Source organism: Barbatula barbatula (genome assembly GCF_947034865.1).
Source record: "Barbatula barbatula genome assembly, chromosome: 11".
Taxonomy (NCBI): Eukaryota; Metazoa; Chordata; class Actinopteri; order Cypriniformes; family Nemacheilidae; genus Barbatula; species Barbatula barbatula.
Genome location: NC_136774.1, coordinates 13,874,373 through 13,977,721, shown reverse-complemented (window position 1 = coordinate 13,977,721; position 103,349 = coordinate 13,874,373). Strand labels below are relative to the sequence as shown.

The 103,349-nt window shown below is 38.4% G+C and overlaps 9 protein-coding genes across 15 annotated transcripts; 4 read left to right on the top strand and 5 right to left on the bottom strand.

Annotated features, from left to right (window-relative positions):
- Positions 1-3,256: 3,256 nt before the first annotated feature.
- smarcad1a (SNF2 related chromatin remodeling ATPase with DExD box 1a) lies at positions 3,257-14,841 on the top strand. The gene is made up of 23 exons (XM_079468227.1): positions 3,257-3,666; positions 4,039-4,144; positions 4,231-4,300; positions 4,400-4,466; positions 4,702-4,781; positions 4,869-4,988; positions 5,075-5,153; positions 5,248-5,726; positions 5,829-6,025; positions 6,106-6,196; positions 7,250-7,349; positions 7,432-7,491; positions 7,913-7,988; positions 8,113-8,248; positions 8,356-8,487; positions 8,624-8,719; positions 8,833-8,950; positions 9,086-9,201; positions 9,303-9,491; positions 9,578-9,696; positions 9,883-10,065; positions 10,148-10,254; positions 14,323-14,841. Exons 1-23 carry the CDS (start codon positions 3,561-3,563, stop codon positions 14,382-14,384), a joined length of 2,889 nt encoding a protein of 962 aa, XP_079324353.1. The 5' UTR covers positions 3,257-3,560; the 3' UTR covers positions 14,385-14,841.
- A 2,534-nt stretch (positions 14,842-17,375) lies between these two features.
- LOC306900882 (macrophage-expressed gene 1 protein-like) lies at positions 17,376-20,306 on the bottom strand. Its single transcript, XM_079468228.1, has 2 exons — positions 19,841-20,306; positions 17,376-19,177 (listed from the first exon to the last, which is right to left on the bottom strand). Exons 1-2 carry the CDS (start codon positions 20,279-20,281, stop codon positions 17,612-17,614), a joined length of 2,007 nt encoding a protein of 668 aa, XP_079324354.1. The 5' UTR covers positions 20,282-20,306; the 3' UTR covers positions 17,376-17,611.
- On the bottom strand, positions 19,231-25,236 carry LOC306900883 (perforin-1-like). The gene is made up of 3 exons (XM_079468229.1): positions 24,566-25,236; positions 23,786-24,332; positions 19,231-23,000 (listed from the first exon to the last, which is right to left on the bottom strand). The coding sequence occupies exons 2-3, from the start codon at positions 24,322-24,324 to the stop codon at positions 21,977-21,979; spliced, it is 1,563 nt and encodes a 520-aa protein (XP_079324355.1). The 5' UTR covers positions 24,325-24,332; positions 24,566-25,236; the 3' UTR covers positions 19,231-21,976.
- Positions 25,237-25,272: 36 nt separating this feature from the next.
- mpeg1.1 (macrophage expressed 1, tandem duplicate 1) lies at positions 25,273-28,716 on the bottom strand. Its single transcript, XM_079468226.1, has 2 exons — positions 27,960-28,716; positions 25,273-27,536 (listed from the first exon to the last, which is right to left on the bottom strand). The coding sequence occupies exons 1-2, from the start codon at positions 28,437-28,439 to the stop codon at positions 25,821-25,823; spliced, it is 2,196 nt and encodes a 731-aa protein (XP_079324352.1). The 5' UTR covers positions 28,440-28,716; the 3' UTR covers positions 25,273-25,820.
- A 3,228-nt stretch (positions 28,717-31,944) lies between these two features.
- tspan36 (tetraspanin 36) lies at positions 31,945-35,703 on the top strand. The gene is made up of 7 exons (XM_079467282.1): positions 31,945-32,223; positions 33,661-33,852; positions 34,101-34,175; positions 34,259-34,354; positions 34,441-34,590; positions 34,712-34,795; positions 34,892-35,703. Exons 1-7 carry the CDS (start codon positions 32,164-32,166, stop codon positions 34,964-34,966), a joined length of 732 nt encoding a protein of 243 aa, XP_079323408.1. The 5' UTR covers positions 31,945-32,163; the 3' UTR covers positions 34,967-35,703.
- Positions 35,704-38,063: 2,360 nt separating this feature from the next.
- On the top strand, positions 38,064-51,501 carry mapk4 (mitogen-activated protein kinase 4). Of its 4 annotated transcripts, XM_079468342.1 has the most exons (9): positions 38,064-38,206; positions 39,405-39,436; positions 39,671-39,750; positions 40,946-41,526; positions 45,598-45,742; positions 46,098-46,262; positions 47,083-47,284; positions 49,445-50,440; positions 50,531-51,501. In XM_079468342.1, exons 4-8 carry the CDS (start codon positions 40,984-40,986, stop codon positions 50,394-50,396), a joined length of 2,007 nt encoding a protein of 668 aa, XP_079324468.1. In that variant the 5' UTR covers positions 38,064-38,206; positions 39,405-39,436; positions 39,671-39,750; positions 40,946-40,983; the 3' UTR covers positions 50,397-50,440; positions 50,531-51,501. The 4 variants fall into 4 exon arrangements, with proteins under 4 accessions (XP_079324468.1, XP_079324466.1, XP_079324467.1 ...); XM_079468340.1 differs by having other exon boundaries at positions 49,445-51,501; XM_079468343.1 differs by lacking the exon at positions 39,405-39,436 and having other exon boundaries at positions 38,130-38,206.
- Positions 51,502-51,623: 122 nt separating this feature from the next.
- Positions 51,624-80,431, bottom strand: slc20a2 (solute carrier family 20 member 2). Of its 3 annotated transcripts, none has more exons than XM_079467777.1 (11): positions 80,210-80,395; positions 69,429-69,973; positions 67,979-68,119; positions 67,554-67,639; positions 66,122-66,218; positions 65,738-65,857; positions 64,072-64,278; positions 63,382-63,991; positions 60,668-60,853; positions 58,155-58,239; positions 51,624-54,902 (listed from the first exon to the last, which is right to left on the bottom strand). In XM_079467777.1, the coding sequence occupies exons 2-11, from the start codon at positions 69,715-69,717 to the stop codon at positions 54,738-54,740; spliced, it is 1,986 nt and encodes a 661-aa protein (XP_079323903.1). In that variant the 5' UTR covers positions 69,718-69,973; positions 80,210-80,395; the 3' UTR covers positions 51,624-54,737. The 3 variants fall into 3 exon arrangements, with proteins under 3 accessions (XP_079323903.1, XP_079323904.1, XP_079323905.1); XM_079467778.1 differs by lacking the exon at positions 58,155-58,239 and adding an exon at positions 57,045-57,129 and having other exon boundaries at positions 51,632-54,902; XM_079467779.1 differs by lacking the exon at positions 58,155-58,239 and having other exon boundaries at positions 51,632-54,902; positions 80,210-80,431.
- Positions 80,432-82,650: 2,219 nt separating this feature from the next.
- Positions 82,651-88,753, top strand: hsd17b3 (hydroxysteroid (17-beta) dehydrogenase 3). Of its 2 annotated transcripts, none has more exons than XM_079467258.1 (11): positions 82,651-82,910; positions 84,839-84,885; positions 85,062-85,137; positions 85,801-85,908; positions 85,996-86,063; positions 86,182-86,226; positions 86,318-86,352; positions 86,438-86,519; positions 87,390-87,455; positions 87,551-87,700; positions 87,820-88,753. In XM_079467258.1, the coding sequence occupies exons 1-11, from the start codon at positions 82,760-82,762 to the stop codon at positions 87,913-87,915; spliced, it is 924 nt and encodes a 307-aa protein (XP_079323384.1). In that variant the 5' UTR covers positions 82,651-82,759; the 3' UTR covers positions 87,916-88,753. The 2 variants fall into 2 exon arrangements, with proteins under 2 accessions (XP_079323384.1, XP_079323383.1); XM_079467257.1 differs by having other exon boundaries at positions 82,661-82,910; positions 87,527-87,700.
- Positions 88,754-90,719: 1,966 nt separating this feature from the next.
- On the bottom strand, positions 90,720-102,940 carry ercc6l2 (excision repair cross-complementation group 6-like 2). Its single transcript, XM_079467255.1, has 18 exons — positions 102,704-102,940; positions 101,966-102,370; positions 101,775-101,891; positions 101,478-101,671; positions 100,378-100,539; positions 99,816-100,023; positions 99,473-99,730; positions 99,279-99,398; positions 98,655-98,726; positions 98,337-98,482; positions 98,152-98,247; positions 97,743-97,842; positions 97,473-97,625; positions 97,186-97,257; positions 95,858-96,581; positions 95,584-95,738; positions 94,378-94,550; positions 90,720-92,838 (listed from the first exon to the last, which is right to left on the bottom strand). Exons 2-18 carry the CDS (start codon positions 102,239-102,241, stop codon positions 91,941-91,943), a joined length of 3,924 nt encoding a protein of 1,307 aa, XP_079323381.1. The 5' UTR covers positions 102,242-102,370; positions 102,704-102,940; the 3' UTR covers positions 90,720-91,940.
- Between the last annotated feature and the right edge of the window lie 409 nt (positions 102,941-103,349).

Below are 103,349 nucleotides of genomic sequence, written 5' to 3'. Positions count from 1 at the left end.
ATGAAAAAAAGACGTTAGGTCAATCACATACCATTATTGCAGATCTATATATAGACAGTTTCAGAGACAATAACATAATCAAACGTTATTCGGCCCAAACTTAACTTTTGGTAGATCTCTACAAAGAATCAATAACTGTTCAGTAGTTTTAATTTAGTTTTAGTTTAATAAATATAACAAAAATGTACAATCGAATATGAACAATCTAAAATGAATTGTTACTTTATAACCAAACAGTGCTGGGCCAGCGCGCCTGTCCAATGAAACAGTCTATATCACTAAATCGCTTATTGCTCCCGAACTCTGTGTAAGTCGCTTTGGATAAGAGCGTCTGCTAAATGAGTAAATGTAAATGTAAAAATCAATTTCAAATGTTTGTATTAAAATGTAAGCATTTTACCATCGTAACATGTACATATCCTCACTGGCTACCACAAATGTGTGCCCACTACTAATAAATTCTTTATCTTTGACTAAATGCTAAATGCTCTTTCATTTGTAAGTCACTTTGGATAAAAGTGTATGCTGATTGAATTAATGTAAATGTAAGTATGCAGATGTCCATGACGGATGTACACACTCTGTGCCAGTGACATCATCAGTTCTGTGATTGATTTGAACTCAAAAATTTTTGGCAGGAAATAATTTTATCAATCATAGCAATCATATAGGCATTAGGATTTTGATTCAAATCAAGTGTGTCTCTCACCTCTCATTCCTTGGGAATTCCCACAGTATATAAGAAGTGGAGGCACACAAAGACAAGACACAGCAAGGAGGTGCACATTCTCTTCCCACACTGCGTGTACCCTGGAGATGGTCAGATCCCCCTCACTAACCCCACGTCCCCCCTCCTCCGTTTCCCTCCACTTCCATCTTCCTCATTGTAGGCTGATTTAATTAAAAAATACCCAGCAGCACCACCCTGGACCTCGCCCGCCAGGGTGGGACCTCTAGCTGTGGCGCAGGGAGACGCTGTCATTTACCGCCTGCAGACACACACACGCATGTTCACAGGGAAAGTGTTTCCATTGAAGAAAATTCATTCCTGAAAACATGATGAATTGACATGATGTAGACTTTGCCACTTTATCAACATTCACTTTCTACACATTTTGCAGTGCTGTAATCCAGCATTTGACATTAAGGGAGACCACATATACGATAATGTTTTTTTTTTCGAATCATTATTTGAATTAATAAGTTAAGAATGCATGTATTTTGTTAATTCTTTGTATTTTTATCGTGAAAAACATTACACTTGATTTTTATTGCCTACATGAAACAATATTTTTCTAATTTGATCAAATCATTGTAAAGCAGTAATAACCATGATATTTCGATAAACATTTTCCATTGTGGTGCCCCCCAGTAAATTTGATCTTCCCATATTGTGAACTGTATGTTATTTCAATGTAATTCATCAGCATTGTCTGGATCCTCCAGCCCTGTTTGACAGCTCTCAGATAATGTCTAATGAACGTGAAACAAGACAATGGCAATTAATTTTGTGATGATCTTGCCATTTGAAAAGGGCGGGTATTTTGTTTTAGGGGGTGGGAAGGAGCCAAATCGCAGACATGTTGCCACGGTGATAAGGTACTCCCTGCCGCCGTCGGGTCTCGGACAAGCGGGGAGCCATGGCGACGGGACAGTGACAGACAAAGTGACAAGTCCACCAGGATGGTGGGTCAACCTTGAGCTGGAAGTCCACAGGAATGTTGTGCACTTCACGTAAGCCGATGATACAATAGATGAGAAGCATTTACTGATCATATTCATACAACTTAGAGCGGTTGAGATCTGCTGGCAGACCTTATTACCTACATCCATAAACTGCACTACACACAATATTATCATCCATCATGTTTCATAACAGTTTGATAGTGTAATGATACAGAAAAACGACTTCAACATTGTTGGTCTAGAATGTTCAAGTTCATATATGCGATAAACACAGTGATAGAGTTTATGCCTATAGTGGGACTGCAATAAAACTGGGGTCCATGATTCAGTTCCCTGCTGTTTAGGGTCAGAAGTCTGATCAAACTCAATGTCAGTGTGCCCATTGTGTACATGGCACTAGTGTAAGTTATAGGAATCTCCATAGTGACAAGAAGAGAGAGACAGAGTGGCGACATAGAATACACACAATTCACGGCCGCATACTGTGTACATGTACTTTTGACATTGATTCTACAGTAGTATGTGGAGAATTGCCAAAATGACTATAATTGGTGTTTAACTCTTCAACAACAACTATTTAACAAGCTAAATAATAATTGGTTTACCGCTAATCCTTTTTATTAAGCATCTTGCTAAATGTGCAATGTATGTCGTCTAGACCTGATTACTAAACTCAGATGACTTCAGCAAACATAATTCTTGGATATTTCGCATGTTACTTTAGGAGAACTGTTAACTAAACCAAATACAGAAAAAAATCCAGCATAGAGGAAATGTTGGTGTATTGATATTTGATCTCGTGATGGTAATATGATCTCTGCATTAGTAACATTAGCTACATTTGATAAGAATCATACAGTAACATGGATAATTTTTAGTAGGTAATGAAAATAAGCAAATATAAAATATGTTTCTACTTAAAAAAATATATTTACAGTGGTAAGGAAATGACAGAAGCATGATACTTCCAGGCACAATCCACACAAAATATTCTTCACATGATACTTTCTGAATCTGCAAAGGTGTGTTTGGGAAGAGGGGTGCTGATGGGTTCTTTGAGGACCTGTTGCCAGTCTCAGAAACTCGGTGTCGCCCCCTTAAGGACAAGCGCAACATGCAACTGCAGCTTTGTAATTAAAGTGTGTCACCTAGTGGATAGATTAAGGAAGTATACGTGTCGTCATGCAGTATTAATATAATGTTTTTAGTTGTAAACAAATGCATTTTCGATGCAAATTTCGTAATAGCATGTTGTTAGAATCCATAAAATATTTATGGATATTGAATATTGATATTGAATATTGATATTGAATTGAACTTTTATTCTGTAAAAACATCTCATATATTCACATTTACATTTAGTCATTTATCATACGCTTTTATCCGTAGCGACTTACAAAGAGTTCAGGGAGCAAACAACAAACAGTTGTTTCTCTACTTGTCGCGAGGTTTTGATACAAATACGTATTTATATACAAAACAAATACAAGCATTAAAGCCATGACTAGCATAATACAAAAAAAAGTCACCAGTGTTCGGCTTCACTATTGCTGCGCAGACCGATCGGAGTATGACGTCTGATCAGAAAAACGGAAGTGACGGATGCCAACCGGTGGCGGGAACGTCTCGTTTGCTGCCTGTATTCTTTATTTACCCCACTGGCATTGAAAGAGCGAGACGAATTTGCAGCTTAGATAATATAACTAATAAATAATTGTGTCACCTAAGTAATATTGTGTTACGTTTAAGTTATTAGTCGTTACGCTATAACGCTGTCTTGAGGCTTTTATTATCAGACACAAGTGGGCGAGCATTACCGGCGGATATCAGCCCGCGCGAGACGACACCGGCTCTGATAGCGTTCATATAGTAACATGAGCTTATTTAACCTCGAACGGTTCCGTTTCCAACGGGATAAATCGGGTGACAGTGGCAGTAAGTCGTCGGACGGATCCAGCTCAGATAAAGAGAATCACCAGGGTGAGCAAAAATGCCGTTTTTACAGACCGGGGCCATGTTTAATCTCAAAATAAAGTGAGCTTTCTATAACGCGCTTCTGGGCATCGTGTGGTACAGTTGTTGTAAAACCATATAGTAACACCGATGAACCATAGCAGTCACGACATTACCATTACCAAAAAATAGTCAAGCCACCTTGTTACTAACGTTGCCATTTAACTATAAAAACATGGGTATGCTAGTATGCAAGTTTTTTCTTGTCGCTAGTTTAAAGGCTGTCGCCACTTCTTACTGTTCTCTGTACAGTTATTAGTGCAATGTAGATGAGTTATGATAATAAAATAACTATGGTGGCGTCAGTTTGTTTTAGTTTTGAATTTTCTATGCCCGCAGCCCAGCAAAAGAAGGTAACGTTAGATGGCCGAAGCTCTTACTGCAAGTTCCAGAGACAGGCCCTTGAGGATGTTTCTTCAGATGACAAAGTTGTTAGGATGAGCGAGTGAGTGAAATAAGACCGTAATGTAATTCCCTCACATAGCTGCTTGTCTACCACATGGGCTGGGCTTTACAATCACTATTTCACAGGGACATGGAAGACAAAGTGTTCAAACTAATGGAGATGTTCCCGCAGAAGAGCAAGAAAGATCTGGTGGAGGTAATCTTTTCTGTTTAGAGTAACGAATTTACTTAATACAACTGAGGAATGTTGTGCATTGTTATAGTCCTCTGTGATTTATTTTGTATGTTGTGACAGGTGGTCGAAGGTACCAGCACACTGGAGGGAGCTGTAGCACACTGTTTGTTACTGTATGGGGAAGAAGGTAACACTGATGTCATTTGTTTTATATTTGTATGAACGCATACATATTGGGTCTGCATATGTCAATCTTTCATTTACCTTCATTTTCAGGCTGGTGGTTAAAAGCCATTTCATAATAACATTAGTATGCTTCTCTCTGGAATACTTGAAAGTGCTTCATGTTGAAGACTCTTGAATCTATGTATTACTTGCATAACAAGTCATGTGTCATATCTGAATGTGTTTTATTTATGCAGATTCAGGAAGACAGAAAGGCAAAACAAGGTACAATGACGATAATGATAACAATCAGCCAATGAAGAGGAGGAAAATTGTGGTGAGATCAATTTAGTTATTAAAGACAAGATGTTAAAACCGTAATTCAAGTACTTTTTTTTAATGGATGTTGTTGTCTATGATTTAGCTCTCCGATTGTGAGGATGAGGAAGAATTTGAGGAAGAGGGGCACCAGGAGCCAAGCAGAGAACAGCAGGAAGCTCTTCTAAAGAAGCTCAAGAAGAAACTACCTGATTTAGAAAAGGAGGTAAATCAAAGATATCATCATTGTTGTACAATTTTTGTTATATAGGTGTTTTAAGTTAGATGGACTGGACTAATTCTTTTTATCAGGTCTTGAAAGATGTCCTTAGAGAGCACGAATGGGATTATGAGAACGCCTTGGGATCATTGCTTATGTTTTCATCAACAGGTAATTGATAAAGAATTGTCCTTAAGAATTTCAGTGAATGTGAAATTAGATGTTCAAAATGATGTTTGTGGTTTTTATTGCTTGCCTAATGAAGATTCCAGTTCACCAGAGGCCCCGAAAAAAACAAAGCCAAAATCATCTCGCTCTAAGGATCAAAATGGCAAGAGCTCAGAGAGGCCAGACAGCTCATCTGGTCTCGCAAAATGGCTGACAGCGGTGCCGTCACCTGTGCGAAACGTCTCCAGCTCATCCACTCTCAAAACACAAAAACCATCCTGCAGCAAGAACACAATTAAGGACTCATCTGTAACATGTAAAAGGAAGGAAGATTTACCTTTAGAGGACATAAGTGGATCTGAGGGTGAGGAGGAGGACCTGGACAGCGAGGTTGACAGCATTTCGGATGAGCTGGACTCTGATGATGAGCACAGTAGCTCTGGTCCCCTCCAAGACCAGATCATTCAATTCCTCCAAGAGGCTTCTCTAGATGAGCTTGCACTTATATCTGGCTGCTCGGTCAAAAAAGCTCAGAAGATCGTTTCCCTGAGACCCTTTAACAATTGGAAGGATGTGGTATGTCTGTGTATTGGCACACTTGGTTTATGAGGTTTTTCTATTGCTTAACTTGGTTATGTTTTGATTTAAATTACGTGTATGTGTTTCTCTTCTTTATAGAAAGAGCAGTTCTACAAGGAAAATGGTCTGTCCATAGAGCTGGTACATGGCTGTAGGGTGGTGCTGAAGGAGAGGCAAGTGGTCAGAGACCTCATGGGCAGATGTGAAAAGATTGCACAGAAAATGACTAAAGATGTCACCCAGGTCATAGAAGCAGGCATGGGTTTCATGAAGCAACCCAAAATCCTGAACAGCAAGTGAGCTTAACTTCAGAAATGTTACATAATGTCTTTAAAACTGTTTCCTTCCTAACTTCGATTCCTTCCTCTTTTGTTAGTTTTAAATTGCAGCCGTATCAGCTGATTGGCTTGAAGTGGCTGATTCTGCTCCATCAGCACAAGCTTAGTGGAATCCTAGCAGATGAAATGGTGAGACACTGTTCATTCGGCATGAAATTCATGTTGGATTCTCTGTAGAGGTCTTCAGACAGGACCCGTACAGGTTCGGTTCTATATATTATATGGTAGTCCTGGTTGTTTACCAAATGCATAACTTCGGGTCTGTTTAACATTAACACTGATGGGGGCTGTGTTCTCCAATTGACAGTCATCACTGTGCGTGTGTTTAGTAACGTGCATCTCGTAAAATTAGGACAAGATAAGTCTGAGTCTGGAAATAAGGCAAAAAACATGAGCATCCTCAGCTGCAAAACTCTGCTGCAGAATTACTGCTTGCAGTCTGTGATCATGGAGGCCTTCATGAGTTATGGGGAAAAGTGTGTATTCCACATTTTCCCTCATGTTTGCAATAATATGAATGAACCGTCTTGTTGTATCAAAACATTTTGGTCTGACTCGGGCGGCACAAAGATGATAGCAAACAAGTGTGCTAATGTCAGCCGTCATGGATGGCACTAAATGAGCAATCATTGTTGTAGTTCAACGGGGCAAACAGCCTAAGGTTTATTTTACTTGATTCAAGAGAGAGAAAAACAATGCAAACGTGCAAAGTCGTTGTCATTCGTCACCATGACAGGAAGCAGACTTTTTAAACTGGAATAATGAGTGGAATTAAACATGTGCCTTCCACTGGCGAGAGAGGAGTAATAACATGAATGAAACAAAGGAGGATTGCATCACAGTCATACTTGGGTAAAACAAGGTTTCATTTTCACAACTTGTTTACGGACTGAATTTGCTGTGGAATATGTGCCGACTGGGTCGACTCCAGTCCAGTTGTGTTCAGGTCCATTTTTTTAAATAATATATGGGTCTGCGTCGGGTTCGGGTAGTTCGTTTACGATTTTTCTCGGTTCTGCACAGGTCTGGGTAAAACTTTAAAATTATTAGACGGTTCGATTGTCGGACCTATGTTGCACATTCACGGATCTCTTCGGGTTCAGGTCTACTTTTGGACCTGTGGAGACCTCTACTTCTGTGTAAGAAATGTGTGTAATAAATCTTATAATAATCTGTCCACAGGGGTTGGGTAAGACTATTCAGGCCATCTCTTTCCTGGCTCATCTGTATGAAAAAGGCATTAAAGGCCCTCACCTTATAACCGTGCCCTCATCCACACTGGGTAAAACATGTTTTTACTGAATGTGTATTGTGTGAATTCAGCAGTGCGGCTTGAGATGATGAAGTGAATTCTCTCTTTGCAGATAACTGGGTTCGTGAATTGGGTAAATGGTGCCCCAGTCTGAAAGTTCTTGTGTACTATGGTGAGTTAAATCAAGATGCTGTGTTACGGCCAGAAGCTTTTTATAAACCTGATGTAACCTTTCTTGTCATAGATTTCTATGAATCAGTGTTTTATGTAAGCAGTAACTGAATGTAAACATTGTGGAAAGATGCATGCATTTAGCATTTTCCTAACTTATTACAAATATTTTAATTCAATATAACAATTTCAGCTAAAATGTGATCAAACATTGTTTCTTTATGTTTGTGCAAAATCTGATAATCCATGTCGTCCCGGTTTATTTGAATGTTCTAAAAAGCATTGTTTGCTTCTGTAGATGCAAGGACATTTTATTTTGAGTTAACATGTACAATTTCCGTAAGCGTTTTTGTTTTTATATATGTTCTGTATAAACAAATCATGTTTTCTCAAATATTTTCTCTTTTGCATTATACTTGTAGGGTCAGTTGAAGACCGCAAATATTTGCGTCAAGAAATTCTAAGCAACCTGATTGATTTCAACATCATAGTGTCCACGTATGTGTACAATGTGCCTCACTCTATTGGGATGGAAGCCTCAAGTTTGTTATTGAGAAGTAAATGCAATGAAAGCCTATAGCAATAACATTTGCTTGTCTTTCTTTTTCATCTCATTTATTAGGTACAACATCACAATTGGAAATGATTATGACCGAAGTCTCTTCCGGAAGATGAAGCTGAAATATGCTATATTTGATGAGGGCCACATGCTTAAAAATATGAACTCGCTGCGCTACCGCCACCTCATGGCCATCAATGTCAGTACAAACAGTCTGTTGTGTGGTTAAAACAAGACGTGCACTTTTGAGTTTGTATCAAGTTAAAGCTTAGTTATACCTGTTGATTTGTTTTATGTTGTCTGCAGGCTGAGCACAGATTATTGTTAACTGGAACACCTTTACAAAACAACCTGCCTGAGCTCATGTCACTGCTAAACTTCATCATGCCTTCCATGTTCTCCAGCAGCACCTCACAGATCTCAAAGATGTTCTCCACGGTACAGACAGAAACCAACATGCTGTTGCTCGCATGCACATATATGGCATAAATACGACGTTACCTAAAACTGTTTTAATGTTTAAATATCCAGAGAGAATGTTCAGTTATTGACTTCAATTGACGGCTTGTTTCAGAGGCCGTCAGAAGAGGAGAGCAGTTTTCATAAGGAGAGAATCGCACAAGCTAAACTTATCATGAAGCCATTTATCCTGAGACGAGTCAAGCGTGATGTAACTGCTTCATTTTTCATATTCATATTTGTTACTTGACCCTTTTTGACATTTAGAGACATTTGCTTTGTATCAGTGGTTGTTTTTTAACTGTTGTCTAAATGTGAATCTAGGTGTTGAAACAACTTCCACCAAAAGTGGAAAAGATTGAAATGTGTCCCATGAGTGAGGCCCAGCAGAAGCTGTACGACAGGCTTTTTAAAAGTCTCAAAAAGGCTCCGGCTGATGATAGTATGTGCTGTTCAGATGCGCTAGCATTCTATCTATAATTGGATTGTTTACATTAATGAACCACATACATTATATACTCTCAAACACAAGAACCGTTTTACTTTACCCTGTCTCACACTTCCTCTTTGTCTGTAGAGCGTGAACTCTGTAATGTGATGATGCAGCTGAGAAAAATGGCCAATCATCCATTGTTACACCGCCAGTATTACACCAGTGAAAAATTGGCTGCCATGAGCAAGGCCATGCTTAAGGTAAGGACGGGGCTAAGATCATGGGTTTGATACTCGGGAACTGATAAACAGACTGATTAAAAGTGTGTATCATTGAGCTGACATTGTTCTGCGTATGTTAGGAACCAACACATTTTGATGCAGACCCTGCGCTGATCAAAGAGGACATGGAAGTAATGTCTGATTTTGAGCTGCATAATTTATGCAAGCAGTACAGTTCCATCAGCAAATTTCAGCTGGACAAAGAGTTCATCTTAGACTCTGGAAAGTTTGCACTGCTAACAAAGACACTCGCCAAGCTCAAAGAAAAGGTTGGTGTGACAGTGTTCGAATCATGTCACTTAATAAAAAATAAGACCTCATTTTTTTTTTAATAAGACTTCTATTTCTCTCTAAGGGTGATAGGGTTGTGCTGTTCAGTCAGTTCACCATGGTGCTGGACATTGTGGAGATCTTGCTGAAACATCTTGACCATGAGTTTGTTCGGTTGGATGGCTCTACTCCCATGGCGGAGAGGTAAGCGTTTTTTCTTGAATATCGATTTTTAACCAAAGTGTCTTTGTTTAATCAGATTTTGATAACCCAGATCAGTGTGGTTGGGTTTTGATTTCTTAAAACTTTGCTGATTATCCAATGAGATTTGTTGTTTACTCTATACCGAAAAATCTGTTCAAAATAACAAATGTAATCCTGGGATTCTAGGATTGGCCTTATCGACAAATACAACACAAACCCGGAGATCTTTGTGTTTCTCCTGTCGACCCGTGCCGGAGGGCAGGGAATCAACCTCGCCTCTGCTAACACAGTGATACTGCACGACATTGACTGTAATCCGTTCAATGATAAGCAAGCAGAAGACCGCTGTCATCGAATGGGGCAGACCAGGTTTGTGTGAATATAAACCTAAATGGTGTTTGCCATGATTGAAAAAGGAACTTTGGGTTCTAACAGTGTTGTTGTGTTGCAGAACGGTGCAAGTGATCAAGCTCATCAGCAGGAACTCGATTGAGGACTGCATGCTCCGTGTGGGACAAGAGAAACTGAAACTTGAGCAGGACATGACAACTGATGGAGGTGAGTGTCAACACTACAAACAGGTTCAGGGGTTGGACAATGAAACACTGGCCAATGTAGTGTTGTGGGTTTCATGGCTATATTTGCGCAGACAGGTGGACAAACTTCACAGAATTCACAGTGTGAAGGTTGAATTAGCAAAGCAATAGCACAGTTTTGCAAACCAAACCACACAATGTAAGACATGTCAGAGGTCAAAAGAGGATAAATTATTGTAGCATGTCTCGCTAGCGCATCTGTGACTAGGAAAGCTAATCTTTGTGGTCTATCGAGAGCTACGGTATCCAGGATAATGTCAGCATACCAGCATGAAGGATGAACCGCATCCAACAGGAGTAACCGTCGATGCAAGAAGAAGCTGTCTTAAAGGGATGTTCTGGTGCTTCCCTAACCTACTTACTCCAGAATCAAATGTGCACCTCAACTCTCCTGTTTCCACCAAAACTGTTTGTCTGGAGCTCCACAGGGTCAAAATACATGGCTGGGTTGCTATAGCCAAACCTTTGGTCACGTCCAACAATGCCAAATGTCGGTTTCAATGGTGCCAGCAGTTGAAAAATTGGACTGTTGACAATGTGAAACATTTATTGTTCACTAATGAGTACACCTTTACTGTCTTTCCCACATATGGGTGAGTTACGGTGTGGAGAAGCCCCAACAAAGTTTGCCACCCGGACTGATGCATGCTCTGTGTGAAGCATGCGGAGAGTCAGTGATGGTTTGGGCTGCAATATCATGGTATTCCCTAAGCCCAATACTTGTGCTAGATGGGCACGTCACTGCAAAGGACTACCGAACTATTCTGGAGCACCAAGTATACCCAGAGGTTTTCACATTGTTCCCATAAAGGTGGTGCTGTGTATCATTACATTACATTACATTTTACATTTAGTCATTTAGCAGACGGTTTTATCCAAAGCGACTTACAGATGAGGAAGCATTGGAAGCAATTATAACAACATAGGCAACAAAATTCATAAGTGCATCAAACTAGTCCATTAAAGCCTAGCACAGTATAAAAAGCTAAGAATAGTGAGGTTAGTAATTTATTTTTATTTTTTTTATAAAGAAGGAAAGGGAAGAGAATTAGAAAAAAATCAATCAGCGACATGATGACGGAAGAGATGCGTTTTTAGGCATTTTTTAAAGATGGCAACTGAGTCTGCTGATCTTGTAGCAGCTGGTAGATCATTCCACCAATGTGGAACAGATCCAGAGAAGGTACGGGAGAGTGACTTTTTTCCTTTTTGGGATGGTACCACTAGTCGTTGTTCCTTTGCAGACCGCAGTGATCTGGCAGGAACATAGATCTGCATTAGCGAGTGGAGATACGATGGTGCAGATCCGGTGTTGGTCTTGTAGGCCAGGAGCAAAGCTTTGAACTCTATGCGGGCGGCAACAGGGAGCCAGTGTAACCTGTTGAAGAGCGGAGTTACATGCGCTCTCTTCAGTTCATTGAAGACCACTCCTGCCGCCGCATTCTGGATCATCTGGAGAGGTTTGATTGTGCAAGCAGGAAGTCCAGCCAGAAGCGCATTGCAATAATCCAGTTTGGACAGGACAAGAGCCTGGACTAGGACTTGCGTAGAGTGCTCCGATAGGAAAGGTCTAATTTTCCTAATGTTGTAGAGGATGAATCTACAGGACCGGGTGGTGCTGGCAACATGACTTGTGAGGTTAAGCCGATCATCGATTACCACTCCCAGGTATCAGGATGATAATGGTTTCATGAACATGAAAGTGAAGTTGAACATCTCCCATGGCCTACATAGTCACCACATCTGAATGTTATTGTGTTTTGCAGCACCGTGTCAGGAAACGTTTTCCAGCGTCAAGTAGGGGCCTAGCCACTGTTAGATCAAAATCCCTCTGTCCTCTGTGCAGGACTTAAATCTGTCTTCCTAAGACAAATTGATGCTGTATTGGCTGCATAAGGAGGCCCTACACCAGGAGTCGTCAACTAAAATAGCTTGAGGTCTAGTACATGAACCCTCCTTACTAGCCGAAGTCGGGACAATTAAATATGGATTTTTTTCTTTTTTTTGGGAGAGCAAAGAAATAAACATGTCTTTTCATATCTATATGACGAGATAACAATGTCTGACAACAATATTAAGAATGAAAGTTTGCAAAATGCCTGAATCTCTAAACCTTCACTGAACATACTGAGGATGAGCGAGTACAGCATTATCTGTATCTGTTAACCATATGAATTATCTGTATCTGTATCTGTACTCGTACAGGGCGAGGCCTAACCTGGAAGTGGGCGGGGTTTAACCCGGAAGTGGTTGGGTTGTTTTGAAAGGGGCGGGGCTTTAACCATTAAGTAATTTGTAATATTATAGTTTTATACCAGTAATTCCTGTATTTTTTTATGAAATACAGCAAGAAAGTGTCAGACACTCAATGCGTTAAGTAAAAAAACTGGTTAGAGCCAGAAGACGGTTAAAAAAAAAAAGTGTGCGTGATAGCGTGCGTGATAGCGTGCGTGATAGCGTGCGTGATAGCGTGCGTGATAGCGTGCGTGATAGCGTGCGTGATAGCGTGCGTGATAGCCTATAGTTTTTATACCACTAACTTACTTACTTTATTTTTTTGCTTGAAGTCAAAAAAATGGTTGGAGTCAGCAGACGGTTAAAAAAAGAACAAAAAATCTCAGACAGGCAGAGACGCAACGCTAGTTGCGTTCTACCAAGCACCACGTCTGAACAAACCCCACGTTTACCAGAACTCTACTGGTTAATAAGTACTGCAAAAAAAACTAAATAAAAAACAAACCTGAAGCTGAAGAAACCCTAAACGTTAACGGAAAAGACCCGCGAACCTGAGTGACTGAGGGAGAGACAGAGAGAGAAAGAGAGCTGTTCTCTTCTCAGCGTTCTGTGTGTGTGAGTGAGCAGAGCGGGACACAGCAAATCTGTATGTGTAAGGTAGGGGCGCTGTGACTAGCCTATCACAGAACACAGACACAGTCAGCTACCCAATGAGGATTTTTATTCCATCCGAGCACAGATATTGACTCGTATTACTCGTATAATACTTGTACTTGGCAAATATGCTTTATCCGTACCGGATACTCGTTTCAGCCGATTATCCGGCTCAACTCTAATACATTCATTTCAACATTAATTTTCTTTTAATGTTGTCAAAGTGTTGTTTTCTGCTTAACTGAGATGATAGAAAATAGCAGTATCAAGTTGTGACGGAGCATCCTCTGATAACAGGTCTCCACTGTGTGGCCGTTGCAACTGAAAGGGGGTTTGTTTAATATTTACTTTTAGTTCATGTCTTCATTTTCTTTTTCTAAGTCTTTCATACGCAGCCTCCATCCACTCTTTTACAATTTCCCCATCAGTAAAGGGCTTATGTTTTCCTAAGATTCACTCTATTCTTAGTAAACCTTCATATGCTTGTTGTTGGGCGGTAAGTGAGTGAAGGAGGACCCGTGTAGATGGCTCATACTGAGCTTTGAGCTAATATATTTTTCTTTGTCCTTACCTCGGACTGCTGCCAGTAAGTTTCTTCAAAGTGTCAGGTTTCATTATGCCGTCTAAGGTTTCCACTTTTGACAAACCCAACAGACTCCGAGCAAACAAGACAAACAGGTCTAGATTCAGGAAGAATAACTGAAAATCTCAACCCATTCATCTCGGAAAAAACGTCAAGGACATTGTTTTTCAACCACTGACAGTTATATATGTCTGTGCGCTGTGCAGCGAATCTGTCTCTGCTCTCTTCACTGCACGACACCAATGTCTGAACTTTCCGTGGCGCCGTAGGACCCTAATTGCTACTGAGCAGACCTTGATGTGCCTGCTATAAATTTGATTGCATTAGAAAGTTGTTAGGCATTCGTTTATGTATTATGTCAAAAGGCTTTGAGGTCCAGATGGACGCATCTCGCGGTCCACATTCGGACAGGAGTCTGCTAGTTGGTGACCCCTCCCCTATACCATACTAATGTGTTTGCGTTTCATCGTCCAACCCCTGTATTTCTGCAGATTTGTACATGCTTTTGTCATTCTGAAATAATGGTTCCCTTTTTTATATATTTTTTTGCTTGTTTAGGTGAGGATGGTGCTATAACTGAACAGATGGCAGACTTGCTCAAAGTCTCCTTAGGCCTCTAGCTAGCATGTATGTTTGTGGTAGTTGCCTTTGCAATACCATTCACTCATCGAGGGGAAACAAAGCAACCAATCAACATGGAAGCTGCTAATGGGCCTTAGGTAAGGACTAGCACTTTTCCCAGGAGTGTCCTAATATTTCAGATCAGTTTTTATATACACATCTTGAAAAACTGTGGCGGCTGTACAAGAGAAAAGTGATTGTATTGCTCAGGGAGGACCTGAAATAATAACATTATCATCTCTGATATGTGCCATCTGTAAATGTGTGCGATTTACCTGGCCCGATTACACACGCAGGCCTGGTTAGTTTCTACTATATTTACCTTAAACTAAAGACACAGCTTGTCAGTACTACTTTGTTTCTTTTGAGCTGGTTATACTTGTACTGTAATTGTTTAAAAATATGTTATGTATTTGTATTACGTTTTTCTAAATAAAGCCAATGTCAATTCCGAGGAACAGTGTTCACCAAATATTTTCTTAGTTAATTTAATTAAGTCGTGACAGAATTTGAGACATAATTCAACTTGAATCTAAAGAAACAAAACATTAAGCAACCTTAATATTTGAATATAGTTATACCCATCACCAGAACAACACCACACCTTCTTTTAGAGATCATTTGATTGCATTACATGCACGCGCATTTGCAAACAAATTGATTTGCAAAGCTAAGGTTAGTGACTGGCCCCTCACAAGATCTGGAAGCTCTGTAAATGTCATTGGATTGAGAAAATAGTGCAGGGGCAGACCAGATCGGTCAATAGCCACCAGATTATTAAGCGCACTCTCCTGCCACTTCTGCAGAGTGATACCATGGTAAAATAAAGCCCTTCCATGACTCTGAACTATAGAATATGAGACATTACCCTGATAGCCACTGTTTTTAGAGGTGTTTTTAGGTTCCTTGTCAAGATCAAAATTTACTTTGCATCAGCAGGCTTTAGCTTTTTTGCCAGAGATGGACTATTGGAGATGAAATACTTTTTTTAAGTAGTCCTCCTGCACTAAAGTGGCACCGGCATCAACACTTGTGATAACATGAGTACCATAATCAAGAATAAGTCTCTCTGACAGATAAGTTGCTTGACGGGTTTGATTGTTCTCAACAGCGTGTTTGTTCACCAGGCGGAGAAAAAAAAAATTATCAAAGCGGAGTGCAGAGCGAAATCAGGATACGCCTTTACTGTGTACAGATTGTTACGCACCTGGAAATTTTTAAGAAAAACACAATAATGTAATTAGTTCATTTAATTTTGATTGTTTATGTGGTCTAGGTCCATTTTGAATAGCATAAATATACAGAAAATTATTTCTACTGCAAAAATGTGGTGTTCATTAATAATGAAAAACTATTCAGTAATTACATGTTAATCTTAGCCGTACAGTCATAACAGTAAAAATTTTAAGTGATAATTACAGAAGAACATTTTTATTTTATGTCATTGTAAAAAATACTTTTAGTAAATACTTGAATTATTGCATGACATTCTGTATTTACTTTTTGAATTTTACTTGAATAATACTTTGACTTACTTGATCCCGAGAATTCTCTTTCACACGTTGGTTTTCTGTTGAGAATTTTGCATTAACCACAGAGAAGAAGAAACGTCCGTATTTATAGAGCTTGAAGTGGAACTTTTCTGCTCCAGCCACGACATGATCATCTCAGAGTCTGTTTCAACTCCACTTATTTTCTGATTAAATGACAAAGATTTCATCTGGAATGAGATAAACACCATCTTCTGTGGTCTGGCACTGGGAATAGCTCAGCTTCATCACTCGTCCCATGTCTGTTGCGCAGGTTATGCCATCCACCACCTGGTAGAACCTATAGTGCTGATATAGCGGAACTTTTGCGGCACTCACGAAGTCCATTACTGCGATGACTGAGAGGATGAGGTTCACAGGCCATGAAGAAACGGTTGTTTATTGCAATCCCAGTGTGTTTGGTTATTATAACACCAGTTTAGTCGGTTTTGACCTCCAAAAACTTCCATAACCACAAACGTTTCCATTTATTTAATTATTCAAATCAACCTTGTATTTAACATTTGTATTAAGAGTTAACAATAAATACCGTATAAATGTACATCAATGTTTTATGAATGCAAATGATTGTGCAATGTTTTAACGGAATAATCAGGTCTTGCCCACTGATCATAGATGGCCAGGGGGAACATTCACTTGTAAGAGTCACTTGAAGTAAGAGGGTGCAGTGTCCATGACTATCACAAAGCCCAATGTCAGAGATTCAAATCTCATGTGGCGTACTACAGGTAGCCAATGGAATAAGATCAGGATGGTGCTGCAGCACCTGGTTATGCTGACTTGGAGACTAAATGAGAGCATTGCTAAACTTGATGTCATTTATAAGGTTTTCTACACCTTTTAGCAACCTTGCAAACCATGTTACGATAAACAAATATGAAGTTACTGCTATTTTCAGATTACATTATATCAGTGTGATTGGTTTTGGCATTTAATTTCTTGTAACTGCAGTCCGTCAAACTCCAATCAGATGTAGTCAAATGGCAGAGTTACTTGAAGTCGGCCTTTAAAGAACTTGGATGTCAGTGATTGGAAATGCACACCATTGCACAGCAAACTTTAACTCATCAAGTGGAAACAAAGCAACAAATCGACATGAAAGCTACTTCTGGGTAGTGTCCTAATATTTCAGGTCACTTTTTCTAATGCGCCTAAATCTAGAAAAAATGTGGAGGATGCATAAGAGAAAATAAATTCTATTGCAAAGAGATCACCTGAAAAAATTACATTTATATCATAGTTCAGATCCATCTCATCGGTAAAATGCACAATTTACAATTTGGTAAATTGTTTCCAAATTCACTGTAGACTAAAGTCACTGCTGTTAATAAAATACTTGTTTCTGTAGACTTGGTTATACTCACGCTGTAATTGTTCTGTATATATCTTGTTTTGTATATCCTTGCATTGTTTTTCTAAATAAAGACAATACTTCGATTTGCTGAAACAATCTAACATTTATTTAATTATTTATTTTACAGAAAAAAGCATTTTATGGATAAGTTTATTTAAATCATAACAGAAATGAAGACATTATTCAACTTGAACCTAAAGAAAATTTAGATTTTTAAGAAAAGCATACCTATCATCACCAAAAAGCAAGTCATTGTATCAGATCATTTGATTACATTACATGCATTATCATTTGTAAATATATACATTTTCTTTCCCTAAGGTCAGAAAATCAAACGTCCTCCCACTAGAAAAGCAATTAAAGCAATTACACCAGCAGCTACACCTGCCTTCTCTCCTCCAGACATCTTAGAAGAAGTGTCAAACATTAATGCCATTTCATTTATTTCACCAGGCTTTGCCAGTCGCCATGTTCTAGTTCCTTGAACTTTCACCCAGGACCGATCTCCTTCTGTCATTACAGCCACAGTGTTTGTTGCGATTTTGCTGATCAATGGTGGATTTGTGAATGGTGGTAGATGAACAGGTTTTAACCCGACACCAGTGAACACACCTGATGGGACACAGTATAATATCTGGCAGCCATCACTGACAGCAGCTAGATGTTGACTGAACTGAGGAGGACAGCGAGATTCACCCTCTGCAAGAAGGTTGCCGGACTGACAGCTAAAGAAACCAGCAAAAGGAACAGCGAATTTTGTTCCTGTCTCATAATTATTGCTCAGACAAATCATCATGCCATTTGCCAAAAGCTTTTGCGCAAAGAAATTTGCAGGGCAGCTTTTAGATTTAGTAAATGGGTTTTGCAAAGATGGTCCATACAGACCTCCAAAAAGATATCCAGAGTTCTCAGGGGTCTTCTGAGTTGTTGAACACCAGTAGGTGGAAATGGTTGCAGTGTTTGCTTTGTAATTATCAGAACATACTTGGTCACAACAGGTGGACAGCCATAAAAAACCACACGAATTACATTTTTTGTTGCACTCATTGCGAGTGAACCAACTTTCTACTGTCTCAGAGCGTAACAGAGTGGCAGTGTACGGTGTAGGGCATGAGAATTCACCCGTTGCTGGATTCGTCTGTGCCTTGCCATCACAAATACTGTTTCCCTCTGATTTCAATGGAGTACATGTTAGGTAAATGCCACCGAAGTTAAGATTGGTGGCTGGTCCCTCACAAGAGGCATCATCCACATTTGCCTCAAAGTTAAAATTTTTGGAATCAGGACTTACACACCCGGGAATGGTGTTAACTTCATAGTAACGCTCTGTAGCCCGTTGCACTAATAAAGATAGATTAGAAATTATTGACTCTGCAAGGTCTGGAAATGTCGTTGGATTGAAAAAATAGGTCAGGGGCAAACCAGATCGGTCAATAGCCACCAGATTATTGAGCGTGCTCTCCTGCCACTTCTGCAAAGTGATGCCAGGGTAAAATAAAGCCCCTCCATGACTCTGAGTCATAGAATATGTGATGTTACCCTGATAACTGCTTGTTTCAGGACTTCCTTTAGAATCCTTGCCACCAATATCGAATTTTACTTTGTCAAAAAAGTTAAAGCCAGCGGATGCAGAGATTGAAGACGTGTCTGACCGACTGTTAGAGACATAGGACATTTTTAGATAGTCCTCCTGCACTAAAGTGGCACCGGCGTCAACACTTGTGATAACATGAGTACCATAATCAAGAATAAGTCTCTCTGACAGATAAGTTGCTTGACGGGTTTGATTGTTCTCGATAGCTTCTATGATTTCCATTGTCTGGTGAACAAAGCGAGAATCCAGAGCGAAATCAGGATACGCCTGTACTGTATAGAGATGGTTACGCACCTGGAAATGTTAGAAACAAAACAGAAAAATAATTTAAAAAGGAAACTTAAATAGGCATTTGCCATTTTTAATAGATTATTCTTCTTAAATATTCAATGATAAAAACTTCATTCTCAGCCCAATAAGCAATGGTTAACTTAAAATTATGATTTTTACAATTATAAGAAACAAAATGGAAACTATTTTGCATCTAGTCAGAGATATGACAAACATCAAGCATTTTACATGTTGCATTTACCTTTAACCAAACTGATTATTATATTACATTTAACACAGTTTGAACTCAAATCCTGGACATCTGATATTTAATAAAATGAAAACGTGTTTTAATACATATTATTTACAGACATGTATATAATTTTCGGATATATTAAAATTCAGGTTACAGGTTTACAACTGTATTTAACTATACTAAAAGCAACATAATATGCAGTTGTTCAATAACACTTGTCTATTAAAATGTACAGAATTAAATGTATATGTTTTAGATCTAACTCCGATTATTTTGTGAGTAATGTACGTTTGAGTCCGTTTCACTTCAACTCACATAAAAGCTGCGGTTTTGCAATTTTAAACAGAGATGGCTACATAAAGCAAATAAATCATTGTTTTTTGGCTCTGCAACCATAATATTAAGTGAAATACACTGTTATCTTGACTTACTTCAACCCGAGAGGTTACAGAATTCCCCTTCACTTGTCGGGTTTTCACACGTTGGTTTTCTTTGGAGTATTTTCCATTGATTGCAGAATTAAAGGATGCTTCTACATTTATAGATCTTGAAGTGGAGCTTGTATGCTCCAGCCATGACATGATCATCTCAGAGTTTGATTCCACTCCACTTATTTTCTGAGGAATGACAAAGACTTCATCTGGAATGAGATAAACACCATCTTCTGTGGTCTGACACTGGGAATAGCTCAGGTTCATCACTCGTCCCATGTCTATGTTGCGCAGGTTATCCCATCCTCCTCCTGGTAGAACCTCCAGTGCTGGTATAGCGGAACTTTTGCGGCACTCACGAAGTCCATTACTGGGATGGATGTTTGGATAAAGATCACAGACATGGATAAACCAGCTGAAGATCAGCAGGTAGATTTTCATGACTGCTACTGTTGGTGTGTTGTTTGAGAATGCCTTTCTCTTTACAATTGTGTGTGTTATTAATGGATGAATGGTTATATTAAACCAGTTTGTCTAGCCAATCGGTTAAAGAATGATAACAAATTACTTTCAATTTCAATTCACTAAAGACTTTTACATAACGACCACAGATAGCATTCCTTACCTTATTTAAGTTACACAACTGAAGAGCCATGCCCTGTTAAATTAGGGGAACACACCCGAACAAGCTGACGAACTAAAAATCCATGTTCCATTTAAAACAAATTAAATTGTTGATGTTATCTGTCACATAAATGAAAATCCTTAATACAAAATAAATGCAAAATCCTATATGACACGTTTAACATATGTGTTCATGACTGGCAAGCTGATAGTGTTAAATGTCAAATCTGTGCAATACTCACTATGTTATGTTATATAAGCAATGTTATGAATACTATGTTGTCACCCAGATAAAACTTAATTTTGTTAAATTATCACATCCACATTAAATGTTGCAGCAAATGTTTTAGTAGATGACGGTCTGATCGATCGTATTCATAAACCAGTTTATCAAGCCAATTTTGTGATAAACTGATATTTGTGGCGCAACATAAAGGTTTACAGTAAGATCAATTTCACTTTTTCAGTGTCTTAGAAATGGTCAGAATATAGGTTTGTTTTGATGCATATGAGATTTCATGAATTTAATGTCATAACCAGAAATGTCTCCGTTTTCGAAGATAGTGATGGAGAGGTACAACATATTTATTTACTAAAGGAACCAGTTGCCAAACAACTGACTTGATAATGTTATATGTGTAAATGTTCCTCATGCGAGCTCAATTTGTTCCAGTCAAGTGTCACAGTGCGTCAAAACGACATTTAGTATTTTAATGTATTAATACAACTTGCATGATAACTTTCTTTAAGGTAGCTCCGCCCTAATCTCACTGGAAGCATTTTGGGCTTGATTTATCATTTATTCAGACATTTCTTCCTGAGTTTGAGGTGGGAATATGAGAAATCTTAAATTGCCTGGAACGCAGCGTGATCCCTCCCTGTAGTGTGACTTCATTACTGTTGAGCACCCTTCCTGTTACTGGTATATCTAAATAAACAGACGAGCCCTCTAGCGACCGACACAGGCAACAACATTTATGCATGACACACATGACGGGTGGCAAAGTGCCGGTATTGTATTGTGCTGAATTCGACCCCCGCCAGATAGCATCCCTCATTGATACTGCTTAAGCTAATCCTAACCCGTCACCCATAGCTTATCCTTACCCTAACGTTAGTAGCAAACGGAGGGAGTAATTTTTTGGCACCACACCTGTACTGCGTAGCCTACCAGTCCACTTCAAGGCAAGCACTGGACATTGTAAGGTTATGTAGAGCCACCAAACAACAAGCAAAAATACAAATGACTGAAAATTCTATAAATATACAGTACTTCGCAACCGCCACATCGTGGTCATAAATGACAGTAACACAGACAGTTAAAACAGCAATTTAAGCGTCTCCACAAATATGGTACAAAGCAGGATTTTTTTATGGTAAAAATAAAAAATATGCAGATAAGAGCAAAGGACTTGTGATTATGATAATAATAATAATATATTATGTGAGAATTTCTGAACTCAACGTTTACCCGTCAACTAATCCAACAAGTATTTTGCAGAAATGTTTTGGTCATGTTTTTGGTGAATATCTGCCACACTTGGGCCCAGTCAGGTGAGAATTGCAAGAGGCGCTGTAGGTAAAATAAAGAATGCCTCTCTTCAATTTACAGCTGTGTGAGTGAGTCCCACGTTCAGGGCTGACCACACACTTTCCCAACATGTCATTATAAAATACATCACTGTCCCACACCTCAAATATGAGTTCATGACCAAACTCAATTGATCCAAAATCATAGCTCGCTTTCCATTCTGGGTCATTATTATCCATAATCACATCAGTTTCTTCATACATAAGATTGTACCAAACTTTCACAAAACCATCAGTGCGTGTGAAGAGGTCTGCCTTCAAGCCGGCAGCTCTCTGCACCAGCACCACTAACGTGCCACGGCCGGCTCGCATGGGACAGCAGTTGTGGTCTAGATTTGGTGCTTGAGAACATTCTCGATTCTCTTCGTGATCTACAGAAAGCATGTTTTCTTCAATGTACTCTGTAACTGCTTTTCTCAGATTGGCACTGACATCAGGATCAGCCACCAGATGATGGAGAGGGAAAATTGAATATGATAAAACATCAGGGTTGTCATGCAAACTCATCATCCAACTCGAGTAGGCTTCAGCTGGGCTTTGGTTTAGAACAAGGTCTGGAAAGTACTTTTCACCTCCCAACACCTCTATCTTATGTGTCATGAAACCCTGGTAGAAGCCCATGCTCATGTTATCTTTAAGGATTTGAGAGCATTTGCTGGAAAAGGAGGCATTAGCTGGTAAAAATCCCAAAGCAATCTTTAACTCAATGTTCAGGCAGTTTTTGATGTCAGTCTCAGAGAAACCTTTTAGGGTTGCAAGGCAAGTTCGAAAAGCTGTGACCCGTCTCACTCGACCTCCAAGGTGGACTTGGCGTATATAGTGAGTGCCATAGGTATCTATAGTCCTCCTGTACAGGGGTTTTGCTTTGTCGTTGTATTGTGATGGAAGTCGCTGCAGATGTTTTGAGAATTCAGCGCTGAGTTCTGGGTGGTCTGTGAGTCTGTAACTGTAAATAGACATACTCAAAAAAACGTCAGCATACTCAGAATGTGGTTTCTAAATAGAGTAGGCCTACTGTTTGCCTTACGTTTTGTTGTCTGACTGAATTAAGGAAATAATTACTTATCAAAGCATTTCTAGATTTGTTTTTTAACACTGGCAATGATTTGGCTGTATTGTTTTTGAGAGAACTCCAGTCTAAACACATTTGAGATGATCCCACATGAGACTCTGGACTTGAAAAAAAGGTACTGACATAAAACCATTAATTTTAACAGAAACTTACTTTTGAGTTGACTCCAAAACACAAATTTAAAAAAAATTTATTGATAGTTTGTAGGAAAAGTGCATTTCCGGACCACTTTCACAAAGTAAATCAATTAAAAACGATTAAAACATTTTGGAAACTTTCTGGCTGTCGGTTAATGTGATAATGTAACAATACCAGGTTTACTTTCTGTAAGCTTTTCTCCTCTTATTTTGAATGTGCATTTACAATTTAAATGTATAATCTAACTAAGGGGTCATTAAAAGCAAATTTTGTATAAATATTTTGCCACTGCTGCATGCATACAGGACATCTACAGTATACAAATCTAAACTATACAAAGGATGCATGCAAGTATATATACAGAATGCTTATTTAACCGGTGATACAATTTTTTCTGGCCCTTTCATTCTTTAAGCACCAGCGACGAAACATGCCCCACACAGAAATCTGATGGCCGTATAAAATAAAATGTGTTGAACATATTCTGTATGAACTCATAAGATGGAAAACCATTGACTTACCTGTAATATGTGCAGCTGATCTCATGAAGAGCAAAAGTGGCTTTATCCACTGAATTCTGAAAATTGGCAAATTTAGCAATATCTGACCGGCTCCCTCCTAAAATGGCCTTTCCCACATCCTCCAGGCTGAGATCCACTCCCCAGTTGTTATTAATGAGTGAAGTCGAGCTCTTCATCAGAGAGTTAACAGAATGATGAAGTGCACTAGATAGCTGTTTACTGCAACGGCTAAAGGGACGCCAGTCGAGCACGGCCGACGGCAGTTTCTGCATCTGCCCTCCCTGAAAACGGTTCCTGCAGACTGTACAAGTCCTGTTGTCCATCACGTGTGACTTGACATTGATCAAAAATGCACCTTTACGTCGCATCTGGACCACATCAAAACCTTCTCCTGCCAGATTGTAGCCAGGCACTAAAGGAGCTTTCTCGCATTCTGTCTGAGAGCCTGTGTGGCAAGCTGAGCTTGTGTTCCATTGTATTAGGATGGAAAAATAGATACACAAAAACAGTTGGACAACAGTGCAGTTATTCGTCTCCATAATGATACCTATAGGAAAATTACAGGTTGACGTAATATTTCACCTGTAAGGTATATGTTTTCATTTTTGCAGCCAGAAACATCTTTTAATATAATCTTATGTAAACATTGATGAAGAATATTACAGTAATTTACATGCTACAGGATTGAATTTCTCACTTAGATATGCTGACCCTGGCAATATTGCTTTTAACTTGAAGATGCATTATACTAAAAATAACACCATACTAAGTTTTACCCACCCAGTAGCTTTCACACAACAGTCTGTTCCCTCTTAGTCGAGATGTGTTAAACCCCCAGAGCAACCTGCTTTAGAAACGTCTGTATTCGTTGGAAGCTACAGTTTCTTTATGAAAAGTTGTTTCTGTAGAGCAGCTCTCACAAATACTGTGTGGAAAAATACAACAGGGAGTGTCTTCCTTTTCTGCACCGGACAGATTTCATCCGCTGACTGTTTTGTTATGTTTTAGTAAATTCCAGCTGTACAGTGGGGGAGGGTTTCGTGAGACTTCCTTGCATAGGAGAATGTGGATGAAGGGCAAGGTCAAGATGAATCAGATGAATGCAGGACATGTGGATGACAAAATATACTTTGTGCCATTTATTTCCATTTCCCTGCAGTTGCTTGGGAGAGAGATATGGGCCATAAACAAATCAGAAAATATAACCATAAAACTAATGCATTACTTTATTTTGCTCAAAGTGTGCAATATTGCAAATATGACCATGGGTGTGCACAGGTTTGTACTTTGAACTGTACATTCAATCTTATAACTATAATGATGTTTAATTAATATTTTTGACTATCATTAACTCAATTACTCCATTACTTTTACATTTGTTCTTCCTCTCTGAAAGATTTATTTTTAGTTTCTCTCCGAAAGTATTAATCAGTATATGTTTTTCATCGTTGGTGTGATGATTAATAAGTTAAATACATTTACTCAGTTCTTTTTCAATAATTTATTAATCATAAAAAGAAAAATTGGAGACAGAGATATACAGATATATATAGCAGTAAACAAACAAAGCATCCTGCATCCCATAATTTTCTTCCTGCCAAGCTATTTATATTAATCATAATTATAATTATTTCACAATGGTCGCATATTTAAAAATAACATTTTGTACATTTGACACTGATAAAATAAAATATTTTGCCATTCCCTCATTCATATATTTTATCAATTTAAATTCATATTCATTCTGCTTAGTGGTCTGTCAGTTGTCCAATTTCATTTTCACAATTTCGCATTGTTGCAGCTAGCTTTACAGTACATTGTAGTAGCACAGACAGAAGATGTACATTGCCGAATAACTGACAATAAATAATTGTCTAAAGGTTTAACCGGTGTATTTTACCAATACTAATCGTACAATAATTGTGCATGTGAAGGATGACAAGAAATTAGATGAGCGGCCCTTATGGAACGATTAATGCTAATAAAGTTATATTGATTTTTAACTCTGAATGACCAAGGAGCCATTTTAAAAAGATCATGGTGCTAACAGAGGCTGGGTGGGGTTTTCATTGGCAGTCTCCATTTGGTGTTCTCTCTGGTTCTCTACACCACTCTCGCTGTGTCTCTCACTATGAAGCTCTTTATACCCTCTGCTTACACCAAGACCAGAAAATCTCCTTCTTTTCACTAGGAACACTGTTCCTGCCACCACAAGAGCGGTTAAAACAATTACACCAACAGCTACACCTGCCTTCTCTCCTCCAGACATTTTAGAAGAAGTGTCAAACATCGATTCCATTTGGTTTATTTCACCAGGCTTTGCCAGTCGCCACATCTTAGTACTTCCAACTCTCACCCAGGACTGATCGCCTTCTGTCATTACAGCCACAGTGTTTGTTGCCAACATACTGACCAGTGGTGGTCTCGAGAATGGTGGGAGACGGACAGGCTTTAACTGACCACTGGTAAAAACACCTGACAGGACGCAGAACAATACCTGACAGCCATCACTAATAGCAGCTAAATGTTGACTGAACTGAGGAGGACAGCGAGATTGACCCTTCGCAAGAGGGTTGCTGGACTGACAGCTAAAGAAACCACCGAAAGGAACAGCGAATCTCGTTCCTGTCTCATAATCATTGCTCAGACAAACCATCATGCCATTAGACAAAAATCTCTGGCTGAAGAAATTCGGAGGACAGCCGTGAGATTTGGTAATTGGGTTTTGCAAAGATGGTCCATACAGACCTCCAAAAAGATATCCAGAGTTCTCAGGCGTCTTCTGAGATGTGGAACACCAGTGTGTTTCCATTTTTGCACTACGGACACGGTAAGAATCACCACATGTTTGGTCACAACAAGTTGACAACCACAAGAAACCACATTTATGACAGTGTCTGTGGCACTCATAATGATTGTAACCTCTTTCTACTGTCTCCGAGCGTAACAGAGTGGACGTGTACAATTGAGGGCATGAAAAGTCCCCCGTGGCTGGATTCTTCTGTGCTAGCTCATCACAGATGACATTTCCATCTGGTGACAATGGAGTACATGTTTGGTAAACCCCACCAAAGGTAAGATTGGTGATCGGGCCCTCGCAAGATGCATCATCCACATTTGCCTGAAAGTTAAAATTTTTTGAATCAGGATTTACACACCCGGGAATGGTGTTAACTTTGTAGTAACGCTCGATAGCATGTTTGACTGAGAAAGCAATTTTGTTCACTGTCGGGACAGGAAGGTCTGGAAATGTTGTTGGATTGAGAAAATAGTGCAGGGGGAGACCAGAGCGGTCAATAGCCACCAGATTATTAAGCGCACTTTCCTGCCACTTCTGCAAAGTGATGCCAGGATAAAATAAAGCCCCTCCATGACTCTGAACTATAGAATATGTGATGTTACCCTGATAACCGCTTGTTTCAGAACTTCCTTTAGAATCCTTGCCACCAATATCGAATTTTACTTTGTCAAAAAAGTTAAAGCCAGCGGATGCAGAGATTGAAGACGTGTCTGACCGACTGTTAGAGACATAGGACATTTTTAGATAGTCCTCCTGCACTAAAGTGGCACCGGCGTCAACACTTGTGATAACATGAGTACCATAATCAAGAATAAGTTTTTCTGACAGATAAGTTGCTTGACGGGTTTGATTGTTCTCAACAGCGTCTGCAATTTCCTCCGCCTGGTGTGCAAAGCGAGAGTCCAGAGTGAAATCAGGATACGCCTTTACTGTGTACAGATGGTTACGCACCTGGAAATAGATAATATGGATTGTTGAACGACGGGTTGATAAAATAACATTTTCAATGAGAAAAGAGAAGGTTCCAAAATAAGATAACTCAGTTTTCAAAAATCATATGTTTTTACTGTGCATTCCATTTAATATCAATCACATTGCAGTTGGTTGGTTTCGATTTAAGCCATAATAACAAAAAGAAAACAGCTAAACAACACAAAACATGATAAGATAATAAAAAACAGAATTTTGGAACCAAACTCTTCCTTTGGAAAAACATGTTTTTTTGTCTGATAGAATTAGAAAGTGTATTGATTTCTTGATCAATGCCGAGGCTTGCCATGTTTACAGTCTAATAACAATAAAGATCACAACATTTTGTGATTTCATAAAATCTCTCTTTTTATCATTTTTTAAATATATATATATTTCACTTACTTGAACCCGGGATGTTACAGAGTTATCTTTCACTTGGTGGGTTTTCATACGTTGGTTTTCTGTTGAGAATTTTGCATTAACCACCGAGTAGAAAGAAACGTCTGCATTTATTGAGCTCGAAGTGGAACTTTTCTGCTCCAGCCACGACATGATCATCTCAGAGTTTGTTTCAACTCCACTTATTTTCTGAGGAATGACAAAGATTTCATCTGGAATGAGATAAACACCATCTTCTGTGGTCTGGCACTGGGAATAGCTCAGGTTCATCACTCGTCCCATGTCTATGTTGCGCAGGTTATCCCATCCTCCTCCTGGTAGAACCTCCAGTGCTGTCAACGTTGAGTTTTTGCGACACTCGCGAAGTCCATTTCTGGGATGGATAAGAGGATGGAAATCACAGACATTGATAAAACAGTGGAGCACAAGCAGGCATAAAGCTCTTGACTTCATGTTTGACAGCAGTGTATGTCTTTGCTTCATTCACCGAAGTCTGTAGAATGTATCGCGAAACTTTTTTGATTTTGGTTCCTCATACTTTTTGGTTTCACGTATATCAGCCAAAAGTCAATAGACCTTATACTTCCTCTTTATGGTCTGACTACATTTAAAACACAATTCATTTCCTTTACCTTTTAAAAGATAATAGTTTGGACTTTGAACAGAAAACAATTTGTTCATTATACTTTAGATTTCTTGTTCCTTGTGTTGTTCCTCTCATTTGTGTGATTCTTCATACATTTTTACTTTTTGATGATGCACAGAACAATATGTGTGTTTTCCCTTTATTTTGTAAAAAGAGGAACAGAGATTTTCGGTTGCTTCTGTTTTAGAAGTGTGTCTTATCTGATTTTCTCAAATCCTCTTTGAGAAGTAAAGACCATGAGAACTGCACTGAGAATATGTCAAGGGTGCAGAACATACAGAAATAGAACTTTCCGTTTTATATGCTGTTCACTTTGTTGTTTTAGACTTTTATGGCTATATGGAAATTTAAATAGTCAATGTGGTAATTAAAGTTAAATTTAAGTTTAGATAATATATAGTTAAAAATTTAATTATTTATTTTTTTCTTTTTTATACCACACGGTGGCAAACTTTCACATACTTGGGTTTATTAAATACAAAGAAGCTTTATATATTTATTAAATGTAGACACCAACGTCCAGTAGAATTTGTAGTTTCATTTGATAATCTTTAATCCAACAATACTGGACCATGTTCTCACACTGCCTGAAATTAACCATGGTTTAAAACAAAAAAGTAACCGTGATTTTACCACAGCTGAATCCAAAAAAACATGGTAGCCGAATTTAAATGTTATACCATGATTTTCAAAAACCATCCTTAAAACATGGTTACAATTTTACCACCAAAAAACATGGTTAGTTTTCGTAGAGTGGGGACACAATGTGCTTTCACATCAATTACAAGGAAGGATTATGAAACCCAAGTCGATTCAGGAACTAAAAGTGTAAAAGAAAACGAACAAATTAATAGATAATTGTTCGGCCAAAATATTCCAGTGACCTTACACAAAACCTTCGTGAAAAATGTCTCCGTGTGCACTGGCCCCTGGTTGAGTGCTTATTATAGGCACATCAAGACACTAGTAGCCTACTCGTTGTTTTTGAGAAGCATGAGCTGCGTTCATACATGATGTGCTGTAGCTAGAGGCGTATTAAGAGCTCATGGTGTACTGGTAGTATGTACTGGTTTGTGACTGGAAAAGTTGATATTTTTGACAGCAGAGCATGTGTAGCCTACATGTGTGTGCACTGATACAAACGCGAAACATAAGTTTCCTTTAGAACACTGTAATTATTAACATAGACAAAAAGCAACTAATTTTTACATTTAAGCATTTCTTTATTCATCATTTATAATGTATTATTTACTGTTAAGTTTAATTCAGCGACGCATCATTTGGGCTATTTATTAATTTTGTGTAGCGCCCTCTAGCGGTGTTGCTTCTCCAGATGTATGTGGGCTTTCCTTTGTGACACACAATTATGAGACAGGCAGTAAATATATTAACTCTGGCTTTATTGACAGGTGCAACATACAACCATATGTGATGTTCGACGCCCGATTTCTACCGGAAATTAACACTCTTCAAGTTTGCAAAGGAGAAAGGAATGACATGCTAGTAAAATACGCCATCTACTGGCCATCTCCACCATACAACACTACATTACTGCAGTTTTACAGTTACTATGCGGCACAAATTCAGTTTAATAAACAAATCAATGAAAAAGGTAACGTTTGTTATACACAATTTTAGGAAATACAGATATATTTGTATTTCATTTTCTGAAGATGTTAGAGTTCTAAATATTTCAGCATACTACAAATCTGCATTTAAGAAACACACAATGCATTCATTTATTAATTGTTTATTTATTTATATGTACATTTGTTTATTCTTTTTCACTGATTCACTCCCCCAACCATTCACTCGTTACTCCTTCAGTCATTCATTGCAATGAAATTTCACATTTTTGATCATGGCATTGACTTTTGCCGACAATGTGACGTTTTTCTATCTCGCGTTCCGATTGATTTGGACAATTACAAGTTACGCCCCCTTCTAAGTTACGCCTCTCATTTGCACCCCGCAGACAGACATGGTGCCACGCCTATTTAGCGCAGATGCGTGACTTAGTCTTAACAAACAAGTGCTTATGTACATTTATAATTGTGTCTATTTTGTATTGCTCATTTCTTGGTGCCCCTAAAGTCTTGGTGCCTCTGGGCACTCGCCCAATTGCCCATAATCCGCCACTGGCAGTAGCTAATTATAAAAAGTATTTCACAGCCCAGAGATGAATGGTAGTCATAATTTGGTTTGCTTAGAAATTAAATGTTATGAAATAGCCTATATGGGTACAGAAATGTTACAATAAATGTTCTCTTTAAGCTGAACACGTGAAGCTCCCGCGCATTGCAATTTTACCCTGCGTGCGTGCGGACAAAAACATCCATTCAGGCAGCGGAAGCAAGCAAGAACATCTGCACCACAACCGGTAGGGTTAGAATCAGTCTCATTTCCCATAAAAGTAAAAGGAATTGCACGTGAAAGGAATTGCGTGCAAATAAAGTGCATTCTCGTGTTTCTGTTGACACCACACCGCTTCTACGTTGTAAATTCTGACAGAACTATCGTACGGGCTTAAAATCAATCAAATAGCGCCGACTCGTGGCATCTTGTTGCTCTCCTGCTGACAAGATGCTCTGCTCGTGTTCTTCTGTAACAGCCGCGACAATGGTGATCAACGAGAAAGACAACGGAGCTCAGAATGATAAAATAGCAACACACGGAGAAGCGGAAGAAAACGACACTTAATAAAACGGCCTGATTTTACAACGAAATGCAAATCTGCACTAATTTCTTTCCCATCCAGAGACAACCCCCCACTAGAATTGCCTTTGTGCCATTGACCAGGGTCACATGTAAAGTGGAACGAAATGTGTGCCTCCCAGGACCACGGTGCACTGAACACTGATGTAAAACACTAAAACCTATACACAAACTAACCTACTACACATTTGACTATAATATACTATATATAAATGTCAACCTATGCATAGACAAAAATGAACCATACAAACTTAATAAAAGGTTCAAATAAATGTTTAATTGTAAACATTGTTTAACAGTAAAATGAAAATGTTTGATGCTGCAAATCCCTTAAAACAATCAAAAAATCTCTATAAAAAACAATACAAAGAAAAGGATTTAGCCTATGTGCAACAACAACATAATAGTGATAATATAATGTCTTAACATAATAGGCCTATTGCTGTGTCAATAGGGTTGTTTCTATTTAAATAGCTCCGTTTACACATTAAGTATAAGGGGGTCCATGTATCATCTAAGGGATCCTTGCCCCGAAAAACGTTGAAGACCCCTGGCCTATATGAATATTAGAGTGTATGCTTTGCGGTCCTTTTGGTTTATAGGGGAAGCCTATAGGCTACAGTAAATATCCATCATTGTCACACATTACATCATCATACATTGGATAACACCTGCCAGCGGTTGGCGTTAGGACCTGGCGGGTTTAGCGATATGGCTTCAGCTATTGATGCCAACATGTGACTGTCTGATCTGATTCACTTGAAAAAACACGAGGAAAGAAAACGTCACACTCACAAACTGCTAGAAACATTCAAGGCTGAACTCTCATCTCTTCACGTCGCTGACATGGATTGTGGAATTATAACATCTAAAACCGTCCTCTTACTTCTCAGTTTAATATTTTGGGTGAGTATTTTTAAAACGTAACTTTAAATACAATCGCTAGTTTTTCGTGAGATAAACGTTGTTATAACACAAATAACACGCAATTCCGTAGACAAGGATCAACAACATAGTCCTTATCAAAACGAGAATATAAATCGATCTGTATTTGGCGACATGGAGTCTGAAGGGACCATCTGCAAAGTGACTGTAAACCCGAAAACCGTTACTACAAAAACGGTCATTAATAACTTCAATGTTAAACACTGTATTGTCACGAAATTTACACATTACACATCCGGTTGAATTCAAACTGGTTAAGTTATACTACAGTATGTAGCACTGAAGTTAATGCCTATTTTTAGCAGCCTAATGATCTTGGGGACTTGCACTTTGCAGACGATCCCTTCGGTCTTGTCTCAGCCGGCTGCCTCCTGATCAATAAGGCTCGGTTTTTGAAAAATGAAGTTGTAACTCATTGTGTACGTAACATAGAATAGGGTCTCGTTTGTGTTATAAGAACGTTTAGCTCACGAGTTATTGGTCCGGGAATCTTCGACTATAAACCGATGTTTATGTACCGAGCTCACTCAAACTCTGCCAGCGGGACATAAACGTAAACATGAAGTGTTTGTCCGAGCTCGCAGAATGTTTTGCGAGATAACGCAAAAGCTTAGATCAATATCCCTCTCCCTACAGAGTTATTATTTTGACAGCTGAACGTAATTTCATTGCATTTGGCATGAATCGTTTGTTTGCTCTGTATTACACTTAAGAAAAACAAATGAAAAGTAGCAAGAAAATCAAGCTTTTTATTCACACATACGTAATAATAGGTTTGATGCAATTGTCAAACCAAAACGCATAATTGAAAATACATATTGTTGATTGATGCTCACGTTGTCTTCGTCGTCATACATCAGGCATAGTCATCATCAGCACCTGACCTGGCTTACTGTCTCATTCATTATTGGCTTCAGTGGGCTCAAAGCATGTGATGGTTGTAGTGGGAAGAAGATGCTGTTGTTGTAAAACATCAAAATAAACGTTAAACTAGGAAAACTTAAATATAATAGTATTTTAAGCTTGGGAAAGGAATGCTCTTATAACTCGTGAGTGTGACGGATTAGTTATCATGTGGACTTTCATGCCTCCGGGGTTTCCCTTGTGCTTTAATGCTTTTGTTTAAGCTGTGGCACAAGACCAGAGTTCCAGGAAGGATTAGGGGGCAGGAGAAGTTTACTCATGGTCTCGGGACTGAACATTGTGACTGACCTTTGAAGAGTCTGATCATGTGCTATTAGTGTGACATAACTATCACTTCAGTGCATACTTATGAAATACAATCTTATATCATTATGTGTCAAATGAAAACTTTGTTGGGAAACAGGGAAATCTAATCATATCTCAGTTTAACAGTTAAACAAAAGATACATGTCCATTTTGCGTTTTATTTTCCAGGCTGCTGGAGTGGCCCTTGCCTATGTTGGCTCTTATGTGATTAAAAGCTACAACAACTTTGAAGATTTTGTGGCTGATAAATACAATCTTATCCCTGCTGCCATTATCATCGGAGTGGCCGTGGTCCTGTTTGTCATCGGAATCGTTGGCTGCTGTGCAACTTTGAAGGAGTCCAAAGTTGGTTTAGGCCTTGTAAGTGTGGATCTTTTATGAAGGAGCGTTTAAATTGTCTTGTCTAGTTTGATCTAAGTTTCTGTAAATTATAAAAACAATTTTGATGAGCTGAAGTAAAGATATTTACAACATTTTAAAATAGTGAGTTGAAATTACTTTTAAAACCAATTTCTTAAATTTTTTATGATTCTGTTGTTTTGGAGGATTTTTTCATTTTCATTTTGAAGACTTCCCTTATTCATTTTATGCTTTGAATGTGCATTCAGTTCCTCCTTATCATCTTGGTAGTCTTCGCTGCAGAAGTGACCGCTTTTGTGTTTGGCTTCATCTACAGAGGCAGAGTAAGTTCCTATTTTGTTTACATTTATTCTAATAATAGCATTGTGAAAGTGTCATTTACATATTGTCATCTTTTTGTTGACAGATTAAAGGCGATTTAGAAAAGTCGATGAGCGATGTCTTCCTTAAGTACGATGGCCTGAACAGTGAAACTCACGCGGTGGATTACTTGCAGACTCAGGTGAGTTGCATCACATAACTTCAATTACTGTTAAGGAAATGTCAGATTGTAACAATGTACTGACTAATATTGTTTTACATTTGCAGCTGGAGTGCTGTGGAGTGCAGAACTACACAGATTGGACAGCAACACCGTGGTATGGCCAACATAACAACTCTGTACCACAATCCTGCTGTAAAGCCAATGCCACACAATGTAGTGGTCTACTCAGTCAACCAGAACTTTTGAACACACAGGTATGAGAATTGATATTGTATTTGTGCATTAACACTCAGATGAGAATCATAACAAGTAGTTCTATTTGTTGTGTTGTGTGTCCTGCTTTTTAAACTTTCCTATACTGTGTTTTTCTAACAGGGATGCGAGTCTAAACTGGAGCAGAGTCTTCAGGGTGTTCTTAGTTATGCAATGCTGGTCATCCTTGGATTTGCTATCATAAAGGTATATCAGATCTAGAACATCTTCGTAGTTTTCTTGTTTTTTTCTCTCATCAGACATGGAATGAAACAAATCTTCATATTTTTTTCTCTTTCTCAGTTGTTTGGGATGTTCAGCATCTGTGTCATCACCTGTAGAAGCAAGAAGAATGACTACCAGCCTTTATATGCGTGACTGTAGGATGAAGACTCTCCGATCCCACACTGGGCCGTCTGTACACTCTCTATACTGTGCAGCTAAACAGAACCTCATCAGCACCATAAAGAACAGAGATTTGAAGGGGTGACAAAACTTAAAATATTCCTCATTTAGAAAAGTAGCATTTGAATGCATAAAGAAATGGGACAGGAAACAACAGAGGCAGGAAATGACATTGAACATTTTGAGGGTTCTACAAATTCTTAAGTGCCTCTTGTATTTCAACTGCTGTATAGGTGGATAATAGACTGTATACTGTATCTCCACAGCTCCACATGTTTTACATAAGATTTCTACAACAGAGCTTTGCCAAGTGTGTTATAGAGTCTGCTTTAGGTCCAGATGTAGAGATGCACTTTTAAGGATTTTATGTTGTTTCTTTGTGTACTATACACACGACATGTTCAGTTCAGTATTTGTTTTTTGTCTAACTGACATTTGTCTTCATAGGAATTTACTGTGAATGTTGACTTTGTCATATAATATGCGTGATATAGTAATACATGTTTGTTATGCCCATTACAATGGTTAAGTTCAACAGAGGGATAATAAACTGTTGAAATGAATTTTGAGTAAATTATTTTCTTTCTTTAAGATTTCTAAAATGCATGTTGGTAATTTTCCTCAAGTGACATGTTTATCCACAGCAATTTTGTATATCACTTTTTGAGAAAAAACACATGGAAATTTAGATAAAGTCAACGCCTTCAATTTATCTGTCTTTTGCTGACACAAAGATATCGCTTATGGAAGCATGCTGTGTCATTACCAGAAATGCCCTGATGACTCGCATCTAAATGCAAACAACATGTAATATGCTCTTGCAGATGTTTCCAAAAAGCACCTGATGAACACCTTTTATAGTTAATAACAAAATTAATCTTATCTTATAGTTCACACTACACATATCTATTGATTGCAACAGTACACAATTATATAGTTGTTTTTGTATACAAAACATTTATATAAAGTTAAAAGTTGGATTTATATGACAGTTGATCACTCGTTTTGCTCCCTGCTAGTTTTGTTTATATTAATTTACAGACATGTGCAATTTTATCCGCTAGGTGGCGCTAAAGGTCCCTTAAAGTTTAACTGGCGTGTAACTATGGTGAGTGAGTGGTGATTGCTGTATATCTCAGTACAGAAATAATCTGATTTCGCCCAAGTAATACTCTAAGTATTTGAGCTGTAAGCAGAAAGGACCCTTTATTAAGGACCATATTTCTAACCTCTGATATTTTATTTTATTCTAGGGCTACAGTGTTGAGTTAAACAACTATAACAAAATGTGAACTGTTTGGTAACAGTGTAATCTAATTCTTCAGATTAAACATTTGTTTTTAAGTAAAAGAATGATAGAAAGAATTATCCCCTGTAATACAGAAGTAAAGTTTCTCCTCAAAAAAAAACCCAGTTAATAATAATAATTGTTCTTAGAATAAGAATTTGTAAATAGCTCAATTGTGAAAAAATGTAGGTTATACCTTCCAAGGTGATGAATTCTTGGGGTTTTGTGCTAAATCTAATAGTGGCCATGCAAACAATCTTCCCTGGTCATTGGTTTTAGAAATGTACATCATATTGGAAAATGTTGTAAAGAATACAAGAACATAGATCTGGTCAGCACTTTCCACAGTCTTAACAATTCAACTATGTATTCACTCTTAAAATAAAGGTTCTTAGAAAGGTTCTCCACAGCGATGCCATAGAAGAACAATTTTTGGTTCCACAAAGAACCCTTCAGACAAAGGTTCTTTAAAGAACCTTCTCTTTCTTACTTTTTCATAATCTGAACCTTTTTTCGCCTTTTGACAGAAACGTTATTCAGATGTTAAAGGTTCTTTATTCTCTATGGCATCGAAGAACCTTTTGAAGCACCTTTTTGTTTTTAAGAGTGTAGGTCACTCCAACTGAGAGCTCACTCGGGTGTTTGGATAGAGGACATTCAAACTGGCTTATCTTTTATCTCATTTTCTACTTTTGCCGTGGACTCCGCAGAGCAGTAACCTGACCCCAGTGCGGATGAAGCACTTGGGGGGCAGCCAAACACGCCGCCTCTCCTGCTGAGGAATTCAAAGATACTGCATCTCTGCATCCCAGCACTGTCAGAACCACAGTGCTCATTTTATTTCCAGGAACTGCTGTACGTTCTGTTTGTGTTGGTTACGTTTTTGGGTATTTATCAACTAGAAGATGAAGCATATTAACAGAATGAGGGGATTGAGAGCGTGTTCGAGAACATGAGAGAAACCAAACTGGGACACGTACTGTAATTTTATGTAGCTACTATTACTTCACACAAAATGAGATGAAATCAGACCACCAGCAGTTAGACTGAATGGAAAAATGCTCTGTTATACTTTATTGTTTGCTTCATGTGTCCAATCATTAATCGTTAAAAATAAAACAAAGTGCTTCGATGATTTAAAAATGTATTGTTGTTTTAGGGAAAATGCTAAATGCATATTTGTCCGTAGCTTCTGTTGAATCCTGTTGTTCTGTGACATTGGCTTTTTATTCGTTTTCCATTTTGCTAGCAGATATTGTTTTTTTATTTGTCACTCTTAATTTTTCAGGGCTTTTTTAAAGAATATTGGGGAATTTAATGGTGGTTAAAATGTGTATTCCACTGGTTAACTGCATTAATAATGTAGGCTATTCATTTAGAAACGTGTTTTCAACAAAAACCTTGTTATTGACCTCTTGTTAACAATGCTGGTCCCAGAAGAACCGATTTAAAATGTTAAACAAAAATCTCGATTTATATACGTGAGATAATAAAGTCTACTAATAAATAAATAAATAAAGGAAAGTGTGAGTGTTTCTGGACCAGCGTTTAAAATGATTTATACCTTGCTTTACAACCATATAAATGACATTAGTGTTTACAAATCACTAAAATCAACTGTATGACAGGATAATACAGATAAAGACTGTCATCTGTTCTGTGTTTACGTCCTTAACCCACGTTACTAATGTTGGTCTGCGGAGTAAAGCCAGATGACCGAGGGTCCACTCCTCCGTGTTCCGCAGGAGCGCGTAAGGTGTCCGGATCACCGCTCGATTGACTGGTGCGCGCGTGTCGTCACGCAGGGGGCACCAGCGAGTTTTGCCAAAGAAAAGCTTGTAGATCCATATAGTGGAAGAGGGACATGCAAAGCAAATGCAGTGTAAAACGTCAGATCAGCGTCGTTCCCGGTGACACTATCGTGGGTAAGATATCATTTATTTCTATATGATAAAGCGATCCGGATCATTCTTTACGGCGGTGAACTGATACAACATAACCTATGGCAACCGGACTGCACCAGTGCCAAGATTGAGCAACAAACTCCCAACTACGAAAGGATCACTTCCCCCTAGGAAAACTCCGCTCGTCGCTCTTTTTCCTAAACAAAGAGAGGAGCCGCTGACAAAGGCAGGCGACGGGAAGAGATCCGGGAGCATCGCTGCTGCCTTTGTAGTTTCTCCGTGGATGGGCCGGAAGATAATGTGTGTCCCAATCTAACGCAACACTGCATTTCATACCTTTTTAAGACTCTTGGGTCACTTCTGAATAGACTTGCCAGTAAAAAAGCTCATCGCTCACGGGAGGGTAGCCGTCAATTTCAGGATCAAATACAGCCGTGCTGCCGCAAAAAGGCGAATGAATGCAGCGCTCCCTGTTGTGTATGCATGTGGACCAACAGTCTTATTTGTGCTTCCTTGCTTTTATTTGCATGCTTAACAGTGTAGCGATATTTGTCATTATGTAACGTTACCAAATAACGTACTGGGTTTTGCATTTATATAAGGTATTGAGATAACCTCCTGTAATCTACAGTACCTGTAAGTCAGTGTATTTCGATGCAACGTTCAACAACAAATAGCATCAGCTTGCACGGTCAGCGCCATAGTCATATGCATTATTTATAAAGTTAGGCTCACTCAATAGTCTGATTGGGAGTAGATTCTCTTGCTTGATGGAGATCCATTTAAATGTAAAAAACCCCGGTAAGAAGTGGAGACTGATACCTATAGTCGTTACCTGGGCTGGAAAACAAAACAGTTAAAGATAAATAAGGATGTTTACTTTAATGCCTGATCTCTATAAATCTCTATGATAAAAAAGTAATTTTTAGTTAAAGGGATAGTTCAAATTCTGTCATCAATTACATGCCCTCTTGTCATTTACTGAGAAAGAAATGTATTGTATAATGCAATGTCGCTTTGGATAAAAGCATCTGCTAAATGCAAAAATGTCAAATGCATGACTTTCTTCTGTAGAACACAAAAGACAATATATGAAGTATGTTGGTAACCAACCAACAGTTGTACCCATTAACTTGCATTGGTATGGTGTCTATAAACAACCAAAGTCAATAGTTTGGTTACTGTCATTCTTCAAAATATCTTCTTTTGTGTTCTGCAGAAGAAACAACGTCAAGCAGATTTCACATGAGGGTGAGTCAATTATTGTCATTTTGGAGGGAACTTTTCCTTTAAGATTGTGTTTTTTATGCGTTCGGACTGTTTTCAATCTTAAATGAAAACACGTAGATGCTCTTTTGCATATTATCTAAAACCTGAAAGTAAAAACGGATTTGAAGGGTTTTGCTTGTATTCAGAATGTAAAATTTCTGTTATTATGCTTGTGCACAGTACATCTCATTTTCTCCCTCTCGTTTTTTTTCTCAGCTTCAGGGAATGTATGAGAAGCATGACAGATAACTACATTAGGAGCATGGAGGGTTCAGGACACCCTGAAGCCAGAGACGGCAAGTGAAGGCTCTTAGATTCCACATGTCATAGTGCTAATGTTAAAATCACAGATCACCTCCAGGTCCAAACTGATCTCATGGGAATTTCGAACTATTTGACGATGGTGACTAATTTGCATGAATTCGTACATTGTGAGTCATACGAAATGAGCGATTACTAAAAAAACAACACTTAAGCCCCACTCCTGACCCTGCCCCTAAACCTCACATCACTGGCGCAAAAGAGAATTGTAAAAAATGTACGAAAGAGATGGTACGAATTCATACCAATTAGCCACATAATGAAATAGTTACGTTTTGCCATGCGATTGTGTTGCCAGGTCTACAGAAGTGTAATTTCTAAGGTTTCGTGTTTTTTGGGTTTAGAAATACAAGCTGGGTGACTCTGTCAGCGCATTCCCTATATACAGTATCTGTGCAGCAGGCACTGGCTGACTGTGGGATGTTGCCATGGAAACACTTGCCCTGTACTATGGTGTTGAGTATTTCAACCAGTGCTGTGCCCCCATTGCTTTGACAGGCTGTTCGCAATAGTAAATTAAGTTCACACACCTCAGATAATGCATAGCGTCTGCTGCTGTGATGTTTATAAAACAAATAGATCCACTTCTAGATGCTGACTGGTTAATAGTTGTGATTTATTTGCAATAAGCAAGAACCGCAGTACAACCTTTTTACTGAGCTGCTATTTGTTTCACTGCACATTGTTTGCTTGTCTTCTAGCTAATAGATGATGTCTGTTTATTCGCGCAACATCAGCTTTCAGCCATGACTATATTCACAATAAAGCACAGCCTTTCACACCTTATTAATTAAAGGGGAAGTTCACTCTCATGTCATTCTAAGTCTGTATGAGAACACATAAGAAGATGTTTTAAAGGATTTGCTGGCAATCAAACCACATTGAGCACCATTGACTTCCAGTGGAAACCACCGAGACATTTTTCATAATATCCTCTTTTGTGTTACACAGAAGAAAGTCAAATATAGATTTTGAACAACATGAGAAAAAATAGATGATGACAGAATTTGGGTGACCTGTCCCTTTAAGAGTCTGTGTAGTATATCAGAACATTTAAATAAGGAATTATGTCATTATACCCCATCTTAATGTGTACACAGCTCTTATTGAGTTACATTACAATGGTCACTGCATTATTAAGCCATTTGTCACTTTCCACACTCTTTGCAGCCTCTCACAGGCAATGCCCAACCGCCCCTCTTTAAGCAATGGCCTGGCAGAGCACTTCATCATTCAGATATGGCTTTGACCTGGGAGGACATTACCAGGATCTGCGTCCTCTGGGCACTGGAGCATCAGGTCTCATCCTCTCTGCTTTGGACAGGCGCAGCGGCTTGCGCGTGGCCGTGAAGAAGCTGATAATGCGAGATGCAATTAGCGTAAAGCACGCTCTTAGGGAGGTGAAGATCACCCGGCACCTTCAGCATGAGAACGTGGTCAGGGTATACGATGTTTTGGGGCCATCCGGGAATCCCTTGCAAAGCGACTTGTCCCGTGTGCAAGCGATATACATCGTGCAAGAGTGTATGGAAACCGATCTGGCACGGTTACTAGAGTTAGGGCCGTTGCCAACGGAACACGCCACCCTGCTTTTTTATCAGCTTCTTCGAGGGCTCAAGTTCATCCACTCGGCCAACGTGCTGCACCGAGACCTGAAGCCAGCGAACATATTTATCAAGACTGAACAACTGCTGCTTAAGATCGGTGACTTCGGCCTGGCTCGCATTGTCGACCCACATTACTCACACAAGGTAGGAGGCACTATAGTAGGCAGCGCTTAACTACTTGTAGTACATACTGCTTTAGTCACTCGAAGAAATAGTGGACATTCTTTGTTCTTAAAAAGTAAATATAAAGAGTCCTTAAAATAAAATTTTAATGCAATGTGTAATGTTGCTGTGTGTGAATGTAAGCAGTCTGCCAAGTTGTAAAGCCTAAAGTAAACGAATAACAAAGTAATTTGCTTGAGAAAAAAGGAGCCGACTCTGAATCACGCGAACGAGTCGTCTGTCGTTCTGTTTTTCGTTCCGGGTCGGATTTGCGTCACTCGGTGTATTGCCCACCTACGTTCCATTTGTGTCGCTGTACATGGTAAACAAATCACAGCTGAGTACACCATTTTACCAATCAGATCATAGTAGGCTGACAGATGAATCGCCGAATAAATCATTTGAGAGTCAGTCAAGAAGTAAGGTAATAATAACTACCTATTATTAGTAAATTAAAGTGTTTTAACACCTTGTATGTACGTAAACTTGTTGTTGGACACTCTATAAACCAAAGTAGGACCTTAAAAATCACAAAATATTTACTCCTTAACAAACCCCCAATGTCTTTCTGAAGTTTTGGGTGTAATGTACTGTCATGGTATTTATTATTGTATAAAATATAAATAGTACATTATAAAATATGTGATTCAGTTTGTGAAAAACCCAACTTAAGTCCTTTTTTGTGTACAAAAAATGATCCTACATAATGCATAATGAAAATATAACTTTGATATCTTTAATACTAACTGTGACTGTCTCAGATTGAAATGAATGGTTAAAATCAGAAGTTTAGAAATGTGAGACTTTATCCTGGTTTTCATGTTTAAAATGCATATTTGTAACTATGTGATTCAGACAGAATAGATCTAGAAAACAGGTCATACAGGAAACTATTAGATGTTAGTTTAAGCTCCATTGCTGTTACTTCAAGCTTTCATTGTGGTTCACTCTGCAGTTCCAGTCTGGCCCTTATTAATAGAAAAGCATGATCAGTTATCATGCGCAGCATGCTGTTAAGTTAAAGGGATAGTTCACTCAAAAATGAAATTTCTTTCATTATTTACTCAACATACTGTCATTTCAATTCTGTATGACTTTCTTTCTTCTGCAGAACACGAAAGAGGATATTACCAAACAACTGCAGTACCTATTGTCTTCTATTGTATGCACACAAAAGTGCAAGTTTATGGATACCGCCATTGTTTGGAGTAAATAATGACAACATTTACATTTTTGGGTGAACTATCCCTTTAACTACATAACTATATTTATCAGTGTACTGCTCCTTCATAAACAGAACCTTTTAAAACAAGTATTTTATACTTTCAGTGGATCTGTTTCACTTACATAGTCCTCATTGCCATTAGCTTAGGTAGCTTTAGTTTAAAATTGTTTTGTCAAAGTTTTTATGTTATTACACATTCAGGGATAGACATTTTAGGGCAGCTTATACCTAAGATTTTAATACGTTGTTGGCTGGCTTTTTAATGTTGTTTTTAGCTATTCTGCACTTGCGGCACAAAATGATCTACGCTTGCAATTCCAGCTTATTTCCCATCAAATGCTGCACAACCTATAAGGCCTATATAATGTTATATAAATAGTATGGTGTCAATAAGGTTGATCTAGTATTTTGTTCATTACATTTACATTTAGTCATTTAGCAGATGCTTTTATCTAAAGTGACTTACAAAAGAGGTAAACAATGGAAGCAATTGGAACAACATAAGGACAGCAACATAATAGCATTTTTTATACAACAGTATACAGAGCTAGTTTGTTTCATATAATTATTCCTTACAGTTGAATCCAGGTTACCCTACTAATACATGAAATACTATAATCTATGCAGTCCTTGTCTATAAGTACTTTTCCCCATGTTGAAGTTTTATACTTTCGACATTATACCCTATAGAATTACATAATAATTATGAACAATTACCTCAATGTTATGGGATCTGAAAGATGAATGTGGCACTTTGATGTGTCATTGTGCTTCTGTATTATTTAGCAGAGCACAGAGTGTAACACAAGCAGACTGTGAGGGACAACCTGAATGGGGAGCATTGTGTGTGATAGGACATGTGGAGTGGATAATCAGAGAAGAAGGGTAGATGGACAATTTGGTGGGAGATGCTCAAAAAATGAATTCCCAAAAGAATTGTTTTGGCTTAATTGGTCTAGCACCGCTTTATATGTTTTAAAACCCACAAACGTATTAAGTTTGACAGTCTCAAAGCGATAGTTCTGCAAAAATAAACATTTTGTCATCAGAAGATATTTTGAGAAATGTCTCATTGGTTTTGGGTCCAATGTAAATCAACGGGGGACAATGTTGTTCAAATTTTTCAATATATCTTTTGTGTTCTATAGAACAAAGTCATACAGGTTTGGAATAACATAAGGGTGAGAAAATGATGACAGAATTTTCATTTTTGGGTGAACAATCCCAGTAATATGTATGTCAGTCCATGTGCTTGAATGAATTGGAGCAGTAGTTCATTTCACCCATTAACTTAGTGGCCACGACGCTGACTAGCAGTGCTGAGAGCGTCTGTTCCCCTCTCAGCATGGAGGGAACATTCAGTTCCCAAAAATAGAGAAACGCAGATAAGTGGACTGTGGCTTCACAGCAGCATCTGGATCCACATATGCTAACTATACCGACAGGAAGATGAGAGGATATTGTGACTCTGCATTAATAATGGACATTAAACTTCATGTATAATTTAAATAAGGAGGCTGTGTGCCTATTCACTTGAAGAAAGTTTAGGACAGCAGAATTTTATACTCTTTGTTAGTTATTTTGTTAGCACAAAAGAAAGTCATACAGGTTGGAATGACATGCAGGTGAGAACATGATGGCAGAACACACATTTTGGGTGAACTATTTCCGGAAAGGATCCGTTTGTTTCAGTATGACTTTGCACTTGTTAAGTAACATCACAAACATAATTTTTCAACAAGCCTGATGGTTTTACTCAATGAGCTTGTGAGGCACTTTAAAGGTGTGAGTGAATAATCTCTAGCGGGAACCAAAAGAAGGACACTGTGCATAAATATTATTTTTGTTTGTGTCACCATCACTCCACAGATACACCTCCTGAGGCAGGCTGCTTAAATCTCACAAATAATTCAGTAGCTGACCTCAGGGGAAAGTGGGAGGTGAGAAAGAAGAGAGAGATGGCAAGAAGGATGTACTGAAGGATATTGCAGAAAGGGGGTATCGTGAGAAATCATGGGGTTACGTCAGCTGTTTATCAAGTCATTTGTTTCTGAAGAGGAAAATTGGTGGTTATATTGTCATTGCTGTAGTTCATTTGTGTGTATGGTACATTATATTTAATGATGCAGTAGTTTATATGTAGTAATAGTTTTCATGTGGAAATAATTGTGCTTTGCTAAGGGGGGCTTATGACAAGCATCTGAATGATAGGAATACCAAAATGTATACATTTGTTCCAAACATTTATAAATGTCCTAGTTCTGTTGGACACAAAAGAAGATATTTTGAAGAATATACAGTAGTTGACTACCAAACTATTATGCTGAACCAGAACTGTTTGGTTACAAACATTCTTCCAAATTGCATTATTTGTGTTCAGCAGAACAACGTAAGTGTCAGTAAACGATGACAAATTATGTATTTTTGGGTGAACTATTACTTTAAATCATTGTATTGAAATATAAATAGATTATCTGAGCCAAAAAAGATCCTCTATATTATGATATAATATATATTGGGTTATGGTTTCTGTCAAACTCACAGCCATAACAATCCCATAAGGTCGTTGTCAGTGACAGTGTAAAGCATCTGTTAACTTTGAATCAACAATCTTAAAACGGATTAAATAACCCCGAATTTAATAAAACTAAAAATGTATTAGTCAGACGAAGGAAGGATTTTTTTCATCCAAAAAATAATATTTGAATTTTTTGTTTCCCAAGTGACTTCTCATTCTTCACAGGGAGAGATCATTTTACTGAACATCAACCCTAACTGATTGTTTTTTAATTGTATCATATACAAACTGTTATTTTATCTGCACGCAGGGATACCTCTCAGAGGGAATGGTAACAAAATGGTATCGTTCACCAAGACTGCTGCTCTCTCCAAACAACTACACAAAAGCAATAGACATGTGGGCCGCAGGCTGCATTTTAGCTGAGATGCTGACAGGACACATGCTGTTCGCGGGTAAGTCTCACAGTAAACTCACTGGTTTGTCTATTAGTCTGATCTTTTGCTCTTTTGGATTCTATAGGTTTAACGTTCAGACACAAGAATGCTCTGTGTTATAGCGTCCTCTTGTGGCTGTGCTTGGCACCGTAAGTAAGGGTTAGACCAAACAAACCAATCAAAGCTCAAATTAGGGCCAATTCCATATAGTGACTATTTACAACTCAGCAGTCTAGTAGAGCCAGGCAGAACTGATGAAAAGGGGATGCATGCTGGGCTTTCATTTCTCATTTCCACTTAAGATATGCTGAGAATATAATTTAGTAATAATATAAGAATGCTCTTTATGCCACTGTTTGTGATTGTCTGGAAGGGGCTCACGAGCTGGAGCAGATGCAGCTGATTTTGGACACCGTGCCTGTGATCAGGGAGGAGGACAGGCAGGAATTGCTCAAAGTCATGCCTACTTTGGTCAGTAAAGGATGGAAGGTCAGGAGGTCACTGCGTCGTGACCTGCTGCCAGAAGTGGAGGACACCGGTGAGGAGACAGTTTAAACCGACCATTGAGTATTCTTTTTTTAGTGAGATACTGGTATAACAACATTAAAATAGTTTTAGCTTAGTTTTGACTATTAAAATATTTTCATCATATTTGTCACATACAGCAATAGTATCTTGCAACTTGGAGTGAAACATAAGCTTTCTTAGGTATGTGCTGGGATTCAATAATTCAATATATTGTGATAATAAAGATGTATGATATGTATTGATTATTACATTTTACTTATGAATAAATAATGCTAATTCATTAAATAATGAAAGATGTATATATATATATTTATCTAGACTAAAATATGCCAGGCCAGAAAATGTTAAATGAAAATATTCAGATAATTTTTTCTTGTTCTGTCTATTATTTTGATTTGTATTGTTCTTAACAATTGTGTTCTTTAGCATTTTAATCATTTTGAAAAAATTAGTTAAATACATTTTTATGTATTTATCATTTCTTAATACAAGAGGACATCGCTGAAGTTTTCAACCTCTTTCTGTAACAAAATACAATACCATAATAATGTAATACCGTACACCAAAATAAACGTTTTTGCAATTAGAGCACTGTGAAAAATTGATAGTCACATGCTTAAAACCTTAGATAGCGTGACAATACGTGCCTTTTCCTGGGACAAACATCCTCCGGAGGTCGCATTTGTCGATCGCATACATCATTGAGGTTTAGTATATGAGGTTTTATTTCAGGAAAGCAAACATTACATGTCATGGTAAGAATTAAACTAAAAGGTTACGTATTAAGATAAATAAATGTTGATTTTATTATGTTTCATTGTGCATTTCAGCCATTGATTTCCTGGAACGCATCCTCACCTTTAATCCCATGGACCGGCTGACAGCAGAAGCAGCTCTGTCTCATCCCTACCTACAGAAATACTCCTGTCCTCAGGACGAGCCCATATCCCTGCAGCCTTTCCGCATAGAGGACGAGTTAGAGGACAGTACAGTCACAGAACATGGCCATGCGCTCAGCTCCCACTGGGACAGGTACTGCACAACACATCTGACACTGGGCACTCCGGACTCTCCCACCCTTACAGTTGAAAGCTTTTCTATCTGGAAGACTGAAACGTGTGACAGTTCTGGGTCTCAGAGCAACAACAATATTAAACCTTGTTAGTATTGAACCTAATACTAGGTTCCTGGCCAAGAAGACTTTTAGTTAATGAATTCAATTTCAAATAAACTGCTACCACATTCCTTCACTGGCATACTAAAATGCCAGAAAGATATTTTGAAATTTAATATATAGAAGTTGAAATAAAAGGTGGTTTATAATGACATTTGTGGACCCATTGAAGTGCTCTATTTATCATTTACGAGAGCAGTGATTCTTATCTGCTTCAGGACCAAGATATGACATTGGATATCAAATATTCAATGCAATCTGTTCATACATTTACTAGCTGTCCTAGCTACACATGCTTTTACCAATAGCTGCATTTTATTTAGTGCATTTCTTCTTTTAAGTTTGCTAATATATGTCAGACTTGTTGAAAATTATTTTGGACCGACAGTTGAAATGATTCAGCAGGCAATCGGCATATTACAACATACAAAATAAACGTGGAAAAGGAAAATTTCAAGACATCAAAGTTGCAATTGCTGTTTTGTCACAGTAAAAGCAATTTCCACAGACTGGGACTGAAATGCCCAGAGGGGTCCGCTGGTGACGTAGAAGGCACTTTAAATATAGAAACATATCAGATCCCTACATAATTTAATCTCACAGCTGACTCTGTGACAATTTAATGAGAATGTCATTGTAGTCCTCTGTGGGGCAGAATATCTTCCATGACAGATCACAGCAACCAGTGTGAGGTGAACAAACCTGTTAGCTTAAACAAAGGTAAGAGAAGCAGAGAAACATTTGACTTCTAAAGGTCAAAAATAGTTTTGACATTTGTCCTTAAACGAATCATTCACCCCAAAATAAAACTGTACTCACCCCAATGCCATTCCAGAGGCAGGTCAGTGACTTTGAATCTCATTGGTTCCTGCATGTCTCATTGTTATACTGTATGTGACTAGTATTTCGTCAAGTAAGAAACAATTCGATTTTAAGTTACCAAGTGTTCAGATCTGTTATTTAGATTTCAATTTTGCTAAATAAGCTCAAAATATAAATATCGTTTTCTCCATCAAACCTTGCATTTCACTTTAGAAGCCGTAGTAACACTTTACAGAGTGGTTGTATCTGTTAACGTTAGTTAAGTTTATATTGTTTTCTGCATTTACTAATGCTGTTTAGTAAATGCACATGAACTAACATGAATAACTTTATTTGAGTAGTTGACAAATAAACCCTAAATGTGTCCTACACAACATAAATGAAGATAAATCTATGAATCTCATTATGAATGTTAGTTAATACAAATGGGTAGTTTGCAAAATGTACTAAACAAACTGTTAATAATATATAAATTAGTATGTAATATAAAATAGCATAAGAGAGATTTATATGCATTGTTAGTTTTCTCTATTTTTGTTGTGTAGGACACATTTACTGTTTATTTGTCAACTACTCAAATTAAGTTCTTCATGTTATTTCATGTTCACAAATATTATTAAATGCTGAAAACTATTTGTAAAGTGTAATTTTATTAGGTAAATTATGCATGTTAGTTTAAAATTATTCATTTGTGTACACCTGAAGAAATGAGTTTAAATAACTGGTATGGCAGTAAATCATGAGAATACTTTTATTCTGTAAACTATCCCTTTGAAACTTTCCAAACTACATTTAAGATTTTAGAAATGAACAAAATTCACAGCAAGTTTATGGACATCACCACTGGTATGTTGTTACAACATAAAACCATGTTCACTAAACTAAATGTTAAAAAATACTGCACTTGAAACGTATATTAATGGGAGGATTCCAGAGGGATGAAAGAAGAAATGCAAAGCACCTATTATACATTTTCTTCAGTACGAAAATGCATTACTTAAGCTGTCTAAGGCCATTATATTGGTTGGAATGTTTTTTAGGAAGATGAATTTGATTAATTTATATGTTACCAACGTAAATCCTCTGGATGTTTTTTTTCTCTGTGCAAACCGATTGCACATGTTTGCTTTTAGTAAATACGCACAGGTTTAAACTTCGACTGTAAATTCATGGTCATGTCCCTACACTTCTTACAGGTATGATGGAAGTCTCTCATCAGAGATTTGCTGGCAGCGGCAGGAGCAGTGCGGATGCATACAGAGCGACTCCGAGCTCGGAGAGGCGGACGAAGAAGTTCAAAGAGATCCACGAGCAAGTTCCACAGCCATCCCGGAGGAGGCTCAGGTAGATCCTCGCAAATACTCCCACAGCAGCTCGGCAGAGCGCTTCCTGGAGCAGTCCCACTCGTCTCTGGACCGGGTCTGCGGTCAATTCATGGAACTGGACTGCGGTCACTCCTGCGACTACAAGGTGGGCTCTCCCTCCTACCTGGATAAGATCACATGGCGTGAGGGGAAACCACAGCATTACTCTGAGCCTAGATTAATACTTGACCTGTCGAACTGGAGACATAACAGAGGGGGCAGTATGGAAAAGCTCGCCCCTGAACCCGGAGATTTATTTCAGGAGATCTCACGTTGGGTGGAGAGCACGCAGTCAGGCTTATACTCGCCCGTTTCTCCTCAAGACCCGCTGGCCTCCCGGTGTTCCCCTCCACAACCCCTCTCCCCTACAATGCTGCCTCATTTCCAAATGCAAATCCGAACACCTTTACAACTACAGGAGGAAAGCAGGAGGAGCCCTAACACGTTCTTCTCCTCTCCACCATCTCTGCTGCCTTCCTCCCCTTCCTCTCCTCATCTCGGTTCAGCCGATAATCCATCCTCCTCTGTTTGTTGTCGGAACAACGAAGAGCCCTCACAGATGCGGCCTTCGAAAGAGGAACAGGAACATTTTGACCTGGATGTGTTTATATCTCAAGCTCTAAGGCTGTGTGGTCAGACTGATGTTCTGACGGAGAACTCAGAAGCTCCTAAAGAGGACAATGATAGCTGTGTTCATGACATCACAGACCACAGGCTGTCCAGAACAAGAACTCCAGCTCCTGAGATGGTCAACCCTCCAGGGTGTCATAAAGAGCACTGGTAGAACAACGCAGATACCTTTGACCAGATCTTTAAATCAGTGTTAAGGTGGTATAAATTATTGAATGTGCCCGTAAAACTTTACAATAAGGTTGTATGTTAACATCATTTAATGCAGGTTTTTTTATCTTTTTCAAGCCAAGGACTCCCAAATATGGTGAACCTTCTGAGATGGACCCCTTTCTAAAATAAATTTCCATTTTTGTATAAAGAAGCATTTAAACTGTAATAGTAAGTGTGATATTGTAAAGTCAACATATTGTTTGTAGAAATTAAACTTTAATAATTTTTCGTATAATTTTTTGCTGAAAAACAAAGTTTTGCTGTATTTTCTGGAGACCCCTTAGAATATTCTGGAGGCACCCTGGGGTTCTCCGGACCCCATTTTGAAAATCCCCGATTTAATGCATTAGCTCACAAACTAACATGAACATCTCGTCTAAAGCATTTATTACTCTTCATGTTCATTTCAGCATTTCCTAAAAAATTTTTTAAATCAAATGTTACTACTGTTAACATTAGGTAATGCATCATGAACAACTGTATATGGCATTAACTAACATTGTAAAATGCTGAAAACTATATTGCTCATTGTAAATTCATGTTAGTTAATGCATTTACTAATGTTAACAAATTCTATTGTAAAGTGTTACCAATGTGACTGCAACGAACCAGATTTTTGGTTTTGAGGATGATTTTTTTCAATGGCAGTGAGGTTCTGTATTCCATTAAAAGTTGTTATAAAATCTTTATTTCTGGAGGTATTACCGAATAAGGATCCACGGCACTGTAAGAAAATATTTTTTGTTTGTTCAACTAAAAACAAACAAGTTACCTGGTTGAGTTAATTTAACTTAAAAATACTAGTTAACTTCATGAATTTGATGCAAACTCATGTCGACTAATATCTTAAAGTTACATTTAAAGCTAACCAGGTAAAAAAAAATTAAGTTGTACCACCAACATCTGAAATTTCTGATTTTGGGGGAAACATGTATTTGCTATGAAATTATTATTCTTTGTGCAACACCAGAGAGAAAGCCTTGTTTGTTCTGTGGTCATTTTGAATGTTTTCATTCGATGTTTTGTAATACATTAATGTTATTTAGAACAAAATTCGGATGTTTGTGTCTTTTTCAATGAACACTACACTATCCATGTGAATGTTTATTTTTTTTCCACCAAGCTTTACATGTAAAAAGAAAACAGGAGATAGGCAGCTTGTTATTCTTTGTAATTTTAATTCCCATAATTTAATTGGTTAAAATGCAGACAACTTCCACAACAAGTTCCAAAAATAAAGAAAACAGCAATACAGTACATTTGCAGATAAGGGGGAGGGATTTGTTAAGTCTAAAGCCCTGTCTTTAGATGGTACTAGACAGTTAACAGCATAGCATTCACATCATGGCAACAGAGACAGCACGCAGCAGGCAATCAGCAGGCCAGCAGAGGATTGGGCTAGATTATATTTTAAGAACGTCAAAACTAAGAAGTTATGCTAGCACACTTAGGGAAAATGTAGCTAGGATGCCAATAACAGTTACAGTATGAAACCTCTAACTATGGATGCTTTCATGGAGTCAAATCTTGCGTACTGATGTTTTTATTTTTGACGTTTTGGTAAAGGAGCCACAATGTTTTGATGTAGCACATCATTGTTCAACATGCCCTTCTTCAAATATGTTTTTTTTTCTACTAGCTTAATGCTTATTCCGTAGCCAAACTACCGCAGTTGTTAAACTGCCATGTGAAGATTTTTGCCATATACACTGCGTTACGAGCCGTTTTAAAACAAACCATCATAGCAGGAAGGCACATTATATTGCAGGATTTTACATGCATGTTAGTGAGAGATCCTTTGGTGGATCTTGCTGTGCCACTTTCTATCGTCACTGGTAATCGCCACTGCAGGTGTCGGGCTGATTGACCACGGCCTTTCAGCTCAATATTGCATTACAGGGAAACAAAATTACAAAGTTATTCAGCCTTTTCAAAAATAATCATGAAAAATTGTTGAATTTGTACAACTCGCAACCTCGCTCTCTCACACAGGTGAGACTTCCCTGGGCAAGAAAAAGCGAATGGATATGGAACCCATCCACAAGAATTATCAAACCACTGCGCAAACAACTTTTGTACAATTAAATCCGCATCTTTGAGAAACGCTCAGTGGTATTCAGCGCTGAACATTCCCGTAATTGGCGTAACCAAACGAACATCATAATGACCTTTCTAAGCCCAGCTCACCCTACGCAAATCACCACCCAGGTTGAACTCATATATGTAGAAAAATATAGCTTAATGAAATTTATATATCTATTCATTTTCTTTTTTATTAATATTTTAATCATATCCCCCATGTACAGTTGTGAACTACACGTAGAGGCGTTAAGTAACATGGGTTTCATTATTCACGCCGCCGAAACAAAATGGCATGAAACACCTTCCACAACGCCTGGTTATTAAATATTTAATCCGCGATTAATAGTTAGTCTTTGATTGGCATTTGTAGGTAACTGCAATGAGATATTCTATAATATGATTACAATGTAAACACCACAGTTACTGTATCCAACAAACAGTAAAGCACAACATTACAAGGCAAATGGCCATTTAATGATAGATTTGTTCTTGATGAAAAATATCATGATACACAAAAGAAAACACTTTGCATTGGTTCAAAGCCACACATTTGTACACATTCCAAATCTGGTGACTATCTAAAGGCAGATTACAGTGGGGTCTGTCAAACCGTTTTCATTACATCGACATTTAAGACCCCCTGATAGCGTGTTCAAATGCATCTGGACTAAAGTTGTTTTTGGCCTCATTGTGGTGTCGTGCATATCAATCTATATCTTATTTTGCCTATATGTGTGTACGTGTGTGTGCTGGATTTATGGGTTCACTCACCCTAAATTCCATTTAGGGCATTTTGGCTGTTTCGGCACATTTAGTATACAGTACAGTATGTAATATATTGGCATTATCTGTAGGGCTTTATTAATGTTCTACTATGACTAGACTGAACACACTGGCAATCTTTTATATAATGTAAATAATGTGCTTTTTAAAATACACGCATTTGTTTGGATATGGTTTGTAATAAGCGAACACTGTCAAACATCATGGCAATTCAACATGAAGATCTCCTGAATCTTTGGCTATGATGTCTCCATAAGGGGATCAAAATAAAAGCATCCAAATTCACCTTTTAATATGTAGTGATTCAAAGAGCTCAATTAATAAAAGTGGGTTCAAAATAAAAAAATACGACTGATATGACTGTTTAGGATAATAATACATGTTATTGGCATTATCTTATTTGTTTGACAGATATATTCGTTTAAGATCTTGGAAAATGGCTCGTCTTTTTAGTGATTATATTTGATAAGAGAGGACAGGATATTAGTAACATTTTTCATCGTTTCTATATGCAACTGCCAAATCTAGTCTAAACTCTTCTCAAATGTAACAATACAAGACAACCCAAAACTAAAATCCAAAGCTAAATATAATATATACACAGTAGAAATGATAGTAGCATACATAAATCTAAATATGACACTGGCATTCTTCAAACCTGTCGTTTTAGGGTCTGAATGGTATCATACCTAAAAAAAAGTTTGCACATTACCCACTACAAACATGATTTAGCTTAGAATATATTTGTATTTATCATGAGCACAGTTTTGTTTTGTTACTGAGCTTGTCTTTAAGGGTTGGCTGAGGTATGTTACCAGCTGCACAGAGTTTAGCAACGCAGTATGTTTTGGACAGCAGGAGGTCTTTCAGCATCACTGCTAACATCAAATCTACTTACAAGTTTTCCAAATAAGACGTGCAGCTGTACTGCACACCACATTTGGCATATTTCAAAACAACATTGCAGGTGACAACACATTTTGTGCCAATATCAACTGTGTCATAAAACTAACTCTCTAATCCCATTCTTTATGTGGTTGTTTTTAGTGTGAGTTTGGCAAATGTAACAGTTAAAACCGCAATGTATGTTTAATGTATTTGTGCACATCAGTTCTTTACCCTGCTGAACACGTATAAACGCTAACTGCAGAACTACAGATACATGAGAAACATTTTTGAAACTTTGAAATGTATCACTTCATCTCGATTTCATGATAATGTTTCAACAAAACAATAAAAACGGAAATAAATACTCTTGACAAGATTAAGGATTTTAAGTCGAAGGATTCTGGATGCTTTTCCAGGCAGCATTTGAAGACTCTCCCCACCCTCTGGCTGTCCCATAATCTTGATATTTAATATTCTCTGTCTTTCTCGCTTCTTAACCTTCCTAAAGCCTCCCTGACCGATATGTGTCTCAGACGTAAGGCAGTATGCCGTAGACGAACAAGGCCATGACAGCAGCGCTGAAGAGGCCGGCTATGGGGACAGTGACGAACCAGGCCAGAAAGATGTTCCGGAAGAGCCGCCAGTCCACGGCCTTCCTGGAGCGGATCCAGCCCACCGCCACCACTGAGCCCACCTGCAATCATCACAAAGCGTACAATCAGCAGTAGCATGATACACAACTATCATATAACATAGACATGGATTTCAGGAATCTGTTGTTATTGGTTCATATTTTGTTATTCTCTGTGCTTCAGTGAACAGGCTTTTAAGTCCTTGTGAAACGGATAACAGGGTGCAACTTTATTTCCTGTCATTTGGACACGCCCATCAGTACAAGATAAGTCATCAAGGTTTCGAACCCATCTCCTGAAGAGGATGACTAAAGACGAACGTTCTTCCAAAATGAAGATTCTGTCATTAACTCATGTCATTTCAAAACCTGTATGACTTTGTTTCTTCTGCAGAACACAAAAGATATTTTGAAAAATGTTGGTAACAAAGGCTGTACATATTCAGTCAGTGGGTACCGCTGTTGTTCGGACTTCAAAATATCTTGTTTTGTGTTCTGCAGTAGAAAGACATACGGGTTTGAAATGACGAGTAAATGATGACAGATTTAAAAAAATTTGGGTGTTCTACACTTTTACATTTATTTACACTTTTAATTTTCTAACAACCTAGCATGGCGTCTTTCTTTTTTGACACACCAATTTTTTATTTTAAAGCTCTCGAACTAATGATCTAATGAGCTAAATCATGTTTGTCAAATTAAGGAGACATTCTTGCAGGGCTGGAAAATTCTGGACTGCCATATGAATGTGCTTAAAGCCAACAGACACGGACTCAAGGTGCCACGGACACAAGAACTCTCATTTTAAATGTATGGGATCCATAATGTTCTCTAATATCTGTTCTGAACACTTTGGAATAACAAAATATATGGATTTGATTAGTTGGACCAATTCCTGGGTAATGGCTAGTCCATAAAAGTACCACAAGGTAAGAAATCAGAAAAAGGTAAAGCGTTTCTCTAAATAAGAAATGTGCAGGTCGTCGTGGTTTTTTAAGAATTGAGACCTAGTGTCCACTGCTTTAACAAGGCCATTATCCTCCACTGCATTGATCATTTTCTCCTTCTGCTTGACGGCAAAGTCACATCGTGCCTAACAGGGCAGCGGGTGGAGTAACATTTCCATACATGCTGTGCGACTCAGGGCTGCTGGTGACAGGTGTTGTGCTAGATACAAGAGCAATCTGGCTGTTCTTATACCGTCAGTGTAACTGAAGACCCCATCACGGGGGGGCTAAAACTGGAGCAAAAGTCAGCCCACAATCAACAGACAGTAGATTTCATTATCTTCTTTAAGATTGAAAGCCCTATACAGATTTCGCATTGACTTGTAGGACACATACCCAGTTCTACGACCTTATTAGTATCAGTTGACAAACATAAGTGATCAATACGAACATGACGGAAATGTGACTCCACTGTTGAAATGACTGTTCCAGTTTATTATTACCGCAATACAAGCGGCGTATCTGGATGATGCTAATCTACACGTTAGCTATCCATCAATGACACTTAAATTGGTGTTTTGGATGCTATTTTGGGAGCAAAGACTATCGCAGGCTGGCGATAGTATTCCTAATAATTCAAATACCCAAGATGTACCTCATTTTTTTATCTCAATCCAGGCTTCCAAAGTTTAACACCCCTGAATGCCCTTTAAGCACAAAGCGACCTGACATCTCTATACAAACCTCACAAAACTAAAACTGAGGATAGCTCATCTCCACACTACAGGGATCTTTGGTAACAATAATAAGTGTTTGTACGGATGTGTAGTTGTTAGTGCCGGGATTCTTTTTTGAAGATTTGTTCATAATAGCTGAGGGATGTGGTATGTTTTTAGCAACATGTACTGTATGTTTGACAACTAATAAGTATTAACAACTTGTATGATAAAGGTGCATTAAAAGATAAACAAACAATGATTAAGCGAAATGGAAACCAAGGGTTGATGCTTGTTGTTTGTTACATGGTGTGGTTAACATGTTCAGAATGTGTGCACTATGTCGTACCTTCTAAAGGTTCAGACTTTATTTCGGGCGGTTTTAAAACTACTAATCACAAAAACAATGAATCAATCAAATTATGAAGCTGCAATCATGGAGTTACACGTTTGCAGAAATGAACGCTGATTGGTTGTTCTGTGATTATTCTAATAAAGCCATGGGGGCGGAGCTTATCACTACCAAAAGACTATACCAATACCTTGCAGTGGGTGGAGCTTATAGGAATGCCCACATTTGAGGCAACAAGCACCGAAAGAGCGCTCATTACTTCAATGCAAAATCCACTGTGAAAAGACGACAGATGACAAGACAGAGACACAGATAAACATGTCAGACACACGTAGCAAGACACCAGTGACCCGAACCGATGCAATGACAAATACACAGCAACGTGACACGAGAGGATGAGGAGGAGTCAAAAAGATGAGGTTGTGAAGCACCACTTATACATATATCTGTGGAGAGAAGACTGTTTATTTATTCTGTATGCACAAAGCCTTGGAGAAGAGGAGGGGACACTTGTCTTTATTTCGAAAGAGGCTTGAGAGCGCTGTTTGCCTTAATGAGGGGTTTTATTGTCCCGCCATTGACATCAGCGTACAATGAGGTGTATTTATTTTCAGCTGAAACAGTGTCTAAGCCAATGACATCAGTAACTGAGATCAGAGAAACTAGAGTGCCTGCCAGAGTAATCTTCGGTGTAAAAAACATGTTTAAACAGCGTCTTCATTTAACAATTTATCATAAATAAAGGGAAATCAAATGTGGCACTTTTCACAGATTAATAATAACAATATAAAATGTGTAAAAAGAGTTTTTTTCTCTAAAATAATCATCAACTAGCTACTATGAGGTCAAACTAAATGTAATGTAAAAAACCCGAGATTTTATTATAAAAAAATAAAAAATAAATCACAGAAAAGTGGAAGACACGTGATCTGTGTGCTGCTTATCACTGCCGTAGATTTCCATGACTGATAAACACAGCAACCCCTTTGCAAAATATATACAAATGTCAGATTTGTATACTGCCACTTATTATAAATGCACACAAAATCCAGCTCAGTTGGCAAAGCGTCTTCTGTGCAGATACTTTCCATTATCAGTTTCAAAAAGCAAAAAGATGCCTACGGAGACAACAAACCTATACATTATTTGTGGAAAGTGCCAATCCGAATTTGTGTTGTTCCTTATCAATAGCAATTACATTATACAGTAAGAACCCATAAAAACAAAGGGCTCCCTCCTCTCCCCCGTCGTGCACACAGTAACCTGAGGGTGGTCTGCTGATGTCTGACCCGAGCTTTACCTTGCAGTGTGTGGTACTGATTGGGAGTCCAATATTAGATGCCAAAACAACAGTGACCGCTGAGGCCAACTCGATAGTGAATCCACTGCGGGGAGGGCAACAGAACACAACTTTATACAATCACACCTGCGAATACACCTGTAATGACAATGCATGCCACAGAGAGAGGCTGCCAGACACGTACAGCAGGCGGTCGGGGAGGAGGCGACGCTTTAACAGGAGCATGCATGCGAAAACATGCAAAAGAGGTGGAAAAGGTGATGCAATAACAGGAAAAGGGGTTAATTTACTGAATTCTTCCCTATGAAGCGTGCACGTGCGAGAACGTGACAAAGAATCACAGAGCAGAAACGTGTGCATGCACGCAGATGGAAAGAACAGCAGGTGATTATAGTTGTGATGACAGTCTCATACTGAAAAACTCTCATGTGGCGTCAACACAAACATGCACATACACGTTTCCCTTATTGAAATAAGAACATACTGTAGTAAATTACATTTAATTACATAATTTATATCTGTCATAATTTATTAACCCTCATGTCGTTCACAACCTGACACTTTCTTCTGAGGAACACTAAAGAAGATACTTTGAAAAATGTCTTGGTGGTTTTGTGTCCATTGTGACATTTTTCTAAATATCTTCTTTTGTGTTCTGCAGAAGAAAGAAAGTCATACAGGTTTGAATTGAAATGAGGGTGAGTAAATTAATTCGATCTAGTTTTCTAGCCGTTTGCTAAGCTGGTTCATGTAGGTCTCCCAGCATGGCCAAGATGGTGCACAGGTGGTTTAGCTGGTCAGCAACTAGGTCTACAAGCCCAACTGGCTTAAAAGAGCCCATACCCCTCTCAAACCCACAAGCCGACCAGTCTGAACAGACCTGGAGATCAACTAAAAATAGTTTAAGATGTTTTTTGTCCAGCAGACTACGTAAACCCACAAACACACACAGCAGAAGCAAAAACATGTGGGCAAGACGGGCACAATGCACAAACAAGCAAAGACAAATCCCTGACACATAGAACACCCATCTGATGTGTCATCGCTAAAAAAACAGTCTTGAAATAAGGCAAAAGCATGGAGGTTACTATTCCAGGGTTTAAAAAAAACTCCTTCCTGTCAACAAACATCAAACCCAACGACCAACCTGACATGCTGAGGGCATGCTGATATTTTTGTGAGGTACATGAGTTCATCATGGGACTGGGAACATTGCCACCTGATCCACACTTCAAAGCCGGGGTTTGGAGTGGATTGTCAAAACATGCAGGATTGTGGAGTGACCTCGTAATGGTAAACAAAAGTCACACACGCTGAGAAACTGGGAAATGAGATATGAATCGAAATACTTGTGACTATCATCTTTGTTATTTTTTTCTTTGTTGTTTGTTAACTACACTAGACCTAGTAATAATTATTTTCTAATTAAAATGACCATGCACCTCGGTAGGATATTCTGTGTGGTTTACCAAGGTGTTGTTATTTGGTTGCTACGATGTTAAGAGAAGTTGCTAGATCGCTGCTAACCCTGTGTTACAGCATTGTCAAATGTCTCGGAGCCGTCTGTTTAAAGGCCAAACATAAAGCGCATGTTCTTATTATTACCTCAAGCTCATTTGTTTTTGACAGTTTATCATGTTACTAAGAGAACGCAAGGTTACAGAGGCCATGTGCACAAGTGTCTTGCTAAATTTAGCAAACCCAGGCAGTTCTAGGTAGAGGGTCAAAATAGTGACTGGTCTCTTTAAACTGCCTTTATTTCAAAGTGGCTTAAAAATTGAAATTACGGTCATTTTGCTGTGATGTTTAACCTGATTTGCGGTGCCAACACAAAGAGGGATTGAGGGCAAGTACACGAAAGAAAAAAAGAGATTCAAAACAGAACTAATCTAGCAAGATTTCAATATCAGATAAACTGTTGTGACCCTGCTGGCAAAGCACATGCTCCAATTCTGTAGGCTACTATTACACCTCAAGGACAGACTTGTTTAGGACCAAGTATAACAGTTTTGTCAGTTTTGTCCAAATCTAATTTAACCCTAAACATGTTAAAGGAAGTTTTAAGATTTTAACACAAATATCTTGTTTTATAATACATAATTACACTATTTTTAGGGCCGGAATAAAATAGATTTAATTTGGTCTGTGTCACCATTTTGCTTTTCAAAAAAATCTAATTTATTTTCATTTCCCCCCAAATCATAAAGCACAAAATACTAATACCAATGAAGTATTTTCCTGGTCTTTACTGGACTTTTAGACCAGTGTCTACAATAAATGACCACAACCCGAGCTTCTTCTCCATTTAGTTGCTTCTGTAAAAAGGCTTTCATAGTGTAAAATATAAAACCAGGTTAATGGAACGTGTTTTGGACATGGGTTTACCATAGGGGGCCACTCATGCGAGAATCATTCATAACAGTGCTCAATTAATGAGCACATCTGCATGCAACAGCAGCACAAAACAACTTCAACATGCACAGGGATGCTTTCCACCCTCAAGCCGATCTCACCTGGAGGGAGTAATGGGCGTGAGGTCCTTGCCCATCGTTTGAATGACACGTCGTCCCCAAACCCACAATCCAGTGCAGATTCCTACGCCACCGTAGAAAAGCAGCCAGACGGGTGTGGCCGCGTCCTGCATCACCCCACCCTGAGAGTAAATCATCCACAGGGCCACCAAAGGACCAATGGCATTACTGCAAAACAGATGAATCAAATAGATCACACATTATTCACAGAAGAGATCAGAATTTACAAACGCCTTAATTCACAGGTTAGATAAAAGAAAATCACTATTATGGCTTCATGTCGTGACCGATTTAAAGGAACTGTACACCCAAAAATTCTTTTATTCAAAGGTCAACAGTAACAAGCATTTAAAAGGCTATTTGATCTATTTAGAGTTGCACTTTACATGTCTTAAATGTGAATGTGCCAAATCGTGTGCGGAGTACTGAACTAGATCTGTGGCACTGAACAGAAAATGAGGGCTTGTTCTCAGAAGATATTAATGCTGTGGAATGTGAGGGAAATGCTCACTGCATTTCGCTAATGAATGTTAAATAAACTAGGGATGCACCAATATGTATATTTTGGCCGGTAACGATAACCGATCATTGTTGACCATTGGAAGCCGATAACCGATATATTGGCCGATATACGAAATCTTAATATTAAAGGGATACTTTACTAGCAAATCAAAATTTTCCCATGTTTTACTCACTACCATGGCATCCTAACTGAATATGGTTTTCTTCTTGAAGAATAATGCAGTCTGAGTTATAATACCACGTATCTTTTTACTTCCAAGCGGTAGAATGGGAGTGAATGGGTGTCGACTTTTCGAAGCTCCATCGAGCAAATAACTGCTCGACAAGGCTCCGTGGTCTTAACAAAAGTCTATATTAATGATAATGTCTAACATCCATTATCCCTCAGATCCAGGTGAACAAGAGGCTTGTTTTTCCAGCAAATGACGGTGAAGAAAGCTCCCGCCCAGAGGAGGAGGTGTCCTATTGGCTGAAAATGAAAAATGCCGTGTTCGAATTTACGACACGCCTGCATCATTTGCCGGAAACACAAGCCTCTTATTCGCCTGGGGATAACGGAAGAGAAGAATCTATTTACAAAACGGTTCGATTCAAACTGAATCTGTTCAAGAAGAATCTGTTAGATTAAAAAAATTATCTATTGATTCTAGAAATTGTTTGATTACAAATGAATCAATATTCTATTAGATTAACATAGAATCTGTTGATTCAAGAATTTGTTTGATCTAAAAAAGGAATCAGTTCAAGAAAAGAAGCAAATAGTTGTTTTTATCATCCATTTGAATCCATTGTGAACAATCTTTGACAAACCACCAAGCCTGTGCACCAAAAACAGATTTTTCTTCAAAATGCATAAGTGATAAAAACAAAAGTGATAATAAGATGGCACTTACAAATGGCACCTCTTAAGTAGTTTATATTAGGTCTACTTTAATTTTATTGTAATAATTAATTAAACAATAATTGAACACAAAAAGTAAAGAATACAGGGGCCTCAAGAGACTTCCTCATACAGCCACTAGATGGCGGATCGACGTCATTCATAAAGCATTTGTCTGCATGAATGTATGCATTAAGTAGAGCCTTCAACGCATTTATATATATATATATAAAAAAACAGTACAAATGGCCAGTCTACTCATAGTTTCAAGCCAATAAATCGTGGAATGGCCTATAGAGAATAGGAACGTGACGTCAGCAGCGCAATGCATCCTGTGACTTTGGGACACCGACACTGCAGTAGAGACTTCAAAAAGGTAACTTAGATGTTTAAATCTATATTATACGGTTAAAAACGCATTAAAATGTAGAACTCTTGATGTGTTATGAACAGCCATATCTGCTCTCATGACCGGAGGGGAAAGCTGATCTGAAAAGAAGTGCAATTTTCCGCTTTGTAGCTTAGAAACAACACAATGCAATTTAATGAAAATAAACAACTTGGTCAAATGTGGCTTTGTCATTTGCATTTATTATTATAGATTGATAATTTCGGATGCGCTTGAATATACAAGCGCTCACACAATGAGAAATGTGCAAAATACGTTTAGAAATGTCATTTGTGACCTTCACTCTGTGTCTTCCCAAGCTCCATTTTATTCTGGGTATCGAAAATGTTAAAGCATATCATATAGACGTCTCGACTTCCAGCCTCAGGATTTTCTGTATGCGTCACAAAACACTGTTCAGTTTCCCAATTAATAAAAAAATGACACAACATGCTTTTTAAAGTACCAAAACAGCTGTGTTTGGCGTCTATTTTTCACGGACTCTCTGGATACAGAAAGATAACTCGCAAAATTATGTTCTGAATGAAGCAGTCGCTCTGCATTTAAAACAAGCGTGTGCATGACGTAGAGGGCATAGAAAGGATCCTGTTGGCCGGCTGGATGATGACTATGAGCACAAAGCCCCATCCCACATTATCCAGTCATGAATTAAAATAATTCTCATTTATGCAATTTACGCGGGTGATCCCAGCGAAGTCAAAATACAGAAATCCATATTTATACGAAAAAAAAAAATCACATCCCTGATTTCTATATATTCGCATAAAATATATCCTAGGGGCCATCAACACTTTGTTAACTTGATCACAATGCTGGCACTCATGGACAACTTTCTTCAAAACACTCACAGAGAATATTACTTGAATATTTTGAGAAGTGCCATACCTGACATCATTCCCACCATGCGCAAAGGATCCAAAACACGCAGTGAGGATCTGCAGAAAGTGGAAGAGCAGGAAGACCTGATGCTTGTCCTTCTCCTCTTTATCCTCATCGACGCAATCCTCCAATGGGCCTTCAGCAGGGACCCGGGGCTCCCTTTTATCCGCTGCGATATTGACATCCACATCGCCCTCCTCCGCTTCAATCTCTGCCTCGGCAACTGCGTTACAGTAGCTGGAGTAGCTATCGTAACGGAGCCTCTTTTTTGAATAGAATGCTGTGTCGCCCACTAGCTTCTCACTGTCCTCTGGTGGAGGGGCGCTGGACTCTGACCGTATCAGGGGCTGCACCGGCATCCCACATATGGCGGCCGTGTAGCATGTGTAGCTGTTGTTGCGGCGGAGGTGCCGGTAGCTGTTGTCAGTACGTGAACTGCTGCGTTCGTCCTCTAGGCGGCCCAAGTGGATCTTGTGTAGGAGGTCCTTGTAGAGACCAGAGTCTTTGTGGACGGTGTGGTAGACCTGCCCATCACTGCGCATGTGGCCATCAAAACTGAAGCCACCATTGGACACAGGTGACTTGAGACAGCCGTTGGTCATGGAGTTGGTGCGACCTAGACGATAAAAAATTGGTCCATGTTAACTTATGTAAGGTAATGACTAGTAGAAGAGTAGGTAACATTTTGTATCGTACCATACACCCTGCCGTTGGGCAGAACAGTCCCTCCATTAGCCAGACTGTTGAGCTCCCCTGTGGACTCTTCGGTCAGGGGTAGAACAGCATCGTTGTTTTTGGCACCTGGAAGCTCTTTGAAAACTGGAGCCTCCTCTTCCTCCTCTGGGATTTTATCTAAACTCTCATCAGAGATGCGGGACAAAGCATGCTCTTTCTTCAGACGACCTGTTTGGGGAAGAGAAAGATCAAAATCGAAAATAAAACTAGTGGGCTTTATATTTAGTTATCTACATTCAGTTTGCGGAGCAGATGAGGAAGAGAAGGATTTACAATATTAAAAGCACAAAATCACGCATATACAGCCATGGAAATAGAGACAACCCACATTTTCATTTAATCAGCATTTATAGATGAGTTGTGGTCCGTCCAATTCAGTGTCGGTTGAATTTCAACAAAATCAAACCTCAGTGAGCGACAAAGTCCTCGAACAGCAATATTAAAAGACTGAGGGCATATCTTGTAACTTTTCCTAAACACATGCACAGATATAACTGTGAATTGGGCTGTGAGAAAAAGTGAATATGAACTTGTTCAGTGGTCTGAAAAACACAGAACATCTTTACTGTATACTGTATTTATCTGCAAATAAATTTAGGTAGAAACTATATTTTTAATGGAAATTTGGTAGAAATGGTATTAGTAGTTCACAGAATTAACCAGAAAGAATCATTTTACTCAAACACATACCTATAAATAGTAAATTCCGAAAAACTGAAATTGGTCTCCTATTTGTTTAAGCAGCTGTATAACCACTAACAGACTAAATTGTACAGTCTTACATGGTAAACCTATGTCTATTAAATAAGTACCTAATCTGAAAAAATCTAAAGCCATTATTAATGCAACAATAATCTAATATGACAGTTCATGATTGTAAAGCGAGTGTAAACATCTCAGCGATTCATTTAACTAAGATCTCTCTGCTAAATCAAAACACCTGTGCAACCATAATAAATATAAAGATTGTTCACAGTCCGTGTTTAACCATGATGTTCTCAAATAAACAGCTACGGTTTATTTGCTTTTCATTACTCTCAACGTGAGCCCACAAACCCAGCGCCAGCAAAAGATTGTCTTTACGTCACAGAACACCCCAGCAGAGCAGCAGATGTTAGGCAAATCCTTCCACTTCTGAACTGATCCCGATACCTCAAACAGAGACGCATCGTTGCCTTTTCCAGAGACAGATTAGAAATAATAACTAATTTAAAGGGATAGTTCACCGAAAATTTCCCCCAAAAAGTCTGCATTCATTCATTCACCCTGTAAATGAGACTTTTTTTCTGTGTAACAAAAATGATGATATTTAGCATAATGTCTCAGTGGTTCACACAAAATCAGTCAATGGGAGCCAATGTTGTTCGTTTACCCACGGTCTTTGAAATATCTTCCTTTGCGTTTGCTGAATAAAGTCAGTCATGGTTAAAATTTAAAGGTAGTGTCCTAAAATGTCACCATGACCAAAAACACATGAATAACACAACCAGGTAGTGTACATGTTACAATGGATTTGTAAATGTGCAGAATTTAGGAAAGGCCAGGTCAAGGTATTAAAAATAAAAGATCTAAAACAAGCATCAACCTCAAGCCACGAGTATGCGTGAGTGAACAGGACAGTACGTACTTGCTATTTTTCTTCTCATCCAGGGGCAAACAAAAAACCAGACCAGACCGGCACATACCAGCGCTCCAGCCAACGTAATGAGGGCAATAGACCAGACGGGGAGCATCTCTAAGCCCAGTACTGCACAAAAAAACAAAATAAAAAGCGTGTGAGACGATCAAAGACATAAAAGCACACCCTAGTGAGAGTTAAAAGCAATCATGTGGATTTATCTTGAAAAAAATTTTATTTGATGTGGCAAGCATCTCCAAAACAATGTTCCGGATGAAGTCTGCTTATGCTTAGATTCAATGCCACTTATTAAGCAACAACAAACAAACTCTTCCAAGATCAAAGACGTCCTTACAGTGGACGCGCTATCACTTTAAGACAGAAGTGGCTTACGGGGAGCTCCGGTGTACATGATGGAGAAGGTGTTGATCCCGATGGTTGAGGCATAGAAGAGGGGCAAAGCACGAAGACCATTGGGAACAGGATCATCCTGTAACAGAGAGAGTAAAGAGATTTTACGTTTAAACAATATCTGAGATATAAATGCCACAGATTCAGACGGGATTAGTTTTTCTGTTTATACGCTTTTATTCAAATGAGAGACCATTTCCAGTCTGTTCTCCACTGTCCTATGACTTTAAAGGCAAAGGCCCCTAAAATATGACTTGGAAAAAAACATGCACAAACTAATATTTTGTGTATGTTGTGCTGACTAGCCTGACGGTGGTCTTGAAGGGATAGCTCACCCAAAAAAGAACATTGACATTCATTGACCTCCATTGTGTAGACACAAAACAACGGAGACATTTCTCAAAATATCTTCTTTTGTGAAGCACATAAGAAATATTCATTGACCTCCATTGTGTAGACACAAAACAACGGAGACATTTCTCAAAATATCTTCTTTTGTGAAGCACATAAGAAATATTCATTGACCTCCATTGTGTAGACACAAAACAACGGAGACATTTCTCAAAATATCTTCTTTTGTGTAGCACATAAGAAATATTCATACACACGTTCTAAACGGTATGACTGTAAATAAATAATGAAAAAAATGTTTAATGTGAACTGTCCCTGTAAGCTTCATACCAATATTGTCCTCCCACGAGTTGCTCCACATCATGTTTTATGGGTGCTTACACCTTTAAAGGGTGCTCATATAACTGCATTCTTCATCTCACGTGAGTCTACTCTTCGTTTGCTTACGCGTATAACTTTTTTATGAAGAAATAAATACACAGTGCCCTTTTAATGTCACTCTTGAAGTAATCCCATAGTAAAATAAAGGCAATGTTTTACAGCTTAAAGAAAAGTTTGTTTGGTTTGTTAACATTTCTAAACGCTGAGCATTTTAACATTCCCTTAACCACAGTATTGCTGTGGCCACAGGCATTTCCCAGCTCTTAAAGGCACAAGAGTAAAGTGTTTACAGCAGGAGCGCGTCTCCACCAGAGAGACGTTTGAAAGGTCGACTGTATAGCAGTCACAGATGCTACATTTGAGCTATTGTCTAACCAATTCAAACAGCCACATGCACAGTTGTGTGGAAACGGCTTAATGCACGTTAAATATAAAATATAATAAAAACGTGACGTCTTAAATGCACCGGTGATGGACTGCTCTATAACACCGCAGACCATCTAAAGGCCTCTAATGCACTTTAAAAGGTTTATATCGGGGTCTGAAGCAAGAAGCAAAGTGCTTAGACCTGTCTGAGCACATTGATACATTTTCTGTCTTCAAATTTTTTATAAGATTACAAATCATTAAAGTGAAGTGATGTTAGACAGGTGCAATAGTCGACCTATGAAGTTAAACTCACCTTGCTGAGAATGAAATATCTGATGAGGAAGAAGAGCAGGCCAGACATAAGACCAGACAGCAGAGGGGAGATGAACCACGACGCAACTGCATCAAATAAACAGTAATTACAAAATCAATAGGGTGCCAACGTAATGATGCGTTATGCAGCTACAGAGGAAAAAGGCCAATACGTGACATTAAACAAATTTAACATCTCGGTTGCAAGACAATTTACGAAAATTAGATCATGTAATTTCATGCACACAATATCGAATCATACAGAATTACCAAAATATGAATTATGCATAAACTATATACCATGTGAAACCACAATAATACAGCCAATACAAGGTTGAGCTTAACATAGCTTCACACATAGTTTTCACATGCTCCAATGTGAAAGTAAACAGTGCATTATGATAGAAAAGATTTGACCAAAATTACCAATTTTAACCAGCTGCATCCACTGTACTCCCCTAGTGCCAATAGCAACCATTGAGAAGCCAATTGTAGATCCCACAATGCAATGAGTTCCAGAAATGGGCAACTTCAGAAAAGAGGCAATGAGCTGCCAAACCGCAGACCCTGAAAGAAAAAGGCATTATGAGTGGGAGCTGGAACTCTTTCCATCGGTCCTCATTATATTTTCTAGCCTGAATTATTCAAACACCGTAACACTGCTGCTTACAAACATTTACTAAATAATGTAATGCAAGCGTAATCATTCAACAAAACCATGGTCGATGAGTGTTACATAATCAAAAGAAGGAATGGCCGTGATGGTCAACATGTCATCATGAAATAACTGAGTATAGATCCAATTGCTGAAGTTGAGAAATTTGTCTATATTTTATATGTATTTTGTGTGTGTGTTGCTTTCACTCACGTCCCAAACATGTCTAATAGTTAGTTGGTTAGTCAAGTAGTAATCCAGCCACCCACCAACTAGTCTATTCTGATTGTAGTTTTACACAACCGTAACCTGAAAGGGGTGATTTTGCGATGATGACCAGCTGGCATTAAATAATACCACTTAAATGGTCAAAATGTGATTTTTATATTTTGTTTTGCTTTTCAATATAGTACAATACAACTTCAAGTCAAATTTAGCAAAACAAATAGGCTAAATTTCTGAAAGAATGTACATGGTATTGTACTCCTACAACAAAACACTTAATTAAAACGTGCCGTTCAACATTATAGACTAGATTATGAATAAACGAAAACTGTTGGATTATAGGCTACTACACTGCAAAATCATTTAGAGAAAACAAACATCCCTGCAAGCAATTCTGACTTGACAACCATTTCAGTTTAGATACCTGTTTGGTCGGATCATGTAATTTATAGTATAAATAATCTAAATTAAACCTGAATTTTGAAAGTTTAGCCTCACACTCTCCTTAAATGTCCAGTGCATGACGTCATATGTTCGCTTCTTTGCCTTAGGAGATCACGTATTTACAAACGCGCACTATAGAGCAGTTTTTCCGTTTAGGGCTACTGTAGAAACAACATGTCCAATTACTTGTCAGGGGACCCGCGTTGTATGTCGATTATTTTGTAAAATCTTCATAATCCTCTGAAGACATAGTTATGTATATTGCATTACTGTCAATAGATCCTCTTAAAAACGACACCGCACTTTTAACTTTACACATTTCTGTGTCTAGTTAACGACAACACATTTTGTGTCCCTTTTATTTATCAACACAAAATGATCAAATTCACATATTTATTAACACCTCTTTTTTGAGTGCGCAGCTAAGACTTAACTCCCTCCAACACGATTCCCGCATTCCGGCAGTGAATGAACAAATGCTTGGGTAAGCTTCCCTGTCATTAATCTTCAAAATGATACGTTGAGGTATGCACTAGACGATCCATTACTCACCGACCATGGCGCTGACCTCTCCCGCCATCAGAACAGGCACGGTGTCATTATACAAACTGACATCTATGATTCCCTTCCGTATGGTTTCCCCGACCTTGGCACCAAGGAGAATGGAGCCCATCGTCTCAAATATGGAAGCCAGGATGCAGGCCTGACGCAACGTCACCACCCCTGAGCCCACGGCTGTGCCAAACGAGTTCGCCACATCATTGGCCCCCACGGAAAAGGCCAGGATGAAAGCGACAATGAAACCAATCACGACCATCCACAGGTACGATTCCAGTTCCATCTTGGCTTTATTTACGAGCACAAACAAATCCAAAAGAATCAGCTAGAAAAAACTGGAGCAAGGTGCTTCTGGAGTAATTCTCCTTCTTTCGCTTTTCTTTCGCCCGACTTCCCCAGGCAGAAAGAGTTCTTGGGGGAGAGGCAGACTGCTAACTAAGCCGTTTAACCTCAGTTTGTGGAGTGCTGAGCAGTGTAGGCAGGAGAGAGCATTCCATTGTTTGGCCCTCTTAGTGTCCTGTCCAGCGAGAAGCCTTCAGCTGTCAAAACAAGAGAGAGAAGGAAATTATTACAAAGCGTTCACATTTCCCTTGTTGATACAGACTATTAAAAACTAATAGTTGACACAAGACAGGATCATTAAAACTAGAGATATAAACAAATAAACGATTGATTAAACAAAAACAAGATTTCAAACAGCACAAACATTATTACATAAACCAAACAGAAAGCCCCTCAAGCTTGTGCAGAAACAGACCACCCCACGACTACAATGACACAGCATGTACAGGTGCGAAGAGGACACAATGTGTCTAACAGAAAGTACATCTATGATCACTACGGCTTCACACCTCGTCTCTAATTCTTGGCTGCGTTTCAGGTTCAAGTCTCCCACCCAGTTGGCTCTAGACTAACCGAAAAACACAGCGAAGCCGCAGTCTCTAATACCTTCCTGCTTTCGCCAGCCTAAGATTCTTAGTGGGTCAAATTCACTTGAAAACGGCAGGTCTGTAAACGGGCCACTATGTGCTTGCTGAAATCTGATCAGTGCTGTTTATCGAAAGACCGTTCCTGCACCGCGGGGAGGACAGTTCGGTATTTAGAGCATCAGTGAACCGCTGAGGACTGCATGGATTTTAACACGTTATGCAGATATGGGAAACATTTATACGGCGATGCACAAAAAAGAAGTAATACATCAAATAGCGTGCAAATAGCTGATACCGATGTCAACTCAAGAAAATGGCACATTGTTCAACTTCACTAAGCCTTTTGTTTAAAGGGAATTAAATGTAAACAGTGAGAAAGCCAGACTAATACATTCTCAAGGTATTTGTTGACTGTGTGCCGGAATCACGTGAGGAGCAAAACCTCACATATCAACATCACATGGTTGTTGACTTTGAGACATACAGTACAAGCCATCTTTTGTGACGTTCACACATGAGGGTGTCAACACAAAAAATGTGGTTTGTTTTGAGGTAAAAAATACTTTCCAGCAATGACAATTAGAAGTATACCATTTGTAGGTTGATTTCGCCTCAGTGGCTCTGTGGTGTTATAAAGACACTGAAAGCATTGTTTGAAAGCAACCAGTTTTTATTTTGGTCCAAATATTACACACTTTAATAAATACTAAATAAAATGTACCTCAATGTCATGGTACATCAAAGAGCTCAGTCCAAACCCAAAAGCACCAGAACAGCCTGTGTACTTGCGTAATGAAACCTGCGCCAGGACACGTATATTAAGATTTTTTGTATGCATACAAAAATAAGAGAGAGAGGACAAAGGAAACCTCACCGCAACAATCCAAGCATAAATTGTTGGTTAATCTAAGAGGCAAAGCATTCTTGAGACACAAACGTCTTGCGCATACTAAACAACCGGTCTGCATTTTCAATAGATCCTGTTCTTATGAAATGCCCTGACTGATATAACCGTTACAAAACATTTCCAAAAACTCACGCAAAGCCAAAACACTGAAACCCTCATGTGACTTCAGAACGGGGTGATAAGCTGACACAATTTGGATGAAATTGGACGCTTCTGCAGCTCTAGGAAATTTGAGGTCTATTGGTTTTTGGCCTTTAGCTCTTTTGCTATATGCGTAACAGCGTCGGCGAACGAATTGTTGACAGCTCCTGTCAAAGCCTATTTCTCAAACTACTCTCAAAATGACACACGAAGAACGAAATAGCATAGGAACTGACATAAAACATGATTATTTACAGATTTTTATTTAGGTTTTGTAGTCAGTTGCTAAAAGGAACAGTTCACCCAAAAATGAAGATTCTGTCAACGTTTACTTACCCTCATGTTGTTCGCAATATATTTGCATTTCTTTACTCTGGTTAACACAGAGAAATATTTTTGTAAGAATGCTTGTAACCAAACATTTCTTGGACACCATTGACTTCCAAAGTAGGAAAATTGTTGAACATAAAGAAATATATTGTGAAGAATTTAGGGAAGCAAACACTTTGTCCACTATGTTAGTCAAGGGTGACCGTGAACTGTTTGGTTACAAGCATTCTTACAAATATCTTTGTGTTCATCAGAAAAAAGAAATTGGGAACAACTCGAGGGTGAGTAAGTCATGAGAGGATTATCATTTTTGGGTGAAAAGTCCCTTTAAAACAGATAAGCTGGTTTAAAAAGCATGCCATACTTGCATTTCATTACATATTTATGGGCTCATACGTTAAAAGCAACAACAAATACTTTTCAATATGTACCAAATAAGCTTACAAATCAAAAAGTACACAGATTTACACAACGTTTGTGTCTAAATGTGTACAAATTGGTCTCAAAATTTGTACAAATAGGAGTGCAAACCCTTTAAACACCCTCTTGGCAGATGATGGTGCATTGCATTCCAAAGCTTTATATAAAAAATACCAAGAAACTCAGTTTGCGAGTGGGACATTTAATACCAAAAACCCATGGGGGAACGTTAAGCAAAGAAACCCCATAATAATAACTAACTTGGAAATTACATGCATTCAGCTAGCACTTTTGTCTGTGAGTAGAGGTGCGTCGTTAACTACAGACGTAATAAATATCGGCTAGTTTTTACAACGTACCCCCACTTGACACTGACATGCCCCAGTCAAACATATGAGGCACATACACGACCTGTTGCATTGGAGACGCGACGCAAAAAAAAAGCTCAGCGTGCCGTTAAACTGCAACAGTGCTGACTGCGGCACTGTAAACACTAAACGGGTGTACTCACCTTCAGGCTACGCAGGGCTCAGATTTTTCCTTTTTTTGGATTAAAATGGCTTGAAAAATGAGAAATGGACGTATTAAACGTAAGGGATCATGAACAAAATAATGGAGAAATGCAGTGATGTGGATTTATGACAGTGAGAAACCATGAAACTGGATTTGGAGAGAGAACAAAATGATTACACCATGGTTGAACAACAAAAATAGATACAAAATTGTGAGATGGAGAGTCAAACGTGTTGCAGGACAACAACGGAGCGATTCCCATTGAAAAAGCTGTCACTGCAGTCTAGACTGCTTCTTAAGCAGAGCCAGCAGCATCACGGGACAGCCTGCCAATCCTGGAAGCTCTGAAAGAAAGCGGTAGCTCTGAATGGCCGATGCTGCATGGGGAGGAAGAGGAGGAGGCGGATGAGCCAATGAGATGGAAGACGTCATGAGGAAGGGAGGGTGAATCCATTCTAACAGTCAGGAAAAGGCATTGAGTCAGACCAAGGACATTCAACGCTTTATACACGATGTGCTGGCACCATTATACCTGCATTATGTCTCACTAAAGGCACGCAGTGCAAGATAAAAGCAAAAACAACAAACACAATGTAATTTGTCATGTAGGAACACATCAGAAGGAAACAATGATATGTGATGAATATAGAATAGGAAAACACGATGATTCATCAAATGCTATAGTTTTATAAGATATGCAAATCAAATGTCAAATGACACGGACAAGTTGAGATTCAAAATTAACTTTTTGTCCCCTTTCAAGCACTAAAAATCATTCTTTATCTAGATACATTTTAGTCTCTTTCTCATTTATAACCCATTTTTTCCTTGTGACGACCGTAAACAAAATGAACAACAACAAACAAATGAAAGGGGGACATCAATATTGAAAGATTTATGTTTGATATAAATCTGCTACAAGGAGAACAAATTGAATTGCTTCTCATTACAAAATCTCATACCAGTAATAAACGTTTTCTTGTTTTATTCTTTGGAACAATCACGGCTTTCAGCGTGATGATATCATTATCATGTGCCCCTGCTTCACAACCCACCTCTCCTTCCAAACAAAACAACAACCAGAAACACGAAGAGCGCCGAAGCCCTTCCAGCACATCGCAGACCGCCCCACACGCCACTGACTCTTGAGAGATGACTGAAGTCCCCAAACTGATCAAAGCACCCTCGGGTCACGCATCACTACAGCACAAAATAGCCAGACCTCCAGAAACAAATCCTTCATCCGCCGCTGAAGCTGTAGCTAAGGTGATAGACGTGGTTATTGGAACTCCCTCTCAAACAAGAGCCGTCAGATGGGGTTGACAGTCTGTCAGACACCGTCATAAGCAATTCAAATCGAATTTCTCAAACATGTACGCAGCATTGTCTCACAGACTGAGCGCACTAACGGCATAATGTCATCCACTCAGTTTTATCAACTTGTCCTGTGGCACCAAAGTAGCAAAAACAAGTCTGTTCGGTCACAGGCATCATGGGAGATAATATAGGGGTGGTTTGCGAATGTAAATCTGCAAACAAACAAAGGACGCCTACAGCGTGCCATTTAACTTCTTTTAGTCTTTTGTTTTGACCGTGTAGAAAACAAACTGAAAAAACACAAAATAAATGTCAACGTAGGGAATGTTTTTACAATGTTTACAGTATCCATTGTTTGTCTGTTTACAACGTCTCCGATGACATAACAAATGAGGAGCCTGATATTTTCTATGAATGCAACGATTTGTTGTCTTGCCGCATTGATTTAAAAAGACTAAGTCATGACTTACAGTTGCATTGGTCAATAGTCAAAGGTCAAAATTTGACACAGAACTTGTTTATCCCAAATACTACATACAACTTGCACAAAACAATCTTCAAAAAATATGGCACAATAATGTTCTTTTTTTATTAAAGCCGTTCCACCTGAATGTTTTATATGTTGCATTGAGTTGTTTTAGGGTCAACATAAATGTCAGCAAAATTTATGTTTAATGCCCTAACAAAAAATATTAGTATTTCATTTCTCAACAGTGTAGAATGTCAGGGTTTGTTGACGTTTTCGGATCCATGTGAATTATCTCTAAGACACTCTGATATCTGATGACAGCTCTCCTACAACATCGCTCTAGTCTCAGGTCAAACATGCAAAACTTGCCTTAAGACATTGACATGTAGTTGACATTACTTTTCTTCCTTTACAACAGTAACTTGAAGTGGTCAGACAAAAAATCCATTTCATCCTACATCTCTCTCAAATGAACAAATTAGCACTTTGTTATTCCTATTAAATAGTTACTCAATCAAATCCAGTGTTCAATGTATCAAAACTAAATACTTAGAATTTGCATAAATCATCACTTTTGTGTCAAACTGAAAACCATTAAACCTAAAGAAACTATTTCCACCTTACCTTTTCGATCTGCGAATACAAAGTTAATCACATGCATTCTGCGTCAATGAACAGCTCAAAAATAGCCCACAATGGAGCATATACTACTTCCTTTACCCACCCCAACAGAGACATTGATGGTTTCAAATGTCTGCAAATAGCTGCTCTCGCCCTGATAGCAGGGTGCTCACTTCCTAAGTGATAGCCTGACCCTTGGGTGCTGGAAATAGTCGTGACACATGAGGCCGTAGAGCGCAACCAGCTGTCCGCATATATATTCTAACATTAACTGTAATACACACAAAACACGCTCGCAGGAATACGAACAAGGAGGAATGGCAGACAGACACCCTCTTGTGTGTTAAGTATCACTCCTGCGTTAGTAATTTGATATTTTTAGATGGGCACTTTGCTGTCTCTGTGGTGTTAGTGTGAGTAATAAGCGCTTAGGTTGACCATTATGGAAAATATAATTTTTCACGTTTCCCAGCTTGAATGCGTTGGAACGTTAAGGTGTTACGCTGTTAAATGTCATTCTGCCACGCAGCTCTCAGCAGGATAAATGTCCTAATAAGACCTGGAAATGGTTGAGAAATGCCAATGAAGGAACTTTGTGTAATTGATTTAACTAATCTGTCATTAAAAACCCAGCGAAATCTCTTGAAGGCAACATTATTCTTTCATAAGGTAATGCATTTCTTTTTAAAGGGGAATCCATTGGAAATTTCACTTAAAGCTCAGCGGTTTGAGCTTAAACATCTACCAAGTCGCAACGCTCAAAGTTCACATAAAAGGAAGATACGGTACTTCCTTATCAATTCGCGCCCAGATTTGATTCGGAAAATGAAGATTATCAAGACGATACAACTACTTTGCCAGCGACTTGAGCCGGATGTAAAGGTTTGCTATTAAGTTAAATAGTTAAAAACTATAGCTAGCTGTTTTACATTTTATATACAACGTTATAAAGATTTGGCGTAAGTGATCAACCATTGTTAAGACAGGTCTCGTCGCGACAAATACAATAAACCCCATCGTAAACACGATATTTGTTGCGTCTCGTTGGAACATAATTACGGATTAGTAGGACTTTTGTCTTTTTACGTTGCTGGCGTGCCTGCATTTGTAGACCACACCAAGAAACAACATGTACTACAAACACAAGACAAACTCAAGCGCCAGACTGTCCTCGCAAAGTTGTAATGGTTGGAATTGCCCCACTTTTTACCAAAAGCTTTCGTGCACAGCTGGCCTTGATCTCTCCCAGGTTCATGTAGCATTCATCTCTGAAATGCACTTCACACACTTGAATATTCAGATTGTACTGTTCTTGAACAGTATTGTAAATAAAATATAACCATTCGTTTTTAGTTCTCTCATCTATTTGGAGGGCAAACAAAGAGGCTTTCTTCTCGCAACGAAACACACAGTGTCTCCACGACATGGCTGCGGCGGCGATACAATGAGAATTACAAGTACCTTACTTGCGTATAGATTTGGGCGGTCTTAGTCAAATTATACCATAAACTGATTCGTGGAGGTGTTGTCACACGAGGCATTTCAGGTAGGTCTGGGTGAGCATTCGCTTTTAAATAAAATGCATCTTTTGTTACGACACTTTATAGCAATTTTACGTGTCTAATACATGCATGGGCAACTTATAACACACCAAAGACAAAGAAAAACACATATCCACACCATATGACCCCTTTAAATAAATGAAAAAAGCACCAGATTTTGAAAATAAGAACAAAAAGAAAATATTTATTTAACCGGATCTTGATATTCTAATATGTTCTTTGCCAGAAAAACCTCCCCCCATCGTCTTGTCAGTCAGCACTTCACTCTTCTCAGATGATGGATAAAATCAAATTCCTGCTGTTGATCTTTGCTGTGACACTTCTTCCACTTACACTGGACGAAATAAGCGTATTGCAGTTTACATATGACACGACCAGAGATGACAGAAAAACATACTGAAAGCAGCGGTTTTAAATTCTGCTTTGACAGCCGTGAGGCCGTGCCGAACACTGTTAGTATTTGTTAGAAGTCTGGAATGGTGGGAAATGTTGTGCTTTGTACGTTTTTTGTCTTTATGTAAACCAACCTTTTAGGTCTTTAGCCGGTAAAGTTTAAATCCTAGCGCTAACGCGAGGAGGGTAGGCGGTCTTTTGTGGCAGCTCGAACGCCTTCAAACATGAGCATCTACACCACAAACACAATTCGGTCGAATGCGTTTTCGACTTCTTCTGGATGTGGTGAACTGTGATTATGAACTGCGATTTTCAATTACATAAATTCTTCAGCTTCTCTTTTTTCATCTCTGTCTGGTCTGAGCTTTATTTCTTATGTTAGACTTTTTCTAACATAAAATAAAACTCAAGTCTGCTTATTTTGATGATATTTTGACCTGTGTTCTAGAGCCGCCTGTGGCTACTGCCGATCCGTCTTTATACATTGTCCTACATGCCAACAGAAAAGAGAACTGCAATCATCATGAAAACTCTAGACCTACATTTTATCCAAGAGCGGCAAAACAGACAAGCTTGCGTGGATGAAAGATTCAGTGACGACAGACGTGTGACAGACAGGACAGAGATTTATGTCCAGGGTCCGAGTGTGTGAGGAGTGTCACCATGTCATCTGGGACTGGTGCCATTCACGGAGGAGTGACAGTCAGACTACAAAAAGACAAAATGACTCTGACAAACAAACCCTCTCAAGCTCAAAACAGTGTGGTACACACGGGGAAAGACTTTGTTTCATGTCTGTAAGAGCTGTCAAATTGATTAATCGTCTGCGTTTATTAAATATTTGTGTGGCGTGTACATGTATACATGCACACTTATACATGTATGTATATTTACCAAATATTCATACACATATATACTTTTGAAACATTTATATTATTTTCATTATGTATCATATTTATTAAATATATAAGTGTATGTCTGTGCTTTTACATATACATAAAAATGTAAACGCCACACAATATTTTGTAAACACAAACTTTTTTAATAGTGTATAAATAGTGTCTAAGCAAACACACTTTATGTGAAGACTGTGAATTGATATTGAATAAATCAAAGTCTAAACATGAGGCACCGTGTAAAACCATACGCCTTTCAGGCACTTCATTTTACACTGCGGTAACAACAATCTAACCCTTAACACCACTTAACCTGGTCATAAATTCAACATGCCACTAATGCATTTATTTAAAAACACATTCATCTTCATGATGGCTAAAGGGCCTGTTCTAGTATACAAGCCGTAATATCATTCAAACTTGTTAAGCAACAATTTTGCAATCTCACAATAAATAAAAAAGAAATACGTTCACCTCTCGTCCTCCTAGTTATGTCACTTGTCTATTAAAGAAAATGATTCCTTTGGGGTGAGCAGGGAATGCCATTTGTTTCACATCACCTTCCGTTACAAGCGGTGCCATAACTTGTTTATACATCTTCAGAACACCGTCGTGTCCCCTTACAAAGAATTCCTCATTGTGTTTAAAAGAGCACCTCCCAAACAGTCCTCACACATATCAATGACTTATTGTTCCTATAGTGCTGCCATGGGCCTGGCAAACGGGCATCTTGCCTTCCTTGGAGAATACCGACCGGACAGCCAAATGTTGTCGGGGATACACACAAGGCTGTGTTGTGAGTACTGGCATTCAAAGCTCAGAGGGAGCGTATGGAAAGTATTGTGAGAATACCAACAGGGTGCATGGGAGATGGGTAAGTCACTCCCTGGAAAACTCTGCTTCATCTCTTAATTAAAGGTATAACTCATCAATGTGCCATCCCGAACCCTGGAGTTTCCCAACTGACCGCTTAGACACATCGCTCTTTTTGTCTGTCACATAAAGAAAAGATCCTCGTTTGGCATCGAAAGCTTTATTCCATTTGCAAGAGTTCAGGTTAAATGAACTGAATAGGTTTTGAGTGAATTGCTGAGACTAAATATGGGCACATTTATAAGAAGAACCTTTTTTTAGATTAGATTCAACTTTATTGTCGTTACACGTATACAAGTACAGTGTAACGAAATGTAGTTTAGGTCTAACCAGAAGTGCAGTTAGCAAGTGCAGGATATACAGTTAGAATAAATACAGAACACGATATCGAGAACATATTATACAGTTATGAAACTATTTTACAGTAGGTATGTTCTATGAAAATATGACAGTAGGTATGTACTATGAACAATATATACAGATGACTATATACTATAAAGGAAACACTCAGCAAACACTTATCCGATCAAGGCCCTGACGCATAAACACTGAGTGGCTTTTGCTGTCTGATTCTATCAAGACATGTTGCGGCAGCTTCATGTTAAAATACCTTTCACGTGTATGTGATACCCTGTAATGCATGATCGAGTTCAAGTGAAAGTACTCAGTCATATCTGCAAGAAAATGTGTGACTCAACTCAACACAAGGTGTCACGTGTTTGAGCAATATAGCGTGTTATAGCGTAAAAGGACAAACATTTGACATGACACAGAATCCTTTATTTGTCTCAACTATGTAAACGGGGCATAAATGCATCATATTTGAATTCTTGTTATACTCGAACCAAGAGCGGGTCGTGTCAATTGCACTATGACCTAATATGCAAAGTCAATAAACAAGGCGGGGACGCAATGATTTTACACGCGCTTTTACCATCAACCCGTTTAAAGGTATTTAGGCGACTTAACGTTAACCGCCAACGTACATTTACTTGTGGCTCTTTAAACGAGTTTATAGTCAAACAATACAAGTGTTTTCCATCAGAGATGTTACAAACACGTGTCCAGCATGTCCTCGGATCTCACCCGACCAAATACAAAACAAACGAGCACAACAAATCCGTAAAAGGGGTTTCACAACCATAAAACCAACACGCCTTGCATCGCAAAGCAATTCAGTTAAAAACGTAAAATACCTTTACAGTCGCACCGATCCCATCCCTCAAATGGCCCTGCACGACCACTTTATTTGGACAATAACCCCACGTCTCAACGCGCACACATGACAGTAAAGACCGGGCCTTTTTCATTCCCGAGCGCGTGCTTCATATAGAAATAATCCCCACAGCGTGGAGCTCATCCCATGACTGTTTGACAGCGGCGAATGACGCGGCTTCTACTCACCGAGATGAGAAATCGGTCCTCCGGAGAGGCTTTTCGTACCCCGGGCGTTCACTCCGACGACCCCGCTTTTAAAGCGAATGCTCGGCGCCGAGATTCCTAAACGTTGCCTGTAGCTCCGGCGACCATGTTTGCGCTGACCGAGTGAGCGACTGTTGCTGCTGCTGTATTGTGCATCCGGGCGCTTGCGGGATCAGGGGGCAGGAGCTTTCCGTGTACGGCGGAAAACGGGAAGAGTCAGTGGAAGACATGTATTACGCTTAACCCAAGTGTCAATCAAATGGCACATTATTGGGGTTAACTGGCGTTTATTAACCTTATCTGTGAGAACGAAGAGGTCGAGAAGCAGAGAGGTTGTTAATGCGATGTTATGTGAACAACATCGATTCGGCATTTTCGTATTGGGGTACAATTGAGATATAAACAATGCGTATATGAGTATATTATTATTCAGAATATGGACGTCTTGTCGTATCGATGTATGTAATGGCGATATACGTACTGTTACGTAACAGCCTTCGCGATTTCTCGCCACATGCGCGCGCCACGAGACACGTTGAGAAGAGAAACAAAGCAAAGCTGAGCTCATTTACATTGTTTCACAGCATTGACATATAACAAGTGATTTGATCTTTTCTCAATCCGAATGTTGAATTTTGTGCCATCCCTTTTAATAGATGAACTGGGTGCAAGAAATGCTTAAAACAATGCCGCAAAAATTATATTTATTGCATAAAATTCACCATAAAAAAACTAACAATTAATCGTTCCGACGATTTGTAAGTCCACAAAATGTATATTTCACCATTCGTAACGAAAGATTACAAAAGATGCATTTACAAACCACACTAAATGCCAACGCTGGTGAACAGCGACCTCTGTCGTTTCATCAGGATCGTCTCCTCTAGTGAGAGGATAATTCATGGCCAACACTGGACAAAAGAAAATATCAGTAAACCACTCCAACAAAACATCTCACTTGGGTCTTATAACAAGCCGGTTGCCAATGACTGGGAAATGAAGCAGAAAATATTTAATACACCCAATTCACTTTAAGCTATTTCTGAGGGGGCAGTCATACAAGGCCTTTATGTGAGACTGCTGGAACGAAAACACTATTCTTCTGTAAATACAGCACAGTGCTTCCCCTTTGTGCTGTGTAGCCAAGTGTTGTCTCTTCCGATAAATAGTCCACAAGGGGTAACAGAGAGATGTTTGATACATTGATACTAATAAATGGGACCTAAGGACATGAGCTGGGGGAAATGTCACTAGATGGCGTTAAACTATTATTCCCTTCGGTTTTGCAATGGAGGATGTGGCTACTTAAATATGAATAAAAAACAGCTTTAACAGCAGTTATTACTCTTGCATTTTTTAATGCATGGATAAAAATGAGTTCTTAGGCTATAATTGTTGAATGATGCCATTATATTATGATCATTGCTAAATATCTGCGCCAGTTAAGCCACAGAACTAAATCAGATATCTGTCCTGCACTTTATAAAAGTGCTATAAAGTTTTCTCGCAGTGGTGTCATAAAATAATTAATCATTTTTGCTTCCCCAAAAAACCTTTCAGGCAAAAGTTCTTTAAACAACCATTATAGTTTGTTGTTAAAGGTTCATGATGAAATCATGCAGGGAGTCACAGAATCGTTTTTTTTTAAAGAATAATTTTTTTCCAAGAACTTGTAATGATAATTTGATCTTTGCTTAGGGAGTCACATGGTATAATGGCTGAACATTTGCTTTGTTTATGACTGAAAATGTCACAAAAATATCATCATTTATGGCAAATGAATAGCAATATGAAGGCAAAAGGGGAATGTTCTATAATTAAAGACCTAATAAATCTATGTGTGTTCGTTTTAAGACCATCTATATGACAGCATAATTTCAAAATGTTGACAAATTTCTTATAAACACTGCAGTATATATAATATAAACATATATATATATACATTTACTTTATTATAGCCAATGTATTGTATTTTATATATTATATTACTGAGAAACAGAGCAGCTGTTGTTGTTTTCGACTTTGTAAATTTTTTGTCCATTCGGATTCTCCCAAATATGAATGTCTCCCTCTCTCTCTCTCTCTCTCTCTCTCTCTCTCTCTCTCTCTCTCTCTCTCTCTCTCTCTCTCTCTCTCTCTCTCTCTCTCTCTCCCTCTCTCTCTCCCTCTCTCTCTCTCTCTCTGTAATATCACTACTAACCCAATTCTATTGTCCAATATGAGTCAACAACACTGTGACCACATTCTTAACTCCATGTCTCTACTAATGAATCCGAGAAAGATTTAAATTGACTGAAATTTGGTAAGCTATCTCTTCCAAAATTACACAACACAAAAAAATTAGGAATGTGAATAATGTCCTGGTTAAAAAGGGCAGAGAAGATTCTGATTGGCTGAAGGGGCTGTCAGCACTGGGTTTTGAAGCTTTTGGTCAGATTAGATGAGAGAATAGGAGAACCGTGGCAGTCAAAAGAGGGACTAAGCTAGCAAGAAGGACTAACTTTAAGCTTTGAGATAAGCCCCTAGACCACCATGACACCCACCGAGATTATTTTCTTGTTGGCTGGAACTTGCACCGTCATGTTTTTTGGAGTGAAACTACTAGGTCTTGTCATGATGCTTGCCCCGCAGCTCTGCTATCCTATTCCTGTGTCTTTTTTCACCTCTCAGGGGAAATGGGCAGGTGAGATATAAAACATTAGTTTATTATTTTGTTTGCCACAACCTTAATCAGACAAAAATAAACAACAACAAATATTTAGTCTGTTTGTATTTTAAATCTATTTCCTATATTATGTCCCTGCATGCATTTTTCTCGAAAGTTTTATTCGTTGTATTATACTTGGCAGAATTTTGGTAAAGCAGTCGTGCATACAAACAAAAAAAGTGAATTGTGTGAAAGATTAGGTTTACAAAATGCTCATCCAAACATTACAAAGGAGTGCTTAACGAAGAACTTAATAAAGATTTGATTTAGCAACCATTGATATATTGATACTATTTATATATATAAAAAAGTACTTTATTATTCAACAGGTGATTATAGCTAAAGTGACCTAGACTGTGTTTAAAATCTACATTTTATCAGTTAATATATTTTCCTGGCAATCTGCCTCTGACCTTGGGTAGGCATTGGGCTCCGCTCTGCCAGTCGAGATAAAAATCAGGCATTTTAAAGCATAAAAGTAAAGAGAGTAATACCTCATGTACAACACTAATGTCACTCTCATACAAGCATAGCAACAGACCTCGGCCTGTGGCCCAGGAGCAAGTTTCTCTTCTCACTTTTTTATCCTCACAAAAGATCTTGCTTCCATAAATTCCACTTTATCGTCTGCTAAAGAGAGAACGTCTGCCTATGTCGTACTTAAAATAACACAGTGTGAACCCCATCAGCAACAAAAACAATTCCAGACTCTTTTCCCAAGCTTCCTTTCCATTGCATTTCAGCACAGAGAGTGGCAGAGAACAAAAGGCTATTAGAACAGTATGTTCCGGCACATATTATTACTCCATTCGTTTCTTTTAAGATTGAATGGTGGTTCCCGTTCATTTGAAATCAAATTAACGTGACTTTTTTCTCACGTTCTGCAAGTGGTCTTTAAAGAAAATCTCTTCCTTGTGTGTGTGTGTCTAGTACAGTACGATGTTTCTCTTTGGGGGTGTTTTAGCATGTTTACACAAAGTCCATCTGCTTTTCATTTTATGAAGCTCTGCACATTTCACAATAGCGGGTTCAGTCTATTAGATTGAATGTCAAATTTGTCAAATCATGTAAAAAAGTAAATCAAGCTAATTTATGGAGTTGTTCACAAGCTTTACACAAATCGAAATCTATAGCTCACCCTGAGATTTCCCTGAGGTTTCATTGTAAACCAGGGCACTACTTGTACTTTCTTCCATAAAGAACATTGGCGCTGAGAAAGAACGAAAGCATGGGAAACAAGTAAGAAAGACACACTCACACAAAAAAACAACATCTTGTCACAAATAAGAGACCGCACGGACGTTAGCCCAAACGTTTGGCCTTTGGAGTCTGTTAAAGCAATGAAAGCACGACGGCAGTAATTACATTTGACATCATTTCCTCTAAATTATTCTGGCCGCCCCGTGCCCGCCCCCATTCCCCCTTTTTTTCACAGTCTGTTTTACCACCTACGATGTGAACTTCTCGGACAGAGCAATAGTTCTTGTAGTGGCAGCTCATAACAGATGACTTTTCACACAAACGCACCCTCGCGAGCTTGCTGTTTATTGAATTGAAGGGTACACACAGTCTGTTCGAGAACATGCTGTTATAACAAACCAAACAGTGTGAGATTTTCAGAGAGAGGGCTGATAGCAGATAGATCTTGATCTGAATACTATTGATTTGGGCATATGTTTTGTAGTGCAAATTATTTTACATGGGATAGATGGAATATTTGATGAAAAATTAATCACTGTAAAATGCAGTGATTTTTTTTGTTGTGAAGTTGGGTGTAAAACACGAAAAACATGAAATTTACTTTACAAAAAATATTGATGTTTTTCAGGACGCCCCAGCTTCCGAAATAATTATATCTAATAATTATAGATTATTTTAACATTTAATATATAATTCTGTTTCAGTGATCACTGGAGGATCAGATGGAATTGGAAGAGCTTATGCACAAGAGGTAAGAAACCTACCACAAGTGTCAGCATTTTAACCTGTTGTTGGCTCTGTTCTGCCTCCAATTTAAATTTGCAGGCTGTTTATCAGTGGCATTATGTGGCATTATGTGAGGACCTATGAATTGTAGTAATGGCATTGTCTGGCATAATGATCCTTGTATGTCTTGCCTTTCTGCAGCTTTCAAAACAGGGAATGAATGTGATCATCATCAGCAGAAATCAAGAGAAGCTGGACAGAGCATCCAGGAATATAGGTTAAGCCTTTTCTGCTGAAATATTAGTCTGAATAAAGTGTTTGGTATCAATTAAAGCTACAATATGTAAGAATTTTGCCATCCCATTGGCACAGTGTTAAATATTTGGTTTACTTGTAGCCTATACTGACATTATCCCAAATGTTTCAACAATGTATAGAAATTCGCAATTTTAACAGTGTAACATCTCTTCTCATTGCATAGAGTGGAACGCCTGATAATGCATTCATGTTCACATCATCCTCGATTTCTGCATTTACTGCAAGAAATAATAAGTGTGTTTGACTTCATGCGGTGCTGTGCGGACCGATCTGTGCCGACATCAAAACGCTGTGAAAGCAATTGGAAAGCAGTATCTTTCGTTAATTTTATACGCAATTCTGTTATCTCTAACAGGGTCCTCGGCCGGCTTATATTATAACAAAATGGCTAAGCAAACTTTATAAAATTTTGTCATCCTCACCCAGGAAGATGATTTAGCAAAGTCTCGTCGGATTGATTTTCATCAGCAGTGGACATTAAGACAACAACTCCCATAATTCCACTCTCATTCACACTGACATCAAACTATGCCTTTGTCGTTTTTTGTCAAGGTTTTGTGACCTCGAGCAGTGAAAATTACATATTGTGTCTTTAAAAAGTCTTATTTTTCTGTTCAAGCAGAGCTTTCTACAGGAACACAAGTCAAAGTAATAACTGCTGACTTTACCAAAGATGATATATATGAAACCATTATGAAAAGCTTAGAGGACTTGGATATTGGTATATTAGGTCAGTGGTGTTGTTTCTCTGGTTATGTCAAATTATGAGAAGTAATGCTGACTTTTCTTGACAAAAATTATTTAAATTCTAACACAGTGAACAATGTCGGGATCCTGCCCAGCCAAATACCAAGCAGGCTGCTTGAAACTGCAGATTTGGAAAAGGTGAGACAGGTCATGCTAAAAATATTAAAACTACTAAAATATAAAATGTCGCAACCAGCTTTCCTAAGTGTTTATTAGATATTTTCATTTATGTTTCATGTGGTGGCCCTTCATATAGAAAATATATGATGTTATAAACTGCAATGTAAAAGCCATGGTTAAGGTAAGTAAATCATTAATTCATTTAAACGGAATTGCATGTTCAAGCTTGAATGTTTCATGGAAGTGTTTTGAACACCCTGTTTTATTTTTAGATGTGCAGAATTGTGCTGCCAGGAATGCAGGAAAGGTTTGACTTTTTTTTTGAATAATCTTCTCATAATGTTCTCATAATTCATTTTCCGTACACTCACTGACTGTATGTGTTTCCTCAGAGGAAGGGGAGTCATTTTAAATGTGTCCTCCGGCATAGCCAAAATACCCTGCCCCATTTACACCTTGTATGCAGCATCTAAGGTAAATTTAGTTAAGACATTTACGCAGAACTGAAAATGTGTGACTGTGTTTTTCCTTTGGACTGGGCTGATTTAACTGGTAATACCTATACCATTTCAATGCTGATGGTGTTTGTATCAGCTATTTATCAGACAGTGTATGTGTTTACATTCAGAATTTTGTGTAGGTCTGTGGAGCATCTGAAAACCAATTGATTGTCTAAAATCACTATAAAGATCTTACAATGTAGTTTGTCTGTTGTCATTTAGGCAGACCCTAATCTCTTTCTCTTCAGAGATAACATTTGAGACAAACATTTATGTCAAGAACCAGCCGTGCTATTTGTGCTTTAATGTTTCAGAATAATTTTTCTTCATATTATTAGAAAAGGTTACTTTCTAGAAATCATGTGTTCCCACATCAAGCTTACAGTGCCAGCGCCGTAGGCATCATAGACAGCGGAGGATATATTTAGATCAAGGAGGTCATCCAATAATTATACGTTGTCTATATATACTATTTCACCCCATCCTAATGATGTGGTTACAGCCTTGCAGTCGACCTATAAGCCCTAACAAAGTACATTATTTCATTATAATCGCTGATAAGTTGATATTACATTTAGCAGACCCTTCTATCCATAGCGACTTACAAATTATAGAGCATTTAACATTTTGTCTAAAGTGAGTAAAACACTTTTATAATATCAAAAAATTAATGGAGAAATTAGATTTTCGTTTTTTAATGTTATGTTTAATTATTTGTTTATTTGTTTAGGGGAATCTAAAATGCATGTTTAAATGTGCTTAATATAAAGGAAACGTGACTTTTGCACTATCATTTTATTTTTGTAAGCCATAACCAATTTAAAAACATCGTTTGATCTTATAGGTTTTCGTTGAAAGATTTTCACAGGGTCTTCATATGGAATATAAATCCAAAGGAATTATCATTCAGGTGAAACATACTAGCATATACCTCTCATGCTGTTATTTTTAAAGAATCCTTATATTGTATTCACGTTGTAGGTGTGTCTCTGTTGTTTGTTTAAGACAGTGGCTCCATTCGGGGTTTCAACATCAATGACTGGATATCAGAGGCCAGACATGGTCACATTCACAGCTGAGGAGTTTATAAAGAGCTCTCTTAAGTATCTGAAGGCTGGTGACCAGACATACGGAAGCATCACTCATGCCATATTGGTAATGACATCACTGTTATGTTTAACTTTAATGAATAATTTCAGTAATCATGTACGTTAGGCTGTGACACATCAGTGCATTCATCAATGTCACCGTATCTGTTTCATTTACTTCTTTAGGGATGGATTGTGCAGGCTATTCCCACATGGGTTTTACAGAGTGAGATGTTTCAAAATCACTTCAAAAAATATGTGAAGGAGAGATTGGAAAAATGAAAGTTTATATTCTCTTTGTATATGCATGAACATCTGCTAGTACCACATTATGTTTGTTTGCACTAACTGTGACAGAAGCTGCTTACTTTTCAACTGTTAAAGAAGTATGTTCTTAGGTTTGCAAGTGTGTATTGTACATTGTTTGACATTTCTATCAACAACTTTTTACTTTTACAATCTGAATCTCTTCGTGACCTCAAGGAATGTGACAAAATAAGACCGGGACAGACAGGGAATGAATGCGGAATCAAGATGCGTCTGTTCATAAACCTTCAAATTATCTGTGTTGCTAATGGAACATAATCCTTTAAATTATCTCATATGGCATTAATAGAGAGACAACAAAACACAACTTGATAACACATTAGACAGACTGTCTCCAAAAGGCAAAATGACAGGGATAAGTAGAGAAAATAAGAGAGATATGACCTTATCCTATGTTTTATAGGATAATTTAACCAAAAAATAATTTACTCACCCTCAGAACTCTCTTTGTTCTGCAGAATACAAAAGAAGATACTTGGAAGAATGTCAGTAACCAAAAAGATCTCTGACAGTTACTAACAGTTACCGACATTCTTCTAAATATCTTCCTTAGTATTTAGCAGAACAAATAAATCTATACAACCTGAGGGTGAGTACATTTTGACAGAATTTTCTTTTTTTGGTGTAACTATCCCTTTAAAACAGTATCTTTGGTCTCTAAATATACAGATATTTGGCGCTACATAGTGGTTTAAGAGGACAATGACACAAATGACATATCTAGTGTCCTTGTGCTGTTTAAAGACATTTTTTGAAGAATCTCAACATATTAGTAATAAAGGAATTTGTGTGTTTTAACGTGAGGAACTGACTTTGATGTCCGTTCACAACTTTTGAAAATTGGCATGAATTATAGTCCATGTCCCGAAGTAAATAATTCAATCATATATAAGACAGAAGTGTTTACTCCTGGCCAGTTCCATTCAAGTGTCATCCTTACGATGAATTTTTTTCTGTCAGTATTTGGTGGTTAAAATACCCAAAGAACTTTTTAAATAAACTTCGCTGTCGTCAGCTGTCATTTTACTGGAAAAGACTGCTAAACGTCCCATGTAATATTTTGCCAGCAGAGGGCAGACGTGTGATACCACAACAACTAACAATTGCGAACTGCATCCAGAAAAGACTTAACCAGTTTGTGAAGGTAAGGTACACAGCGCAAATAAGTACTTTCTGATGGGGGACTTCCATGCACATTGAGGTTTTAACAAAGTTGTTCACCCTTATGCAATTTGCTCTAAATGAAGGTTAACAGAATAACTGTGTTTGTATAAAGAGGTTTGTGTTTTATACAGGGAATTTCCTGCCAATTTATAATGGTACTGCGGGTGCTATAAGCTATAAGTTATGTGAAGTCATTTCTCCTTTTCTTGGGTGTTTATCACATCACTATTCAAATGGATCAGTTATACTTTAGGCATTAAGTCATTTATGCTGTGTACTTCAGTGCCTTTGTCTTAAAACCTTTGACACAGTTTGAACAACTAACCAATACAAATAAACGAAGAAAAAAATCCTCGCTACCACACAATAATGTTTTCAATTTGAGATCAAGTCATTATTTAATACATACATACTGTACTGTGAATAAATACGATAATAAGAGGATCTGATCTGAACATGAGGATAGAGAGAGAACTGCTTTGTCATCAGACCGCATACAATCTCAATAAGCTTTGCTTGTGTGGTCCAGCTTCAAGGGGTTTGAGTCCTTACACACATAAACAGCAGGCAGATGTTGAGGAATAGATTGTTTACCAAGCTCTCAATTCTCTAAACAATGGATCAAATGACACTGAACTTTGGCAATCAAACAAAGAAACCGCCTCGCTCCCCCGCGAGTAAATATTTGCCCTTCTATATCAAAAAGTCCCACTCATAACCGCCTGGGACCCAGACGCAGTACGCACAATTTGGAATTAAATAGAGCTTTTTGCCATCTATTTGTTTAATTTGATCCTTTTCATGATCTTTTTTCAAAGTGGTCAAATGTGTGATATCTGCGAACTGTTTACCATGCAAAACAGAAAAATACACATTCAGAGAGATGAAAACTATTAAAGTGTCACCGATGGAAAACATCCAGTAAACAGATTCTGGGAAGAGGGATTAGTTGTCTTTTTACATACTGTACATAAGAACACACCGAAATGCATTATTTAGGTCAAGGCAGGAGCGTGTGGGAACTGTTTTAGGGTCAAGCCTCTCAGAAAGTGAGAGTTTCATTGCATTGTCCATGTTTTTGTGAGGTGTGATACTAAATAGGTGACTCATGTTAAACCTAGTGGGAGAGAAATTGGTTTAGCGAAGCCTAAGGGTTCACATTAATGATGGGCAACTCGTCGCCTTGGTAACCGCAGCTGTAATTTCCTAATAAAATTAAGCGAAGGGGTTTTGTAGACCACTAAAAGTGCTACATTTGAACGTGAAATGATTTCCCAGCACTCTCTCTGAAGAAACAGGACCATGTGTTAAATCAACACGATTCCTCAAAATCTCATATCTCAGCAGGATAATGTGTGAACAATAGTTGCGCTTTTATGCCATGCTACACACTCCAGGGCTCCAGGAACTGGAGCAGAAGTTAGGGTCACGTGCTCCCTCTCAGAAATCAAATCACATGAACTGTCGCTGAATGACATTGGAAAATAAGCAAAGCAAATCAGAGTCAGCAGGACCTTCTCTGTATGTGACTGCAATCTGGGTTATTATAATAGGCAAAGCAAACAACTTGTTCGACCTGACCCAGACTCAGTGTTACTAAAATAAGCAAATCTGCGTTTATTTGTGAGTTGTGTGCATACGACTGAAAGGCATAGTTCACCCAAAAAGGCAAATTCTGTCATTATGTAGCCATCATTATGTCATTCAAAATCTGTATGTGACTCTGTCTTCTGTCGAAAAGAAGATATTTTGAGAAATGTGGTGTTGTTTCCATACAATGGAAGTCAATGGGGAAAATATATTTTGTGTTCTAAAGAGTGAAGGTAAATCACAAAAAAGAAAGCAGCTGCCCGAATGAACAAATAAGAAATAAAGTAGCAATCGCTTTAAACTTCCTGCGAGACATACCGATGCCACTTCGCCAAAGCAATTACTCCACTTCACAACTATTTGAGGTCTCAAGACCACCAACTATTGAAGTCATTTTTCAAGCTTGAAACCAACTGTGAGACACAATGTTTTTGTGCATACAGTGCTGTTTCAAATTTAAAAGGATACTACAAAACATCGCCAGTTCACGTTTAACGTCATACTGCGTTGCTGTTCAGTGTTCAGCTATCCCACATGGCTTAATAGAAAATGATATTCCACTATGTCATACATAATTAAATACATCTGTGCTGTTCTCAAAATCTGTGCCGATGAATGAACCGAATGAATCCAGAGGGAATGCTTAAATCTTTTCTATTAATGATCTGGAGGTGTGTATTTTCCTACTGATCAGTACATTAGTGCCATCATTAAAACATGAACGTAGAAAAACTGATACTTTATACAGACAGTCATGTAGACAATTGATAGAATCTTAAGACACCAAATATTTAAAGTGAAAAATGTTGTCATCATTTACGCCCTCTTGTCATTTAAAATCTGTATGACTTTCTTCCGCAGAATGCAAAAGAAGATATTTTGAAGAATGTTGGTAACCCAACCATGGCGGTACTCATTGACTTAAAATGGTTTTGTGTCCATGCAGTAGAAGTGAATGGGTATCTTCCGTTAACATAACTTCTTTTGTGTTTTGCGGAAGAAAGTCATGTAGGTTTGAAATGACAAGATGGTGGGTAAATAATGGCAGAATTTTCATATTTGGGTGAACTTTCCCTTTAAACTGTTAGAACTTTCAGAAGTGTAAATAATACAAAATAACATGAATAAAAGCAAAAACACTTAAATACAACTTCTATTATTTCTAATGTGTTAAAATTCTAAAACAGCTCACATTTTTTTAAAATAGAAAACAGTTTCTGCCTGATTCACTCAGTTTTCCAGAGAAATTTTTCATTTTTTTTCCAAAGTTGAGCGCTTTGGCTTTCATCATTACTCTTTGACTTTGCAGAGACACTAACAGTATTACAGATCTTCTCCACCTCAGACAGATCTGTAAGTTTATTAATGCTCTCTTCATTTCCCTCATTTAAAATGTCCCAGAAGTCCTTTCCTCTACTCTTTGCCTTTTCCGCATGAGTAAGAACTGTTGCCTCCCTAGGCCGCACTAAAGGTTTCTTTTTGGATTTGAATAAATCATTGAGGATGGATGTATCACCTATAAGGTCTGTGATGAGGGAGCTTTTGCTCTGGGTTGAACAGGATGCCTCGCAATCACGTGTGGAAACAAAACATGAAGAATGTTCCTTGTCTTTGAAAGATTTTCTACCATTGGTTTTCCTTTCCTCCACTGGTGAGCAGCTCTGAAGATGTCCAGAACTTGTTGACTTGACCGAAGAGAATCTGTACATGCTCTGGTGTGAGTCATCGGCAAAGGTCTTCATTTTGTTGTTTGCGAGGTCTGTACTGTGATGATGGTGAACCTCTGAGGTTTCTGTAACACTAATTCTCTTTTTCTTTGATGTTTCTCTTTGATCCTCGACTGCAGGGGCTGGTACCTCAACTTGAGGCACGTTTGGGAGGGCTCTTTTTGAGGTAGGTCTTTGTCTCGCTGTACCGGTCGTTGAGGGTGGTGTTGATGTGGGTGGCTTGAGCTCAGGTTTTGGAAAGGTTTTTTTTATGACGTCCTTAAGTTCAGGGCTCTTTTGGCTGTAGAAGCTCCGTAATAGGCTTAGCCTCTGTGCCGAATCACTCCTCAGAATCTCTTCTGCAAAGTCCTGAACAGAGACTGCTCCAAAGAACCGAGCCATGTCTTCCAGCTGGTTTCTGCCAGACCAGAAACATATCTAATGAATATGATTGGTTAACAGGACATGACACAAACAACGAAACATTTACAAGTTTTATTACCTTTTGGAATTGTGACTCAATGCTTAGTAATAAGGTTAAAGGGGTAGTTCACATATCTATTTTCATCAATTACTCACCTCCATGTCACTCTGAACTCAAAAAGAAGATATTTTGAACACTGAAAACCAAACAACATTTGACTTCTTTGACTTTCATTATATGGAAACAAAATCACTTGTTTTTCAAACGTGTTCCACAGAAAGAAAAGTCATATACAGATTATGAATGTCATGAGGGTGACTAAATGATGACAGAATTAAACATTTTGGCTGAACTATCCTTTTAATTTCAATATAATATAGGTAGATATTCGTATAGTGCATTATACTGCTCTATAAGACGATAACAGCTATAACAGTTCTTTAAAAACAAGAAATCTGTCAACATTTACCCTCGAGTTGTTGTAAATCTGCATCAATGTCTTTTTTCTGATGAACACATAGAAAGATATTTGAAAGAATGCTTTTAACCAAACAGTTCTTGCCCACCATTAACTATCAAAGAAGGAACAATTACAATAGTAATCCAAAGTGCCTCAGAACTGTTTGCTTTCTTCAACATTCTTCAAAATATTTTCTTATGTGTTCAACAGAACAAAGACATTTATACAGATTTGGAACAACGTTAAGGTGAATGAAAATTAAGACATTTTTGTGTGAACTCTTCCTTAAACTTATTTTGTGAAATAGAGACAGTTTATGAAAGTCTCTGTATTATATCTTAAGCCTACAGCTTATGAGTCAAAAAGTAATAAGAACCAGAAGCTTTCCTTGGTATTGAAAGCTATTTCATGAGCTAAATCAAACGATTAAAACCCCAGATTCCACGTATTAGAAGCCCCATTTCATAACGCCAAACAACAACCCGGAAAATTCAGCGGCCAGGGTCTTGAAGGAAAACCAGTTAGTCATTCGAAACCAAAAGACCTCTGAAGTTGCTTGTGGTGTAACTTCTTAAAGCAGTTGCCACTCTTTGTGGTTTCGAAGCAAAAACAAAGTATAAAGCAAGACCCCTTAATATGTGTTTGAGTGGAGTTCAATCATGTTTCACCCATGATAATCAAAAGGAAAGAGAATATAAATATGTGTGCTTGTGTGTTTTCGCCATTACGCGAGCAAACAGTACAATTTGGGAGACTGAAAGGGAAAAACAGGATGAAGAGGGGGTTCTGCTAATGGTTTTGGCCGGGTTTGGGAAATGGGTGGGTGAGAGAACTCAAGGGTGGTCTTTTCTCTTCCCTCACTCCTGCAGCCCCAGGGGCCAGGCGGGGGCAGCACACCATAGCTGTGGGGAGAACTGGCACATGGCCCCACGCTACCAGGAATTTCCTCTCACTGACTCGCTGTTCTTGTGTTTTCGGCCCAATTGACACGATTACAGTATTTGCTAAGCTGTGGAGACGACTGCTGGCAGAGAAAACCAGAGAAAGTCAAAACGTTTAGTATAATAGTTTACCTGCAGATGCTACTGGGTGTTTGGCCCACGATAAAAGTGATATTTTTCTGGCGGTGAGAGGTTTTGATGAAGTGTGTGACCGGATACTCCTTGTGGGGTCTGTCACATGCTGGCGGTGTCTGTCTTCCTGTGCTGTGATCAGTGAGTACAGACTCACGTGACGGGCTGGGAGTCTAGAACACAAATACACAGTGTAGAATTCATAGCATACAACTATACGCATAGCGGAATCTTATTCATTTCCAAGGCGAGATAGAGCGTTGCTAGGCAGCTGCCAATGTGTTCCAATTGGTTTTTAAGTGGGATATTTTACATATGTGCTACATGACCTCCTGCTTAAATGTAAGCACCATGAGAAAATTATAAACCATTTTCTTCTGCCAGTTATATCCAAAAATCAGTATACAAAATGAATTATTTGTCCCAAACCTCAGTGTGCAAAAAACAGTAGGCGAGAAATAACCCAAATACGAGAAAATCTGCTTCCGTTGAGATTTCTCTGTTTGTATTTTACTGACACCATATCCCATAATCCCTTGAAAACTGTCAGGTGACCAGCTCTTTTCAAATGCAAGTGATTTAAGTACCATGATATGTATTTCTAGTAGTTACATTGTACTTGTTTAACAACAACTGAGTAATTATGTTTGTGGTTGTAATTACGTCATAAGTCAACAACCATACAAGACACGACAATGAAACCATGTTGGATGTAGAATGTCTGAAATGTACGGTTTTAGCAGCCGCCAAGTACTTTGATTAGTTCAACGATTAATCGTGATTAATTGCATATAGAATAAAAGTTCGTGTTTACATATTATACGTCTGTCGACTGTGCCTGTTAATTTTGTGTTTATAAACACAAACACATATTTTTAAGAAAAACAAAGTATAAAAATGAATAAATGTTGATTTATCATTTCAAATATTCATATATACTGTACATGTAAATAACCCAATAATACATGTGTGTGTTAATAAATACAAAATAAAGTTATTTTTAATATATATATAAAATATCATACATAAATATACATTAATTTTGCATTTATATTAATTTCTCTTAATAGAGTTAAATACAAAAAATACATTCTGTTTGCAAATTAATCGCGATTAATCATTGAACAGCCCTTATCTAGTATGCTCTGTCACAATTTTCGGATACAGGGACTACGTGCAAGAAAGGTAAAAGGTGTAGGAATAAACCTCTGAGATATCCAGTAGCTGGTTTGCAGGAAGTTGCGAGTGCTTGTTGAGTTCAAACACATCTCGCACGGCAGCGCGACTCAGGTGGTCTTCTGCTCTACTTGAGCCCACGACCTTCTGATTAGAGTGAGTGTAGCTCACATGCTGAAGACCACCTGTCAGAGAAAGACTATTTAAAACCACTAAGACATGATCATAATTCATATTTCAATTTCCAGTAATTCGTATGTTGAATGCAACAGAAACTTGTCTTCTCTAAGATAATATGTTATACCTAATAATGAGTCTATTGTGCCAGTGTTGCCTTCATCTCTGCAGTGGGTCTTGTCGGATTCAGGTGTTTTTGCAGTGTTTTGTTTCTTCAAGCCTTTGAACCTAACAGATCTTTGCTTAGTGTTTTGCCTCTGACGAGATGAAACGTTCATTAATTTAACTCCTTCCTCATCTTCTGATGATGAAAAACCTTCAATATCATCTTCAGACCATTTTTCTGTAAACTTGACACCTTTTCGAAGGCAACTCTTGCCAGCGTTCGTGCCATCATTGCGTTTATGAAATTTTGGCGGAAGAACCTCCAGATCTGCCGACTCCATGTGCATTTGTTGAACAACATGAGAAGTGTGCTCTGATTTTGTCAGTCCTCGAGATCCATGATGTTTTCCAGCAGGAACTTTTTTCATCTCCTCTGAATGCTTGGGCTTTTTGTGGTTCTCCTCATCTTTACTTGGGTTATTGGAATCTTCTTCACTGGTGTCTGTTTCCTGTTGTTCTCTCTGAGCTATATGCTGTTGGAGCAGTCTATAAAGGCCTATATTGCCGTTAAAAGAATCACCAGGTCCCATATCCTCTCCTGTTTGGGGATTTGAGAACTTCTGCCTGGAGCAGCAGGGATCTTCATCCTCACTTGCACTGCTGAAGTCTAACACCTCAGCTGGTTTGAAACTGGTGACTGTTGACCCAGCTGCTCGCTCAGATGAAGCGTCTGCTGACTTAGGATCCTGAGGTAAATCAAGATGTCTCATTAGTTTTTTTATTGTTTAAAATACAATTATTTAATTTCAAACCTGTATGACTTCCTTCTGCAGAAGATATTTTGAAGAATATTGGTAACCAAACAACACTGGCTCGCGTTGACTTACACTGTATGGACACGAAACCACCGAGACATTTCTAAAAAATATCTTCTTGTGTGTTCCACAGAAGAAAAAGTCATCAACAGGTTTTGAAAAACATGAGGGTGCATAAATGATAATATATATTTTTTTACGAATTTGTTTTTGCAAATTATTCGCTCCCTTTCCTAATAACCAAATATAGACATTTCAAATATAAAGTATGGCGAAACGCTACAGTCCGTACCCGTCCTCTTCGAAAACAAATGTGTGAGGTTCGTTCCAGAAGAACACTTAGATAAGGCCTCTCCTGAATAAATAAATGCGGTATGGACAGTACGATCCTGTGTGGTCTCCACCATTGGCTTTGAGAGGGGGTTGATTATGACCATGTGTTCGCCGAATTACCGTGGGAACAGATGGATGATGGGAGAGTCGGTGGGAAAGAGAAGTGGTTTAGACACGGGTCTGTGAAAGGGTGGATACTCACAGCCTCCTGCATCCTCTCGTCCAGAGCTTGCGTTTTGGCTGTCGTGATCCCCACCTCCACTCTGCCCTCCCTCTGTGGGCGAAAAACGCCATTCCCATCTTGTCAATGAGAAGGAATTCGATTCGTGTAAACAGATCATTAAAGGCATGTCATTAGGGACACGCATGGTCTGGTCTCACATGCATTTAGTGATCTGGGCGGTCTTCGGAATCTCCCAATTACAATTTATATTCCTATAATCAAAACGGAATGGAAAAAGTGTTAACTGAAATATTTAGGTTTCTGACCTCCAGAATGCGGCGGGTTAGGCAGGTGCCATCAGTCTGTAGGCAGAACAGGTTGCGGATGCCGAACAACTCTCCAGCCTGGCCATCTGTACCCTGAACAGCTTCAAAGTAGCGCCGCGCGTTCTCACAACCCATCACTGATGTCTGAAGTTGCTATAACAGACAATTCGAGACCTTTGTTGAAAATAACTGTATAAAGTTGTATATACTGTATTTATTACATTGTTAAGGTAGATCTATTTGCAAACAGTTTGACTGTGAAAAATGCACCTGTTTGTATATCTGGCGCAGGTATATTATCTCCTCCACTGTTCCCAAAGAGATGAGTCTAAAAACCGTTACATCCCTGCACTGGCCTATGCGATATGCCCTTTGAATAAAAACAGTAAAACAAGTACATACAGGACTTAATGGGAGCGTTTGTGTGTTGTTTATTACAGACAAGTGGCACAACATTTTGAGAAAGATTGACTTATAGCAAGTACATCGACTCTTTACAATAGGTACTTTTCCTCTCTTAAAGGAACAGTTCACCCCAAAAATATTCTGTCAGAAGCATTCTTCCAAATATCTTTCTCTGTGTTCATCAGAACAAATACATTATACTGATTTGGAACAACTCAAGGGTGAGTAAATGATGACAGAATTCTTATTTATCCTTTTAACTTTGTGTGTTCACCTGTCAATTGCCTGAAGATCATTAGCAGGATTCCACGTTGGATCAAACAGCACAACAACATTCGCTCCGACAAAGTTGAGGCCAAGCCCACCAGCCCTTAGACCAAACCACCAAAGATCAAAATCATAGTAAATCAGGAAAACGTATTCATGACTTTGCATATCACAGACGTGATGAACACTCACAGAGTAGACACCAAACACAGGTTGATATCCCGAGAGCTGTTGAATTCTTTCACTATCTTCACTCTGTCCTTAGACTTGGTGTTTCCATCCAACCTGCGGTAATCCAGACCCTCAGCCATACAGTAGCTCTCCAGAACATCTAGCAGCTGTGAAAATCAAAGAGATATCCATCTCACGTTTCATATTCATCACCAAAAAGAAAAAGAAAACTTTTTCGTTGGCTTTAAGTCCGATTCCACAAATCTGCATGAAGGTTTCCAGTTGTTGAAATAAACTACACAGTGTTTACTTGGCTTGCTGTACACATCAGCACCTCACCTTGGTGGAGAGAGAGAAGAGTAGAACCTTGTCTTTTTTCACGATAAAGTGATTAAGCAGCTTTTGCAGAACCTGTAAGAACAAAATCAGCCCTTGAAATCAGGTGCGAAGACAATCATGCATAACATAACGTGTGGAAAAAAACAAGTGTTGGGTTAAATCGGAATGAGAAAACGTGAAAAAACAGTTTGTCGCTCGATATGCACTGGGCATAACAGAGCGGGCTGTGTCGTTTCAAGCTATTGCTGATGTTTCAGAAACCAAACGTCCATTCTTGTTAGAACGCCAGTAACTCAGCATCTGCCAATAACAGCACCCTCAAGATGCTCCAGTTAAAGGGAGGGGGAACCTTTGAAAGGAAAGCCTGAGGAAACGTTAAATACTGTCCTTGTTATTACCCAAGGAAGTGTATCCACAGCATGTGAGGCATGACAGCTCAGAGCCAGCACTTGACCACAAGAGGGTTTATTTATCTCCATTCCGCCATGGAAAAACTGAAAGTTATGTTGGATTCTATGGTGCAAAATGTTTTTTTAATGATGTGGACATGCCCATTTCAATAGCCATAAGGTGCCACTAATAAATGATTATCTGATTTTTTGATAAGAAGAAATAATGCTTCACCTTCATTTTTCCACTGTACATTGGATCAGACATCGCCTCAAATGCAGCCTGTTTGCATCTCTCGGTGAAATCTGGAAATTTCCTAAACACTTGCTCGCAAATGGCTGTCACATATTTCTCCTGTGGGAAGAGAAATATTTACAAAAACAGCAAATCTGTGATTTGGTGAAAATGTTCACTGTTTTATTAATGACCTGTTTTTTGCTGGTTCCTTCTCTGGACTGCAGTAGTGCGACATGATTGGCCACCTTCCTAAGTATTGCGAGATAACTAAAGTAAAGGTGACTGACAGGCACGCCGTCTGCGTTTAATTTGTAGCAGCATTTCTTTCGTAGACGCCCACTGCCACACTGACACTTTCCTGAGCTTTGCAACAACAGGGTCACATCATCAGTGTCCAGCACAGCTTGGTATACTGTCTGCTGAAAATCTGTGAGAGAGCAATACACCACCTGAATGTGAACAAGATCAAGAGAGTATTACGAAACATCCGCTGAAATTACCTGGTTTCAATGAATAGCGCTAATCGAAACATACTCTATCTTCTTTCCTAGGTAGCTGGTCACTGATGAGGGCTTTTGTTCTTCTGAGGAACCAACGGGAGAGCTTTTTTGCCAGATCCTTAACTGCTTTACGACCTTCTGCCAGAGCTCTTTTAGTCACGGTGTGCTTCTGGCCCTGCTCAATGGGGTCCGAAAATCTGTTTTTAAAGCCCGCCAGTGAGCCTAGGCATCCAGGGGTGGCCCTATGAAACAAGTGTTGAAAATGAAGTCTCATGTAATATCATACAAAACCTGTACGACTTATTTTATTCTTCAGAATGCAAATGGAGATATTATAAAGAATGGTAACCAAACCACATTGGACCCCATAGACTTCCAATGTATGGATACGAAACCATTGAGACCATATATTAATTTGTGTTCTACAGAAGAAAGAGTCAAATACATGTTTTGGGCAACATGAGAGATAATATTTTTTTGGGGGGTGAACTATTACCTATTTGGGGAGCTCATCAGACTTTGGAACACTCCTGTACTAATAGGTTAAAAAAATAAAGGGTGCTTTCTAAAAGTGTAGGATCCATGTAAAGTCTCACCAGTCCATAACACACCACAGCTCCTCTAGGTTGTTTTGAAGAATAGTTCCTGTCAGCCCAACCCTCACTTTACATCTCATCTGCTTCATAGCCTGAGTGATTTGGGACTTGTGGTTCTTAATTTTGTGAGCTTCATCCACAATGACAGCAGCCCAATCAATACTGTACAGAATGACACAAGATACAGAATTAAAGAGAATGAAAGAAGAAAACATGAAATGTTCATAGTATTGTATAACTTTAAATAGCAGTCTTTCCCCTACCATTGCACTTCCCGCCCCCTTGAAGGTCAAGTTTATTAAATTGTTTATGTAGCGTCAGATCACAAGAGAAGGAATTTAAGGTTACCTTTACGATATAACATATGTTATATGTCTAAATAATCTGCATGTTAAGAGCAAGTTTTCATGTTTTAATTGGAAAGAATATTTAGAATCAGTTCTTTGGAAAGTTACTTTGTAAGTACTCCTGCTCATGATATATTCATTTCAGTTGCATTTTGTTGTCAGTTTTGAAATATTAAAATAGACCACTAGGACCTCGCTTCAGCACCAGAGCCTACAACACATTTTTTTCAGTTACCAGACCTTCCAGGTTTCATATAGACTGTGGTTATCAGAATATAAAGTGATAAAACATTTGATTTTTAACATTATTTATTTTAAAAAAGTGTTGTCCGGACCTCCGCTGCAAAACATTTAGAGACCCCCAAAGCTGTAAACCTATTGGAAACATTGAATAGTTTACCCAAAATTGAGAATTTTCATTTTTGGGTGGACTATCGCTTTAAGGGATATGGACTGGAATATAATTAAGTATTAAGACAAATTAAGTACTTTTATTATGTATTATTTCTCATTAAGTTTCAGTGTCTCAGTTTATGATCCACTGGTTTCACACGCTGTTTGAAAGTAAATGCCGAGACTTTTATATTTCAGTGTATGTACAATTACATATAAATACTAATAACGTTTGGCAGTATCATATACACCTGAATACATTTTAATAAACAATGCAAGTTATCACTATTTCAATATTTTCTTTTTTTCTTACATATTGACATTCTTTTCTGTCATATGCAACGACTCTGTAGAATATACCTGTTAAACTGGTCCAGACAGAGTCTGAAGGTCTCATAAGTAGTAAGAGCAACCTCCCATCTTCCTCTCTGTACACGCACCAGCTCCTCTTCCTTCCTCACACCGTGAACAATTACAACTCTGAAGTGACCCCAAGTGTCTAGCTCATCTTTCCAGTTATATAGTACAGAGAGCGGAGCCACAATGAGGAAAACCTACAAAGAAAATACAACATTACTGTATAACAAATATAACAATAAAGAAACTGTACCCTTGATATGCAGTAATACAAGAAATAAAACAGCTGATAATTTAAACCTTTTGTACTTTGCGTTGTACTGGTGATTGTTGTGACAGCAAAAATTGAGGCCTGTTGTTTTCAACATCTTCCCATGTACCCGTTTTCCGCAGAACTGCAGCTAGGAAGCCGATAACCTAACAACTCAAAGGTCAAATCAGAAATGTCAAATTGCAAATGGTTTTATTCCACACATCGTAAATCCACGTACCTGAACGGTCTTTCCAAGGCCCATGTCATCACCCAAAATGCATCCTCTGGATTTGGCATAGTTATGATAGATGAATTCAATGCCATCACGCTGGTAGTCTCGTAAATATCGATTGATGGTGTACGGAACTTTTATGTCACTTCCTGACACTAGAAATGGCTCGGAGGGACCCGGTGGTCTATGATCACTGTGAAACAGAGGCCTCTCATTCTCATACTGGGAAACGGAGGCACTGGTATCGTGGAACTTTGAGGCTCCAGAGTCTTCCTCCTCCATCTCCACTGAGAGATACAACAGGTGCTATCTAGAAAATGCTTTGTTTAGTTGTGACGGTCTTCTTTTTTGGAGCAGCACAAAATGTACAGTCCTTTTTGTTTCAAGACTGGGAGAGGATTTACGTCTGACCTGCAAAATAGGTGAAAGAAAAATGATTTCCTAATGTAAATACAGTATTTTGAGTTTTAGGTGTTCTTCATCTGATCAATAAATAGTCCTAAGCGTCGTTATACATACAATAAAAAAGGCAAAACTAAAGTGAAACTTAACCAAAACACTTTTAAGAGCAATAGTGAATGTAATTAGTCCAAAGAGCATATGTACTTCATGCTAGAATCAAATCTCCTAACAGACGAGTATAGCAGATATGTACATACTAATGTATGTGTTACGATAACTTACATGAAATAGGTTTTCTAAAGTTTAATCTCTACACAGGCAAATCAGCCGGGTTAATCTTACCATGATTCATAGCCGTTTCGCTGCTGTTTCTGAGCTCATCACGGATGTCTTTTGGCTGTAATGCAAACTATAAAGTCACCGGTTGGAGTGTATAATAAGCAAATGTGTTTATTCATCTGCGTGTCCATTTAACGTGTCTATATTCTCATCAACATAGCAACAGCTGCATACACGCGTCCCGCACGGAAGTGGGTGCGTTTATTTACTCATCTGTGTTATCGGAACAGCACTTTCCACACAAACGCTGGGAGGAATAACGTTAAATAGAGCCGCGGAAAAGGTTAAACGGATACTTCACCCCCAAAAATGAAGGTTTTGTCATCTTTTACTCACATTTGAGTTGTTCCAAATGTGTATACATTTATTTGTTCTGATGAAGACAGATCTCAATTCCCATTTACTACAATAGTAGGAAAGAATTATGTCTTCTTTTGTGTTCAACAAAACAAAAAAAAAGGTATGTTTCCTACTCAATAGGTGTTGAGGTCTGTTTGATTGTAAGCATTCTTACAAATATCTTTCTCTGTGTTCATCAGAACAAAGAAATGTTTACACATTTGGAAAAACTAGAATCTGAGTAAATTATGACAGAATTTTCATTTTTGGGTGAAGTAGGCTATCCCTTAGAGGCCATTTCATATTTATA

Coding starts and splice junctions, on each gene's coding strand:
- mapk4 (XM_079468341.1), top strand. CDS start 40,984: ATGGCCTGGCAGAGCACTTCATCATTCAGATATGGCTTTGACCTGGGA. Junction 41,527..45,597: donor ACCCACATTACTCACACAAG/GTAGGAGGCACT, acceptor ATCTGCACGCAG/GGATACCTCTCAGAGGGAAT. Junction 45,743..46,097: donor AGGACACATGCTGTTCGCGG/GTAAGTCTCACA, acceptor ATTGTCTGGAAG/GGGCTCACGAGCTGGAGCAG.
- hsd17b3 (XM_079467257.1), top strand. CDS start 82,760: ATGACACCCACCGAGATTATTTTCTTGTTGGCTGGAACTTGCACCGTC. Junction 86,227..86,317: donor ATGTAAAAGCCATGGTTAAG/GTAAGTAAATCA, acceptor TTTTATTTTTAG/ATGTGCAGAATTGTGCTGCC. Junction 86,353..86,437: donor CTGCCAGGAATGCAGGAAAG/GTTTGACTTTTT, acceptor GTGTTTCCTCAG/AGGAAGGGGAGTCATTTTAA.
- LOC306900882 (XM_079468228.1), bottom strand. CDS start 20,281: ATGAAAATCTACCTGCTGATCTTCAGCTGGTTTATCCATGTCTGTGAT. Junction 19,178..19,840: donor CTGTAACCTCTCGGGTTGAA/GTAAGTCAAGAT, acceptor TAACATTTCCAG/GTGCGTAACCATCTCTATAC.
- mpeg1.1 (XM_079468226.1), bottom strand. CDS start 28,439: ATGAAGCAAAGACATACACTGCTGTCAAACATGAAGTCAAGAGCTTTA. Junction 27,537..27,959: donor CTGTAACATCCCGGGTTCAA/GTAAGTGAAATA, acceptor ATCTATTTCCAG/GTGCGTAACCATCTGTACAC.
- slc20a2 (XM_079467777.1), bottom strand. CDS start 69,717: ATGGAACTGGAATCGTACCTGTGGATGGTCGTGATTGGTTTCATTGTC. Junction 67,640..67,978: donor GATGCAGCTGGTTAAAATTG/GTAATTTTGGTC, acceptor TATTTGATGCAG/TTGCGTCGTGGTTCATCTCC. Junction 64,279..65,737: donor GATGAGAAGAAAAATAGCAA/GTACGTACTGTC, acceptor TTCCCCAAACAG/GTCGTCTGAAGAAAGAGCAT.
- tspan36 (XM_079467282.1), top strand. CDS start 32,164: ATGGATTGTGGAATTATAACATCTAAAACCGTCCTCTTACTTCTCAGT. Junction 32,224..33,660: donor TTCTCAGTTTAATATTTTGG/GTGAGTATTTTT, acceptor TTTATTTTCCAG/GCTGCTGGAGTGGCCCTTGC. Junction 34,591..34,711: donor CAGAACTTTTGAACACACAG/GTATGAGAATTG, acceptor TTTTTCTAACAG/GGATGCGAGTCTAAACTGGA.
- LOC306900883 (XM_079468229.1), bottom strand. CDS start 24,324: ATGGAGACGAATAACTGCACTGTTGTCCAACTGTTTTTGTGTATCTAT. Junction 23,001..23,785: donor ATCAGCTGCACATATTACAG/GTAAGTCAATGG, acceptor GTCTATTTACAG/TTACAGACTCACAGACCACC.
- ercc6l2 (XM_079467255.1), bottom strand. CDS start 102,241: ATGGAGGAGGAAGACTCTGGAGCCTCAAAGTTCCACGATACCAGTGCC. Junction 101,892..101,965: donor GCCTTGGAAAGACCGTTCAG/GTACGTGGATTT, acceptor TTGAGTTGTTAG/GTTATCGGCTTCCTAGCTGC. Junction 97,258..97,472: donor TAACCCGCCGCATTCTGGAG/GTCAGAAACCTA, acceptor TTTCGCCCACAG/AGGGAGGGCAGAGTGGAGGT.
- smarcad1a (XM_079468227.1), top strand. CDS start 3,561: ATGAGCTTATTTAACCTCGAACGGTTCCGTTTCCAACGGGATAAATCG. Junction 5,727..5,828: donor TTAACAATTGGAAGGATGTG/GTATGTCTGTGT, acceptor TCTTCTTTATAG/AAAGAGCAGTTCTACAAGGA. Junction 10,255..14,322: donor GGACATGACAACTGATGGAG/GTGAGTGTCAAC, acceptor TTGCTTGTTTAG/GTGAGGATGGTGCTATAACT.